The following is a 144,179-nucleotide window of genomic DNA, read 5'->3' on the forward strand; positions in this document are numbered from 1 at the left end:
CAAAGCCAAAGGAGAAGGGGGGGGTGGGTACAGTCTCTTCTAGGGAATTTAAACAAATGGTTAGACAAAGGATTGGACAGATACCTTTCTCAGATGGGTTGAGAAGAGCGAGAAAAAGATGCTTTTTTAACGTTCTAGTAAGTGCTTTTTTAAAGTTCTAGTAAGCTCTGTATTTTCATTTTTTGGAAATTTCCATCATAACACTTTCAGAAAACTATGACTAGGAAGGCAGAAGGATAATAATAAAATTCAGATCCTACGTGTGATTATCTATTTATCTGTACTTGATGAAATAAAACTCTTCCAGATTGTTGTAGCTTGGACAAAGTGGTGGGAATGCCTGAATATTAATTTGGTTTCCTGGGTGAATATGAAAATATTTCTAAGGAGTCAGGGCTTGGTTGTTAAGAAAGGGGTGCCACAGGAATGCATTCTAATAGTGAAATTGGTATATATAGAATCGAGAAGTGTAGCCAGTATATTGAACGAATGGGATCTGCTCATATATACACACAAACACCATAGTTCTTTACCTCCTTTTTTTTTTTTTTGGCGTGGCATGCTAGGTCTTAGTCCCCTGACCAGGGATTGAACCCGTGCCCCCTGCAGTGGAAACGTGGAGTCCTAACCACTGGACCACCAGGGAAGTCCCTTCCCTGTCCCTTCTGATGTCACCTCATCAGAGAAGGTTCCTCTGACCCTCCACCCTACTTAAAATACCCCCAATCCTTCTACTCTCTGTCCTGTCATGCTGCTTCATTTTTCTTCACTGAACTCCCCAACATCTGATATTTTGTTTCCCCATTTTGAATGTAAACTCTATGAGAACAGGAGCTTTGTTCTGTCCTCAGCTATGTCCCCAGCACTTAGAACAGCACCAGGGCACCTACCAGGACTCAAGAAATATTTGTCAAATACTGTGTCAATAAAGTTATTTTTTTTCTTTTTTGTCAAAACAGTATTGGGTGGCTTGATTGCCTACTTTCTTGAGTACATTTGGCCCAGAATAACTTTTGTTGTTTCCAAATATCAAACCTGTTGTTAAAGGCAAAGACTCGATATTAAAATATACCCTAAACAACATGCCACCTGTGTTAAGTGTAATTGTGGGAAGTTAAATTTATTATAATTATGCCCTGGAAGCAGAGGAACAATGCATGAATGCAAATGAGTTACAACTTAAAAAATGTTCCTTTGAAGTTTTAAGTATAAAATTAACGACTGAATCTTAGAAATTTGACAGGACATTGCATGTGTAATTTAGAGGAGGATTCTTTCCTTTCTGATTAAATACCTCTTTCTATAAAATATAATTATCTCTTTTCATCATCCCTCAAATAAATGCTATCTAATAAAGCCAGGAAGGTGGTGGTCAGGGAAGCCACACCGGAGACCGCGATCCTCACTGTCAACTTCTAGTCAAAGTACTGGTCAAAGGAGGGCCTCATGTAAGAATCTTCTCCATTTGTCCTTACCTGTTCCTCCTACCTTTGCTTTCTTTAACTAGATTCACAGGAGTCTCTCCACCCCCACTCAACATGGCTCATCCTGTGTCCCTCTATCCTCACCCCCAAGCCTCCTCCTGTGTCCCCCATCCCTACCCACCATAACTCATCCTGTGTCCCTTTATCCTCACCCCCAAGGCTCATCCTGTGTCCTCCATCCTTACCCAACATGGCTCATCCTGTGTCCTGTTGTGAACAAAAATAAACCCAAATAAGGAGTCATTTATGCTTTTAGTCCTCAATATCTAGCACTGTTTACACACCTCTGCTTCTCAAATCAGCTAGAAGAATAGAGTTGTGTACATCGAGGCTTTGCATTGTCATCCTCTATATCAGATTTGGGATCCTGTCAAATTGTTGGACAGCTTAAGCAAAATGGTAATATCATAAAGAGGAAAACTTATTTTGATGAGTTCACAGGGAACAAGAGAATGTGACGATTGTAAATATATAATGCACCCAATATCAGAGTGCCTAAATATATTAAGCAAATGCTAATAGAACTGAAGAGAGTAATAGACAACAATATAATAACAACATAAAAAGATCATTTGCATTTCTATACACTAACAAGGAACTATATAAAAAATTTTAAAAATCCTACTTACAATAACATCAATGACAATAAATTACTTAGGAATAATTTTAACAAAGGAAGTGAAAGATTTATATCCTGAAAATGATATCACATTGATGAAATTAAAGAAGACAAATAAATGGAAAGCTAGCCAATGTTCATGGATTGGAATAAGTTAATATTGTTATAATGGCATATTATTCAAAGCCATCTATAGCTTCAATGCAATCCCTATAAAAGTTCCAATGACATTTTTTTTCACAGGAATAGAAAAACAATTTTAAATTCATTTGGAACCACAAAAGACCTCAAATAGCCAAGTAATCTTGAGAAAGAACAAATCTGGATGAATCACACTTCTCGCTTTTAAACTATATTATAAAACTACAGTAATCAAAACAGTATGGCACTGACCTAAACCAGTGGAACAGAATCAAGAGCCCAGAAATAAACCCTCACATACATGGTCACTTATTTTGACAAGGGAGCAAAGAATACTCCAAAGGAAAAAAAATTGTCTCTTCAATAAATGGAGCTGGGAAAATTGGATATTCACATGTAAAAGAAGGTGAAATTTGACCCCTATCTTACACCACTCACAAAATTAATTTGAAGTAGGTTAAGGACTTAACCATAAGACCTGATAAGGAAAAATCTCCTTGACATGGGTCTTGGCAATGAGTTTTTGGGTATGACACCAAAAGCACCAGAGGCAAAAGCAGAAACTAACAAATGGGACTACATCAAAAGTAGAAATTAACAAATGGGGCTGCATCAAACTAAAAAGCTTCTGCACAGCAAATGAAACCATCAACAAAATGAAAAAGCATCCTACCAAATGGGAGAAAATATTTGCAAATCATGTATCTGATAAAGGGTTAATATCCAAAATATATAAGGAACACATACAATTCAATAACAAAACAACAAATCTGATTAATAATGGGAAAATGACCTGAGCAGACATTTTTCCAAAGAAGACATACAAATGGCCAACAGGTACATGAAAAGGTTCTCCACATCACATATCATCAGGGAAATGCAAATCAAAACTACAATGAGTTGTCATGTCACACCTGAGTGACTATTATTAAAAAGACCAGAAATAACAAATGTTGACAAGGATGTGGGGAAAAGAGAACGCTTGTGCACTGTTGATGGGAATGTAAATTGGTGCAGCCACTATGGAAAACAGTATGGAAGTTCCTCAAAAAATTAAAAATAGAATTACAATGGGATTAAGAGGTAAAAATTTCCAGCAATAAAATAAACAAGTCACAGGGATGTAATGTACAGCATAGGGAATATAGTCAATAATATTGTAATAACTTTTTATGGTGACGGATAGTTACTCGACTCAGTGGTAATCATTTAGTAACATATAAAAATATAGAATCACTAAGTTGTATACCTGAAACTGATATAATATTATATGTTAATTATAGTTCAATAAAAAATAGAACTACCATATGATCTAGAAATCCCACTTCAGATTACATACCCACTTCTGATTTCAAAGGAATATGAAATCAGTATCTCAGATAGATATCTGTACTCCCACATTCATTACAGCATTATTCACAACAGCCAAGATATGGAAACAACAACCTAAGTGCCCATTAATGGTTGAATGGAAAAAGAAGATGTGGTACACATATGCAGTGGAATATTATTCAGCCATAAAAAAGAAGAGAACATGCCATTTGTGACAACACAGACCTTGAGGGCATTTTGCTAAGTAAAAGAAGTCAGACAAAGAGAGGCAAATACTATGTGGTCTCACTGATATGTAGTATCTAAAAACATCACACGGATAGAAACAGAGTAGATTGATGGTTACCAGGGCCTGGGGCTGGGGAAAATGGGGAGATATCCATCAAAGGGTACAAACTTTTAGTTATAAGATGAATAAATTCTGGAGATCTAATGTGCAGCATGGTGACTATAGTTAACAATATTGTATTTTATACTTGAAAGTTACTATGAGCGTAGATCTTAAATGTTCTCACTTTAACAATAACGACAATAAAATGGTAATTATGTGAGGTGAAGGATGTGTTAAGTAAGCTTATTTTGGTAAACATTTCACAATATATATGTGTATCAAATCATCACATTGTATACCTTAAACTTACACAATGGGATATGTTAATTATATCTTAATAAAGTTGGAAAAAAGAAAGTGAAAAACCCATAAATAGGAGAAAACATATGCAAATCATATATCTGATAAGGGTCTTATATCTAGAAATATAAAGAACCCCTGCAACTCAATAATAGACAAAATAACCTTTTAAAAATTAGGCCAATGATCTGAAAAGACATTTCTCCAAAGATACACAAATGGCCAATAAGCACATGAAAATATTCTTGATGTCAATAATCATCAGGGAAATGCAAATCCAAACTTCTATGAGACACTATTTCACATTCAGTGGAAGAGTTAGAATCAAAAAGTCAGACAATAACAGGTTTTGATGAAGATGTGGAGAAGTCAGATTCTCTTACATTGCTGATGGGAATATAAAATGGTGAAACTGCTTTGGAAAAGAATCTGGCAATTCCTCAAACAAATAATAACATTGAGTTGCCATATGGCCCAGCAATTTCACTCCTGGGTATGTACCCAAGAGATATAAAAACATATGTCTGCACAAAAACTTTTACATAAATGTTTATAGCAACATTGTCCATAATAGCCAAAAGGTGGCAACAACCCAATTGTCTGTCAGTGGATCAATAGGTAAAAGAAATGTGGTGTAGCCAAACAATGGAATACTATTCAGCCATAAAAAGGGATAAAGTACTAATACACATTATAGCTTAAATGAACCTCGAAAACATGCTAAGTGAAAGAAGCCAGACAAAAGTCCATATATTATATGATTCTATTCATGTGACAGTCCAGAGTAGGGAAATCCACGTAGATAGAATGTAAATTAGTCTTTTCTTAGGTCAGGTCTGGAGGGAGGTGGAATAGAGGATGATAGATAAAGGGTTTTGCTTTGTTTTTTTTTTTATACGATAAAAAATTTCTGAACAAGTAGTAGAGACACATTCTTCCATGGATTACTACTGATAATTTATGTTGGATTAAATTGTTAAATGGAGTCACTTTAAGTAAGATTTTGTTTGCTTTATACATTATTTTCCCTGTGTGATTTAAAGATGAATCAGAAGCCTCAGGCTTCCTATGTTTTTAAAGACAATTTCCTCTTGCCAGTAACCTTCCTAACATCATGATTTCAGCTTATTGTCTTTTTGTCTCTGGTAATTTGAGATAGAAAAGCCTTCTTTGGAAACCTTAGTAAGATTTATCATCCAAGTTATCCATTTAAATGTTGCTAAATGATCAAGTATTTTCCTGATAAAGCTTATCAATGAAAAAAACAATCATTAGGCTACAGAGAGAGGGACCTGACATCATTCCAAGGTTTGTGTATTCTAAAGAAATTTCTACTGAAGCATGAATTCCCACTAGGAATGAAACTACCTGTGCTAGGTCCTTTTGACAGTAGCAAGCAATATCTCCCAATATTGTGACAATTTTAACATTTAAAGTGTGACTTTTGTGTCATAGCACTATGATCAGTAGTACAATACATGAATATGAAATTAATGTAAGTTTTTATAGTTGGAGTGAGAACAAATGGTGTGAACAAATGGTGAGAACAAATGGTGTGAACAAATGGTGTGAACAAATGGTGAGAACAAATGGAGTGAGAACCATTAGTGACAATAGCAATAATAGAAACATATCTACATAACAGAAATTAATAGTGTGCAAAAGTATAAATGCAGATGGATTTAGGGGATCCATATTTTAGAATAAAGAATAAGTAGAGATGATGTGAGGGGAGGTCTCTTGGAGGTCAGATTGAGGCAGAGTATTGAAAGAAAAAGAGAATAATGCCATTTATCAATCAGGGATTCTTATTTATCTATGTTTAACTAATTAGTTTCCATTAATGCTGCACTTCAAGTGCCTAGAAAGCTACTCAAGAGGTGTACACATTTCTCTCTCTCTCTCTTTTTTTTTTTTTTTGCGATACACGGGCCTCTCACTGTTGTGGCCTCTCCCGTTGCGGAGCACAGGCTCCGGACGCGCAGGCTCAGCGGCCATGGCTCACGGGCCCAGCCGCTCCGCGGCATGTGGGATCTTCCCGGACCGGGGCACGAACCCGTGTCCCCTGCATCGGCACTCTCAACCACTGCGCCGCCAGGGAAACCCCACATTTCTCTTTTTGACAGACTGGTTACTTCATTTCCTAATTGACTTAAAAAGCAGAACCCAGACATAGGTACATGTATGGGTAAAGATGGACAGGTGACTATTTCCTGCAGCAGGAGTGAAAAGCAAGCAAACTGATTAATTAGGACTTCAATTGCATTTATTTGTCAAAGTAAATTATTTATTCTATCCAAGCTGTTTTCTTCAATGAAGGGCAATAGTGTCCATGTGTAATCAATTGTATTTCTTATAAATTTATTGTAGTTTTCTTCTTATATTTCATAGTTGGGATGTAGAGAGAGCCCACTGTTGTATATTGCTATTGCAATCAAGAAATACAATCTTGGACTTCCCTGGTGGTGCAGTGGTTAAGAATCCACCTGCCAATGCAGGGGACATGGGTTCAATCCCTGTTCCAAGAAGATCCCACATGCCACGGAGCAACTAAGCCCGTGCACCACAAGTACTGAGCCTGTGCTCTGGAGCCCACAAGCCACAACTACTAAGCCCGTGTGCCACAACTACTGAGCCAGTGTGCCACACTACTGAAGTCTGCACGCCTAGAGCCCGTGCTCTGCAACAAGAGAAGCCACTGCAATGAGAAGCCCATGCACTGCAACGAAGAGTAGCCCTCGCTCGCTGCAACTAGAGAAAGCCTGCACACAGCAACAAAGACCCAATGCAGCCAAAAATAAATAAATAATAAATAAATAAATTTATGTAAAAAAAAAGAAATTCAATCTTACTTCAACTATGATGCTTTTTCACCATGGAAGCAGGTTATATTTATAAATTTGCTAACTATTGTTTTTTCCTTTCCTTATGACCCAGGCTTGAACTTTATCAGTTTATCTAGAAATCCAGAGCAAATAATTTAAAATGCAATTTGCTGTGCACAAGTAATGTGCTTTTTCTTTAATGATTAGCAGACAGACTTTAAGAGATTTTTCTCTCACAGTTTAAGGAAAATCTTATTAAATTGATCTCAATCCTATTTCAGTATTTTTGCTGAACTGTAAAAGCTGGAGGTTGGCTTTGAACTGTGATTGACATTGTTAAGGAAGGTGGAAGATTTTTTGTTTTTTAAAAAATATTTATTTAATTAATTAATTTTATTTTGGTTGTGCTGGGTCTTAGCTGCAGCAGGTAGGCTCCTTAGTTGCATCATATGTTCTCCTTAGTTGCAGCCAGTGGGATCCTTAGTTGCGGGATGTGTGCTTCTTAGTTGCGGCTGATGGGCTCCTTAGTTGTGGCTCACCGCCTCTTTAGTTGTAGCATGCAAACTCTTAGTTTTGGCATGCATGTGGGATCTAGTTCCCTGACCAGGGATCGAACCTGGGCCCACTGCATTGGGAGAATGGAGACTTAACAACTGTGCCACCAGGGAAGTCCCAGGAAGGTGGAAGTTTTATACTGTAGGTGTTCCTTAGACTCTTACAAGGTGATCTGTTTCATGTAAGCAAGGTTACAGATTTTATAACCTTCTATGCAGAATGCCTTTGGTTCAAATTTAGGGAGATAAGATTGTGTTGTTGGAATACTTATGTAGCTCATGGTAGTGATTGTATTTTATAAATTTGGTGGTAACACTCTCCAAATCTATATTGATCATACTAATTTTAGCATCACATCTTTAATCATTGGGTCTTTGTAGAAATAATTCTACATGGATATATTCTAGATGTTGACATAGTAAAAAAAACTGTCCTTTTCCAGATTCTAATGTGTATTCTACTTACAGTATTATCATGCATGCATATGATAGTACGAAACAGAACGCATAGAATTGTGGTGCAAAAAAAGCACGGTATTTGGCATCTGAGGTTGTTTATTCATAACCTTGTCATTTATATGTAAGTTATTAGAATTTTCTGAATCTCTCTAAAATGAAGATATCTAAACCAAGCTCATGTGAGGGTTAAATAAAATTATGTATGTTAAAATACCAGTATAATGCCTAGAAAATAATAGATGCTCATCACAGGATGGTTTTATATGTTAAAGTTTCAGTGAGCTATCTTACTGTTTTCTGGGACCTGTGAGTTCCTGATAAAAATTTTTAAATTTATTGTTTTTACTTAAAAGAAAATATAGAGGAATTAAAAAGGCATAATCTAGATAACCTAGGATCACGATGCAGTTTTAGTGCCCACATTAGCATTTGTGTTTACAATTATAGTAGTGCTAAAGGAAGGTCAAATTATGTCATAGTACAGTATAAAAGCGAGGGATTTATGGTAATTTGAATATTCTGTACAGAAGATGGAGTGGCAGCAATTATAAGAAAACAATTTATACTCAAAGAATGAAAAATTGGTATTTCCTGATTTTAAAAAACAGTCTGATGGCAAAACGAGGAATATTTTCAGCAACACTTGCAAGAATTGAAAAGTAACGTCAGCTATGATTTTCCCATTCTCAAACTCCATTAATAATTAGATAACCACTTAACAAGTTTTGATAAAATAAAATGACAACTTTATTCTCATGTAAGACATATTTATAATGTTATCAAATGATACTTCATTAAAAATGTATTTGTACTATTCTGTACAATCTACATACATGACTGTTTTGAAAATTATTAAGATAGATTTGCCTTTTGGAAAACTTCCTTCTGCCTAGGCATAGATTAAAATGTGTTATGGAAGGATTGCAAAGGAAAAGAATTAGGGAATAATTAATTGCTACTCTTAAAGAAAATATGATTTTGCATCAGAATGGTAGCTTTGCAGGCAATGATATTACCTGACAAAAAGGGCATCTGAACTTCTCTAACTCCTCTTATAACTGCTGCCGGTGAAACCATAACTTTTTTTTTAATAGATATTCATTGGAGTATAATTGCTTCACAATACAGTGTTAGTTTCTGTTGTACACCAAAGTGAATTAGCCATATGCATACATATGTCCCCATATCCCCTCCCTCTTACGTCTCCCTTCCATCCTCCCTATCCCACCCCTCTAGGTCAACCATAATGTTTTATAAAAGGGTGTTCCCAGGAAAAGGAAGAGACAGGAAAATATACCTTTTCTGAAGGAGAAAGTTCTGGGTAGAAAAACAAGAGGGACAGACATGCATTCTGATTTCTAGAGTCTGATAGGGGAATTTTTTGAGTAATGAGGTCAGCTTGGGGGATGTTTTTGCCTCCACTTTCCCCTTGGGGGTGTGAGAGGAAGGTGTCTTGATTGGCACTTCATCACGGGAACGGTAGGATCAAAATAGACTTGCTGGCAGAATCTGGTCAGGAAGGGGTCACATGGGGCCACTGTCTTTCCCACCCCACTATTGAATTCTATGAGTGGCATGGACCCGTGTTTCTGGATGGGGAGCTTGACAGGGGCATTGGGGCCATTTGGGGTGAGGTTATAATGTAGGCTGCTGTAACAGTGGCCCAAGATGATAGATGTCTACTTTCACTCATGCACTCACTTGGTGCCAGACGGGGGTGAATTTGTGTGAACTCTGACCCTCATAGTCAGTTGGGGTCCCAGGCTCTTTCTATCTGTGGCTTCAGACAGGACAGTCTTCCTTAGGCACAAGGTCTCCCAGATGCTGTCTGGGTGCCTACTTTTAACCAGATGGATCCCCATCCTCATCCAGAACCCCAATAGTACCTTCCAGCGGTCCAAACACATGGTGCTGGACATTGTAATCTGAACCTCAGGCCAGGCCCCCTGCATGGAACAACCCCACAGGTTATTAGTTCCTCTTTCCTGATTCTCCACTTACCTGCTGGACCTGAACATCTGACCTTCCCAAGATCCTGTGGATGCTCTGTTAAATGGTCTGATTATTGTCATATCCTTTGAGAGAAAAGTCCCTTATCCTGCTAGAGGGCTGGCAAGGATGCTTCTTCTCTTCCATTGAATCCACAGGGGATTATTATTATCAATTAATAGTTATCAATAACTTTAAGTCTTATACTTTTCAGTATTTTACAGATTATTTAATCAAAATATACTAAAATATCAGTTTCACTCAAAATGATGTTATAATTGGTGTTTTAAAACCTTGTGATTTAAAATGTCCTACTACATATTGCTTCAAACTGGAAAGATTAAAAAAATAATATATAATTTGTATTATTTCTATTTAGAGGGCTGCAAATCTACCAGATGCTCACTAGATAGATACACACATACCTTCCTTAGAGACCAGGCCACTTTTAACTAAATTATTATTATTTTTTTTACTATCACTTTTTAGTCTCTTAATTTGAAGTTAAACAGTGTTACCAAACTCAGGTCAGGCTGCTTGCCAGCTGAAAGTCAGTTCTCAAGAGGCAAGTGCTGGTAGAAACAGAAAGTTTGCTTTAATCGGAAAGCAGGCAATCTGGGGAGAAGGTGGACTCATGTCCCAAAACCACCTCTGAAGAGTCTGCTCAGCCATGAAAGTTTTTTTTTTTTTTTTTTTTTTTGCTGTATGTGGGCCTCTCACTGTTGTGGCCTCTCCCGTTGCGGAGCACAGGCTCCGGACGCGCAGGCTCAGCAGCCATGGCCCACGGGCCCAGCCGCTCCGCTGCATGTGGGATCTTCCTGGACCGGGGCACGAACCTGCGTCCCCTGCATTGGCAGGCGGACTCTCAACCACTGCGCCACCAGGGAAGCCTGCCATGAAAGTTTTAAAGGAAAAAAGGGGAAGTAATCTCAGTGAATCACTGAGGCGAGGGTTCAGAGTTGTCGCTGTCCCCCACTGTGTGCAGGCCTGTCGAATCCTTGTGATCTTTCTTTAGATACTGTCTCATTCACAGCTTGTTCACAAGATAACTGAAGGGGAATCTGGGGAAAAGATCTAGTCATCTGTTAATTACTTATTCTTTGTTTCTACTTCTTTGATCTGTGGAAGGAATCAACAGGTTAGGTAAGGTATTATGTGATCAAAAGATCTGAAAGATGTGCTTGAGCTGGAGGTGAGTTGAAATATAGCCTTGCTAAAGTGACAAGACAAAAGCGGTGTCCTACAGAGAGATCTTTCCTGAAAAAAGCTGCCTACAAGTCCACTGTCAGACATCATCCCATCTCTATGGGATTGGGGCAAAGGTCCCTCTTCCGTAACTACTTTATGCTGACGTAGGGCACCGTATTCTCAGAGTGGACTATGTTGACATGGGTCTGTAGCTCCTCTTTGCTGACAGTTTTAGTTGTCCGCTTACATATACGGGCAGAGCAAACTACAATTATTTTGATGCCCACAAAGATACAGATTATTATGAGCAATAGTGTTAATCCCATTCTCTTGAGGCCAGTTCTTGGAGTTGTGCTGGCCATAGATTCAGTACTGCTCAAGTTGGAGAAGCTTATGTCGTGGCTACAGTCTGGTTATCGTGCAGTAAGCTTTTTCCTCTGGTGTTAGTTATAGTGTCTGTAAAACAACTCAGGAATGTTCATCAGATACTGAGTCTGTGACTCTATTGTCCTAATTATTAACTGCTTGAACCTGTTCTTTTGTGACTCAGGGAGGCCTGGGAGACTTCAGCTTTTCTACAAAAAAGAGGCAGAGGACACTGAGGGACCTTGTATCACTCTGATAATCAATTGACATAGAAATTATACTGTAACTGATATGATGTCATTTATCTTTTTGCTTAAACATAGTTGTCTCTGTTTCGAGCAATTTTTAGTCAGGTTGTCTAAACATGGTTATTGGTCTAAAGGGACTTATACTGAATTCAGTTTACCAGTATTAAAAGAGTGCTCTCAGGCTTCCCTGGTGGCGCAGTGGTTGAAAGTCCGCCTGCCGATGCAGGGGACACTGGTTTGTGACCCGGTCCGGGAAGATCCCACATGCCGCGGAGCGATTGGGCCCGTGAGCCATGGCCGCTAAGCCTGCGTGTCCGCAATGGGAGAGGCCACAACAGTGAGAGACCCGCGTACCAAAAAAAAAAAAAAAAAAAAAGAGTGCTCTCCCTTCAGGTACAGTTAATTGGGCTCTAGATTATTGCCAACCTCATAGTATTCTATTTGGGTTGCTATTCTTAAATGCGTAGATCAGCAATTTTGCTGTTTTGTTCTATCCAAGAGAGTGTCTTTGTTTCCTTGTTAACCTCTGGCTTTTCGGTGCAAATTTTAGCTCAGATTGACATCCCTTAGTGTGACAAAAGGAAAGCAAGGATTGCTCTGACACGTGCTTCCTACTAAACAAGGCATGTCTGGACATTTGGAAGGAAATTGCAAGATGCACCCATACTCTGAAGCATGAAAGTGATCTGTGAATGGTGGCTACTTCATCATTTAAGTTAAGTGGTGGAGGTGAACTCTTCTGACTTTCACTTTCTATTGATCCTTTCTCTACTGGGAAGAGCTGTGTTGATTCTTAGTGGTTGTTATTCTTGGGGTGAGGAGCCCATGGAGGGAAGAAGAGGGTGGTTACACATGAAGCCATAAGGACTGGATCATGAAGTACCTCGTATGAGGGGTTGACAAGCTGCAGGATATGCAAATCTTTGTTCTGGGCCATAGTGCTTCATTTATGATGGCGATAACAATGAGAACAAAATGAAGTCGTCTAAAGGAAGAGAATGTCTTCAGGAGTCTTTACAGTGGTTTGGCCACAAGTTAATAATGTGGCCAGCCCTGCACAGTGAAATGCAGGATGGCATTGTCTTTTAACAGATGCCACTCATGTGTAATCCAAACAGGTCAATTACTAGCAAGTCTCTGGTGGTCTCAGTGCAGCAAAGAAGAGCCAAGGAAAATGCCCAGATGTGCAGACACATAAGAACTGAAATTGGGTACAAACCAATTTGCAGAAGTGAAACTTAACCCTTAGAGGAATGAAAACAGCCTACTACATATTCATTTCTATCTTATTAATTATTTATGCAGGATATGAGCTTGCCACTTCAAGCAAAATTTTACAAACCAATAAATGCAGATATTTAAAACTTCCCATTTCTGCAGGAAATGTCTTAAGAAAGAGTGAGGGCAAAAGTGGTAAATATTAAAGAAAGTTTCCTTTTTTCTTTATATTCATTGTTATTGGCAAATCTGGTTAATCATAACACTACAGATTTGTGGACAAGCCAAACAATCCTGTAGTAAACACAATGAGTCTATTCATCTCTCATAAGTGTGTATGTCTAACTCTCATTAATATTAATGCAGTTTCATACAAGCATTGAGGCGATACTAGACCCCCATTAAAATCCATTTGTATTCATGAGTTTTTAAAAAAGTTACTCTTCAATCATTTCTTCTAAAAATGTGAGTCAGTGATCTTCTTCACTTCAAAGATATTTCAAATATAGCTGACTAAATACAATATGAATCAAATTAAAGTTTATTTGCAACAAATTTTCATGGAAAACTTAACAGTATATTTACCCTTTTTTCCCCCTAAAATCACCTTCATTTGCTCTTTTAATTTGTATACAGTACATTAACCAGAAAGCATAAGATGATTCCTGTTTTCTGCTTCTGTTGGTCTTTGTAATCTGAACTTGATAGATTGAGAGCTGACAGTCTGCACATAACTAAGTCCATAAAACAAGCTTCTCACACTGGGAAAGACATCCCAAGACAGATACTCAACCTCGTCACTGTAGAATGCATCTCAGTATTCTTAACATCATACTGGATCTGTATAATATTGAAGGCTAGGAACCTTTGATAAATCTCATGTTTAGAAAATAAACGTTCTATTTGTTAAAGAATTTCTCTTTGCACCACTCACTACCAATTCCAAGGAAACACTAGCAATGAAAGACAGGGTCATGGGAAGGGAGAATCAGTGGAGCAGACAGTTCATATTTTCATGCTACCAATGTGCTTAAAAGAAGGAGCAAGGCAATGGGATGGAGAAGGGGGAGGGATGATGGCCAAGCTCACTTTTATAGCCACAGTGATAAATCTCTTCTGGATTTTCTTATGAAAGTAATACTTTATGCTTTTAGAGAAAAACCTACCATACTTTCAGAACCAAAATTAAAAGGCAATGCAACCATTCGTGAAAGCAAAACACATTAAATAAAAGAGGCAGCCCAGGGGGACCTTCAAGATGGCAGAGGACTAAGAGGTGGAGATCACCTTCCTCCCCACAAATACATCAAATGTGTATCTACAGGTGGAACAACTCCTATAGAGCACCTACTGAATGCTGGCAGAAGATCTCAGGCTTCCCAAAAGGCAAGAAAATCCCCACGTACCTGGGTAGAGCAAAAGAAAAAACAGAGACAAAGAAAGAAAAGGATGGGACCTGCACCTCTGGGAGGAAGCTGTGAAGGAGGAAAAGTTCCACACACTATGAAGCCCCTTCACTGGCAGAGACAGGGGGTGGGCAAGAGGGAAGCTTCGGAGCCATGGAGGAGAGTGCAACAACAGGGGTGCAGAGGGCAAAGCAGAGAGATACCCACACAGAGGATCAGTGCTGACCAGCACTCACCAGCCTGAGAGCCTTGTCTGCTTACCCGCTGGGGTGGGTAGGGACTGGGAGCTGAGACTTGGGCTTCAGAGGTCAGATCCCAGAGAGAGGACTGGGATTGGCTGCGTGAACACAGCCTGAAGGGGGCTAGTGTGCCACAGCTAACTGGGAGGGAATCCGAGAAAAAGTCTGCACCTGCCTAAAAGGCAAGAGACCATTATTTTGGGGTGTGCGAGGAAAGGGGATTCAGAGCAACACCTAAAGGAGCTCCAGAGACGGGCGCGAGCCACGGCTGTCACCTCAGACACCAGAGACGGGCATGAGACGCTGAGGCCACTGCTGCTGCCACCAAGAAGCCTGTGTGCAAGCACAGGTCATTATCCACACCCTCCCAGGAGCCTGTGCAGCCCACCACTGCCAGGGTCCGTGATCCAGGGACAACTTCCCCAGGAGAACACATGACATGCCTCAGGCTGCTGCAACATAACGCTTGCCTCTGCCACTGCAGGCTCGCCCTGCATTCCAGTTATAACTATGGTACCCCTCCCTCCCCCTGGCATGAGTGAACCAGGCCCCCTACTCAACTGCTCCTTTAACCCCCTCCTGTCTGGGCAAAGAACAGATGCCAGAGGGCAACCTACATCCAGAGGCAGGGCCAAATCCAAAGCTGAACCCTAGGCGCTGTGTGAAAAAAGAAGAGAAAGGGAAATTTCTCCATGCAGCCTCAGGAGCAGCGGATTAAATCCCCACAATCAACTTGATGTACCCTGCATCTGTGGAATACCTGAAGAGACAACAAATCAACCCAAAAATTGAGGAGGTGGACCTTGGGAGCAACTGTAGACTTGGGGTTTGCTCTCTGCAACTGACTTGTTTCGGATTTTTATGTTTATTTTAGTATAGTTTTTAGCACTTTTTATCACTGATGGATTTGTTCATGGGTTTGGATGCTCTCTGATTTTTTAAAATTATTATTACTTTAAAATTTTTTTTTATTTTAATAATTTTATTTTACTTTTTAATTTATTATTAGTTTTTCTTTCTTTTTTCTCCTTTTTCTTCTGAACCGTGTGGCTGACAGGATCTTGGGGTTCTGGCCTGGTGTCAGACCTGAGTCTCTGAGGTGGGAGAGCCAAGTTCAGGACATTGGACCACCAGAGACTTCCCTGCCCCAGGTAATATCAGTTGGAGAGAGCTCTCCTAGAGATCTCCATCTCAATGTTAAGACCCAGCTCCACCCAACAGCCAGCAAGCTCCAATGCTGGATGCCCCATGCCAAACAACTAGCAAGACAGGAACACAACAACACTCATTAGCACAGAGGCTGCCTAAAATCATAATAAGTTCACAGACACCCCAAAACACACCACCAGACATGGTCCTGCCCACCAGAAAGAAAAGATCCAGCCTCAACAACCAGAACACAGGCACCAGACCCCTCCACCAGGAAGCCTACACAAGCCAATGAATCAACCTTACCCACTAGTGGCAGACACCAAAAAAAGAAACAGGAGCTATGAACCTGCAGCCAGTGAAAAGGAGACCACAAACACGGTAAGTTAAGCAAAATGAGAAGACAGAGAAATATTCAGCACATGAAGGAGCAAGGTAAAAAGCCACCAGACCAAACAAATGAAGAGGAAATAGGCAGTCTACCTGAAAAAGAATTCAGAGTTATGATAGCAAAGATGATCTAAAATCTTGGAAGTAGAATGGAGAAAATACAAGAAACGTTTAACAAGGACCTAGAAGAACGAAAGAGCAAACAAACAATGATAAACAACACAATAAATGAAAGTTTAAAATCTCTAGAAGGAACAAATAGCAGAATAACTGAGGCAGAAGAATGGATAAGTGACCTGGAAGATAAAATAGTGGAAATAACTACCACTGAGCAGAATAAAGAAGAAAAAATGAAAAGAATTGAGGACAGTCTCAGAGACCTCTGGGACAACATTAAATGCACCAACATTGAAATTATAGGGATCCCAGAGAAAGAAGAGAAAAAGAAAGGGACTGAGAAAATATTTGAAGAGATTATAGTTGAAAACTTCACTAACATGGGAAAGGAAATAGTCAATCAAGTCCAGGAAGAGCAGACAGTCCCATACAGGATAAATCCAAAGAGAAACACTACAAGACACATATTAATCAAACTATCAAAAATTGAATACAAAGAAAAAGTATTAAAAGCAGAAAGGGAAAAGCAACAAATAATATACAAGGGAATCTCCATAAGGTTAACAGCTGATCTTTCAGCAGAAACTCTGCAAGCCAGAAGGGAGTGGCAGGACATATTGAAACGGATGAAAGGGAAAAGTCTACAACCAAGATTACTCTACCCAGCAAGGATCTCATTCAGATTTGATGGAGAAATTAAAACCTTTAGAGACAAGCAAAAGATAAGAGAATTCAGCACCACCAAACAAGCTTTACAACAAATGCTAAAGGAACTTCTCTAGGCAGGAAACACAAGAGAAGGAAAAGACCTACAAAAACAAACCCAGAACAATTAAGAAAATGGTAATAGGAAAATTCATATTGATAATTACCTTAAATGTAAATGCATTAAATGCTCCAACCAAGAGACACAGACTGGCTGAATGGATACAGAAACAAGATCCACATATATGCTGTCCACAAGAGACCCACTTCAGAACTAGGGACACATATAGACTGAAAGTGAGGGGATGAAAAAAGATATTCCATGCAAATAGAAATCAAAAGAAAGCAGGGATAGCAATTCCCCTATCAGACAAAATAACCATTAAAATAAAGACTATTACAAGAGACAGGGAAAGACATTACATAATGATCAAGGGATCAATCCAAGAAGAAGATATAACAATTGTAAACATATATGCACCCAACATAGGAGCACCTCAATACATAAGGCAAATGCTAACAGCCATAAAAGGGGAAATGGACAGTAACACAGTAATAGTAGGGGACTTTAACACCCCACTTTCACCAATGGACAGATCATCCAAAAAGAAAATAAGGAAACACAAGCTTTAAATGACACATTAAGCAAGATGGACTTAATTGATATTTATAGGACTTCCATCCGAAAACAACAGAATACACTGTCTTCTCAAGTGCTCATGGAACATTCTCCAGGGTAGATAATATCTTGGGTCACAAATCAAGCCTTGGTAAATTTAAGGAAATTGAAATCATATCAAGTATCTTTTCAACCACAATGCTATGAGACTAGATATCAATTAGAGGAAAACAACTGTAAAAAATACAAACACAAGGAGGCTAAACAATACACTACTAAATAGTGTATTTTATTATATAGATATCACTGAAGAAATCAAAGAGGAAATCAAAAAATACCTAGAAACAAATGACACTGAAAATATAATGACCCAAAACCTATGGGATGAAGCAAAAGCAGTTCTAAAAGGGAAGTTTGTAGCAATACAATCCTACCTCAAGAAACAAATCAAATAAACAACCTAACCTTGCACCTAAAGCAATTAGAGAAAGAAGAACCAAAAAACCCAAAGTTGGCAGAAGGAAAGAAATCATAAAGATCAGGTCAGAAATAAGTGAAAAAGAAATGAAGGAAACAATGGCAAAGATCAATAAAACCAAAAGCTGGTTCTTTGAGAAGATAAAAAAAAAAATTGTTAAACCTTAGCCAGACTCATCAAGAAAAAAAGGGAGAAGACTCAAATCAACAGAATTAGAAATGAAAAAGGAGAAGTAACAACTGAACCTGCAGAAATACAAAGGATAATGAGAGATAACTACAAGCAACTATATGCCAAGAAAATGGACAGCCTGGAAGAAATAGACAATTTCTTAGCAAAGCACAACCTCCCAAGACTGAACCAGGAAGAAATAGAAAATATAAACAGACCAATCACAAGCACTGAAATTGAAACTATGATTAAAAGTCATCCAACAAACAAAAGCCCACACCGATGGCTTCACAGGCGGATTCTATCAAACATTTAGAGAAGAGCTAACAATTATCCTTCTCAAACTCTTACAAAATATAACAGAGAGAGGAACACTCCCAAACTCATTCTACGAGGCTGCTATCATCCTGATAGCAAAACTGGACAAAGATATGACAAAAAAAGAAAACTACACACCAATATCACTGATGAACATAGATGCAAAAATCCTCAATAAAATACTAGCGAACAGAATCCAACAACACATTAAAAGGATCATACACCATGATCAAGTGGGGTTTATCTCAGGAATGCAAGGATCCCTCAATATACACAAATCAATCAATGTGATACACCATATTAACAAATTGAAAGATAAAAACCATATGATAATCTCAATAGATGCAGAAAAAGTTTTTGACAAAATTCAACACCCTTTTATGATAAAAACCCTCCAGAAAGTAGGCGTAGAGGGAACTTACCTCAACATAATAAAGGCCATATATGACAAACCCACAGCCAACATCACTCTTAAGGGTGAAAAATGGAAAACATTTTCTCTAAAATCAGGAACAAAACAGGATGCCCACTCTCACGTCTATTATTCAACATAGTTTTGAAGTTTTAGCCACAGCAATTAGAGAAGAAAAAGAAATAAAAGGAATCCAAATTGGAAAAGAAGAAGTAAAGCTGTCACTGTTTGTGGATGACATGATACTATACATAGAGAATCCTAAAGAATCTACCAGAAAACTACTAGAGCTAATCAATGAATTTGGTAAAGTAGCAGGATACAAAATTAATGCACAGAAATCTCTTGCATTCCTATACACTAATGATGAAAAATCTGAAAAAGAAATTAAGGAAACATTCCCATTTACTATTGCAACAAAAAGAATAAAATACCTAGGAATAAACCTAACTAAGGAGACAAAAGACCTGTATGCAGAAAACTATAAGACACTGATGGAAGAAATTAAAGATGATACAAACAGATGGAGAGATATACCACGTTCTTGGACTGGAATAACAAAGATTGTGAAAATGACTATACTCACCAAAGCAATCTACAGATTCAATGCAATCCCTATCAAACTACCAATGGCATTTTTCACAGAACTTGAACAAAAAATTTCACAATTTGTATGGAAACACAAAAGACCTCGAATAGCCAAAGGAATCTTGAGAACGAAAAACGGAGCTGGAGGAATCAGGCTCCCTGACTTCAGGCTATACTACAAAGCTACAGTAATCGAGACAGTATGGTACTGGCATAAAAACAGAAATATAGATCAATGGAACAGGATAGAAAGCCCAGAGACAAACCCACACACATATGGTCACCTTATCTTTGATAAAGGAGATAAAAACAGAAATATAGATCAATGGAACAGGATAGAAAGCCCAGAGACAAACCCACACACATATGGTCACCTTATCTTTGATAAAGGAGGCAAGAGTATACAATGGAGGAAAGACAGCCTCTTCAATCAGTGGTGCTGTGAAAACTGGACAGCTACATGTAAAAGAATGAAATTAGAACACTCCTTAGCACTGTACTCAAAAATTAACTCAAAATGGATTAAAGACCTAAATCTTAGACCAGACACTATAAAACTCTTAGAGGAAAACATAGGCAGAACACTCTTTGACATATATCACAGCAAGATCCTTTTTGACCCACTTCCAAGAGAAATGGAAATTAAAACAAAAATAAACAAATGGGACCTAATGAAACTTACAGTCTTTTGCACAACAAAGGAAACCATAAACAAGACAAAAAGATGACCTTCATAATGGGAGAAAATTCTTGCAAATGAAGCAACTGACAAAGGATTAATCTCTAAAATATAGAAGCAGCTCATGCAGCTCAATGTCAAAAAAACAAATGACCCAATCCAAAAATGGGCAGAAGATCTAAATAGACATTTCTCCAAAGAAGGTATACAGATTGTCAACAAACACATGAAAGGATTCTCAACATCACTAATCATTAGAGAAATGCAAATCAAAAGTACAATGAGGTATCACCTCACACCTGTCAGAATGGCCATCATCAAAATATTTACAGACAATAAATGCTGGAGAGGGTGTGGAGAAAAGGGAACCCTCTTGCACTGTTGGTGGGAATGTAAATTGATACAGCCACTATGGAGAACAGTATGGGGGTTCCTTAAAAAACTAAAAAGAGAAATACCATATGACCCAGCAGTCCCACTACTGGGCACATAGCCTGAGAAAACCATAATTCAAAAAGAGTCATGTACCACAATGTTTATTGCAGCACTATTTACAATAGCCAGGACATGGAAGCAACATAAGTGTCCATCAAGAGATGAATGGATAAAGAAGATGTGGCACATGTATACAATGGAATATTACTCAGCCATAAAAAGAACTGAAATTGAGTTATTTGTTGTGAGGTGCATGGACCTAGAGTCTGTCATTCAGAGTGAAGTAAGTCAGAAAGAGAAAAATAAATACTGTATGCTAATACATATATATGGAATCTAAAAAAAAAAAAGTTATGATGAACCTAGGGGCAGGACAGGAATAAAGACACAGACTTAGAGAGTGGACTTGAGGACACAGGGAGGGGGAAGTGTAACCTGGACAAAGTGAGAGACTAGCCTTGACATATATACACTACTAAATGTAAAATAGATAGCTAGTGGGAAGCAGCTGCATCACTCCGGGAGATTAGCTTGGTGCTTTGTGACCAACTAGAGGTGTGGGATAGGGAGGGTGGGAGGGAACCGCAAGACAGAGGGGATATGGTGATATATGTATACATATAGCTGATCTACTTTGTTATACAGCAGAAACTAACACAACATTGTAAAGCAATTATACTCCAATAAAGGTGTTAAAAAAAAAAGAAACTAGGCGGCCCATTTTTCGGTAATTCTTCCTCACCCAAAGGACTAAGCTGAAGCAGTCAACTCAGTAAAACATTAATGTGTGTTTCCCTTGGGCTGAGTCCTCAGAGATTTTTAATCTACATAAACCGTAGTCACAGGGAACACACCCAAACTGCATCCAGACTGTAAGGTATGTTCCCTGGAACTACGGTTTATAGCTTAAGGAAGCTAAACCCCTTTGGAGTAATAGCACAGTAGAAATAAATATATATCATACATGAAAGATCTACCCTCACTTCTGGAGAAGTGAGGAAGGATTTAGTGAACACAGTTCTAGGAAATAAATACGTGTTGCATAATAATTACCTATTATAGTTATATTATCAGACTATATACAGTGACAAATATTTTTGGATCAGTTTGCATTAAACAAACACACTCTATATATGTTGATCATTGCATTCAGTGTTAAATATTTAAATACATATACGAAAATTCATTGCAATACACAGAATACTTAGTGATGCTAAATTGAGTATCAGTAATATTAGAGGCTGAATGTATTATAGTAAATGGAACAAATGTGAAGAAGCAAAGTCTTGAATGTAGTCTTTTCTAAAATTTAAAATTTTTAAGTTTCTTAATTGAAAAATATTTGATTTACAATGTTGTGTTAGTTTCAGGTGTACAGCAAAGTGATTCAGTTATACATATATATATATATATATATATTCTTTTTCAGATTCTTTTCTGTTATAGGTTATTATAAGATATTGAGTAAAGTTCCCAGTGCTATACTGTAGGTCCTTGTTGGTTATCTATTTTATATATAGTAGTATGTATATGTTAATATCAAACTCCTAATTTATCCCTCTCTCATCCCCTGTCCCCTTTGGGAGCCATAAGTTTTATTTCTATGTCTGTGAGTCTATTTCTGTTTTGTAAATAAGTTCATTGGTATCATTTTTTTTAGATTCCACATGTAAGTGATATCATATAATATTTGTCTTTCACTGTCTGACTTACTTCACTTAGTATGATAATCTCTAGGTCCATCCATGTTGCTGCAAATGTCATTATTTCATTCTTTTTTATGGCTGAGTACTAGTCCATTGTATGTATGTGTGTATATATATATTTTATATATATATAATATATATAATATATATATATAATATATATATAATATATATAATATATATATTATATATATTATATATATTATATATATATACATATATATATATATACCTCATCTTCTTTATCCATTCATCTGTTGATGGACACTTAGGTAGTTTCCATGGCTTGGCTATTGTAAATAGTGCTGCTATGAACATTGGGGTGCATGTATCTTTTTGAACTAGAGTTTTCTCCAATATATGCCCAGGAGTGGGATTGCAAGATCATATGGCAACTCTATTTTCAGTTTTTTAAGGAGCCTTCATACTGTCCTCCATGTTGGTTGCACCAATTTACATTCCCACCAACAGTGTAGGAGGGTTACCTTTTCTTCACACCCCCTCCAGCATTTATTATTCACAGTTTTTTACGATGGCCATTCTGACCAGAGTAGTTTTGATTTGCATTTCTCTAATAATTAGCAATGCTGAACATCTTTTTTATGTGCCTGTTGGCCGTCTGTATGTCTTCTTTGGAGAAATGTTTATTTAGATCTTGTGCCTATTTTTTGATTGGGTTGTTTGCTTTTTTGTTATTGAGTTTTGTGATGTGTTTGTACATTTTGGAAATTAATCCCTTTTTGTCGCATCATTTGCAAATATCTTCTCCCATTCCGTAGTTTGTCTTTTCATTTTGTTTATGGTTGTCATTTTCTTTTTTAAGCCTCTGGTTGCTTGAAATTCACTAGTTACTGTTCTAGGTAGTAGAAACTTAATAAGGTGTTATTTCTATCCCTAATATTCCTTTTCTTCTTTAAAAAGTTACCATCCAAAAGACGAATTCAATTTCCTAATATAAATAGCTCAAATTAAGAAGAAGCCTCAAGTCCAAGTTTTCAAACTATTACATAATTCTTTATCAACTGGTTTATTTCTCAAAATAACTGCATTAGTAAGTATTATCACTATTAACCCACTTTATAGATGAGAACATTAAGGAATAAAGAGTTCAAACAATTTGGCCAAAGACACAGAGCTTATTGGTGGTGCCAGAATTCAAACTCTAGCCATATGGTTCAAGAGTACATACTCTTTACCTAATTACTGCAGTCTACCATTTTATTTATTTTAAAAAACTTATTTATTTATTATTATTTTTATTTTTGGCTGTGTTGGCTCTTCATTGCAGCTTGCGGGCTTCTCTCTAGTTGTGGCACGCAGGTTATCTCTCTCTAGTTGTGGCGTGTAGGCTTAGTTGACCCTTGGCATGTGGGATCTTAGCTCTCCAACCAGGGATCGAACCTGCGTCCCCTGCATTGGAAGGCACATTCTTTACCACTGGACTGCAGGGATGCCCCAGTCTACCATTTTAATAAAGCCAGAGTTAATTCCCCAAACAATGGTTCAGCAACTTTTTGAAATCTTCCTCAAACAGATCTTTACCAAAAACAGATAAAGAATAAAAATTCATGGCTAAACAACAAAATCAATGACAGGAACATGCTGTGCTCCACCTGTCCACATGCTCGTCAGCATTTTAACCAGCAATGGAACCAAAAAGGAACTTCAAAAGGGATAAGAGGAGTGGAGTCAGTTTTGGACAATCATGTGCTAAAATATTGGTAACTGGTAATTTCCTTGTGTTTAAGAGGCTAGTTATGATACTGCTGAAAGGCAAATATAATGAATGTTTCCAAAAAAAAAAAAAAACTAAAATCAATACATTCTTTTTCAATTTCGCTTTTGATTATACAGCTAACTCATTTTTTACATAAAACGGAGTTTGCCTTGATTGTATCACATCATTACTTGAGCTGTGCATCATTTTAAATTATACCAGTCTAAAAATCATACCTTAATGTGCCTCTATTAAGGCAATGTCTTTATTTAAACATTTGAATATAAATCACTGAAAAATCCCCACAGTTTATTATCTATTGAATTTTTCTTTCCTTGTTATGGATGTCAACTGATGTTGTATTTATTTCTAACAAACAATTTTAGGAAAAAATTTACTCCTGGGGGCCAAGAAAAATAGGAAACTATTATGCTCTAATATACAACATGAGTAAAAACTGGGAAACAATTATATTTACATATTTGCTTATTTATGCATATTCATATTGGTTTACCACATTTTCTAACATTACCCACCTTGTGACTTGGAAAATTATTTTTATAAAAAAGCATATAAAGTTTTATTGTTGAGGGAAAGATTTAGACCATCGTAAAAACCTTTCACAAGCGAAATAGTGTCTTAAATAAAACAAAAAAACCGATACAAATTCAAACAGTTTCATGAAATAAGTGTAATTTGTTTGCAAGGTCTGTAGTAAATTATGTTTAGCAGCAATTTTAGTTTGAATATTCAATATATAATAAACACATTCTCCAAAAGATATATATCCATGGTTTTTATTACACTTAACATTTTTTATTCTTTTTGAGAAATATAAGGAAGGGAGTTTTATCATTAATACATAATGTTTTCCTAGTTTCTTATTCATTACCAAATGCAAAAATATATCAAATGAATGTATTTGATGTTGTGTTTTGTAATCTTAAGTAATATTTTATTTTATGTAATATAAAGAGTGTAGTATAGTAAAAAGGAAACTAGACTTTGGGGTCTTGTTTTTCTCTGCCACTAATAAATTTGCTATCCAAGAGTCTATTCATCTTATATGAGCCTTGGTTTTTTAATCTGCAAAATCTAAGGGAATTGGCTAGGATCTTGCTACTCAAAGTATATTCTGTGAACCGGTAGAGTCATCACCACCTGGGAGCTTGTTAGAAATGCAGGTTCTTTTTTTTTCTAATTTTTATTTTATAGTGGAGTAGAGTTGATGAACAATGTTGTGTTAGTTTCCGGCATACAGCCAAGTGATTCAGTTGTACATATATATGTATCTATTCTTTTTTATATTCTTTTCCTATTTAGGTTATTACAGAGCTATAACTTTGAGCATGTTCCTTGACCTCTATGTGCTTCACTTTTCTCCACTGGAAAATGGATACACTATTGGTACCTATGCAATATGGTTGTCGTAAGGATTAAAGATATCAATCCACATGGAGTGGTTAAAACGTTCCCTGGAAAATAGTTACAATTCAATAAATATTAACCACTACAAAAATGCAGTTTCTCTACTCCCATCCTGGATCTATTGAATCAGAATATGCATTTTAACAACCCCCACAAGTATTTCCTGTGCTCGTGATAGTATGAGAGACACTGAAGGAGCTTGACTGTGACCATCGTAGAAACCTTTCACAGGGCTTCCCTGGTGGCACAGTGGTTGAGAGTCCGTCTGCCGATGCAGGGGACACGGGTTCGTGCCCCGGTCCGGGAAGATCCCACATGTCGCGGAGTGGCTGGGCCCGTGAGCCATGGCCGCTGAGCCTGCGTGTCCGGAGCCTGTGGTCCGCAACGGGAGAGGCCACAACAGTGAGAGGCCCGCGTACCGCAAAAAACAAACAAACAAAGAAACAAACAAACAAAAAAACCTTTCACAGGTGAAACAGTGTCTTAAGTTAAAAAAAAAAACTATGCAAATTCAAGCATTTTCATAAAATGAGTGTAATTTGTTTGCAAGCTCTTTAGTAAATTATGTTTAGCAGCAATTTTAGTTTGAATATTCAATACATAATAAACACATTCCTAACCTGTGAAATGGGTCAGCAATGTGACATTTTACATAGAAATATCCACGTATAAAGTGATGGAAAATGTCCTAAAAAGATACAACATGGATTTGGCACTCTACAGATTTAGGTTAATCCCAAGATTACCAGTTACTCCCTGTGTGATCTTGGGTAAGTTATTTAACTTTTGCTTTCTCATGTGAAATGGGGATAGTCATATCTAGCAATATGAATCTCATTGGGATGATGTATCAAATGAAACAAAGATTGTGTAATATAACTGTAGCTCAATAACTGTTAGTTTTTAATTCATTTTTCTTCATGCCACCCGACTCCATATCAAACTTCTGTTAAGCCACAAAGACGTCGAGATGAACAAATTAAACTCTATTGTAAAGTACATCAATAACATGTTCGTATTTCCAACCTCAGCTGAGCTGCCAGTCCCAGCTAATTTCCTACTCTGTTCCTTAAAGTTGCTGTTCCAAACCTCTCTCACTCTCCTCAGATACAGAATATCACCTCTTCCTGGCATAGATCGGGCTTCTGCTTGGCCAAGTCATTGATCTATAGTGGGATGTGGGAGGTGGAGAGATGTCAAGACTGGAAACTATACTTACCTTCGTGGACAGGAAAACTTGAAATATCAGCCCCAAACACATGTCCACCATCCCATCAAGCTCAGGCAAATAACCATGGGATGTCGCAGATTGGAGACAGGGAAAGATTATATCATGGAGCTCAAGATTGGGAATCTCAATCTTACCACAGAGCAGGGACCATGTCTCTTTGTTTCACTGATAAATACCCAACTCCCGGCACAATGTCTGGGACTGAGTATGTGCCCAGGAGATGTTTCTCAACGAGTGAATCAGGAAGAGGCTGGAGACCAGACTAGCTAAGAGCAACAGCTGGAAGTGGGGGAGGTTTGCTTTTGGGTAAGAAGACCAATGGAACATGGAAGAGAGACTGGAGAAAACAAGACAGTGCGTAGAGCTCGTAAGGGTAGAAGATCCCAGGCTGATACCAAAATCCAAAGATGAAGGCAGAAAAGATGGACAGGAGGTCACTGGGCTCAGACTCAAGAGTGATAACAAAGCCCATTACCAAAATCTGGCTTCACGTGAGTACCAGGTCGGTGGCAAGAAGCATCAGGATGCTTCCAAGGGGGGGCCCTGAAGAGAGAGGAAGAACTTCTAGAGTGAAAGGGAATTCTCTCGTGTTTTAGATGGTACTCGGGATTTGTTTTCATTAGGTGTGTTGAGACACGCAGACACAGCAGTTATTATAGTCACAGCTTTCTGGATGTGGGAGGCATGGCCTGCAACACAGGACTTCACGGGGAAATACACAGGGTTGGAGAAGAAAAAGAACTCTGGGTCTCTTCTTGAGCGTGGTCAGTGAGAAGTAGGTAGAGGGGAAGCCCCTCACTGTTGTACACAGGAGGTGCACAGATGTTTGAAATGTACAGTATAAGCAGCATCCCTCACAGAGTGGGGATGCGTGGCTGGGCCCAAAGTGATAAACAAGGGCAGCAGTTGGGGGAGGGCCTATAAAAGGATGAGAAGCATTAAATGCAGAAAATAACATGATGGTTATTACACCTGAGATGGGTCAGGGAGGAGGGTCTCACACGTGTGTGGGTCCAGGTGAGTGGTGTTGGCAGCACCCTGGGAAGGAAGCTGGATATCACAGAATAGTGGTCTGTGTCTGAAGGCATTGACCCTGAAGGGACCTCATGGACCGAGCTAGCGGTTGTCTCCATGGTACCCGCTATGAAAGGATGACACTTTGGCACTAGTGACACTGCAGGATGTTGTCAGAACCCTGGGAAAAATGGGGATAGCCCCAACTATGAGTGAGGTTAAATTTCTCATCAGCCCATTGCGGGTGGAAACTCAGAATCGGAAATTAAGGAAAATTAGAAAATACCCAATGTGGTGGGCTACGATGGTACATGTTATCATGTGACAGTCATTTAAACAGGAGGTGGGATTGGATCCATCTGTGGAAACAGATGTAGAATGGGGACATGTGATTGAATATTAACCACCCAACTTCTATTCAGCAAGTGGTGCAGAGAGCACCTCACACTGAGAAGGAAATCCCTTTTAGAAAGTCATTTGCCTCTAGTTAGACACAGAGACACTTTCCCCAAATTGGCTTCTTATTCCAACAATATTAAATACTTCATCTTTTTCCCTACTTTGAAATGTTGTCGTATATTAAATTTTGATATATTGTTAGGCAAGTAGTTCTCAAGGTTTTTGGCTGTAGACATTTTTGCACTGTTAACATTTTGGAAATTTTTAAAAATTGAAGTATAGTTGATTTACAATGTTGTGTTAATTTCTGCTATACAGCAAAGTGATTCAGTTATACATACACATCCTTTTTTTATATGTTCTTTTTATACTCTTAACACTTTGTTAGGATCTTAAAGAGCTTTGGTTTATATCTATTGCTTTTTATCATATTAGAAATTAAAACTGGGAAGTATTTAAAATATTTATTAATTCATTAAAATAATATGGCTATTGCATGTTAATGTAAATAACATCTATTTATGAGAAAAGCCTCTATTTTCCTATAAAGAAAACAAAACTAGTGAGAACAGTGGCATTGTTTCACTGTTTTTGCAAATGTCTCAATGTCTGGCTTCACAGAAGATAGCTAGATTCTCATATCTGCTTGTTCGGTCAATCTGCTGTGATACCTTGTTTTCCTTGAAGAATATGAAGAAAATCTGGGCTCACATAGATATATAGTTGGGAAAGGGAGGACCTCTCACAGGTCTCAGGAGCCCCCAGGGGTCTTTGGACCACATTTTAAGAACAGCTGCTTTAGTCTAATTACAGAATTTTCTATTCTGTTTATTTATCTACCTCCTGAACTAGTACTTCACTGTTTGAATTTAGTGTATGTTTACAGTGCATTTAACACTCTGTACTATAATGTCCTTATCCTCCCCACCCCCCAAAGTTTTGTAGCTATTTTCACACATTTTTTTTCAGTTAAAATTTAAAATAATTTTTATTATTTTAATGACATGCTGTTAGAATTTTTGGGGAACTGTATTGTTTATAAAGAAATTTGGAGAGAATCATTACAATATCAATTTTTCTCTTCGATATTACCCCGATATCTGAGAAAGTGGGACAAAACTTTTGGCCTCTTGGACTCCTTAATGGAGTAGGGTTAATGAAGTATTGTATGCCTTCAATATAAAGTAGCTGAAGGCCAAATCTCTGCATTAAAACCCTGTGAGGATACTGAGAGTCATTAATCCTAGCAACTGTTTTTAGTGTAACAGTGAATGGTAAAGAGTTTCTTCAGCCTATTGAATTTGGTAATTTGATTGTATCTCTTTCTTTCTTTCTTTCTTATTGGAGTATAGTTGCTTTACAATGTTGTGTTAGTTTCTGCTGTACAATGAAGTGAATCAGCTATATGCATACATATATCCCCCCCCTTGGACTTCCCTCCCACCCCCATCCCCCAACTCACCTATCTAGGTCATCACAGAGCACCGAGCTGAGCTCCCTGTGCTATATAGCAGGCTCCCACTAACTATCAATTTTGATTGTGTCTCTTTCTAAGCTTCTGTAAAGTCTTGTCTTCATTATTCTGGTCAAAGCTGGAGGAGCTTATTTGAATCTTGCAAAAATAGAAAGCATTAAAACCTACAACAGTGAGCTATATAGAAAAGACTCAAGTGGGAAACAGAACACTGAGAGATTTTCACTCTATTATCTTAGTTTTAGCCCTTATTCACTGTGGAATAGAGATTTCCTTTAACTCTGAGATTCAACTTTTTCATCTCTGAAATAGTAATAATGATACCCACACTACTTATTTTAGAGGATTGAGAAGAACATAAACAGTAGTGATATACTTTGTAAAGTGTTTTACAAAATGCTTGATATTATGTAATGTTGGAGTAATGAAGTTGTAGAGCTGGACCAGGACCTCAGAGATTAGCTAGTCTGCTAGTCCTTGGAATTCTATGTATTTCCTATGTGTTTCTTGGAGACAGGGGTAGAACTGGGGTCCCTAGCGGGAGGAGACGTGAAAATGCAACAGGGGACACTGGCCATTCTGCTGTATGCATTAGGTTTACACCTTATGCTTTTTTTTTTTTAAGCTTGAAGAATTTTTTTTTTTAAGCTTGAAGGAGAGATACTGATTTCAAACATTGAAAACCTCTAGTTCTAGTCCAGACCCTCATTTTTTAAAAATAAATTTATTTATTTATTTTTGGTTGAGTTGGGTCTGCGTTGCTGAGCGTGGGCTTTCTCTAGTTGAGGCGAGTGGGGGCTACTCTTCGTTGCGGTGCGCGGGCTTCTCATTGCGGTGGCTTCTCTTGCTGTGGAGCACGGACTCTAGGCGCGCGGGCTTCAGTAATTGCAGCACGCAGGCTCAGTAGTTGTGGAGCACGGGCTTAGTTGCGCCGCAGCATGTGGGATCTTCCTAGACCAGAGATCGAACCCATGTCCCCTGCATTGGCAGGCGGATTCTTAACCGCTGCACCACCAGGGAAGCCCCTAGACCCTCATTTTTATAGCTGAAGAAACTGATGAACAGCTGAGGTTATTTTCCCATGTGCTCAGCTTGATAATAGTGGTGTTAAGCCAGAAGCATTGTCTAATGTTTAATGTGTGATATACATTCAATCTGCTTACCTTTAACTTAAAATCTATACTAGTTTAAAATCTATACAAAATTTAATTATCTTTGGTTTTCAGTCTGGAAAGCTGATTTTCTGTTGTAGCCAGATACAGACATCTCTTTATAAATAAAGCCAAATATAGACACACAATACAAGTAGATACTGCATAGTCTGCCAAAACTATATACCTTCATCTTAGAACTAAAGAATATTTATACATAATAATTCATGAGTGTTAGTGATAAGAAGACCTTAGAAAACTTATTGACTTAGAGGAAATTAAAATATATTGAAATGAGTCATCTCTTATTATGGGGCACAAGGAAAATTCAGTTGAAAGGAGAAAAACTTCTCCAATTCCTGGAGAAGTTTCATTCGGCCTTCTGTGTGTCATGTCTATATGACCTGTGTTCCTAAGTGTCAAATATCCAGTGTTCCTAAGTATCAATACATTTGTACAGAGATAAGAAGTTAGATGAATATTTTTGGTTTCCTTTGACTTTTCTTCAGATAATCTGCTATATGGGTGCAGATACGTGAATTACTATTCTTGGATCAAATTTTGTTGAAATGAAAGAGCTACACAATATGTTCCTTTTCTAACAGGTCTTGATTTTAGTGTGATAAAACCCAAGCCAGAATATTAAATATACTCTGACCTGCAGGAGGACCACGGTGGCCTCTTCTTGGGCACAAAGGCAGCCCACAGCCACCATCTGGTTTGTTCCTTCTGGAGTGTTGTGGAGCACACAAAAGCAACTAGCCAAGCAGCACATATGCCTGTCCTGCAGAAGCAGCTTTCATTATCGAGAACTTTCAGAGACATGGCCAGGTGTATGAGTCTGTCATCACACTGTGGGGAAATGCCCCCTCTCCCTCAGGCTGGACTTTAGATTGTAGGAGAGAAACCCTAACTCTTAGGCTGAGGGTCTTTCCAGTTTCTTTTTCTTTTGAGAAAATACAATTTTTAAAATTAAATTTTTTACTAGTTACACATGGCCTTTATTTTTTTTAATTTATTTTATTGAAGTATAGTTGATTTACAAAGTTGTGTTAATTTTTGTTGTACAGCAAAGTGGTTCAGTTATATATATATCTAACAGGAAATTGAATATAGTTCTCAGTTTCTTGATCATGGAAGAACTGGTCTTTCCTCTGCTATAATCAAGGACGAGGATACCAGAGCATACAAAGGAAATGTTTTTAAGCAGATTATTCAAATAAAATATCAAAGAATTTCTTCAAAACAACAAGGTCCTACTGTATAGCACAGGGAACTATATTCAATACCCTGTGATAAACCATAATGGAAAAGAATATAAAAAAGAATATATATATATATGTATGTATAACTGAATCACTTTGCTGTACAGCAAAAGTTAACACAACATTGTAAATCAAATATACTTTAATAAAATAAAAAAAGAATTTCTTCATATTTTATAAAATAGTAGATAACAATGTTTAAATTTCCTGATAGATGTTTGGCATGGCCTTAAATACACACTCTTGAATTACAGAAGGGTGGAAACATCAAGACCTTATGTAACAATGCTTACACTTCAGGTTTACAAGGTAAACTTTACAGAGAGCATTAAAAGGGTAGGTGAGAAGGCGTTACACATTTATACAGACAACATGCTTCCTTCCTAATGGGTCTTTGTTTTGGAAAGTAATTTGTACTGGATGTTGAGCGATTTTTAAAACAGGAAAAAGTATGTCTCGTTTTACAAAGACTCTGTTTTTAATTATAATTTGACAAAAGAAATAACCACGTTACCTGTTTGATTTGCCAGAACCTTATCTAGCACCACCTGTTGGGCCCACGGCACTCAAATACTGACATATTGCAGAATTATTTAGCTGCCATACTAACTAGCATTGATGCCAACAAAAGCATAATGTAGCCTTTGTACTCAGAATAAAACAAAAATACATTAAGCTACCAACTGTAAAGGTTTAAGGAAGCCACATTTAATTATATACAAACAGATCCTTCTAACAAAGAACTATAATAAAAATGGTCTTGGAGTTAAAAGGCCAAAGTTTGCATGGTCCGCACTGGTAATGATCACAAGCTTAAACCAAACAGAATTTCATTGTACAGTTGATTTCTATTAAGCATGATAAGGGGATGCCGAACTTGTGTTCATGAAATGATGGGTTCAATTCTGTAACATTTGCAGTGTGACGAAATACATAACGCATTGCCATACTGGCAAAACAAAGAGTTATAATTAGTTATTAGCTTGTGAATGTGTAGTTCATTGCAATCAAGTTTATGAAGTGTACATTGCCTTTGAAAGTTCACCTGCCTTTGACTTTATACCACATTGACTTACAGAAAGTTAATGCTGAAATGTGTAGTCAAGACATGAAGGGTCATAGAGGTGCCTCTCCTCTTTTGAGACAAAGGAATGAAGAAAAGCCCACATGAGTAGAAACACAATGTAAAATGTTTGAAAGTATTGATGACCATATCTTTTCATTGCTGAGTCCTTACTTTGCCCTTCATAAATATTACTTCATTATCCTTTTGACGAAACTGAAGAGTAGGTATTTGTACTTTATTTTACAAATGAGGATTTTTGAGGCTTAGAGAAGGTAATTAACTTGCCTAAATTTACTTATAAATTACCTCAGCTCTGTCTGATCCTAGAGCAAGTGTTCTGAATCTCTCTACAGTAGATAACTGTGGAGTTAATCTTTCCCTAAAGATGGTTTGTAAATGTGTGGATTAGCAAGCTCAGGTCAACCAATGGGACTAGAGTATATTTCCATGATTGAGAAGTGACTTAAATATACCAAATGTAACCATCTGATGAAAAGTATTAATAGAAGGGCAACAACATACATAGAGGTTAAAAGGAAAAGGATGGATGTACAGAGAGTAAATATTGTTCAGGTTAGTGCAGGAGAGAAGTCCTTCTACATCCAAAAGGCTAATATTGATTCCTGGGGCAAGAATATCCCCAATCAAATTCACATAGTTCTCCTTCATTGATGACAATTTAACCCCTATATAATGATTCTGGGCTCTTCAAGCAAACTTCTGACCTATAATTTAGTCTCTGAACTGGTCCATCAGGAAGAAACACCCTGAGCTACTGACCAAAGGCTGTGAACTTGGTATTACTTCTGCTCTTGTAAGTTAACAATTGGCACTTTGTTTTATGAAACAGACTCCTGCAATTTTAGTTTGTGTGAATAAATCTCTTTGAGTTTAACTAATCAAAGATACTTTCTAAATCTGAAAAGCTGAGGAACAGGACCTGGAACCTATTACCTCCACCAAGGGAGTACCTGCTTGGGGACACCCTGAGTCCTCTCCTTCTTGGATGTGGTACCTTCGATGGAAACAGAGGCTTTAAGATTTTCAGTTCAATCCTCTGACTTTTATAGATGAAGAAAATCAGGCAGGAAAGTACAACAATTGGTCTAATTAAATAAATAATCTGGAGCTCTATGCTTCTCTGTTTATATCCTTACTAATTTTTAGTTACCATAGTTACCAATATTTGGTACCTATAGTTCAATTGTCTTTCACTCTAATCTAGAGCTACAGTTTTACAGACAAATGCATTTGAGCCTTTCCAAATCCACTACAGATGTCAAAGTGTCATTTCCAATTAGTGGGACCCTAAACTAGAATGTTGGAAATTGTGTTAGGTTGTAGCAATGTGATGATACACCTATTGTGATAGGTGATCTTGAAAAATATGTGCTAGAAACTTTAAAAAACTTTATGTTGTAAACTTTTACAAATTTTATAAATGACAAAATTGATGGTCAAATGGTTTATGTAATTTTTCTCTGTTCTAATGGGCCCAATGCTTGGCTCTGCTCTCAGTGTCTTAAAATTCTTAATAATTTTTGAACAAATTATATATAATTTAAATTTAGTTTATAATTATTGCCACTCAGCTAATAATTGACAAAGCCTCAGTTTGCCTATCTTCAAAGCTCATACTTTCCCTGAAATAGTGCTGCTTTTGAGTAAAAACACAATGTTTGAAAGGACGAGTTTTAAAAGTACTCAATAGGGCTTCCCTGGTGGCGCAGTGGTTGAGAGTCCGCCTGCCGATGCAGGGGACACGGGTTCGTGCTCCTGTCCGGGAAGGTCCCACATGCCGCAGAGCCACTGGGCCCGTGAGCCATGGCCGCTGAGCCTGCGCATACGGAGCCTGTGCTCCGCAATGGGAGAGGCCACAACAGTGACAGGCTCGCGTATCCGCCCCCCCCCCCAAAAAGTACTCAATAGCACTTAAAAACCATGTATAGTCTAGGTCAAATGTCTTCAAAGTAATAACCCCCGTACTAGCATCTTAAAAATATGGAGCTGCCATCAATGCCAATGGGGAAAACTGTAGGTGGAGTAGGTCTGGCAATCCATGAGTTGATGTATTTGTTGAACAGACAAAGAGAGATTTCAGGTGGGCAATTGGGTAACAAATCTGGTGTTTGGGAGAAGGTCAGGGTTGGAGATAGGAGTTTGAGAGTTATTGGCACATAGATATTAGTTAAGATCATGACTGAATGGAATCTCCAAGGGAGTTATTGTAAAGAAGAAAAGACAAATGACATGGTAAGGAAGAGGGGCAGGAAGAACTAGCAAAGGAAACTGAGAAAGAACAGTCTTGAGATGGAAAATGTCCAGGGAACTCTGATGTCCTGGAAACCACATGTAGAAGTGGTGTCAGATGTCACTGCTGAGTCTGTAAATGAGGACAGAGAATGACCACTGGATATAAAATGTTGAGGTGATGGTGACTTTGATAAGAGGGATGGATTGATGGTGACACGATCATTTCAACTGGGCTGAGTGGAGAGAATTTAACAGAGGACAGAGGAGGGAAATTGGAGATAGCATATACAGGCCATTCTTTGGAGGAGTTTTACTGTAAAGAGGAGAAATAAATGTGAGGTGGCAGCTAGTGGGGGACATGGAGGATAGAGGTTTCTTTTCAATGAGACAAATATAAAGATCCTGATGAGAAAGACCCAGTAGAGAGCAAGAGATGATGGCACAGAAGAAGGTGTGGAGAATTGATGCAGGGATGTCCTTGAGTGGGTGGGAGGGATGGGATTTGGGTACTAGTGGAGAGATTGGCTCTAGAGGAACTTTCACATATATTTGACAGGTGAAGAAACAGTCTGGAGTCATTGAACTTTGAGGAAGAAGAGTAGATTGTGTTATTCATTAAATACAATATACCATGATATTTTATATTGGTAAGAGGCTGCTTCTAAATAATATTCTACACATTCATGGTTTTGACTGCTTTGTGCTTGAATGCATCAAACTTCCTCATATTTTATTATGAATAATGCTACAAATGGACAATGAAATATGCAATGCCATATTGGCTAAAGTGATCTAGTTTTGTAAACTCAACCCCATTTTAAATTCTTTCTTCTTTCACTTGAGGATGCTATAGATGAAGTATCCTTTGAGAATATAATAGTATTTCTCTTAAGACTTTGCTTTGGAGAATAATGGAGCTCAATAAAATGTATTTTTACCTCAGTTTGTTACAATGGAAATTTACAAAGTAGTCTGTTTATTCAATAAAAGTTCATTTTTCTTTCACAGCCAGGTATTATTATTTGCTAAATGGCTTGGTGTAGTAGACTAATCCTTAAATTTTCAAAGCATCAGGATCCTTTATTTCAAGGGAAACTCTAATTGGAGCCCCATTGTACAGAATAGATAACAATGCTACTTCTTTTGTATAAATGTCTTTTTAGTAGTTGAAATTGATAACATTTGTTTATAAAATCATTTTTGAGAGTGCACAAATTATATACAGAAGCTGAGGGTGGCCGCTGTACCCTAGCATCAGGGTCACCATTCTATTGATTTCTGTGTTTTGTTTTGGTTAAACTGTATCAAGAAAATCATGAGTCATATAGAGAAGTGGTTGCACAGGATAAAAATATTTAAACAGCTCACTTTAGAACCTCAGCATGGTTAAAAGAATGTGGAACACTTTTAGTATTAATAATTTATCAGCCTAAAATAATCTTGCCCCATCTTGTTGAGCATTCATCCTGAAATTACTTTTAATTTTTACATTTTAAAAAAAATTGTGAAAACTTTCAAACATAAGAAAAGTATTGGACAATAATTTAATAAAACCTGTGTATCCACCATGCAGAATTAGTAGTATCAACATTTTGCTATAGTTGATTTCTTATATGTGATTGGTGGGAGTGCGAATGTATACCCACTTTGGTAAATTGTTTGACAATATATATTAAAGTAGTATTTACTAAATCACATGCATATCCAGAAATCCAGCAATTGCACTCCTAGGTATATGCCTAACAGAAATTCACACTTATGTTCATGAACATACATGAACAGAAATGCTTAGACTTGTACTCATAATAGTGGCAAACTAGAAACCACCCAAATGTTTATCAAAAGAGGAAAGTACAATGAATTGCAATATATTCATGCTAAACAGCAACGATAGTAATGAACTTCTGTTGTAACCACAAAATGAGTGAATTCTTCAGACATAATATAATGTTAAGTAAAAAAAGAGTCAGATAGAAAAGGTATACATCGTGTGAGTTCATTTGTATAAATAACAGGAAAGACTAATAAATTGTGCTAGAAGTTAAAAAATAGTTACTTTTCTATAGTATTGGGGATATTCTATACCTTGATATGGGTGGTGGTTATGTGGGTATATTCACCATATAAAGATATCATTGAAAGACTTCTCTGGTGGTCCAGTCATTAAGAATCCACCTGCCAGTGCAGGGGGCACGGGTTTGATCCCTGGTCCGGGAAGATCCCACATACCGTGGAGGACCAAAGCCCATGTGCCACAACTACTGAAACCCTCACGCTCTAGGGCCCACATGCTGCCACTGAAGCCTGTGTGCCTAGAGCCTGTGCTCCGCAACAAGAAAAGCCACCACAGTGAGAAGCCCCTGCACCTCAACAAAAAGTAGCCCCTGCTCACCACAACTAGAGAAAGCCTGCACGCAGCTATGAAGCTCCAGCAGAGCCAAAAATAAATAAATACATAAATAAATAAGTAAATAAAAGATAACATTGAGATATACACTTAAGATGTGTACACTTTATGTTATATATGTTATGCTTCAATTTAAAAATTCCCCCATAAAAGAAAAGATGAATGACATCTGGCTTCACAGATTACGAAGTGTAAAAGTGTGAATAAGGAGAAATACAAACATAACCACATTATAATGAGATTTTAAAACATTATATTGAGAAACTTCTATTAAGTTCTAAGGAGATAAAGCTGACCATGAACAAAGGAGGATCACATTAATCACAGATCTCTCTCTTTTTTTGGAAGCAAAAAAATAGTAGTATTTTTAAAGTTATAAAGAAAAAAAATCCACATTGTATCTATAATTTTATACCTAGCCAAATTTTCATTTAACTTCAGGTATTATAAAAATATTTTCAGGCATACAAAGACTCAGTTTATTTTGCCTACAAAGACCCACTTTGAAAACACTTTTTTTTTTTTTTTGGTGAGAAGTACTACAAGAAGTAAAGAAATTATTTTAATTATTTTAGGAACTGCAGCAAGAAATAGGAAGTACCTATGCTCAAACAACTTATTTTGTATTAAAAAAATCACTTCCTTTTCAGACTTCTGGGTCAGACAACTTGAGCTACTCTTATTGCAAAGATCAACTGAACAATGTCTTCCTATTCAAGTCTATTGTTTTACATGGATCAAGGGAACCATTATTAAACTGAGAAGAGGAGATGATAGGGGCTAGAGGTCAGTAAATAAGACTGTTTTGTTTTTTTTTTAAGGCTATGTAAGATTTTGGGCTTGCATATGAAACTGATGGATACAAAATAGACTAAAATCCCACTATATTTTTTCAGAAAATTGTATTTTCAAAGGAACCATGAGCCTGGCTAGCAAAAACTATGGTGTTTTCCCCCTGATTCCTAAAGAAGCCCCTAAACTATAGTCCTGCACTAGCAGTAAATGAGCCAAAAAAAAAAAAACTGCACAGCCCCTAAGAAGAGCATACTCTTCAATGTCCACATTAGATGTGGTCATGGAGGATTGGGGAAAAAGGACAACTTCTCAGCAAATACTGGGACCATGATAGACAGTAGACAAGGAGATCCCTTAAGGAGACCAGGACCAAGGAACTTATCACCAGGGAGTTTGGAAATTCCCACCTTTTAGCATTAGAAAATTGCTATAGACCAATGACTGCTCTGATTTTCCTTCCTTCTTTCCCTAAATAAATGTTTTTATTGTGGTTTTCCTGTCTTTCTCCAGCAATATATGTTGGACATATAAGAGAGGAGTGGATAAACTGTGCTTTGGTTTATAGGAACATGCAGCACCATACTTAGACCTGTTGTAAATGACTGTCTTTTACCTGGAAATCTTGAGCTTTGAGCTGAATGTTAAGAGATGAGTTCCTGGGATCATCTTCCCCAAGGAGGGAGTGTATATTTCATGGGGCCAAAGGAATATGCTATAGCAGAAAATGCTAGTGTTTAAGCCAACACCATGTCTTTTTCCCTTTCTCTATTGAAAAAGAAAGTTTAGCTGTGACATTGTTGCTCATTGGAAACTACCTGGGGTGGGGCAGGGAGCAGGGAGAGAGAAACTGTAGGTACTGGTCTCATAGGAGAAGACATGCTCTCTCAGAACCAGCTGAAGCAGAGTTAGAAATTAGAACCCCCAAATAAAACTAAAATCCTCAACCATCTGCACTCTCGAGTAAAGCGGGCTAGAAAAAAAATTTACCACCAGCACAAAAAGACAAGGAAGCTTGTCTCTGCCTGGGTTTTGGGAGACGAGAGGCGGGTGGAGGAATTCTCCTTGGAAATGACCACTTCAACTCCCTTGACCAATGCCACTGTGCACATGATGTGGTTTGAGGATCCAAATTTATACATCTACAAAGGCTTAGAACCCCAAAGTAGAAAAAGTAACTTTCCAGGCTCTGGTGCATTTTATTTTCCTCTATTAATCACTTTTGTAGCATCATCAAAGTTAGTGCCGCCGTCTCAGAATGTAATCTGTAAATGTTTACTCCTCCTTCCAAATACATAAAACAAGCTACATAAAACAGGACTTACCCCCGGCCTTTTGTCATCCCATTAACTATCTTCTCTCAGTTCATGGTGTTGATATTTTTCATTACTTGTTATTTCAGTGTCAGTGATAGGTTGCCTAACCAAAGCATTAAGATGTTAAGAAACATCTTCCTAGAGGAGTAAAGTCCTAAAGTCCTAGAGGACTTTATAATGCAGTGTTTCAAATGTCCTAGTAAAACTCCATACCTTACCTCTATTGAGTTTGTTACTTACCAACATTGCTTTTTCCCAACTTAAAGTCTATGAATGTTTGGTAAGTTTTGTATTTTAAAATTTCACTGCACTTTCTAATTTCTCATCCATCCCCTTTGTTCAAGGTTTTACCATGTTTTTCAATAATGATCTGATTCCTTTTGGAGAACCTAAAAAGTAACAAGGGCAGGCAAATTATATCAATGAAAGCTAGTGAGAGCTCTCCAAAAGCAATATGAAAATATTTAGTGAGGTTTTTTTGGCCAATATAAAAGTAATGTGCATAAATAAATTGCTCCTATACAAATCATCTTTGCCCATCTAGACATGGCACAGGCATATACATCAGGATGAATCAGATATCAAAACACTGCTAAGAATTGTACCTTGTAGTATAAGTCATCTGCCCCTTTCCCACCTCCACTACATTCCAAATCATTTCTAGTGTTGTATTATCTAATACACTTGTGATACACACACCAGAAAGAACTTCTGACTGCTTACCAGGTCCTGTGCAGCAGATTCAAAGATAAATGAGACACCCAAGTTGGCCCAACAATTTAATTCTCAGTCCTCACCTTTCCTGGCTGCTCAGCATCCTGTCACAGTGACCACTCCACTTTCGAGACATGGCTTCTGCACACCACACTTTCTATTTTGTTTTTGTTCTTGTTGTTTTTTAATTGAATTATGGTTGATTTACAATGCTGTCTTATTTTCTGGTGTACATCAAAGATATATATCTGCTTTTTATATTCTTTTCCATTATAGCTTATTATAAGATATTTAATACAGTTCTCTGTACTATACGGTAGGTCCTTGTTGTTTATCATTTTTATATAAAGTACTGTGTATATGTTAATCCCAACCTCCTAATTTATTCCTTCCCCCCACTGTTCCCCTTTGGTAACCGTAAGTTTGTTTCCTATGTCTGTGAGCCTGTGAATTGGAACATGAATTGTGTTTCAATAAATTTTCTTAAATTTACCAAAGTTTGTTTTGTGGCCCAGCATGTGATCTATCTAGGAGAATGTTCCATGTGCACTTGAGAAGAATGTGTATTCTGCTGCTTTTGGATGGAATGTTCTATAAATATCAATTAAGTTAATCTGTTTTAATGTGTCACTTAAGGCCTGTGTTTCTTTATTTTCTGTTTGGACAATCTGTCCACTGATGTAAGTGGGGTGTTAAAGTCCCCTACTATTATTGTGTTACTGTCAGTTTCTCCTTTTATGGCTATTAGCATTTGCCTTACATATTAAGGTGCTCCTATGTTGGGTATGTGTATATTTATGATTGATATATCTTCTTCTTGGATTGATCCCTTGATCATTATGTACTGTCCTTCTTTGTCTCTTGTAACAGTCTGTATTTTAAAGTCTATTTTGTCTGATATGAGTATTGCTACTCCAGCTTTCTTTTGATTTCCATTTGCATGGAATACCTTTTTCCATCCCCTCACTTTCAGTCTGTATGTGTCTCTAGGTCTGAAGTTGGTCTCTTGTAGACAGCATATATATGGGTCTTGTTTACGTAACCATTCAAGCCAGTCTTTGTCGTTTGGTTGGAGCATTTAATCCATTTACACTTAAGGTAATTATCAAAATGTATGTTCTTATTTCCATCTTTTTTTTTTTTTTTTTTTTTTGTCCGTGCTGCACAGTATGCAGGATCTTAGTTGCCTGAACCCATGTCCCCTGCAGTGGAAGCATGGAGTCTTAACCACTGGACCACCGGGGAAGTCCCCTTGTTTCCATCTTGTTAATGTTTTTGTAGATCTTTTTTCTTCCCATCCTCTTTTGTTCTCTTCTCTTGTGATTTAATGACTATCTTTAGTGTTGTGTTTGGATTCATTTTTCTTCTTTGTTGATTGTTTTAAGTTGCTGATCTTTTAATTTCAAATGCATTTCAAATATCCTGCTTTTGTACTCTTTTCCACTCATGGTTACTGGTTTAGATATTTGTTTGCGGATGATTTCCTACCTTTATTGTAATTTGCATTTACTGGTGAGAGTTCCCATTTCTTAATTTTCTTGTTTCTAGTTGTGGCCTTTCCTTTTCTGCCTACAGAATTTCCTTTAGCATTTGCTGTAAACCTGGTTTAGTGGTGCTGAATTCTTTTAGCTTTTACTCTTCTGTAAAGCTTTTGATTTCTCTGTCAAATATAAATGAGAGCCTTGCTGGGTAGAGTATTCTTGGTTGTAGATTTTTCCCTTCTTCACTTTAGATGTATCATATCACTCCCTTCTGGCCTGCAGAGTGTCTGCCGAAAAATCAGCTGATATCCTTATGGGGATTCACTTGAATGTTATTTGTTACTTTCCTCTTGTTACTTTTAATATTTTTACCTTATCTTTAATTTTTGTCAGTTTGATTACTATGTGTCTCAGCATGTTTCTCTTTGGGTTGATCCTGTATGGGACTCTCTGTGCTTCTTGGACTTGGGTGATTGTTTCCTTTCTCATGTCAGGGAAGTTTTCAGCTATTATCTCTTCAAATATCTTCTCAGACCCTTTCTCTCTCCCTTCTCCTTCTAGGACCCCTATAATGCAAATGTTGGTATGTTTGACATTGTTCCAGTGGTCTCAGACTATTTTAATTTCTTTTCATTCTTTTTTCTGTTCTATGGCAGTGATTTCCACCACTCTGTCTTCCAGTTCACTTATCCATTCTTCTGCCTCATTTATTCTGCTATTGATTCCTTCTAGTGTGATTTTCATTTCAGTTATTATATTGTTACTCTCTGTTTGGTTGTTCTTTATATTTTCTAGCTCTTTGTTAAACATTACTTTTATCTTCTTGGTCTGTGTCTCCATTCTTTTTTGAGTTCTTGGATCATCTTTACAATCATTACTCTGAACTCTTTCTTGGGTAGATTGCCTATCCCCATATCACTTAGTTGTTCTTCTGGGGTTTTACCTTGTTCCTTCATCTGGAACATGTTCCTCTACTGTCTCATTTTGTCTAAATTTCTACTTGTACTTTTACAAATGTGGAAGATTAGTTATGTTTCTCAGTTTTGGAGAAGCGGCCCTCTGTAGGGGACATCCTATGTGTCCCAGCAGTACACTCCCCCCTCATCACCCAAGGGCCAGGGACCAGCTGATCCCAGGGTAAGTTCTAATCTGCATTTGCAGTCTCTGTTCTGCAGGCTGCAGGATTGTAGTTCCTCTTGCTTCTGATGTCTACCCTCTGGTGGCTGAGGCTGGTCTAGAGACTTGTGCAGGCTTCCTGGTGGGAGGGTCCAGTGCCTGCCCACTGGTGGGTGGAGCTGGGTCTTGTCCCTCTGGTGGGCAAGACCCTGTCAAGGGGTGTGTTTAGAAGTGACTGTGGGCTCAGGAAGACTTCAAGCTTCCTGTCTGCTGATAGGTGGGGCTATGTTTCTGCCCTGTTGGTTGTTTGGCATGAGGCATCCCAGCACTGGAGCCTACAAGCTGTTGGGTGGGGCCAGGTCTTGGTGCCAAAATGATGGCTTTCAGGAGAGCTCACACTGATGAATATTCCCTGGGACCTCTGCCACCAGTGTCCTTGTCTCCACAGTGAGCCACAGCTGTCCCTGCCTCCCCAGGAAACCCTGCAAGACCCGCAGTTAGGTCTGGCCCAGGCTCCTAGGTAGTCACTGCTTTTCCCCTTGGGTCCTGGTGTGCACAAGACCTTGTGTGCACCCTCCAAGAATGGAGTCTCTGTTTCCCTCAGTTCTGTGGACTTCCTGCAATCAAGCCCCACTGGGGGCTCTGAGGACTCGTCCTCCTGATGCCAAACTCCCAACCTGGGGAAGCCGACATGAGGCTCAGAACTCTCACTCTTGTGGGAAAACTTTTGTGATATAATTGTTCTCCAGTTTGTGGGTCGCCCACCTGGGGGGTATGGGATTTGTCTATATCACAAGTGCACCCCTCCTACCATCTCGTTGGGTTTCTTCTTTATGTCTGTAGATGTAGAATATATTTTCTGGTAGGTTCCAGTCATTCTATTGATGGTTGTTCAGCAGTTAGTTATGATTTTAGTGTGCTTGTAAGAGGAGGTGAGCTTAGGGTCCTTCTATTCCACCATCTTGTCTCCCTTTATTTTTCTTTGTGTATTATTTTTCATATAGTTGTTTATTTTACTTACCAAGTTTGTTCTTTCATTGGCTCTAGTCATAGATGGCTCCAAGTATAGAGAAGTTTCACTATAATGGAAAAATGTGGATTATTACTATGGAAAAGGTTTTATGGGCATAACACTGAGCTAGAATTCAAAGTTTAAGATCACTTTTCTATTCCTCTTTTTTATGCATTTAACAATGTGTTTTAATCTCACTTTTCTATAAATAAAGTGGAAAAAATACTAAGTAACCTGGACACTGAAAAAATAATTTAGAAATGGCTTGAAAATATAGTTTGCTGCATAAAGTTAACATTTAAAACATTTTTAAATAAAAAGCAATGGGCATTTTTGAATAAATCTATTTTTCACTCAGTCTGTCAAAAATGGTCACATGTCATACCCACAAATAACCTTATTTAAAGAATACCCTGGAATTGCTACAAGTTCACTGAGGAGCAGTTGGGTGACAAAATTGAGTGTAAAGTATGAACATGTTTTCAATTTGAAACTGGCCTGGAAAATGACATTAGTGACACTTCCAGTGGCCTGAAATATTTCATCATTGTGAGGTAGAGCTAAATTTTACAAAGTTGTCAGAGTCTGCCAAGAAATACAAGGGAAGAGCAATTAATAGAATTGCAAATCCAAGCAAGGTAATTTGCTAATTTTAGTGTTGAAGTAAATTTCTCAATTTCCTTAATATGAAAAAGTATTTTAAAGAAACTGTAATAAGCTTGCATGAAGATTACAGCATATATGGAAAAGTGGTTTATGGGACAATAATTACCTAATAAGCTGCCTTCTTTAGGGTATTATTGTGGAACTTGGTTAATGAGAAGCCTATGCCATATTAGATATCACAGAGAGGTTGGGTTGTCTTGCCATAGTCCTAATCCAAATCTCAATAAAGGCAGCCATGTTTAACCCTATTGTAAGTGTTTTCTATGTCTTTTATAAATATGTACTTTGGGTTAAAGAGCAGTATGATGTTAGGAAGACTAAATTGATTATTTCATGGTGGATTTCACAGGTCTGTTGTTATATTTTGCAGTGTGTCGGAATGAGTCAGAACTGGGCTCATATGGAGAAGTCTGTTTGTCACCATCCAGGGGAATAAACCACAGAAAATATATTTAAAAAAATTTTTTTATTGAAGTATAGTTGCTTTACAAAGTTGTGCCAATCTCTGCTGTACAGCAAAGTGGCTCAGTTATACACATATAGACATTCTTTAAAAAATATTCTTTTCCATTATAGTTTATCACAGGAAACTGAATATAGTTCCCTGTGCTCTACAGTAACACCTTGTTGTTTATCCATCCTATATATACTGGTTTGCATCTGCTAATCCCAGTCCTTCCAGTTCTTCCCTCCCCCCACACCCTCTCCCTTGGCAACCACAAGTCTGTTCTCTATGTCTGTGAGTCTCTTTCTGTTTTGTAGATAGGTTCATCTGTGCCATATTTTAGATTCCATATATAAATTGTATCATATGGTATTTGTCTTTCTGACTTACTTCACTTAGTATGACTTACTTCACTTAGTATGATAATCTCTAGTTTCATCCATGTTGCTACAAATGGCATTATTCCATTCTATGGCTGAGTAGTATTCCATTGTCTATATGTACCAGATCTTCTTTATCCATTCATCTGTCCATGGGCATTTAGGTTGTTTCCATGTCTTGGCTATTGTGAATAGTGCTGCTATGAACATAGGGGTGCATGTATCTTTTTGGATTATAGTTTTGTCTGGGTACATGCCCAGGAGTGGAATTGCTGTATCATATGGTAATTCTTTTTTTAGTTCAGAAACTGTTTTATTCATTCATCTAGGGAGCACCCGTCTTTGAGGGATTAATTCATTCTTTACCAGTAGATAAAAGATTGCTAGAAAAGCTAATAGACTAATATCTTCTCTGTTTTCCTTACCTGGAATTACATAGTAATTTGGAATCTAAACAGGGAAAACTTCTTTGGCAATGAGGGTTGCTAAATGTTGGAAGGTACAGGCCATCTTGGTGTCCTTCCTGGAGATCTTTTAAACATGGGAGGAAGATGAATTATCTAGGGTGATTATGGACAAACCCATTTCCAACAGGAGGATGAATCATCATGGCCTTTCGTGGGGAATTGCTATGAGGAGATTACTGTGGATGGCATCTATCAATACCTATCACTGCTTTTACTGTCGTTCCTCCAATCATCACTCTATTAGACCTTAATACAGTTTTTTTCCTTGCCTTTTGATAGAATAGGAACTCATTGGAGTGAAGATTTAAAAAGCAAATTTATAATATAAAATCTGACATTTCTATATTCATTTAAAAATAGTTTTTATATAGTTATTTATTTTTATTTATCAAGTTTGTTCTTTCAGTGGCTCAAGCTATGGACATATACTGGGAAAAACCCTTGTAGATTTTCTGAATCAATGAAGGTTTAGTATTCTGTTTTCATGATTATTTAGTACCCCACCACAAATCAGAGCAATGAGTCTCCCACCTTCAATACATCTTGATTAAATTGAAATAAATTAATAATTTGCTCTGTTTAGCATGTCATAGTAAAAAAGAGTTTGTTACCTTTTATAAAAGTTAATCTTTAATAGAAATATGAAATTCACAATCCCCATTAATTGAATTTCAAGAGCCATATGAATATCTTGGCATTTTTTATCATCTGTTTTATGAATCCTCTTTTCTCTATGACTTGATTTATAATGAGATTACAGAATCTCCAGAAACCTTTGTATCTGCTCTTCCAAGACAAGTTAGAGTCATGAATTTAGCTACTAGGAGCTTTATTTTACGTGCATTTCAAAGGCAGCATGAGTGAAATAAGTTTTGTGTGGAATGGTAAATACTATGCTTATTAACAAAGATATCAAAGGGTTTTAACAAATACACATCTAGTTTTTGAATAATTTTAGATCTACAAAAAAGTTTTGGAGAAAGTGCAGAGAGTTCCCATACAACCTTCACCCAGTTTTCCTTGTTAACATCCTGTGATACCCTGGCGTGTTTGGAAAAATTAAGAAACCAACATTCGTACATTCCATTAACTGAATTCCAGACTCTTCAAATTTCTCCAGTTTTTTCACTAATATCCTTTCCCCATGATTTTATCTGTGATACCACATTGCATTTAGACAAAATTTTCATTAAAATAAAATTTTAGAATTAGGAACAAATGTCTGCCTTCCATAAAGAGTGCATTGTGTGTATGTAACCCCAGATCCAAGTCCAAGTGGAGGAAGAATACCTGTTCCTGTGAGAGGTAGCCTTGGAGGAAACGACTTATACTGACTGTGAGATAATTTTAAACCTTTTTCTGGCTTTCCTTATTTCATTCATGTAAGTGAGCAGGAAGAAGAAGCTGCACACACGAGTGACTCTCTGGAGCCCTGAACTCTATCCCTCTTCTCCCATCCCTAATAACCCAGTAAACATTCTAACATTTTAAATTATTTTTCCATCACCTATCCTCTCTAATCTGTAGTTTTCAAGAAGGTTCTTGCTGGAATATTGGTGGACTGCTCTAAAAGGGCATTAAACTGGTCCCCTATTAAACAAAGCTCAAGATATGCATGTTAGCAGTTCTTTTTGTGTCAGAATACTTTTTTTGGGCAGTGGAGTTTGGTAATGGCTTCTGGAAACTTCTGGAAAAAAACCCCATTCTTAAAAATTTCTAAATCATTTTTTCTTTTATTGCTACTACATTATACGCTGAAATAGAGGTTATTTTCTTCTCCCAAAATATTTTCTGGAAAGGATATGACTCTCTGGCATTCTGCAAAAGTGTCAAGGTTGTCTGACAGTTGTGTGAGAAACTTCCTTGTACTGGACTTTGGAGAAAGGACTGATCCACCAGCAAAGTTTTAAACTCAGGTGACAGTAGAAGAAGACAGCATTGCAAAAAGAATTCCTTTGCAGGCTATTAGAGAATATCCTTAGAAGCTGTTTTCTTCACTTCTGAGTTAGATTTTCTGATAAATAAATCTATAGATATAGATCAAAAAATTTAAAGGCACATTTTTAAACACATAAAAATGAAGATAAAATTTAAAAGCTTCAGTTAATATTATTGATTTGAATAAGCAGTTTTATCATATAAGAATTAAAATTATATGTGCTAGAATCATATCAGAAACCTTATAGAATGTATATACTTCTGAATGATTTAACAGCATTCTTTTTCTGTAGGTCTTAAATATAGATATTTTGGAACAATAACATTATTTTAATATATTAGAATATGCAGTGAAATAAAACTGGGAATTTTATAAGGCTATACTCTGCTTATGTTGTATTTCTATAAGAGCTTCAATCTTACACATTTTTGAGAGAGATATTAGGATGTACCCTTGTTTTACTGAATTCATGCTGAGCTACGTGTAAGTTATTTCCAAACCAGTTTGTTCTTGGTCTCTTTGGTGTCTACACTAGCAGTTTATATTGACTTGCTGCCAACGTGGATTTGAGGTTGGCTGGTATTCTGAGACCTGCCCCTGTACTTGGCTTACAGCTTATAGAGAACCCCCAGCTCAGAGTCACTGGTGTTGCCTCCAGCCCTCATTCCTGGTACCCCACCCCTTTACTGCCCAGCATCCTGACATTTTGGTACTGATGCTCATTGCCTGAGTAACTGTTCTTCTTGTTTAAAGTCTACATTCATCAACCATTCCTAGATTCTGACCCGAGAGACCAATAGACCCTTCTTCCCTACATAGAGCTGTACCCTCTGCCTGCCTGAACCTAAGCTACTACTCTGTCCTGTGGACTATAATCTCTTAATTAACATGTCTGAAAAAAACTAACTGGGCCCCTATCTTGCCTCTCTTAGCTCTCTTATATCTATTTTGTTCAATTCTTTTCCTAAGAAAATTTTTTTTAATATTCTCTCTATAGTCCAGACACCTTGCTAATATTGATTACTGAATAACTTTTTTAAAAACAATTTTTTGTTGGAGTACAGTTGATTAACAATGTTGTATTAGTTTCAGGTGTACAGCACAGTGAATCAGTTATACATGTATCCACTCTTTTTTTGGATTCTTTTCCCTTATTGTGTTCAATTCTTGAGCCCCTACTGTGAGTCAGGAATTGGGTAGATATTATTGAGAACAAAGAAAAAGGCTCAGTTCCTGCACTCCTGTAGCTCTACTGGTGGGAATAAAAGACATGTAAATAGATTATTGTTTGGATGTGTCGTGAGGGCTCAGGGAGTTTTCCTGGACTCAACTCAAGTTGAGTCTGGAAGGATGGGATCTTCCTGGCTGCTGGGGGACATGGCAGAGACACACAGGTGTGAACCAATATGGCGTCCATGAGAATGAATAATGTTATTACTAGAGTGTGTTTAAACGCTTTGTTTGCTACCTCCCATTCCATGGTGTGACGTGGCAGAGAAATCAATATGTCAGGGCTCCAGGGAGGTTAATTCAATATTAAATCAAGGGATTTAGCAAATTGAAAGTACTGAACTCTATCTTGAGTTGCGGCTTAATTAGTTTGCTGTGTTCCAGGTGAGAACTGGGGTGAAACAAAAATCATCTTAGAGAGACAGTTTTGTTCCTCATTATGGTAAAAACTCACTGATTTAACTGAGATTCAACTAAAATTCATAAGGGTCTGCTATGGACCCAGATCTCATCATGACCAGTAGAATCCATTTTTGAACAGAAGTAATTGATCCTTACAGTTATTGAACGTATAACCTTGTCAATAGCAGGGTAGGTGGATGAACATTTTGGGATAAATAAATTTCTCTTCAGTGATATACATTTTTCTTGAGTTGGATCCAATGGGGGAGGCAAATAAGACATTGCCACTGCCCTCAAGAAGTTATAGAAGATGGGAATTCCCTGGTGGTGCTGTTGTTAGGAGTCCGCCTGCCAATGCAGGGGACATGGGTTGGAGCCCTGGAGGATCCCACATGCCGTGGAGCAACTAAGCCCGTGTGCCACATCTACTAAGCCTGCACTCTAGAGCCTGTGAGCCACAACTACTGAGCCAGCATGCCACAACTACTGAAACCTGCATGCCTAGAGCCTGTGCTCAGCAACAAGAGAAGCCACCGCAATGAGAGGCCCGCACACTGCAATGAACAGTAGCCCCCACTCGCTGCAACTAGGGAAAGCCCACGTGCAGCAACAAAGACCCAATGCAGCCAAAAATATAAAACAAATAAATAAATAAATTTAAAATTATTATAGAAGTTAAAGTCATTCAGTGCTAAATTGTGTAGTTGAAGGATGTAGTGGTAAATCTCCCAGCTGGAGTTAAGGGACATGCATTCTCTTTCTGGGTCACTTGTCATCTTGAGGGGTTCCTGCCACCTCATCTGTAAAATGTAAAATTTGTGTGATATTTTAAGTTCTTATCCAGCTTTAAAGTGCAGTGATTTTTAGAAAGTCTATGCAAGAATTCTGGGTGTGGGTCTGGATATCCCAGTGTGTGGAGGGAGCCCGGTGGATCTGCAAGGGGGTCCATCTGGTCTAGTACCTCTCCTTTCTGATGTCTGTAATAAGCATATGGTTTTTCTTTTTTAACATCTTTCTTGGAATATAATTGCTTTACAATGGTGTGTTAGTTTCTGCTGTATAACAAAGTGAATCAACTATACATATACATATATCCCCATATCTCCTCCCTCTTGCATCTCCCTCCCACCCTCCCTATCCCACCCCTCTAGGTGGTCACAAAGCACCGAGCTGATCTCCCTGTGCTATGCGGCTGCTTCCCACTAGCTATCTATTTTACACTTGGTAGTGTATATATGTCCATGCCACTCTCTCACTTCGTCCCAGCTTACCCTTCTCATTCCCCGAAGCATATGGTTTTATACCATACAAGACTCTTGATATGGAGGAGGAGATAAGCGAGGAGAAACGCTGTACATGTTAGTCAGACTCTACAGACAGGATTTGTTTGGACTCAGATACAGATGATTGCATTAATCATATTTTCCAGTTATGGAAAATTATCATAATTCTGTATAAGGATCCTCCCTCATTTCCTCCCTTCCTTCTTTTTTATACCCACTTCCTACTTTTATTTTCCTCCCCTTCCCCATAGACAACTTTCTGTAGTGTTTAATGTGGCTCTTTTTGTTTGCCATCGTTGTTCCCAAATGGATACCATGGTTTTGTGAGCCTATATTTTTAACTTATGAAAATGACGTTGCATTATTTATTTCATTCTGATAATTCCCCCCATATGTATGTATAAGATCTATTTACGTTAATATATGTATTTCTAATTTGTCGTTTAAATGAATGTGTGCATCCACTGTATTTTTCCTATTCACTCTCGTATCCCAATAGATACTCAAATTGCCATCAATTTCCTGACTCCCAATTTCCATGGAAATAACTATCCCTGAAAGGACCTATATGGGATATATATGTATTTGTGTGTGTGTGGCATGTTTATATAATTGAAACCGATGGGCTGTGCGGAATGTGTGTAATTTAAGTGCTCCCAGACTGTTCTCTAGAAAAGTTATACCATTCTGCACTCTCCCCATACCTCTGTATCTCTCTTTACTTAGCATTATCAGCTCTCCATTTTTTTTTTAGTCTAATAGGTGTAAGGTGTTTTCTCCTTGTTTTTACCAGCCAGGTCTGCAAGGGCCCTGACAGAAGAGTGACAATAGTTGACCCAGCTGCCTCTCATTCTAATTTCCCTGAGGATGTCTCTCCTCTCATTCTGTGTGGCCATCAGAGAGGGGTGTGGTGTGGGAGGATTCTCTTTCTCTGGGCTCTGTCCCCTCACAAGCTTACTTGGGGGTGATTATGGCTTGCAGAGCATGGCTAGGAATCGCCCAGATGCTCTGGTTGAGTCATCATAGGCTACTCTTTGCCAGGCTGGTGTCACGTGCATAACACCTCCATAAAACCTCAGCGGCTGGTGAACTCTCTTCTGGGGACTTAGGTTAGTAATCAGAGCCAGAAATTCTGAGGAGACCTGGTGCTGAGTTTGGACCTGTCTGCAATAGGCCTCGGTGTTGTATGTTTCTCTAGTCACAGCTTAACTGCTTCTAGCACTACCTCTGCATCTGGGGTATTTGCTGTGCTAAAAGCATCTTCAGGTGGAGAGTGTGTATGGGGATTCACGGGTGGAACATTCTGGTTATTTTCTCTCTAAAATCAGGGCGAACACCTGGTTTCCTTCTACTTGATCATGAAAAAAAATAAAAACAAAGGAGCAAATAGAATGGAGGATGGAGCAGTGGCTTGGGAAATGGAAACTGAACCTGGAATAATAGGATGTGATTCTTGGAACTATGTTGGGCAATCGAGTTTCGTGAGCCCAAGTATGAAGCATCATAAAACTGTGGAAGAAAACTCTAGGAACTAGAATTCGCCTCTTCTTTCTGTTGGATCTCCTTTCTGTTGATTTTGGTTTTGTGAGCCAGAAGTTTCAAAAGACTTTATGGGATCGTTGCAGACAGCGAGAGTGGAGAACTAGTCCTAACGACTGCCGAAGCTGGTCCTGTGATCGACTTTCAGAAGTGGTGATGCCTTGCCATCATTTTCTAACTGTGGCAGATACTGTGACCACAGAAGCAGGATACAGATTCTCCACACGGGAGACTCATAATCAGCCCACAGTTAGTGTCCTTCACATAACACTCAATAAATGGACCCTGAATAAGTTGATTAATTCTTCTGACATTTGGAACTTGCCCTGGATCACATTTTTTCCTCCTGATAGAGAACAGAGTCTCTCTCAGGTGAAACCCTGATGTCTTCTGGACATGCTGGGGGTTAACTGCTCCTGCAACCCCTCTTTTCCTGACCAGAGACCGTCTTGCTCTTTTACTGCCCTGCTATGTGCAGGCAGGGAAAGCTTTTCTCCAAAAGACCTACCTATGTTTCTGTTCTGAACTGAGGGATGGATGTTATGATGAAGAGAGGGAAAAATGCTTTTGGGGCTAAGTTAGCTTATGCTGCCAGATACAATTTTATGTATTTGTATAGCTACTTCCCTTACCCTTTATCCTCTAAAGCCCCTTGCCCTTGCTTTCTCTATCAAATAAAAGCAATCACATCTGGTTCATACTTTAGAGTTAATACAAGTCATTTCATGTGCAATATCTCATTTAATTTCAGCCTTTCTTGACATGTCCATGAACATATGTAAACAATGAAAATGTTTCAAGCATAAAGATGAAGAGTTCAATCACCCCAAGTCTGACTGACTACATGACCAACATCTGGCACTAGGGCTAACCCTTGGAAAAATGATAAAGTGAATCAAGTTTGTCTTCTGCATTCTCCCACCTTGTTCAGCGTTTCTTTTCCTGATGAAGCCAAATCTCCCTGGCCTAACGAAGGGTTTTCACTTGGCCTCTGATCACTGGGGGTCTCTCTGTGGAGGGAGGGCCTCCCCAAGGCAGCCCACTTCTCACTGAGTTTCTTTCTCTCTTACTCATCAGATGTATATGCCTAACATTTTCTCTCCTTAATCTCTTCTTGGCTCGTGGCTTATTGCAGTAAACTCTCTAAGGATATTTGCATCTTGAAGGGGAAATCTCAGAGATAATGTCTTAACATGAAGACATCAACCAGTAATGGTAGAATTGCAGATAGAGTGACAGATATAATTTAGAAACAGAGAGTCCTCAAATGGTGGGCGACTGTCAATGCACCCAATGGGAGGAGTCACTTCATGGAAGGCATGGCATTGAGAAAATACCTGCATCGTCCATCGAATCTTTTACTTTTCACACACAGGTTTCAAAATCCTACAGATGGGTATGATACACCTGTTATTTATCATTTTTACCTGAATAATAAGCTTTCAGGATCAGCTCGCTGCTACTGGCAAAGAAGCGTTTAAAAGATGCTTTGGGAGATGGTCATGATACTTGTTTTGGAATACTAAGTCTTTCCACTGAGGAAAGTTAAGTTGCTGAATTTAGAGATAGAAATGTATTTACCATTGATAATCCCTTCCCAGAATAAAGTAGAAAAAAACGTTTCGCATTTGCCTAAATTAATTGGGGGGGGGAACGCACAGACAACCTGATCCAAATTCTCTCACTTTACAGATGAGGAGACAGAGGAGGAAGCAGCCAAGTCACCTGCGGGTGAGCCCTGGCCCTGGGACCGGAGCCAGGTGTGCTTCCTCCTCGTTCAAAACTCCTGTGCAGTATGGTTTCCTGCCCATTGTCAACCACGACAGTGGTCGGAATGAAGAGTGGACAGTCTCCCGCAGGCCTGCTCACCTACACCCTGGACGGCCCACACCCACTGTAAGCTCAGTGTGTACCACCTCTGCTCTCTCTACTTGAAGCCCTGCAATTCGATTTCCTTCCTTCTGTCCTTAGCTCAAATGATCTGAAGTAGGTGCCCTGTGTACTCCACCTTCTCATTCTAAGGACAAAACAGAGCACTTTGGCACACAGAAGAACATAGTGAACACTTTTTATATAAACGTTTAAATAATAACATTTATGTATCCTTGGGTCAGAGACCATGATTTATCCTATATGCCCACTACTTTATCCTTAGGTGCTAGTGTTTAATAACTATTTGTGGGATGAATGAATAAATAAGTAGATGAAGAAAACAAGGTATGTAAACTATCCCCACATTCCTAATAATTCGGAACCCCTCCGAAGTGACATTTACAAATTATTGTTCATCCTTCATAGAGTGGTGTTTGGTGGTATTTTTTTTTAACATCTTTTTTGGAGTATAATTGCTTTACAATGATGTGTTAGTTTCTGCTGTATAACAAAGTGAATCAGCTATATGTATACGTATATCCCCATATACCCTCCCTCTTGCCTCTCCCTCCCACGCTCCCTATCCCACCCCTCTAGGTGGTCACAAAGCACCAAGCTGATCTCCCTGTGCTATGTAGCTGCTTCCCACTAGCTATTTTACATTTAATAATGTATATATGTCAGTGCCACTCTCTCACTTCGTCTCAGCTTACCCTTCCCCCTCCCTGTGACCTAAAGTCCATTCTCTATGTCTTTATTCCTGTCCTGCCCCAGGTTCATCAGAAGTTTATTTTTTTAGATTCCATATATATGTGTTAGCATGCGGTATTTGTTTTTCTCTTTCTGACTTACTTCACTCTGAATGACAGACTCTAGGTCCATCCACCTCATTACAAATAGCTCAATTTCGTTTCTTTTTATGGCTGAGTAATATTCCATTGTATATATGTGCCACATCTTCTTTATCCATTCATCTGTCAGTGGACACGTAGCTTGCTTCTATGTCCTGGTTATTGTAAATAGTGTGGCAACAAACCCTGTGGTACATGACTCTTTTTGAATTATGGTTTTCTCGGGGTATATGCCCAGTAGTGGGATTGCTGGGTCATGTGGTGGTTCTATGTTAAGTTTTTAAGGAACCTCCATACTGTTCTCCATAGTGGCTGAACCAATTCACATTCCCACCAGCAGTGCAAGAGAGTTCCCTTTTCTCCACACCCTCTCCAGCATTATTGTTTGTAGATTTTTTGATGATGGCCATTCTGACCGGTGTGAGGTAATACCTCACTGTAGTTTTGATTTGCATTTCTCTAATGATTAGTGATGTTGAGAATCTTTTCATGTGTTTGTTGGCAATCTGTATATCTTCTTTGGAGAAATGTCTGTTTAGATGTTCTGCCCATTTTTGGATTGGGTTGTTTGTTTTTTTGATATTCAGCTGCATGAGCTGCTTGTAAATTTTGCAGATTAATCCTTAGTCAGTTGCTTCATTTGCAAATATTTTCTCCCATTTTGAGGTTGTCTTTTCATCTTGTTCATGGTTTCCTTTGTTGTGCAAAAGCTTTTAAGTTTCATTAGGTCCCATTTGTTTTTCTTTCCATTTCTCTAGGAGGTGGGTCAAAAAGGATCTTGATATGATTTATGTTAAAGCGTGTTCTTCCTATGTTTTCCTCTAAGAGTTTTATAGTGTCTGGACTTACATTTAAGTCTTTAATCCATTTTGAGTTTATTTTTGTGTACGGTGTTCGGAAGTGTTCTAATTTCATTCTTTTACATGTAGCTGTCCAGTTTTCACAGCACCATTTTTTGAAGAGGCTGTCTTTTCTCCATTATATACTCTTGCCTCCTTTATCAAAGATAAGGTGACCATATGTGCGTGGGCTTATCTCTGGGCTTTCTATCCTGTTCCATTGATTTATATTTCTGTTTTTGTGCCAGTACCATACTGTCTTGATTACTGTAGCTTTGTAGTATAGTCTGATGTCAGGGAGCCTGATTCCTCCAGCTCCGTTTTCCTTTCTCAAGACTGCTTTGGCTATTCGGAGTCTTTTGTGTTTCCATACAAATTGTGAAATTGTTTGTTCTAGTTCTGTGAAAAATGCCATTGGTGATTTGATAGGGATTGCAATGAATCTGTAGATTGCTTTGGGGAGTATAGTCATTTTCACAATGTTCATTCTGCTAATCCACGAACATGGTATATCTCTCCATCTGTTTATATCAACATTAATTTCTTTCTTCAGTGTCTTATAGTTTTCCACATACAGGTCTTTTGTCTCCGTAGGTAAGTTTATTCCTGGGTATTTTATTCTTTTTGTTGCAATGGTAAATGGGAGTTTTTCCTTAATTTCTCTTTCAGATTTTTCATCATTAGTGTATAGGAATGTAAGAGATTTCTGTGCATTAATTTTGTATCCTGCTACTTTACCAAATTCATTGATTAGCTCTAGTAGTCTTCTGGTAGCATCTTTAGGATTCTCTATGTATAGTATCATGTCACCTGCAAACAGTGTCAGCTTTACTTCTTCTTTTCTGATTTGGATTCCTTTTATTTCTTTTTCTTCTCTGATTGCTGTGGCTTAAGCTTCCAAAACTATGTTGAATAATAGTGGTGAGAGTGGGCATCCTTGCCTTATTCCTGATCTTAGTGGAAATGGTTTCAGTTTTTTACCATGGAGAACGATGTTGGCTGTGGGTTTGTCATATATGGCCTTTATTATGTTGAGGTAAGTACCCTCTATGCCTACTTTCTGGAGAGTTTTTTCATAAACAGGTGTGGAATTTTGTTGAAAGCTTTTTCTGCATCTGTTGAGAGTATCATATGTTTTTTATCCTCAGTATGTTAATATGGTGTATCACATGGATTGATTTGTGTATGTTGAAATATCTTTGCATTCCTGGGATAAACCCCACTTGATCATGGTGTATGATCATTTTAATGTGCTGTTGGATTCTGTTTGCTAGTATTTTGTTGAGGATTTTTGCTTCTATGTTCATCAGTGATATTGGTCTGTAGTTTTCTTTTTTTGTGACATCTTTGTCTTATTTTGGTATCAGGGTGATGCTGGCCTCGTAGAATGAGTTTGGGAGTGTTCCTCCCTTTGCTATATTTTCCAAGAGTTTGAGAAGGATAGGTGCTAGTTCTTTTCTAAATGTTTGATAGAATTCACATGTGAAGCAATCTGGTCCTGGGCTTTTGTATCTTGGAAGATTTTTCATCACAATTTCAATTTCAGTGCTTGTGATTCATCTGTTTATATTTTCTATTTCTTCCTGGGTCAGTCTTGGAAAGTTTTGCTTTTCTAAGAATTTGTCCATTTCTTCCAGGTGGTACATTTTTTTTGCTATATAGTTGCTTGTAGTAATCTCTCATGATCCTTTTTATTTCTGCAGTTCAGTTGTTACTTCTCCTTTTTCATTTCTAATTCTATTGATTTGAGTCTTCTCCCTTTTTTTCTTGATGAGTCTGGCTAATGGTTTATCAATTTTTTTATCTTCTCAAAGAACCAGCTTTTAGTTTTATTGATCTTTGCTATTGTTTCCTTCATTTCTTTTTCATTTACTTCTGATCTGATCTTTATGATTTTATTCCTTCTGCTAACTTTGGGTATTTTTTGTTCTTCTTTCTGTAATTGCTTTTGGTGTAGGTTTGGTTGTTTATTTGATATTTTTCTTGTTTCTTGAGGTCGGAATGTATTGCTATAAACTTCCCTTTTAGAACTGCTTTTGCTTCATCCCATAGGTTTTAGGTCTTCGTGTTTTCATTGTCATTTGTTTCTATGTAGTTTTTTATTTCCTCAGTGATCTCTTGGTTATTTAGTAGCATATTGTTTAGCCTCCATGTGTTTGTATATTTTACAGATTTTTTCATGTAAGTGACATCTAGTGTCATAGCATTGTGTTTGAAAATGATTTCAGTTTTCTTAAATATACCAAGGCTTGTTTTCTGACCCAAGATATGATCTCTCCTGGAGAATGTTCCATGAGCACTAGAGAAGAATGTGTATTCTGTTGTTTTCACATGGAGTATCATATAAATATCAATTAAGTTCATCCTGTTTAATGTGTCATTTAAAGCTTGTGTTTCCTTATTTATTTTCTTTTTGGATGATCTGTCCATCAGTGAAAGTGGGGTGTTAAAGTCCCTTAATAGGAATGTGTTACTGTCGATTTCTCCTTTTATGGCTCTTAGCATTGCCTTATGTATCGAAGTGCTCCTATGTTGGGAGCATAAATATTTACAATTGTTGTATCTTCTTCTTGGATTGATCCCTTGATCATTAGGTAGTGTCCTTCTTTTGCTCTTGTAATACTCTTTATTTTAAGTTTATTTTTTCTGATATGAGAATGGCTACTGCAGCTTTCTTTTGATTTCCATTTGCATGGAATATCTTTTTCCATCCCTTCACTTTCAGTCTGTATGTGCCCCTAGGTCTGAGGTGGGTCTCTTGTGGACAGCATATATATGGGTCTTGTTTTTGTATCCATTCAGCCAGTCTATGTCTTTTGGGTGGAGCATTTAATCCATTTAGATTTAAGGTAATTATTGATATGTATGTTCCTATTACCATTTTGTTAATTGTTTTGGGTTTGTTTTTGTACGTCATTTCATTCTCTTGTGTTTCCTGCTTAGAGAAATGCATTAGCCTCTTATGCCTCTCTCTGGGGTCCAAGCTGATAGCCGCGGCTCACACGTGTCTCTGAAACTCGTTTAGGCTGTGCTCTGAATCCCTTCTCTCCTCACGTGCCCTGAAACAATGGTCTCTTGCCTCTTAGGCAGGTCCAGACTTTTTCCTGTACTCCCTCCTGGCTAGCTGTGGTGCACTAGCCCCCTTCAGGCTGTGTTCACGCAGCCAACCCCAGTCCTTTCCCTGGGATCTGACCTCTGAAGTCCAAGCCTCAGCTCCCAGCCCCGACCCGCCCCTGAGGGTGAACAGACAGGCCTCTCATGCTGGTGAGTGCTGGTCTGATCCTCTGTGTGAGAATTCCTCCGCTTTGCCCTCTGCACCCCTGTTGCTGTTGTCTCCTCCGTGGCTGCAAAGCTTCCCCCCCACCACCCCCTGTCTCCACCAGTGAAGGGGCTTCCTAGTGTGTGGAAACTTTTCCTCCTTCACAGTTCCCTCCCAAAGGTGCAGGTCCCATCCCTATTCTTTTGTCTCTGTTTTTTCTTTTCTCTTTTGCCCTACCCAGGTACGTGGGGAGTTTCTTGCCTTTTGGAAAGTCTGTGGTCTTCTGCCAGTGTTCAGTAGGTGTTCTGTAGGAGTTGTTCCACATGTAGATGTATTTTTGATGTATTTGTAGGGAGGGAGATGACCTCCACGTCTTACTCCTCCACCATCTTGAAGGTCCCCCCTGGTAGTAATTTTCTATTGATTAAAAATACATAATTTTATATTGAAAACAAGTATTTTGTTACACGCACTGAAGGTCATGTCACAGTTTATTTCATTTCAAATTGTCTTTTATACCTTTCTTTCCCTGTTCGTATAATTGGGCATCAGAAGTTATTCACATTCACTAAAGAGATATGCAATTAACTTGGATAGAATTGAATGTTATTTTTCAAAGTAGATTTAAATGTTCTTCTTTGTGGTGTTCACGTCACACATCATTTCACACTTTTCTCTTATTATTTTTTCTCTAGTTTTTGTTCAGACCCAGGCAACTTCTGGGAGGCATGTTAACAGGCTTAAAAGAGAATTGCCAATATAAATCACTCATTCTCTGAGTGAAGCACTATTCTATCATGCATTATTTTTGTTCCGGACTCAGCTGACTGTTGCTGCTGACTCTAGGAGCCTGTCATCTGGCTGACTGCAGGATGAGTTACAATTCTAGCTCTTCTATTTGGGTGCTGGGTAGGGGACATGCCACTTGCCAGGAGGCTTTGGACAAGCATCTTCACCTCTTTGGCCTTTGTTGATTTCACCTGTGAGGTGGGAGAGGTTGGGAGGTTGGGAGAAGGTCAGCAGTACTGATGCACTGCTAAGAGGAAGAGGTTAAGTTCTTAACTCAGTGCTTGATCCCAGGTACTCATTATACAGTCATCCTAATCATCACTGCTCTAGTTAGAGGAAAAAAGCCTCACGATTTGTTTAGTAGTAATTTCTTGAGTCTGATGAAGCGGTTTGTTTTCCTAACTCAGACTGCCACTGTGGCATGTGCTTCCGTGGAGTGGCCTGTCTCGGGGACAATTCCTTGTGGCAGCATTTCATTTCTGCAGTGTTTACAGGAGGGCAGCCAGCCAGAAAGCCAGATCAGGGCAGATTCCAGGCACAGGCAATAAAAGAAACATGCATAAAATTACTACCACAAACTGCCTTCAAAGAATTGTTCTGATTGTCTAAAAATATACAAATAGAATTTACTCTAATGATTTCATTCTTTTGAGGATTTCCTCTCTATTTCTGTCTGTGTTTTTAAAAAAACACCGACAATGAAGTGAAAACTGTTGCCAAAACTCTTTATAATATGTGTATTTAGCTGGTCAAATGTGGTGGAAAATTACATCTAGGATTTTGAGAATCAGCCCATCAATCTTGTGGACAGTGTTAGCATGGCCACAGTTTACATATAACAAAATCCATTGCTTTTTTCTATCTTTGATCAAGATACATAGATTTTAAAATGTAGCAGATTATATAAATATTCTGGAAAACCTTTTTAGGTTTAGGTTCACACAAAAGCTCATTTTCAATCCCAGGCACTAGAAGCTGGTACTCAAGTGATTTCTGTTCTGCTTTTCTTGGATGCTATTACTTGGGAGTTATCTATTACCTTCAAGATCAATTGTTTCTCACATGCTATTGAAATAGATCGTCTCATGATAGAGGCAGAGGTGACACAATGTTCCACTGGAGGTATTTGGTTTGGTGGCACATAGCCTGCGACTTGTCCTCTCAAACGACCAACTTCATTAAATATCTTCGTGGTAGATAATTCAGTGAAAGCAATAAGATATCCAACTGGACTTCTTACTGAGTGGGAGAGATGAATTATGTGCAATGGCCAGTTTTCCCCTCACCTGAAATAGTTTTATCAGAAATTAGATGAAACAAATAGCCTCAAGATCCTTCCTTAAAATTTGTCTCACAGTTTTGAAAAAAATGCTATTAGAGACATTCACAAATAGCTCCTCCATACAACTTCTGCCTTAAAGAAAACAGCTACACACTACTATATATAAAATAAATAAAAAACAAGGACTTACTCTATAGCACAGGAACTCTACTCAATATTTTACAATAACCTATAATAGAAAGGAATCTGAACAAGATTCTTTTATTCCTATCTATCTATCTACCTATCTATTTGAATCACTGTGCTGTATACCTGACACTAACACAATGTTGTAAATCAACTATATGTCAGTAAAAAAAGAAACAACTAATAGACAGAATAGATGGATGAGGGTTTTGAAGCTTCTTTTCATGAATATTGCCTAATGTTAAAAAAAATCAAATGAAGAGGGATGAAACAAATGTAATGTAGGAGCTTGAAAATGAAAATCTAGAGACTAAATTAAGGTTTCCTAGCCCTCATCTAACAACCTAAACAGCAAAGAGCTTTATTATTTTCTTCTAGTCCATTTGCAGAAGTCTACCCATCTTGTGAGGCATGGTGTAAAGAAATAATCTCTTGGAAACAGTAGACTAGGGATATAAACTTAACTGCAAATTTCACATGGTTCAAAAAATACATATTATATATATTCATTCACAACTATCACAACATAGGTGTATAGAAATAACCAACAGATAAAAAGGGGACCATTGAAAGATTTTCTTTCTCAAACATGATCCATCCTTGGGTATAAACAAGAGCTTGAAAAATGACAACTACTTGAATTAATATAAATACAAATGTAGAATATATCTGAAGTGATGAAGACACATTGAATCTACCTAACTTCCTTGATCTTATTTTCTCCAAAAGGTATAATCTTCCTCTCTCCAAAGTTTTTTATTAGAGCAGCTATCAAGTAGCAAAATAGCCTACCTTTCCCCTACTCTTTTTTAGGATAACATTTCCTGACATATCAAAACAACAAGGGAGAGGAAGGGGAAAATGAGGCCAGGAATCCACCACCATATGAAACTTAGCCTGGGAACAATTTAGAATAGACACAGCAGTTTCCCTTCTGAAAGGGAAATATATTCCCATTTATCTTTCCATATGATATATCATAATTACAAAGTACCCCAGGAATAGCTTATGCTTTTCCTTTTCAATGTGAAAAGCAGTGTTGTGTGTATTCTAACTTGTTACTGTCACAAAGGGCTACGTATTTTCCACATACACTGCTAGTTACATAAATCACTTAATTTCCCCTTTATTACATTAATGGCATGTATAATTAATTGTTGAGCTCTTTGGCTATTAACAATATGCTGAATAAAAAAATAATTATTCTTCAAGCAGAAAAGAGAGAGTTTATTTCAAGAGTTCTGAAAGGCTTCTGCTGCTTGGGAATGAAAGCCTCCCTATTGAAATAGCATGTGGATATTGAATGATTTAACACATTTTGATATATGCTTTTCTGATACATGTACAAAATACAAGCTAACTGGAGTGACAGTATAGCATATAGTAAGCAGAAACATTCAGAAAAATTAATGGTGTCGGGAGACCTTTAATTTTCTTTAATTAGGAAAACAGATTTGGAGATCTGACTTCTTGATGGAACTATGCTAATAAGCATAACACTTTCCTGAATTATTCACCGTATAAATTTCTACTCCTCTGTAGAAAAGCCCTCTACATCTCTCCACAGGAGTTGGTCTCACCCTGGAATCAATTCCATCCCACCATCAGGTAATTTGCAGACATGGAAGCCCCTGCAGTGTATTTCTTAAAGTCCAAATTTAAGCAGATTAGAGTATCATCAATGGGTGAGTGTATTCTCTTTGTTCACTGTACCTCCAGCACCTAGAAGGATGCTTGGCACAGGTACTTGCTAAATGAATGGTAATTCATGGATGGGAAGGCATTTCAGCAGAATGGTCCAGGTGGACTTGGGTATTTTTTACGGAGAGTCCATCAAGGTCTTTGCCAGAGTGAAAGAAAGATGTGCTGACTTATGTCTTCAATGATTGTATACACGCACACATACACACACATACCCCAAAGACAAAATACAATCCTCATAGTAAGACAGTATAAATCTAACATCTGAGGGACTTCCCTGGTGTTCCAGGGGGTAAAACTCCATGATCCCAATGCAGGAGGCCCGGATTCGATCCCTGGTCAGGAACTAGATTCCGCATGCATGCGTGCCACCACTAAGAGTTCGCATGCTGCAACTAAGAGTCCGCATGCTGCAACTAAAGATCCCACAGGTCTCAAGAAAGATCCTGCATGCTGCAACTAAGACCCGGGTCAGCCAAAATAAAGAAATTAATTAACAATAAATAAATAACTAAATAGATAAATAAATAAATATTTAAATCTAACATCTGGGACAATGCTGAGATGAACTTCCCAAGGTTTGCAGACCTGGGAAGGGTTCATATCTTTCTTGATTATCTACTTGGAATCACAGCAGTGTTCATTTTATAGAATAATTTTTTTTCTTTCCATTTCAAAGTTTGTAAGTTTCCATATGAGAGGTACCTCAATATTGAATTTATAACAGGAAGGAGGTCCTACCTAGAGCAGATATAGTATGTATCTTCAAGGTTCTGTTTTAATTTATTCTCATTGGATGCATAGGGAAACTTTATTTCCTCGCATCCCCTTAAGTTGGATTTGAACACAGGATGAACTCTGGTCCATGGGCTCAATGCAGCAGCTGTCCGTGTCGCTTTAGGATGAGAGCATGGTGACAGGTGTGCTAGGCTACCCCCAACCCCATGAAGGCTGAGAAGGTCAATGCTGCCACTGGAGCAGCTGCTTCCCTGAGCACACTGGCTCTTACTGGACATGAAGTATGGGCAAAAAGTAAACATTTGTTGTTAAATCAATGAGATCTTAAGGCTGTTTGTTACTTTCGCACAGTCTAACCTCTTCTGACTAATGCATTTTGCAATCTAGAAATATTTTTCCTTAGCTGTTTGACCTAACATTTCTAATCACACTGAGAGAAAAAGAATCATATTATTGATACATCTTTTTATTAACCATGAAGTAATTATTTTTCTCACCTATTTTGTAAAACTGCATTAAGAGATGCCTAGTAAAGGTATATGAAATCTTCATATATCCCCCTTTCTTAATTTTTAGTGACACAGAGTTCAGAGCCCATGAAGGACATTATAAAGACTCTATTTTTTTCTTATCCCACAATTCCTTTCTTAAAGTACTTTTAACTTCTTGAAAAGAAGGCAAACAGAATGCTTTTTTAGAATATTTTTAGACTATTTATTATGGAATTTTCAAACCCACAAAAAATAAATGAATAGTAAAATAAAGCTGTATTTACCTATCATTCAGTTTTCCTAATTACCAACATCTTTCCAATATTGTTTCATTAATCCCTCTCACCCATGTATACTTTTCTTTCTGGATTATATTAAAGCAAGTTCCAGACATCATATTCTTCTCTAACCAATAAGAATAATTCTCTTTACATATATAAGTACTATTTCATTATTTCACTTAACAGAGTTAATGATTTCTTAATTTCACGAAACAGCAAATAGAGCGTTCAAGTTTCTCTGAATATTTGAAAATTTGGCAGACAATTAATATTGTTTGCATCATAATCCCAACAATAACATACTGCATTTGGTTATTTTGTCTCAAAAGTTTCTTATTCTACAACCGTCCCTACTACCGTGCCCTTTTGTTCATGCCCATGATTTTTTGGGAGAAAAATGGGTCTTTCGTTTTTTAGAAAATCCCATGCTCTGCATTATGTTGATTGTTTCCTTGTTATGTCTTTCATCTTGCTCCTCCATTCCTGTATTTTATGTAAACTGGTAGTTAAGTCTATAGACTTGACTAGTTTCATTTCATTTCATTTTACATTATTTCATTTTTCAAAAATGTATCTAATATCTTATGAGGAACACAATACCTGATTGTTCACTTTTAATGACGCTGAGATGAAGCATGTTTTTTAGGTGCGGTCTGCCTGATCCTTCCATTTAAAATTCCTCAATTGTTGCCTCAACCCATTAACTCATCTGGGATTGCAAAATGGTTATTTTCTAATTCTACACACACACACATGTACACACACGCACACACTCCCTCACATACCTTCCTTTTCATAAAAGATAGCTGATTAGCTCTTAAGAAATCCAGCTGCCATGCTATGCACAGCCCTAAGGAAAGAGGTCCTTGTGTCACAGAAGTGATGTCACCAGCCAACAGCTAACAGGGATCAAAGGCCTGTGGACGATGTGAGTGAGCTTGGAAGTGGACCATCCCCAGCCCAGCCTTGAGATGACTGCCCACACCTCGAATGCAGCCTCATGAGGACTGGAAGCCACAGAGAGTCTAGGCTCTGTCCAGAATCCTGACTCGGAGAGAAGCTGTGAAAGATTTGTGGGAAGCCAGCAGATTTGGGGGTAGTATTCCTTGTAGCAATAGATAGCTATAACAGATTTTGCTCCTGGAAATGAGATGCTGTTCTCCACGTTGCTTTTCCACTAGTGATGTAGCCTGGAGATCACTGCATATCACTTATAGAGGGTTTTCCTTCATTTTTTATATTGCATATTATGTCATTGGGTTGAGGTGCCATAGTTTATTCAACTAGTACCTTGCTGATGGACGTTCGGGTTGTTCCTAGCTTTTGCTATAGCTAATAATGCTACAGTGAATAGCCTTGGGTATAGGTCATTTAGTATTTTTGCCAGTGAACTTTTGGGTAGATTACTGAAGGTGAGGAGATCTATCTGTCATCTATCTATCTATCTATCATCTATCTATATGTAATTATGCTAGATATTGCCAAATTCCCCTCCTTAAACTTGTACCATTTTTTTATTCCCACCAATAATGTAAAAGAAGTTTCCACAGTCTCATCGATGGAGTATGATTTCATAGTTCATAGTTTCGTATTTTGTCAGTCTGACAGGGAGAGATGTATCATTGTGTAGTTTTAAATAGTATTTTTCTTGTGAGTGAGATTGAACATCTTTTCACATATTTAATAGACATTTTAATTTATTTTCCAGTGATTTAGCTATACATACCTCCCCCCCATTTAAAAATACTTTATTTTTTTAGAACAGTTTTAGCTTTACAACAAAATTGAGAGGGAGGCACGGGGATTTCCCATACACCCCCTGACCCACACATTCATAGATATGCCCACTATCAACATCACTCATCAGAATGGTACATTTTTTACTAAGAATGAAGCTACATTGACAAATCATAATCACCCAAAGTCCATAATTTACCTTAGGGTTTGCTCTTGGTGTTGTATATTCTGTGGATTTGTACAAATGGATAATGACATAATATCATACAGAGTATGTTCACTGCCCTAAAAATCCTCTGTTCTGCCCATTATCTCTCTCCGCTCCCCCATCCTCAGCAACCCCTGACCTCTCTGCTGTCCCTGTGGTTTTGCATCTTCCAGGAAGTCATATACTTGGAATCATACAGTGTGTAGTCTTTGCAAATTGGCTTCTTTCATTTAGTAGTATGCATTTAAGGTTCCTCCATGTCTGTTCATGACTTGACCTTCATAGGTCCTTTATTTTAGCACTAAATAACATTCAATTGTCTGGATGTATCAGTTTATTTATCCATTCATCTACTGAAGGTCATCTTGGTTGCTCCCAGTTTTGGCAATGATGAATAAAGTTGCTATAAGCACCCAAGAGTAAGTTTTTGTGTGGACATAAGCTTTCTATTCCTTTGGGTAAATACCAAGGAGCATGACTGCTGGGTCAAATGCTAAGAGTGTGTTTAGTCTTGTAAGAAATCACCAAACTGTCTTCCAAAGTGGCTGTAGCATTCTGCATTCTCACTGGCAATGAATGAGAATTTCTATTGCTCCACATTTTTGTCAGCCTCTGGTGTCATCAACGGTCTAGATTTTGGTCATTCTAAGAGGTGTGTAGTGGTATCTCACTGCTGTTTGAAATGACATTTCTCTCAAAATACATATGGTATATTTTTCCATATACTTATTTGCCATCTGTATATCTTCTTTGATTAAGTGTCTGTTAAGGTCTTTGGCCCACTTTTTAATCAGGTTATTTTCTTACTGTTGAGTTTTATGAGCCCTTTGTACATTTTGGATAACAGTCCTTTACCAGATAACAGTCCTTTACCAGAGGAATTTTTTGCAAATATTTTCTCCCAGTCTGTGACTTTTAATTTTCTTGCTATTATCTTACAGAGGAGAAGTTTTTAATTTTAATGAAGTCCAGCTTGTCAGTTATTTTTTTCATGGATCGTGTCTTTGGTATTGTATCTATAAAGACATCATCACCATCTAGGGCCTGGTACTTTCTGTTTTGGATGATTATTAATTATTGATTCCATTTTTAAAATAGATATAGGCCTATTAAGATAGTCTATGTCAGTGTTGATCAGTGTTGGCATGGTATATGTTTATACATCCATTTACCTTTAATCTTTATGTGTCTATATATATAAACTGGGTTTCTTGTAGACAACATATAGTTGGGTCTTCTTTTTCAATCCACTCTGAAAATCTCTGTCTTTTAATAGGTGCATTTAGACCTTTGATGTTCAAAGTGATTTGGTTGGATTAATATTTACCATATTAGTTACTATTTTCTATTTGTTGCTTCTATTCTTTGTTTCAGTTTTGTTTCCCATTCTTTTACTATCATTTATGGTTTTAATTGAGCATTTTATATGATTCCATTTTCTCTCCTTTATTTTTTATACTTTTATTCTTTAATAAAAAATAAAAGTATACTTTTATACTTTGTATGTTTCAATAAAAGTATACTTTTATACTCTTTTTTTCAGTGGTTGCCCTAGTTTTTACAATGTACATTTACAGCTAGTCCAAGTACACTTTCCAATAACACTATGGCACTTCACTGGTACTGTGAGTACCTTCCAATAACAAAATAATCCTAATGTATGTCTTCCTCTCATTCCTCGTGTCATTGAGGTCATTCATTCCACTTACATACAAGTATAGAAAAACATATATATATACACACACATACACATATATAATGCATGCTTATACATAGTATACCTAATATATATATGTATACACATAAGCATATATAATCAGATACATTGTTGCTATTATTATTTTGGACAAACTGTTATTTGTTAGATAAATTAAGAATAAGAAAAATAAGTTTTTATTTTACCTTCACTTCTTCCTTGATGTTCTTCCTTTACTTATGAAGATCCAACTTTCTGATCTATATTATTATTTTCTCTTAAGAATTTTTTTTAACATTTCCTACAAGGCAGTTCTACTTATAATAATTACCCAATTTTTGTCTGAGAAAGTCTATTTCTCCTTCACTTTTGAAGGATAATTTCACAGAGTACAGATTCTAGATTGGTGCTCATTTTCTTTTCTCAACACTTTAAATATTTCACTCTACTTTCTTCTAGCTTGCATGGTTTCTCAGAAATCGGATATAATTCTTATCTTTGCTCCTCTATAGGTAATTTTTTTTCTCTCCTCTTTCTGAATATTTTCTTTATCTTTGGTTTTCTGTAGTTTGAAGATGATATTCTTAGGTGCAGGTTTTTTTGTTTATTTTTGTTTTGTTTTGTTCTACCTAGTTTTTGGTTGGTATTTCCTGAGCACCCTAGATCCACGGTTTGGTTTGGTGTCTGACATTAACTTAAGGAAATTCTTAGTCATTATCGTTTCAAATATTTATTCTCTTCCTTTCACTCTTTCTTATCCTTCTGATATTCCCATTACGTGTACCTTACACCGTTTGTAGTTGTTCTGCAGCCCTTGGATATTCTGGGGTTTTTTTTTTGTCTTTATTTTCTTTGCTTCTCAGTTTTTAAAGATTCTTTTCACATATCCTGTAGCTCAAAGATTCTTTCCTCAGCCATGTCTAGTTTACTTAGGCATTCTTAATTTCTCTTACAGTGTTTTTATGTCCAGCACTTCCTTTTGTTTCTTTCTAGGATTTCTATCTCTCTGCTTACATGGCCCACCTATTCCTGCATGTGGTCTACTTTATTTGTTGGAGTGCTGTGAATATTAATTATAGTTGTTTTAAATTCTTGATCTGATAATTCCAACATTCCTGCCATGTCTGGTTCTGACGCTTGCTCTCTCCCTTCAAATACTGTTATTTGCCTTTGGTATGCCTTGTACTTTTTTCCTGATAGCTGGACACGACATACTGGGTGAAAGTAACTGCTATAAATGCGCCTTAATAAATATTGTGGTGAGGTGTTGGGGGAGGGTAAGCATATAATAGTATTAATATTATGACTAAGTCTAATAGTCCTGTAATTAGGTCTTGGTCTTTTAGTGAGCCTGTGCCCCAGACTGTGCACTTCACAGGTGTTGCTGTTTTTTTTCTCCCCTGTAGATGGGAGAGAAGGGCCAGAGGGGCTAGGGTTGTGTTTTTCCCTCCTCCCATGAGAAGGGTAGAGCTTGTTGGAGCTGGTATTTCCCTTCCCCAGGTGAATTAGATTCTGATTACCCCCAGCAGGTTAGGCTCTGGTTAATTGGTTTCTCCTGAAACCAATTAAGCCTTGTTAGGAAGCGCAGAGCTCTCTGGGAACTTTCAAAACAGCTCCTTCTCTCCGCCCCCAGCCAGAAGCCAGAGGGGCCTTGATACGGACTGCGGCCATCAAGTTGAGTCCTGCAGGTAAATCCCACAGGATTGCAGGGCCCCCACGACTGGGTACCCCTGGAGTTTCCAACTCTCCGACGACGTGTCCTCCTGAGCCTCCAGCATCTCCTCAGTCGCACGTCAGCTGTCCCTGCCGCGGCCAGGGCCCCACAGTGATTTCCACTCCTGAGTCTCTGCTTAGGTGAGCTGTTACTCTTGTTTTTGCCTTTCTACCTTCAACCGGAGATGCAGTGGTTTTTCCTGTTTTTTCTTGTGAGCTGTTACTCCTGTTTTTGCCTTTTTACCTTCAACCGGGGATGCAGTGGTTTTTCCTGTGTTTTCACGTCACCTATAGATCCAAGAAGCGTTGTTGATTTTCAGTCTGTTTAGCTTTTTGTTGTTGTTAGGATGGAACGGCGTCTTCCAAGCTCCTTACGTGTAGAACCAGAAAACTGGCGTTCCCTACATTTTTGTTTTCCTTAGTTTTATGGGTTTACGGTATTATCTGTTTCACATGTGCGATATTGTTTTGACTTCTGTATACACTACCGTGCGCCCACCACCAAAAGGTTAGTTTCCATCCGTCCATACTGTTAAGCACCTTTACCCCCCTCCCATTTTTTGACAAGCTGTTTTCTCAGATTTTAGGAGTCCTTTATGCATGGAGGATATAATCCCTTTGTGATAAAATTACAATTTCTGCTCCAGTTTGTCACTGATAATTTAACTTTGGCCTTTATTCAATGGTATTTGTTTTATATGGTCAGAGTGACTATTTTCCGTGTCTTTTGGATTTCACAGCATGGTTAGAAATGTTTTTCCAATCAATTTTAAGGGGATATGTTCGTGTTTTTTTCTAGAACTTGTTTAGTTGTAATTATTTTACATTCACACCTGTGTTCCAGTTGGAGTTTATTCTGTTGTAGTGTGTGATCAGATCCAATTTTAGGTTGGTTGGTTTATGACTTCTGTTCCTCTTATGGTTTCTGTTTTATTAATCTCTCATTTTGAAAATTTGTTCCTTTTGACCTTTATGGTTTATTTTGTTGGTTTTTTGGTCTTTTACTATTGTTTGAGGTGCTTTTTGTTAATGAATAATTATGAAAAATATAAGTATTTCATTCTTTACTCTGAGCGCTGCTTTAGCAATGTCACACTAGATCCCAAAAGCTGTTTCACTGTCATTGTTTTTGAGAAATTCTGTAATTTCATTTTGTGTTTTTCCCTTTGATCCAAGAGTTCTTTAATATCATTTTAAAAAATTGCAAGTAGACGAGACTTAAAAATTTTTGTTATTAGTTCGTGGTTTATTGTATATCGTCAAACTATACTGTTTGTACTATTTATTTTGATATTTTACTCCTAGCTCTATTTTTGAATTTATTAATTTTTGTGTGTGGAATTATATGTAGTCCATTTTTATGAATGTTCTATGTTCATATGAAAGAACATATATTCTCTACTGTCAAAGTATCAGGTTACAGTATTTACATATAATATACGTATAATATACACCTTATTACGTATAATATACACCTTATTGATTTTGATTTTTAGGTCTTCTCTATCTTTACTGATGTTCCCCTAAATCTGTCTTGGACTGAGAGAGGTACTTAAAATCCCTTATAATTAGCATTTCACTCCATTTTTTCCGTCTTCTGCAGTTGCTTCTGTATGTAAGTTGCTGTTGTGTTTGGGGTGTATACATGTTGACTCATTTATCCTTCATTGTGAGTTGTAGTCTTCAACGTTATAATGTGTTTCATCGTCATTTAATACCTTCGTCTGTACTCTTTCTGTCTAATATTAGTATAACAATCCCTGCTTCTTAAAAACTGCATTTGCCTGTTACATCTTTGCCCTACCGAGATGGCAGATTCATTAGATGGAAGAGGAACTCAGGCTGCCTTGAGTTCCTCTTGAAACAAGAGGAAGTCTGGCTCAAGAGCAGACTGCGAGAAGTGATGGGGTAAATACATGTCTCGTTCACATTTGGGATGTACATATCGAAGGCCTCCCCTGAGGTGACATTTTTTCCAGTTCAGCCGGAGTACTCACAGGTTGCATTAGTTTCACCTCTAAAGATAATCTGTTTGGTTTCATGTTCTAACAAGACTACACAACTTCAGGACAGAAAGTCTTGTTTTCTCTCAGAAGAGCAAAACATTGGAAAGGCGAAGAGGAGAGAAAAATAATGAATTTTAAAAATTTAACATGTACAGTCTTTGGAGGATTCTAATTGATTATTTTCTTTGGATTCGGAAGGGAGATATAAATGGACTTTTGCAAATAATAGTGAGGTAATTTGCCCACCGGCCAGCAAGAGAGTCTGTTTTTGTTTCTGGAGTTTGACTTTACAATGATGAATCTAGTGTTCCTTTTCATTAAAAATATTTTTATCCAGCAATTTTATATATTTGTTTACAGCTAGGTAGAGCAAGAACAAATAGAGTATTGTGGTGGTTGACATACTAATATTCAAAAATACTTTTTTTCTTTTTTAAGTAGAAGTGAAATATAATGACATAAAATCATAAATTTGGCAGTATTGATGACGCACATAAAAGGACTTTTCTCTTTTTCACTATAAGGTATTTTGGGAACTGGATTGGGTCAAAAGAGCAGAGGGAATATCCTTTGTTGACTTGCTTATTTTTATTTTATTATTTTTTTTGGTGATATAATCAAATAGCATTCTTATTAGTTTGCTAGGGTTGCCATAACAATATCACAGATGGTGTCACTTAAACAACAGCTACTTTCTCAAAGTTCTGGAAGCTGGAAGTCCAAGGTCAAGGTGTCGGCAGGTTTGGTATCTCTTGAGCCTCTGTCATTGGCTTGCAGATGGCCACTGGCTTGCTGTGTCCTCAAATGGCAATTTCTTTGTGTGCAATCATCCTGGTATCTCTCCCTCTCTTCTTTTTTTTTTTTTTTTTCTCCCTCTCTTCTTAAAAGGACAGAAGTAATACTGGATTTTGACTTGCTTATCTTCAGAAGGTATGTTTATTTTCTCATTTCTGTAGAAAATCCAGTGCAGTAAGAAACTCCAAGCTCCCTGTTAATGCAAAGCTTAAGTACTCCCAAGAGCAACACATTCATTTATTGGAGAAGAGGAAAGTTATTAAAAACCTCTAAGGCTCCGTGAATAGCTCATTTACCTACTTTGCTTAAATGCTAGTCTAGAATTAGTTCTTGACTAGAGAGCTGCTTATTTTGCAATTAGCAAAGAAGTGAGAATTTTCTGATAATTTTGCTAATATAGTCATACATTAGTTCAATGTCAGTAGTCTGCTTAAATGTGGTGCAATGTTTAGTGCTCACAATAACTATTTTTTCCCTGTGACACAATTGACAAGGTGTTGAATGCACCAGAAGCTTTATGGAAACGAGTGTGTATCCTCTTGAGAAAACCCTGAATGCACTACAATATACACATGATTTCATAATAATTAGGTTCAAGAGACAACTCTCTAGGGGATGAAGCACATACAGGTCATAATAGCTCCCATTTATTGAGTGATTTCTGTATTTGGTGTTATGCTAAGTGCTTCACATATGTTAACAATAGTGCATTAATCCTCACCATAGCTCCATAAGTCAGGTATTGGTGTAACTGTATTGATGTCAGATCGTGAGGCTCCAACAAGTTGATTAACTGGTTCAAAGTAACATGGTCATGATGGAGCTGGGATTCACACATTGATTCTAGATTATATGTTCTTTTTTATTGAAATATAGTTGATTTACAATGTTGTGTTAGTTTCAGGTATACAGGAAAGTGATTCAGTTATACATATACATACATATATATATATACTCTTTATTTTTTTAATGAAAAAATTTAGATATAAAAAGGTGACAAAACTAATACTCATATAATCACAAAGTAGCTTAAGAGATAATTGAAACCCTCTTTGCTCTTGCTTCACTGCTAATCACATTGTTCCTTTTTATCCACTAGAAGTAGCCACTGTCTGAATTTTGTATCTTTCCCATATATTTATTTTCTTAAATGCATACCAATTTATTCCTAAACAATATATCCTATTGCTTTAAATTAAATATCTAAAAACATTATTTAAATTAGAATTTTGTATAAATACTGTATGTATCTGTCTGGAATTTGCTCCATTATTTTTGTGAGATTTATCCATGTTGATACAAGAGTTGCTTTTCATCACTTTTAAATTATATATAATAGTGTGCTACAAGAATATGGTGTAAACTAGTTATCCATCCTCTATTTGGTAGGTATTCTTACTGACTCCATTTATTGGATATTATTGGGAACGTTTATGTGCTGGTTTTCTTCATGCATATCTTAAAGTTTCCTAGGGGTCGAATGACAAGTGGTAAAGTGTGCATCTTCAAATTTAAGAGACAGTCATCCCTCAGTATTGAAGACGGTTGGTTTCAGGACCCCCTGTGGATATCAAACTCCATGGATGCTCAGGTCCATTATAGAAAATGGTGCAGTATAGTCCGCCCTCTGTATCCGTGGTTTCCCCGTCCGTTGATAGGAAGGGCAGCTATAGGTCTAAATGAATTTCCAAAGCACTTGTATTGATGTATATTCACACTAGTATTCCTGTTGTTCTATAACGTACCTTTGTATTGTCAAACTTCTTTTTACATTTATTTTTGTAAATCTGACTGTGTGAAGTGATTCCTCAGTGTAATTTTTATTCACATTTTTCCTTGTCACTGGTTGAGCGTCCTTTCGAAGGTATGTGCCATTTGTTTTCTTCCTCTGTGAATTGCCTAGTCATATATTTTGTTCATTTTCTGAATGAGAGCTCATTTTACATTATTTGTTCTTTTATTATTGATTTGTAGAAGTTCTTTACTTCTCCTGACTATTAATTATATATATCCAAACTGTGTTTTTCAAGACTGGGGCTTATTTCTTCAATTTGAGTTTGATGTCTTTTGATGAACAGATATTTTAAAATATGAATACAGTCAAATCAGTCTCTTTATAAATTTTTGTTTTTAAAAAAATTTTTCCTCTTTTACTTTAGAATCGAAAATAAATTTTCTTACATTACTTCTTTTTTTTGAATTTTATTTTATTTATTTTTTTATACAGCAGGTTCTTATTAGTTATGCACTTTATACACATCAGTGTATACTTGTCAATCCCAATCTCCCAATTCATCCCACCACCACCCCCCCTGCCACTTTCCCCCCTTGGTGTCCATACGTTTGTTCTCTACATCTGTGTCTCTATTTCTGCCCTGCAAACAGGTTCATCTGTACCATCTTTCTAGGTTCCACATATATGCATTAATATACGATATTTGTTTTTCTCTTTCAGACTTACTACACTCTGTATGACAGTCTCTAGATCCATCTACGTCTCAACAAATGACCCAATTTCGTTCCTTTTTATGGCTGAGTAATATTCCATTGTATATATGTACAACATCTTCTTTATCCATTTGTCTGTCGATGGACACTTAGGTTGCTTCCATGACCTGGCTATTGTAAATAGTGCTGCAATGAAGATTGGAGTGCATTGTGTCTTTTTGATTTATGGTTTTCTCTGGGTATATGCCCAGTAGTGGGATTGCTGGGTCATATGGTAATTCTATTTTTAGTTTTTTAAGGAACCTCCATACTGTTCTCCATAGTGGCTGTGTCAGTTTACATTCCCACCAACTGTGCAAGAGGGTTCCCTTCTCTCCACACCCTCTCCAGCATTTGTTGTCTGTAGATTTTCTGATGATACCCATTCTAACTAGTGTGAGGTGAAACCTCATGGTAGTTTTGATTTGAATTTCTCTAATAATTAGTGATGTTGAGCAACCTTTCATGTGTTTTTTGGCCATCTGTATATCTTCTTTGGAGAAATGTCTATTTAGGTCTTCTGCCCATTTTTGGATTGGGTTGTTTGTTTTTTTAATACTGAGCTGCATAAGCTGTTTACATATTTTGGAGATTAATCCTTTGTTGATTCGTTTGCAAATATTTTCTCCCATTCTGAGGGTTGTCTTTTCATCTTGTTTATGGTTTCCTTTGCTGTGCAAAAGCTTTGAGGTTTCATTAGGTCCCATTTGTTTATTTTTGTTTTTATTTCTATTACTCTAAGAGGTGGTTTAAAAAAGATCTTGCTGTGATTTATGTCAAAGAGTGTTCTTCCGAAGTTTTCCTCTAAGAGTTTTTTAGTGTCCGGTCTTACATTTAGGTCTCTAATCCATTTCAAGTTTATTTTTGTGTGTAGTGTTAGGGAGTGTTCTAATTTCATTCTTTTACAAGTAGCTGTCCAGTTTTCTCAGAACCACTTATTGAAGAGACTGTCTTTTCTCCATTGTATATCCTTGCCTCCTCTGTCATAGATTAGTTGACCATAGGTGCGTGGGTTTATCTCTGGGCTTTCTATCCTGTTCCATTGATCTATGTTTCTGTTTTTGTGCCAGTACCATATTGTCTTGATTACTGTAGCTTTGTGGTAGAGTCTGAAGTCAGGGAGTCTGATTGCTCCAGCTCCGTTTTTCTCCCTCAAAACTGCTTTGGCTATTCGGGGTCTTTTCTGTCTCCATACAGATTTTAAGATTTTTTTGTTCTAGTTCCATAAAAAATGCCATTGGTAATTTGATAGGGATTGCATTGAATCTGTAGCTTTCTTTGGGTAGTATAGTCATTTTCACAATATTGATTCTTCCAATCCAAGAACATGTTATATCTCTCCTCTTACATTACTTCTTAAAAATTAACTTTGCTTTTCACATCTAGTTCTTTAATATTTTTGGAATTTATCTTTGCATAAGATAAGACCCTGAGGCCTAATATTTTATGCAGAAACAATTGTCCTGGCACTACTTACTGATTATTTCATCCTTTTCTACACTGATTTGCAGTACCAGAGCTATTGTGTGTCAAATATACATATATACATGAATATATTTCTGAACTTTTTCTTCCGTTTATTTCATCATTCATATGCCATTACCACTATATCTTAATTGTTTTAGTTTTATAATGAAATGTGATATCTGCAAAGGCTAAACCCCTAACATTTTCTTCTTCAGGAATACCTTGACTGTTGACTCTCATTCTTACATGTATATTTTATTTTATTTTTTAAGATTTTATTGGAGTATAGTTGATTTACAATGTTGTGTTAGTTTCAAGTGTACAGCAAAGTGATTCAGTTATACATATACATATATTCATTCTTTTTCAGATTCTTTTCCAGTATAGTTTATTACAGAATACTCAGTAGAGTTCCCTGTGCGATACAATAGGTCCTTGTTGGTTATCTATTTTATATATAATAGTGTGTGTATGTTAATCTCAAGCTCCTAATTTATCCCTCCCCTGCACCCTTCCCCCTGATAACCATAAGTTTGTTTTCAAGGTCTGTAAGTCTATTTCTGTTTTGTAAATAAGTTCATTTATATCATTAAAAAAATTAGATTCCACATATGAGTGATATCATATGATATTTGTCTTTCTCTGTCTGACTACTTCACTTGGTATGATAATATCTAGGTCCAGCCATGTTGCTGCAAATGGCATTATTTCATTCTTTTTTATGGCTGAGTATTATTCCATTGTATATATGTACCACATCTTATTTATCCATCCCTCTGTTGATGGACATTTAGGTTGCTTCCATGTCTTGGCTTTTTTAAATAGTGCTGCAATGAACATTGGGGTTCGTGTATCTTTTTGAAGTATGGTTTTATCTGGATATACACCCAGGAGTGGGATTGCAGGATCATATGGTAACTCTACTTTTAGTTTTTTGAGGACTCTCCATACTGTTCTCCATAGTGATTGTACCAATTTACATTCCCACCAAGAGTATAGGAAGGTTCTCTTTTCTCCACACCCTCTGCAGCATTTACTGTTTGTAGACTTTTTGATGATGGCCATTCTGACTTCTGTGAGGTGATACCTCATTGTAGTTTTTATTTGCATTTCTCTGATAGTTAGTGGCGTTGAGCGGCTTTTCATGTGCTTTTTGTACATCTGTATGTCTTCTTTGGAGAAATGTCTGTTTAGATCTTCTGCCCATCTTTTGATTGGGTTGTTTGTTTTTTGAAATAGAGCCACATGAGCTGTTTGTATATTTTGGAGATTAATTCCTTGTCAATCGCTTCATTTGCAAATTACATGTATATTTTAAAGTCAACTTGCAGAATTTCACAAAACCTTTATTGAGATTCTGTATTATAACTATAGACTAATTTTGAGGGAAATGATATATTATATATTACTCTCTATGAATATAATATATCACTCATAATATATCACTCATTTTATTTGTGTTCTTTAACAAAGTATTTAAATAAAGGTTTATATTTATTCCTTAAGATATAGCATATCTTTTATTAGATTTTTCATACATTCTGTATGGTTTTATACTGTATTAATATTGCATTTATTTTATAGATATCTTGTGAACAATTCAACAATATTGTATATTCCAGTCCATGAACATGGTATATCTTGCCACTTATTTAGGGTCTATTAAAAAGAGAATTTTATTGTATAGGAATGCAATTTATTTTTATATACTTGTTTTTAAAATCAAATTTATTGTATACTTTACATATGAATAAAACTTCTATAAATATTTGCATGAAGATTACTGTGTGAACCTAAGATTTCATATCAGTTGGGTAAATATTTTGGAATGTGATAGCTGAATTGTATGATAAGACCATGATTAGCTGTATTTGATAGTGCAGATTTCCCTCTAAACACTGATTTCACTGCATTCAATACAAATTTAATTTAGTTTGTATTTTCTTTTAGTTTAAAATGTTTTTAATTACTTTTGAGATATTTGTTCAGTGACCCCTGTGTTATTTAAAAGTGTTTTGTAAAACCTGTAAATATTTGGGAATTTTACATTATCTTTCTGTTATTGATTCTTAGTTTAATTTTATTGTGGTCTGAGAACATATATTGTTTGAGTTTTATCTTTTACATCTGTTATTCTTTGTTGACAAAGATTATGGTTTATCATGGAATGTTCTATGTGAACTTGAAAAGAATGTGCATTTAGCTGTTCTTGGACTGAGTATTCCATAAAGGGCAATTAGATCAAATTGATTAGTAGTGTTCAGGTTTTCTATATACTTACTGATTTTCTCACTGCTTGAGCTGTCAGTACTGATAGGGGTTGAAGTTTCCAACTACGTTAGTAGATTTGTTTATTTCTTCTTTCAGGTTTTTTCTAATATTTTTTGACACTGTGTTGTTAGGTACTACATACATATTTAGCATTCTTGTGATTTTTGGAGAATTATCTCCTTTATCATGATGTAGTGACACTTTTTATTCATGCTAATGTTCCCTGTTCCAAAGTTTGCCTTAAATTAGTATAGTGCTTTCTTTGATTACTATTAGCATAGTATATCTTTCTTCATCCCTTTATTTTAACTTGCTTGAGTTATATTTAAAGTGGGTTTCTTGTAGACAAAATATAGTTGTCCTTCTTATCCACTCTGAAAATCTATGTCTTTTATTTTTTATTTATTTTTACATCTTTATTGGAGTATAATTGCTTTACAGTGGTGTGTTAGTTTCTGCTTTATAACAAAGTGAATCAGTTATACATATACATATGTTCCCATATCTCTTCCCTCTTGCGTCTCCCTCCCTCCCACCCTCCCTATCCCACCCCTCCAGGTGGTCACAAAGCACCGAGCTGATCTTCCTGTGCTATGCGGCTGCTTCCCACTAGCTATCTACCTTACGTTTGGTAGTGTATATATGTCCATGACTCTCTCTCGCTTTGTCACAGCTTACCCTTCCCCCTCCTCATATCCTCAAGTCCATTCTCTAGTAGGTCTGTGTCTTTATTCCTGTCTTACCCCTAGGTTCTTCATGACATTTTTTTTCTTAAATTCCATATATATATGTGTTAGCGTATGGTATTTGTCTTTCTCTTTCTGACTTACTTCACTCTGTATGAAAGACTCTAGGTCTGTCCACCTCATTACAAATAGCTCAATTTCGTTTCTTTTTATGGCTGAATAATATTCCATTGTATATAGGTGTCACATCGTCTTTATCCATTTATCCAATGATGGACACTTAGGGTGTTTCCATCTCTGGGTTATTGTGAATAGAGCTGCAATGAACATTTTGGTACATGACTCTTTTTGAATTATGGTTTTCTCAGGGTATATGCCCAGTAGTGGGATTGCTGGGTCATATGGTAGTTCTATTTGTAGTTTTTTAAGGAACCTCCATACTGTTCTCCATAGTGACTGTACCAATTCACATTCCCACCAGCAGTGCAAGAGTGTTCCCTTTTCTCCACACCCTCTCCAGCATTTATTATTTCTAGATTTTTTGATGATGGCCATTCTGACTGGTGTGAGATGATATCTCATTGTAGTTTTGATTTGAATTTCTCTAATGATTAATGATGTTGAGCATTCTTTCATGTGTTTGTTGGCACTCTGTATATCTTCTTTGGAGAAATGTCTATTTAGGTCTTCTGCCCATTTTTGGATTGGGTTGTTTGTTTTTTTGTTATTGAGCTGCATTAGCTGCTTATAAATTTTGGAGATTAATCCTTTGTCGGTTGCTTCATTTGCAAATATTTTCTCCCATTCTGAGGGTTGTCTTTTGGTCTTGTTTATGGTTTCCTTTGCTGTGCAAAAGCTTTGAAGTTTCATTAGGTCCCATTTGTTTATTTTTGTTTTTATTTCCATTTCTCTAGGAGGTGGGTCAAAAAGGATCTTGCTGTGATTTATGTCATAGATTGTCGTGCCTATGTTTTCCTCTAAGAGTTTGATAGTTTCTGGCCTTACATTTAGATCTTTAATCCATTTTGAACTTATTTTTGTGTATGGTGTTAGGGAATGATCTAATCTCATACTTTTACATGTAGCTGTCCAGTTTTCCAGCACCACTTACTGAAGAGGCTTTCCTTTCTCCACTGTACATTCCTGCCTCCTTTATCAAAGATAAGGTGACCATATGTGTGTAGGTTTATCTCTGGGCTTTGTATCCTGTTCCATTGATCTATCTTTCTGTTTTTGTGCCAGTACCATACGGTCTTGATTACTGTAGCTTTGTAGTATAGTCTGAAGTCAGGGAGCCTGATTCCTCCAGCTCCCTTTCTCTTTCTCAAGATTGCTTTGGCTATTTGGGGTCTTTTGTGTTTCCATACAAATTGTGAAATTTTTTGTTCTGGTTCTGTGAAAAATGCCAGTGGTAGTTTGATAGGGATTGCATTGAATTTGAAAAATCTATGTCTTTTAGATTATTCACATTTAAAGTGATTATTGACATAGTTGGATTAATATCTACCATGTTTGTAACTTTTCTATTCATTGTCCTTATTCTTTGGTTCTTTTAAAAAGTCTTTTTTCTGACTTCTCTTGTTTTTACTGAGTATTTTATATAATTCATTTTATCCCCTTATACAATATCAGTTATATGTACTTTAAAATTATGTAGTGATTGTCTTAAAGTTTACAATATACATTTTTGACTATTCTAAGCCCATCTTCAAATAACACTATACCACGTCAAGTATAGTGCAGCTAACTTATAATCAAATATTCCCAATTTCTCCTTTTATTTCTTGTGCTATTGCTCTTTTATTTCATTACCCATATACTATAATGACCCAGTTATATTATCACTATTACTTTAAACAAATATTTATCTTTTAGGTCAATTTAGAATAGAAGATTAATACAATCAATTTTACCTTTATTTATTCCTCCTCTGAAGCTGTTCCTTTCTTTATGTAGATTAAAGTTTCTAACCTATATTATTCTTTGACCTAATGAACTTCTTTTAATATTTCTTGAAGGGAAGATCTGATGGTGATGAATTCCCTCAGTTTTTGTTTGAGAAAGTCTCTAATTTTCCTTTACATTTAAAGATCATTTATAGATTGAGGGAATCTAGAAGTAATTTCTAGATATAGAACTCTAGACATGTTTATTCTCTTTCAACCTTTTAAAAATTTACTTTGCTTTCTTCTTGCTTTCATGGTTCTGACAAGAAGTTTGCTGTAATTCTTATCCATGTTCTTCTATAGATTAAATGTCTTTTTCCTCTCCTCTGTTTTCTTTAGAATATTCTGTTTTTCTTTGACTTTCTGAACACTTAATATGATATGTCTAAGTGTGATGTTTTTGGTATTTATCCTGCTCAGTGTTCTCTGGGCTTCTTGGATCTGTGGCTTTTGTATCTGTTATTAGTTTTGGAAAGTTCTTGGTCTCTATTATGTCAAGTATTTCTTCTACCCTTTTCTCTTTTCCATTTCATTTCTTTATTTCCAATTACATGCACCTTATAACTTTTGATAATCTCACATTAATATATTTTAAAAATCCCTTCTTCTCTCTATTAGTTTGGAATTTTCTCTCTCTCTCTCTCTTTTCTGTTCTGGTTGCATCAGTTGGCTTTACTGCACAACAAACTACCCCTCGTCTTAGTAAATTAAAGCAACACAAATTTATTATTTTTCATGATTCTATAAGTCAACTGAGTAGTTTGCTAATTTGACCTGGTCTCAACTTAGCCAGCCTGGCTCACACTTCTAAAGTAAGTTGGTAGGTTGCTTGAGTGAGGGAGGAGAAAGCCTGGTTGGTCTGGTATAATTTTATTGGGGATGAATTGGTTTTTCTCCTTGAAGTTCTTACTTCTCTCCAACAGGCTAGTCTGAGCATATTTTCATGTTAGCTCGTGCATGTACTTATGGCAACTACAGAGAAGTCAGAGAGAGAGAGAGAAAGAGACATAGAGATAAAGGTGGTGGAGGCAAGGAAAAGAGGAGGAGGAGGAGGAGGAAAATAAGAATAAGAATAATAAGAAACACTTGAGCCCATTTAAAGGCTCTGCTTTCATCAAATTTGTTATTGTCTCATTGGCCAAAGAAAGTTACATGGAAAATCCAAAATAAGTATGGGAGGTACTACCAAAGTTATGGATTTAGAGAGGTCTAAAAAATTAGAGGCCGTCAGTCAATCTACCAAAGTGCTTATCCTTAAATTTTATTACTTGTGACATACGTATGTATATGTTGACAATGTCTGAAATTAGTAATTTTCCTCACTCTCCTCATGAACAATGTAAGATTTTAAACTCTTAAATGAACCCCCATTTCTTGCATATATTTTTGTTTCAAGTTTTAATATCATCTTCATTTAGATCCCATGTTAATTGTTATTATTGTCTTAGGTAGTCAACATTTTCTCCATCTTATCTACTTTTGTTTCTTTGTTCCATTCCTTCTTGTTTCTTATTCATTCTCTCTTGAATAATTTTCAATTTCCTGAAGTACTTCTTTAAAACTTATTTTAGGGGAGATCTGTTACAGGTAAATCTTCAGAGATGTTAACTGAATAAAAAGTATTTATTTTGTCCTTGTTCTTAAAGATGTTTCTATGGTCCTCTGGCTTGTATTTTTGCTGTTAAAAATTATGCTGTTGATTTAATTATCATACCTTTTTAGTAATATGTCTTCTCCCTCTGACTGCTTTAAAAATCTGTCTTTTTTGTTTTGGAGTCCTGCTGTATCACTCTAATTTGTCTAGGTGTGGACTTTTTATTTTTCCTGCTTGTGTTTTACAGTGGTTCTTGAATCTGAATTCTCAGATATATGCTTTTTTTTTTTTTTGGCAGTATGCAGGCCTCTCACTGTTGTGGCCTCTCCCGTTGTGGAGCACAGGCTCCGGACGCACAGGCTCAGCGGCCATGGCTCACGGGCCATGCCACTCCGCGGCATGTGGGATCTTTCCGGACCGGGGCACAAACCCGTGTCCCCTGCATAGGCAGGCAGACTCTCAACCACTGTGCCACCAGGGAAGCCCTATGCTTTTTGAATATAGCCTGTCCCCCAGTTTATTCTATTCTATACTTCTGTTACTGCAGTTAGACATAATGTCCCTTTCTCCATAACTATTAACTTCTTATTCATAATTTAAATCTTTTTGTCTCTGCGGTTCTCTGGGTTAGTATTTAGATTGATTGTAATTCATTACTTCTCAGCTAATGCAGTCTGCTGTATAATCTTCCACTAAGTTTTAATTTCAGTGATTGTATTTTTTCCTTTCTTTAGGGTTTTTCCCCCCTTAATGTAAATGGCATTCTAAGGAGTAGCTTAAGGCTTTTGTGTTTGTAAATAATCTCTGCTTTTAAAAAATATTTTAAGCATCTCTATTTTATGTTTTGCAACTGATTATCCATCATCTAAAATCTTTGGGAGTCAAAACCTGTTGTTTGCTTCTTGTGTTGATTTAAAGTTTTATTTGTTTTTCATAGGTCTTAGATTTATTGCTTTTGCAAATTTATAAACACTAAATATAAAATTATACAATACCTTAAGTTATTTTCACAGTATTTTTCCTAAGTATACATTTTTGTTTTGTTAATGGATAATTTTATCAACCTCATTTTGCAAATATTTGAACCAGATGTGTGAACTTTTGCTTTTTCTAGTTAGGAGAATTTCTCTTTCAAATATGGTTGAGTATTTTCTGACCTTCTCACCATTTTGTGGCAAACAACATTGAAAGATAAAGAATCCTTTGGGCCAAACGTTGTATGGTTGAAAATATTTTTCCGGTGTAGGTATGATTCAAATTGCACCCTGCTGATCAGTGTGAAGATACTGATTGTATTTTGAGTTTTAATTATTGGAGGAAGGAAAACAGCAACAAAGCACCAAGCTGAATTAATTGTAACTCAAATGTATCTATTTGTGGAGCACACACACTTAAGCACAAGTAAAAACATTCATAACCTGATACATACACATCACATGTGTGTATACATATATACATAGACATAGTTTACATATATACATATATGTATACATATATGTATATACATATATATACATATATATACATATATATGTGTATACGTATATACATAGACAATATAGTTTAATAAAGTACAGGAAAATCATGTAATTTTAATTTTTAAAAATTATAGCTTAAAATTCCAGGAAGTAATCTTACACTTCCACTCTGTACACCAAACCCACTTCTTCCTCATATTTCTAAAACAAAATATATTACCTTTGGGCTTTTCATTCAGTTACAGTTGCTATACAATATGCAAGATTTCATAATACTTCCTTAATGATAAACTCTATGAGTGTGAAGTATTTCATACACTGAATTGCTGACAGGGTGTAGAATAAACTCTGTTGGGTGGTTTGAACTAGGGAAAACATGGATTAAATTTCGAGGTAAGTATAATGAGAGGCTCTGGTGTTGAGGAATGAGATGTACTAAAAAAATCACTCTAAGGAAATGATAGGAGGGAAGATGCAGGAGGAATGTAACAAATTCTTATTCATGGGGACCCATATTTTCAGTATGTGGTAAACATTCTTCATAGTTTTCTCTGGGCTATTGCTCAGGCTATATTATATTTAGATCATTTGTCTAGAGTAGGTTTTCAGGAAATTTGATGTTGATTACTGGTTTTCTTTTTCTTTGCTGCACAAACAATAATAAATCAGAAATAATGGAAATCTAAAAATAAAAAGGTAAACACGATTTTTCTCCTCTTGTTCATATGCATGCACAATTTTGCATAATTATAATTATAGTGCTTTCTGTATTTTTCTCTCTGCATTTCTCTTATTGTTCAATGTTGTCCTCATTTTTAGTGGCTTCATCATATTTTACCGTTGTGATGTAGAATCATTTACTTAACTCTCTGTTAGTGACGAACATTTATATTTTTAGGAAGTCTTCATTTTGCATGAAGCACTACTGTTTGTTCATACAGCATCCATTTAGTTCTTTTTCCTTTCTAACAGAACCCCAATTTTGTACAAATATCCACACATCTCTTGTGTGACTCAGGGGAAAATGTGTCCATCCCTAACCTCAGGGTGGAGATGGGTTTGACAAAGCTAATTGGCACCTGGCATTCCTTGGGTGAATATCACTGGTCTGGGGTGGCTTAGGGTGGTGTAGTCAGACAGAAGGGGCTTGCATCCCCCTGTGTCATTTGCTAATTATACGACTCTACGAATATTTTATCACTCTGTGTCTCATTTCCCTCTCTGTAAATTAATTATAATAGCACCAAAACAATGGTTATTTGAAATATAAATAAATGAATATATCTTCAGTTCTAAATTTATTTGTAAATGTATAGCACTGGCATATAGCAAGTATTCAATGTCACTTATATTCTTCAGAGTTCTATCACTTGTATAGTGTAATGTCATCAGAAAATAGCTCAAGATAGGATTTCTTCTATACTAAGCACACATTGTGTGTGTGTGTGTGTTTAGGTGCAAAAGCTGGAGACCTTGAACCATTAAAATTTTACAACTAGGGCCATTATTCATCCATATGACAAATAAGATCCAAAGGTAAAGAAAATTTACTCAAGCCTAACTCTTAGTGACCAGTTTTCACCTATTCTCCAAATTGAATGCTCTTTCTTTTAATATTTTGTACAGATAATACCTTAGTATATTCTTGTTCATCTATCCATCTATTCATTAAAAACTCATTTTTAAAGCACCTACTATGGGCCAGGCATAATTCTAGCTTCTGGGGAATCAGGGAACAAAACAGACTGAAATTTATTCTAAATATGACGAGAAGCCATTGACTGGCTTTGTTGGGGGAAAGGCATGACGTTAGTCATATGTAAGAAGAATCACTGCCTGCTCTCTGAGACTGGACTCAAGGAAGATGATGAAGGACCCAGGGAGAACAGTTAAGAGACCTGATGAGGGGTGACTGTAGCCTGGAAGAGAATGGTAGCTGGAGAGAAGGTGAGAAGTGCAGGGCTTCAGGATACAGCTTCTTTGTTAAAATTTTAAACTATGTCTATGCTAAGTAAGGAGTGAAAATATGGCTTCTATAACTTTGTCTCCAATGCCAATCTTCTTTTCAGAGGTAACCATTGTTAACAGTTTAGTGTGTATGTATCATCAAACCGTTTCCTATGTCATTTATAAATAACTTATAAATAATAATTTTAAAAATATATATATATTTTTGCAATTTATTTTCAGTTTTACCCCCTTATTTTATGTTGCTAACTTCTTTCCTGGAACTGAATTAAGAATTAATAATGATTTGGAACTCCTCAGAAACAACCCACCTCACAACCAATCTTTTGTATAATAGTTTATTAAGACAACAAGCAAGTAAACAAATAACATTAGCATAGGTAAGTCTCCCCGTTTTTTCCCCCCATTTCATTAGGATAGTGCAGTTTCCCAGGATTTGAATGACTGTTTCATCCCTTTTCTTCTTTTTCTCCATTTTAAACTTCAGGCTTAAACTTCAGGCTGCAAACCAGTAGAGGGCACTGATAACCCTGTAGATGCAAGAAGTCTCATGTAAAGATACAAACAAACAAAAAGTGGAATAGGGTTTTAAGACAGAGATCATAGTACAGTGCAACTTCAGAAATGCAGTTTGGGGTTTTCTTTTTGAAAGTCAAAACTATTTATACTTCTAATGGGTAGGACCTCCCCATCCTGACTTCAGCACATATGAATGTGGGCTTCTGAAAAATATTTTAATATACACAATAAATGATCTTGGTAGAGGTGAAAAATAGTAATTTAATAATATTTTCTCAACTAATTATAAACTATTTTATTTGATTCAAAATGTTCCCAGACTGAAATCTTTTGAGCTGTGTAAGTTGGTTAGAAAATTGAAGTAGGCTTGGTGAAGAGACGTATTTTTACTCGGTTTATTTTTTCAGATTGTGTGTGTGTGTATGTGTATTCAATGTTTTAAAACATATTCAAAAGGTTATATCTATACCTGTCATGGGTGTGTAAAGTATCTGTGAATAGAAAATGTAATTTGGAGTCATTATTTGTTCCTGTTGTTAAAAACCCAGACTGATGCATGTTTTGAATTTGGGTTTCTAACAAAACGTAAACAAGCAGAAATACTCTCGAGTTAGTGCATTTGTTTATTCATTTATTGACAGAGAGAACTCAGCCTATGGAATGGCTACAGAAACTTAAGTAGTCAAATAGTAATGTCAAATGATCAAGTCCTAGAAGAATAACATATTTTCTCTAAATCAGAGCCTGTATAGTAAGGAACTCTCTTGGTGTAATCCCAACACTTTTCAACTATGCAAAGTCTTTCAGGATTCTACTTACTACTTCTACTAAAATTATTTACTGTATACACTGCAAATATTTTCTGGAGGCTCATATTCAAAGGCTGAGCACCACTTTCTGTGATAGGTATCCTAGTGTCCTGATAGACTTTTCATCGCCAGGAAGCCCTATATTTTACCTCTGCTGAGTGTGATGGGCAGCCTTCATCAGACACTAGGAGCATCCATTTCAGTGTCTCCACGGAAGTATCGTATGGCTTCAAAACAAGAAAAATATAGATGTTCTAAGAAATGTACAAGAGTTCATTTTCAAGATATTTTATGCTTTGCACGTTGAGGAGTCTGTGGAAATGGTTGGCCTTATGTCACAGAAAGCTGTGTCCTCTTTCACTGTGACTCGCTTTGAAGAATCCAAAGTATGTTCCCCCATGCATGAGGGCAGTGGGATTGCAGGCCCCGTGACACCTGATTCTGGGTCTTAATTTCCCATTCTTTGATGATTGAATGAGCCAAACTGCAACAATGTGCACGTTTTTTCTTGGCTTACTTCCTTTATAGTAAAACTGTAACAGGGTATGGCAGCTCATGGCTTTCTGCCTCTGGATGGCAGTAACTCCTGCTTAAATGTTCACAACCCTTAATTTCAATATCCTGAAGGAAGGAGTTCCCGTCCTTTGTCAGTTTTCTATCCAAATAAAACACTAATTTAGTCTGAAAAAAAAGTGTGTATATATATATATATATGCATGCATACATATATATCTTAAATTTATATATGTATAAGTTGAAAACTAAGAATAAGCTAAGAATCTGTTTAGTGTTAATAGTTGATAGCATAAATCCCAGGTTAGAAGGAAAATGAGGACGCAAAGAGCTAACCTAAAAAAAAAAATTGGCATTTGGATATTTCCATATGTTTATATGTGATTCATTTTCCTTCTTACATAAATTAACAAATGCTGCTGAGCCAACCATATTTCTTACCTCGAGACAACGGGGCACTGCAAAGGCTCTAGGAATATATCCAGGATTTGGGAGTAAGCATGTCTACCACTAAAATTATGTGCTCTGATTAATATAGTCCATCTGGACTTTCTGACTGTGACTGTTCATAGACACAAAGAATTAAAGAGCTTAAACATTAAATAAAGTGAAATGCGCACATGTTAAATGTAGTTCACTAAACTCTCCATGCAGCGGCTACTGCAAGGCTGTAAACTGACATCTGGGTTGGGCCGTGGGCTGTAATTTATTGTCTGTATTATTTTTCTGGTCCTCCTCTTACTTGTTCTTTTAAACCCCCTATTCCTTTTCTGAGTCCCTGGTTTTCCTCCTCAGCCCCAGACACCCTTGCACTGCTTGCCCCCTAAGATCTCTGTGCTTGAAAGCCTGCTTAGACACTTTTCTAGATCTTGCCCTCTGTGTTGAGGTAGCTTAAGAGCTTCTGCTCCATGTTCAGCTCTATCAGTTGTGTGGCCTCCTGGTACCTACACAGCTTCCTTGCTGCGGAAGGAGGATAGATTGGCAAGTAAGAAAGGTTGCTGTTAGAAAATCTTCTACACCAGGCACCCCTTCTCTTTTTAACAAACATTCCTCTGAGAATTTAAGGTGTTTTGAAAGTGATACATTAAGACCAAAATTTACAGCATAAATTACATTCTTGGGTATGATGTCTTGGGACATCAACTTTTGATGTCTAATTGAAGTGACCTCAGCTTCTGAGGATTTCATGTAACTACCTTCAAACCACTGTTGATTTAGTAGACTTTCCTATGTACTCATGCATGTAATTTTTTTAACTGAGAAAAATGAATGTAATTTTTATGGCTTCTAGATGATAAAATTTTAAAGTAAATATTATTACAATGATAATTTTCTTTGCCTCAGATGATATAGTTTATTTATGAGGACAAGGGCCAGGTTTCCTTTGGGAAAGAATGGAGGATCTTCTCAAAGTAACAATGGACACAGAAATAGCTAGAACAGAAAAAGCCCCAAACCATAGGAGAATACAAACCTTGGTAGAAAAGGCAAGGAAGGAATTCAGAGTCACTAAATCCAGTAGTGTTAGAAGCAGGTATGGAATCTGGGATCAAGTTGATGGGAATAAGGACAAGAGTCCAGCAAATAGGAAGATGAAATGAGAGAAGGTCCCAAGGCTCAGCTTCCTGGGGAGCTTCCTTGTATCCTTTTCTAAGTTGCGTATGTAAATCCGTGCGTTCGACTTGGTGCCATAACCTGCTTATACACAGGGTGACTCTTATCACTGGCTAAAACAGAGGAGTGACCCTCGGCAGTTCCTGTACGTGGCATCATCTGGCTGGGGGTGATTTCCGGAACACAGAGATAGCATCAATCTCCAGCTCAGTAAGAACTGATCATGTTACCAATGAAAGGAATGTCATGGTTGGAATCCAATGTTGTGAAGATTTGTGTTGAGCTGAGTCAGTGCCCTTAATATTTTCCACTCTGCCCACTTCTGAAATTTCAGGATACATTTTTTACTTGTCCAGTTTTATTGTGACATATTTGCTGTACAGCACTTTAAAAGGTGTATAGCATAATGACTTATGTACATCGTGAAATGATGACCACAGTAACTTTAGTGAATATTCATCTTCTCATATAGATACAAAATGAAAACAAAAGAAACAATTTCTTATGATGAAAACTCTTAGGGTTACTCCCTTAATGTTCGTCTATAACATACAGCCGTGTTAACTATATTTATCATATTGTACATGACATCCCTAGTTCTTGTTTGTCTTATAACTGGAATTCTGTACCTTTTGGCTACCTTCATCCAACTCCTCCTTCCCCCACACCCCAATTATGATCTCTTTTTCTATGAGTGAGTTTGTTTGTTTTTGAAGTATAATTGACCCACAGCACTATGTTAGTTCCTGGTACATGGCATAGTGATTCGATATTTCTGTACATTTCAAAATGATCACCACAATAAGTCTAGTTACCATACGTCACCATACAAAGATATACATTGTTATTGGCTATATTCTCCACACTCTACATTTCATCCCTGTGACTCTTTTATTTTGTAACTGGGAGTTTGTAACTCTTCATCTCCCTCACCTATTTCTTTCCTCCCTACCCCTGACAACCACCTGTTTGTTTTCTGTATCTGTGAGTCTGTCTCTCTTTTGTTCATTCACTTGTTTTGTTTTTTAGATTCCACATAAGTGAAATTATGTAGTATTTGTCTTTTTCTGTCTGACTTATTTCACTTAGGGTAATACTCTGTAGGTCCATCCATGTTGTCACATTTGGCAAGATTTTGTTCTTTTTTATGGCCGAGTAATATTCCATTGTGTGTGTGTGTGTGTGTGTGTGTATCACATTTTCTTTATCCATTCATCTACTGATGGACACTTATGTTGCTTCCATATCTTGGCTATTGTAAATAATGCTGCAGTGAACATAGGGGTGCATATATCTTTTTGAATTAGGGTTTTGGTTTTCTTCATACATATACCCAGCAGTGGAACTGTTGGATTGTATGGTAATTCTATTTTTAGTTCTTTGAGGAATTTCCACTGTTTTCCACAGTGGATGCACCAGTTACATTCCCACCAGCAGTGTACTTTTAGTCTGTGTGTGTCTTTAGCTCTGAAGTAAGTCTTTGTAGGCAGCATATATACTGGTCTTGTTTTTGTATCCATTCAGCCACTCTGTGTCTTTTGATTGGAGCATTTAGTCCATTTACATTTAATTATTGATAGGTATGTATTTATTGCCATTTTGCAAATTGTTTTCATTTTGTTTTTGTAGTTCTTTTTTGTTCCTTCTTTTTTTCTCTTCCCTTGTGATTTGATGACTATCTTTAGTGTTATGTTTGGATTTCCTTCTCTTTTGTGTGTGTACATCTGTTATAGATTTTTGGCCTGTGATTACCATTAGGTTTATACATAGCTCTCTCTCCCCCCCATATATATATATATATATATATATATATATATATATATTGATCATATATATATATATGATTTTTATACATTGATAATCTCTTAAGTTCAAATGCATTTTAAAAACCCTGAATATTTTACTCCCCCCCACATGTAATGTTTTTGCCATCATATTTTACATATTTTTCTGTTTTGTGTATCCCTTAACTGCTTATTGTGGATATAGATGATTTTACTACTTTTGTTATTTAACCTTTCTATTAGCTTTGTAGGTGGTTGATCTACTACCTTTATTGCCTTTACCAATGAGATTTTTTCTTTTGTAATTTTTATATTTCAAGTTGTGGTTTTTTCTCTTCCACTTAAAGAAGTCCCTTTAACATTTCTTGTAGAGCCAGTTTAGTGGTGATAAACTCTTCTATCTTTTGCTTGTCTGTAAAACTCTTTATCTCTCCATCACATCTAAATGATAGCTTTACTGGGTAGAATATTCTTGATTATATGTTTTTTTTCTTTCATCACTTTAAATATATCATGTCACTCCCTTCTGCCCTTCAGAGTTTCCATTCAGCTGACAGTCTTATGGGAGTTCCTTTGTACATAACTGGTAGTTTTTCCCTTGCTGCTTTTAATATTCTCTCTTTATCTTTAATTTTTGCCATTTTAATAACAATGTGTCTTGGTGTAGACCTCTTTGGGTTGATCTTACCTGGGATTTTCTGTGCTTCTTGGACCTGGATGTGTTTCCTTTCCCAGGTTAGGGAAGTTTTCAGCTATTATGTCTTCAAATATGTTCTCTGCCCCTTTCTCTCTCTCTTCTCCTTCTGGGACCCCTATAATGTGAATGTTTGTATGCTCAATGTTGTCCCAGAGGTCTCTTAAATTGACCTAATTTTTTATAACTCTTTTTTTCTTTTTTCTGTTCATCTTGAGTGATTTTCATTACTCTGTCTTCCAGTTTGCTGATCTGTTCCTCTGTATCATCTAATCTACTGTTGATTCCTTCTAGTGTATTTTTTATTTCAGTTACTGTACTCATCAGTTCTGTTTGATTTGTCTTTATATTTTCTAACTCTTTGTTAAACTTCTTACTCTGTTATTCTATTCCTCTCCCAAGTTTGTTTAGCATCTTTTTGATCATTACCTTGAACTCTTTATCAGGTAAATTACTTATCTCTACTTCACTTAGATCTTCTGGGGTTTTATCTTGTTCCTTCATTTCAAAAATACTACTCTGTTGCCTCATTTTGACTGTTTTCTCTGGTTTTATTTCTATGTATTAGGTTAATTGCATTTCTTGATCTTGGAGGAGTAGCCTTATGTAGAAGATGTCCTATGGGGCCCAGCAGCACACTCCCCTCTGGTGACCAGAGCTAAATTCTCTAGGGGTGCCCCCTATGTGGGCTGCATGGGCCCTTCTATTGTGGTGGGCTGACTACCGTGGGCACACTGGTAGGCATGAGTGGCCCCTGGCCTGGTTGGTTGCCAGGCCCCACCTAGTGCAGAGGCTGTCAGCCATTGGTGAGCAAAGCTGGGTCCTGGGGTGGCTGGCTGTGGTCCAGAGGTCCCAGAGCTGGTGTCAGCCTGCTGGTGGGTGGGACCAGGTCATGGGGTGACTGGATTTGGGGGTCTGGGGGTCCTGAAACTGGTGCTGACCTGCTGGTAGGTATAGCTGGGTCCCAGAGTGGCTGCCTGAGGGCACAGGGTCCTGTAGCTGGTGCTGGCCTGCTGGTGGGTGCATCTGGGTCCTAGGTCTGCTGGCTGAGGGGCCCAAGGTATCTTAGAGCTGATGTCCCCTCTCTGGTGGGCATGGCCAGGACCCAGGGGGATAGTGCCTGCCCACTGGTGGGTGAAGCCAGACCTGGAGCTAGTGCTGGTCCATTGGTGGGCAAGACTGGGTCCGGATACTCCGATGGGTGGGGCTGGGTCCTGGGGTGCCTGGGGTGCTCATGGGGGCCTATGGGTGCCGCAGCCTACTGGCGAATGGAGCTGTGCCCCATGAAGCTAACTGCTTGGCCCGGGGGGAGCACCAGGACTGGTGCTGACTGGCTGGTGAGTGGGGTTAGGTCCTGGTGCTAATAAGCTAGAAGGAAGATTCCAAAATGTCACTTGCCAGCCGTAGTGTTCTCGTGGTAGAACAAGCTCCCCAAAATAGCTGTGCCAGCATCTGTGTCCCCCAGGGTAAGTCTCAGTTGTCTTCTACCTCTCTGGGAGACTCTCCAAGATCAGCAAGTGGGTCTGACCCAAGCTCCTTTCACATTACTCTTTCTGTCCCAAGTCTCAGAGTGTATGAGGTTTTGTTTGCACCCTTTATGAGTGATGTCTCTATTTCTCACGGGCTCTGGGACTCCTGAAAGCAAGCCTTGCTGGCCTTCAAAGCCAGAGGTTCTGGGGGCTCATCTTCCTGGCGCCAGACCTCTGGTCTGGGGAGTCTGATGTGGGCTTGGGCCCCTTGCTCCCTGGGGAGATTGTGATTATCCTCTCCTTTGTGGGTCACCCACTCAGGGGTGTGGGTCTTGACTGTACTGCATCTCTGTCTCTCTTACCTGTCTCATTGTGGTTTCTTCTTTATATCTTTAGCTGTAGATGATCTTTTCTGCTAGTCTTCATGTCATTCTCATCAATAGTTGCTCTGTAAATAGTTGTTATTTTGGTGTGCCCATGGGAGGAGGTGAGCTCAGGTCTTCTTACTCTGCCATCTTCTATGTGATACCTTTTAAAAATGTCTGAAGAGTGTTTTTAATTCAGTGGAATTCTTCTAAGTTCTATCTGGGCCCTTCCTCCCAGGGGGCTCCCTTGATTGGTTTCCGTGGTTTTCTTTCTCTTGCTTTGTGTCTAGATATCCATTCAATAGATATTTATTGAGTCCCTAAAAAATGCTAAGCATTGTGATAGATGATAGGCATACAACGGTGAAGAAATAGATACAGACCCTTTCATCATGACATTTATAGTTTGCGGAGGGATGCAGACACACACACAAAAAGAAATTTCAAATCAGAGGGATGAGGGCTGTATGGGAGTGTACATGGTGCTATGGAACCCCTAGCAGTATCATCCAACATAGATTTTGGTGGTGGTGCAGAGGTCAGGGAAGGTTTATTGAAGGAAGTGATGCCTACACTGATATCTGTTGTCTGTAGTCAAAGTGGTCAAAGCCAGCCAGAAAAAATACAAAATAAAAGTCAAATCCAGCTAGGTCAGGGAGGATAGCTATTTGGGCAGGCAAATCAACACATTGAAAGGCCCAGAAATGAAAAATAGATAAAATGGATTATGCTTGCTGAGTCCTCCAGAATGCGGATGCCAAGATAGGAGTAGATATGAAACGGATTTATTGAGGGAAATTCTTGTGTAGGATAGAGAGGAGAGGAAGCAGGAGTCATGGGGAAGAGTCTCAGAGCTTGATGCAAACCTAACGCTTGTGAGAGTAAAGAGGAAGAAGGACAGAGCTGGAGAAGCTCCAACTGCATTGCAGCTCTGGGACCATCTTGACCAGGTCTGTGGGGGCTCCAGAGCACAGATACTTGTTGGAAGAGGCCCAGAGTCCCAATAGGGGGCAGAAATGGTCAGGATCCAGCACTCCCCGCCCAGCCACCTGCTGTGCTCAGTCGTTGGATGGAAGCAGCCCTGGGAGAGTGGGGCTTTAGTGAATGCTGTGGTGGACCCCTCAGGTGTAGCACTGGAGGCTGTGAACCAACTAGAAACTCTCCTTGCAGCAAATTCCATCTTGAAGGTAGAGCTGAGTGGCTACCCCATAGCTGCCTCAATACACCCTTCCCACAGCAACATGTCCAAGGCCCTGTTCAGCCATGGAGGAGTACCTCTTCTCCCGAGGGGGGAGACAGAGAGAGGGAGGTTACTGTGGAGAAAAGCAGCCTCCACCACTGTAGTTGGTCTCAGGGCTGTGCTGGGTTTTCATCATCTCCCTTGGCTGTTAGCCATTCCAAATTCTCCCTGACTCAGCCATCACCTCTGCAGGTCTTGGTGCTTTGCTTTATCGTGTAATCCTCACTATCATTCCTGAGGGGCTGAACCCCTGGTATTCATAACCTTCTTAGGTCAGGGCTGTTGCACATTCACAGTTCGAACTGGGCAAAGTGTGGCTCATCCTAAGTGAACCAAGTGGGTCACTTGGATTCCACCTGTGTTCTTCAGTTCACCAACTGTGTGAAAAAAGCCCTGTGTTCTGATGGTGATCAAAATTGAATATCTCTGCCGCAATGATGACTCCTCCTCTTGCCCACTGGTCTTTGCGTGCAGCAAGCCCAGAGTGCACAGGGGCAACCATGATTTGTTGTTCAGTGGGACTCATGGTGTGTCCCTTGGCAAGAGCGTGTTCCTTTGGGAACCAGGACTTCTAGCCCGGAGTTGCCGTTGTGAGAATCATAAAGTCTCTCAGTGGGTCATTAGGAGGGAGGATAATTAAGGCTGCTCCTGCTTCTACTCCTTGGTTCCCTGACTCATGTATCCTTCCTATTAGAAGTAGCACCGTATTGAGGTTCTGTAATGAAGTGTGTATTCCTACAGAGTATTGCTTCTAAGGTGGCACTTCAGTCCCATTTTCAAGACAGTTCCAGTACTATATGAGGGTGGCTGCTTTTGGATGGTGCAGTAAATGATTTGACAAGATAACCTCATGGTCTTGAGTCTACTCTTCTTCACTGTTCAGTGAATCCCCTGCTAGATGCTGTGTTGCATGGGATCCCATAGCTGGGGATCAGGGACTCTGTAAGCATTCAAATTGTGGTGCTGGCTGAGGTTCTCTGGGCAGAAAAGGCAAAAACATACCCAGGAGAGGTATCTGTCCCCCTGAATACTGACCACTAGCCCTTTCAGGATGGAAGGGACCCAATGTAGTCAACTGGCCACCAATAGACCAGCTGATCTTCTTAGGCAAGAGTGTCATATTGGGGGTGGACTGTTGGTCTATATGGTTAGCAGGTTGGGCATTCAGAGATCAGTTGATCAGCAGCTAGATCAATCTTAGGAGGTGTAGGTCCATGCTGTTGGACCCATGCATAGCCTCCACCTCTCCTAACATGGCTGTTCCTGTCATTTGCCCTTGTTAGTTTTGGGGTTGCCAGTTATGATGACTAGATAGTATCAATGGGGTGAGTTGTTTTCTTAGTTCTTTACTGCCTCTCCCCTGGTGTATGATTTCTGGTGGACATTAAGTTTTGATACAAAAATCTTCACACTTTGATTGCATTTCCATGTGCCACACCCACATCTTCCATTTCTTCTTTCTACATCCTTGACCAGATAATCAGACTATTGGCTACTGCCCAGAAGCTGCATATATACTAACCTGACCCACTTTTGCTTCCACACAGCATGGATGACCAGATATACCACTTTCTATTCCACCCACTAAGAAGAATCCCCCTCTTTACTCTTCTTCAAGGCCACCCATGAGTATGGCTAGAATGAAGTCATTATCTGTTTTTGGCTTCTACTCACATACTTGGCCAATCACCGTGTGAACAAAAGTTGTTTCCCCCCTCCCCACATTCCTCCATTGGCTTGGCTTATGGGATGCCCATACAGTTTTTGGTGTGAGCTGAGGGAAGAGCACTGGTGCAACTTCGGGATGTGACTTGGGCGATTGGACTAACTGCTTGTGCTCTCTGACCCTACTTGGGCTTGATTTCAGATGCAACATTTCTATCCTACAATGTACTGATTCTGGTTCCAGCCATTTCCATGACTGTTTGTGCCTGACAGAATTTGGGCCAAAATGGCTGGGCTTTTAATACTTCCACTTAGCCTAGGCACAAGCTGTAGGTTGCTTAAGGAAAGTTGTAACCTCAGGTGAGGTGGCTCTCTGCTGACTGCTCTCCCAAGAAGAAAGGACGTTCCAAGCTAAGCTATTAGAATAGGTAAAGCTGTGGTGGTGTGGGAAAGCATGGCATTTTCCGGTGACTACAGATGTTTATATGTTACTAGAGCACAGAGTACAAGGCAGAGAGATGCTGGAGGACTTGTGCATGCAAAGCTAGAGAGCTTGAAATAATGATTTTGATTGAGTTTTTTATCGAGTTTTTAAATTGATTGCTATATGCCTTGTGTTTTATTTATAATATTCTCGTTTATCCCAGAAGGTGCCAAGGTATTATTATTGACAGTTTACAGTTCAGGAACAAGGCTCAAAGAGAACAACTAATGCCCAAGATCACGCATTTAATACATGGAAAATCCAGGATTTGAACTTCTTTTTGCGGCTAAATCCCATTTGTATCACAAAGACATTCATTAACTACTGAAAACATGAGATTACATGGTCAGATATTCAACTTAGATGAATCTATGGAGAAAAATACGGGAATGGATCATATATTAGAGATAGGAAGACGGGACAAGAGGCCAATGAAAGTCTAGGTGAGAGATGACACAGGTCTGGCCAAAGGTGGTGAGAGTGCAGGTGCAAAAGAGGAGGTAGAGTTGAAAACATTTATGAAGTAAAATTATCAAGACATTGAGAATGACTGAAAGCAGAGGTTTCAGAGGGTAGGGAATCATTACCTCCAGATTTCTGCTTTAGGGGCATTATGGATGGAGGTGCTGTCAACAGACACTATACTTTTGCATATAATCATCTTTCTGTAGGTGTGTCTCCTCCACTAGAATGTGGTCAGAGACTGTTAATAATTTCTGTCTTCCAGCACTTAGCATAGCACCTGACTCAATCCACACGTGTGGATAGGCATGGCATTTACTGATAATAGTTTAATCACCACTATCATGGTGTGAAATTTTTAATTGAGTCAGTATTATTCAAGGATAATGAGCTGATTGAGGAATATAAAAAACATTGATGTCTTTATCATAATTTTAATTTTGCAGAAGTATAATTTCTCTTTAGTGAGGATTCCTATATTTAACTTTTTTCTGGCATATCTACTTTTAAAATCATTTTAAAAGAAAAGCTCATTTCTGGAAAATAATTTTTACAAAGTTAGAAGACATGAATTAAACTTGATGAATATTTTTAATTTAGAACTCAACCAGGCAGTGGATAAAGTTAATGGGGCAAGGTTATGACACTTTGGTACACCAGGGTCTTGGTTTAACAGGCCTGTCCCTGTCTGTTCACCGATATAAAGGGCCTTTCACTGCTCTTTTACCATCAGTTGCATTCTAAATAAAAAAAACTTTAGGTTCTCTTAAAATTTCAGTAATTGAACCCTTAAGTTCCATTTGTCATACAATAAATTCTGCTCTTTAGAGAGATATTAGTATATTTTTATCACTCAAAGGTCTAGGTTTGTAAAGCCATTTAACTAGCACAGGCACCTGTAATTGTAACAGGAGAATTTTAAACTGATCAGTAAACATTGTCCACTTGTGTTATCCAGACAGCCTCTTGGGAGAGGTGTGGTGTGTGGAGTAAGATCCAGTTTGAACCTACCTTGGTTAGTTACTGTTCAGGTAGCAAAGTCCGTCACATAGCTTCTCCAGGACTCAGTTTCTTGTTTCTAAAATGAAGATAATAACACCTTGCAGGACTGTTACCACGATTATAGCTAATGAAGATAACATACCTGGCATGCAACAGGTACTCAATAACAGGAATTTTTGTTGTTGTTATTACTTACTAGTGGTCCAAGTGCAGGTTACAAGTTCTATGTGTCAGGAGCTCTCTGAATTCCTCCCATTCATTCTTCAGCCCTGCTAAAGGGTGTAAATTACATTTTAATTCTAGTATAAGTGCAACTGTGATGGTAAGTACAGTGGGTCCTAGAAACATGTCCATGTTACCTTCAGACAATCTAAAAGTCAACCCCTGATTTGATCGGGAGTTTTCTCGAAGAACTGTGAGAAAAACCTTGAAGTGCAATGTCTGTTGTGTTTTTATTTGCTGAGACCTAATGGAAGACTTGCCATTTGGGGATTGCCTGCATCAGTGCTTCCTTCCATTAGCAAGGAGAGGTGAAAGTTGACTGTAATTAGCTGTAATTAGACTGTAATTAGCTACTGATCTTTTTGGACAACCAGAAAATCTGGTTTTTCCTCCAGACATGACAAGGGCACTCAGAAAGGATAGAACTTCTGTAGTGGTTAATCTTGAAGCAGAGGATAGTGACTCTTTCAAAAGCAGTGCTTTTTACCGTTGTTGGTTCTGTATCTGTTTTTAGCATATTTATTAAGATGTATCATAGTCTAGTGTGAAAAAAAGAACAAAACACTAAGGAATTTTCCAAGTGGATGTATAGCGCCACATGTAAAACACTGAGGCTAATTGAATTGAATGGCTTTGAGCCCCTGGAAGTCACAAAGTGACAAGGTTGCTTGACAGCTAGTGAGCGATTATTTCCCATCCCACTGATTAATTTGGTCAATTAGTGGCAAATAGGAATGTCACAAGTGGAAAGGGTAATGAGAGTCATTATAAATGTAGAAGTAAAATCGAGGGCAACCTTGTCACAAAAGGGATCTGCTTTGGCTAGCTTAGGTGCTGATGGGACCAATGGTTTATTCCTGTTTCTGTTCCTCCATGGAGACTGAATCTTACTTCAACTAGAACTTCTAGAAATCAAAGTGGACCCACAGCAGCATTTTCTTCTAATGTACACGGAGAAAACTGTTTTCAGAGTGGCATTTAAAAACTTCATCTGATATTTTTAAAAATTATTGTCCTCAAATTAAAACCTGCAGTTACATTTTAGGACAAGTCAGGCAGATTCAAGTCTGAACACCTCAAATGCCGAGCATAACTATGACTTCTCAATTGGGGAATGCTAACGGATGGCTTAGAACTGCGCACTGTATTTGTTTTTTGTGGCTGCTGTGAAAAATTGCTGTAAAGTAGGTGACTTAACACGACAGAAATGTATTCCTTCTCAGTTCTGGAGGCCAGGAGTCCAAAATCAAGGTGTCTGCAGGGGTGGTTCCTTGCAGAGGCTCTGAGGGAGAGTCTGCTCCCTGCCTCTCTCTCAGCTCCCAGTGGCTGTGGCAATGCTCGCATTCCTGGGCACAGATGCATCCCTCCAACCTCTGCTCCGTCTTCGCAGGTTCTCTCTGTGTGTCTCCTTTCCTTCTCTTCCAAGGTCAGTTGTCATTGGATTTAGTGCTTACCTTAATCCAGGATAAGATTATCTTGAGGTCCTTAATTACATCTGCAAAGACTTTTTTTTTCCCCAAATAAGGTCCACATTTAAAGGGTTCAGGTAGACATATCTTTGGGGGAACCACCATTCAACCCACTACACGCATCTTTACAGTGAACAACTTCCAGTCTGGTCACGCCCAAGAGTGAAACTGAAAGGTTCTGGGAAGTAGGGAGGATGCTGTGTCTGTAAAGGCAAGAATTTAGGGTCTTTGTACAGTAAGTCCCCTACATATGAACGAGTTCCATTCCGAGAGTGCGTTTGGAAGTCCAGTTTGTTCCTAAGTTCAACAAAGTTAGCCTGGATACCCAACTAACACGATTGGCTATAAAGTACTGTACTGTAATAGCTTTATAATACTTTTCACAAAACTAATACATAAAAAACAAACACAAAAATAAAGAAAACACTTTTAATCTCACAGTACAGTCCCTTGAAAAGTACAGTCGTCCAGGACAACAGCTGGCAACCAGGGGCTGGCATCGAGTGAACAGGCAAGAAGAGTTGCTGACTGGAGGAGGGAGAGGAGGTGGGAGATGGTAGCGCTGAAGGATCCTCAGCAATAGGAGATGGAGGGCAAGCTGCGATTTCACTCATGCCTGACGTTGGTGGCACAGGTTCTGGTTCCTTGCTGGATTCAGTTCTATCCACCCTCTTTAAAAAACGATCCAGGGATGTCTGGGTAGTAGCACGTCCACATCTTTGAAAGTTCGCATCTTGAAGGTTCGTATGTAAGGTACTTACTGTACTATGACTTCAGCTCATTATGGCTGTGGGCCACCTGTGCCTACCAGACCCAGGATGATCAGCCTACAGACCATCAGCTCTGCATCCGACGGCTGCTCCCTCAACCCCTGTTTTCCTGTTCTTTTCTGCTCTGACCCCCTGGCCTAATCGTCATTAACAGCTTCTGGTCATAAGGTGTACGCTTCTGATGTTTCTCCTCCTCCTTGTCTGTGGTTTGAATCTGAGATTTGCTCTAATCTTGCCATGACCCCAGGAGACAACATCCAGCCTAGCATCAGGCAGACCTCAGCCCTCAGAGTGTTGCTACACCTCCCTGTCGTCCAAATTCATCACTAAGCATTTTGGAAATGGGTGAGCATTATTGAGAGTATCTTCCCTCGTTTTACACATTGATGTGAGGTGTCTAATTTGCATAACCCATCCCATCACTGCATCAGATGCTATAGCTTCCTGCCTCCCAGCATGATACTCTTACCTAAAACCTCCTCACATTCTGTTTTTCTAATGTTTTTATAATATCTTTTCTCCAAACAGTCTGCTCACACCAGGTGGTACACTGTCATGGAGATGTCTTTATTTGGAAGAATGAAATCACATTCTTGGGAAAGGAGATTATTTTTTCTCTGAGTTCAGCTCTTACGTTCCTGTGCCTACTCTGAGCATGTCTGGTTGGGGCATCTCTTGCACTTATCTTGTACGTGGCTTCCTGATGTTGCTGTATCTCATTGGACTGTCTATTGCTGCCAACTACCTTTCCCCCACATGACAAAGCCCACTTTTGCTTAAACTCTTTGGTGGTCCTGTGATGACCATAAGATAAAATTAAAAAGTTTTTCATGTAGAATAAGGTCCGACTCTAGCCTGCCTCTTTGGCTCTGTTTTCTGCATGATGTGAGCAGAGGCACAACGAACGAGCTCCTCCCCAGGCCACAAGCACGTTACTCCCTCGGGTTTTTGCTCAAACTGGTCCCTATGTGTGACATGTGCTGCCTCCGTCTTCTCCTTGAAGGACCTTATTAGTCCTTCAAGACCCATTGCATAGGTCACCCTTTCTCTGACCCCTTCTCTCACTCCTTGGGGCAGTAGTCTCTCCTCCCTCAGCACCGTATTTGTGCCTATATTATATCAAGTATGAAGTCGTATTAATAAATTATGGGTGGTTGTCCATTCAAAGACATGCTTGAGTACACTCGCTACATCAGGAATGGTGCACTGAAGTTACCTGAACATTCTAACGTCTTTCAGTAGTCAATGAGCCCCGTGGAGAAAATGATGGAGTCTGACTCTGGGGCCTCACACAGTGACTACAAATTCTAAATAAGTACTTGGTGAATAGGTGAGTGAATAAATATGCAAATGAAGAGAGAGAGTGAATGTCACTGAAGGTTACTTTGGTCAATTCAGATACATTCTTAGGCTGTAGATGTCCAGGTCAACTTTCTTATGATTCTTTACACTCAAACATATCATTTGCTTAATATTATAAAATAAAACTAAGCCGGTATTCTAAGAGAAGCTACCTATTTGAAGCTACCTAACTACTTGAGAATGAAGGGAAGAGTATTAGCTTTTTGTCAGAAGTGATATCAATTCCTTTACCTTCAGCCCGTCTTGAGATCAATCTCTGTCTGCACATAAATTCCCTCTAAAAAGCAAAACCAGTGTCGTCTGGGCTCTTCAGTATTTCCCGGGGTGACTTGTCAACGTGACACATTATATACATTACGTCAGTGTGCCTTATTGTCAACCTCGGATTTATCTGCTCTGTCCTCATGCATCATCCCTGGCAGAAAGGCAGCACAGCCTGCAAGTGTGTACTGGGGTGTTCTGTGACAAATGCAAGGGCATTGAAGACACATACCTTAGGTTGACACGGAATACCTGATTCAGAGTTTCATTATCACTAAAATAAAAGGGAAGAGGAGGTGAGCAGGAAGGGGAACAGTAATTCACAGCCTGGATGGCGTATTGGGCTTTCATGTTCTGCTTTACGGCAAGGCCAGCCTTTGAAGGCAACATTCTTCACTGTAACGCACTTGATTTTGACACCGCCCCTTGATGGATGCACGGCGAGAGCCATGAGTGCCCTGTTTCTCTGCCATCTATGTGGCTAGAATGAAGAGTAAGTTGTCCGTTTTTATGTCTCACACTTTATTAAGTGTGCCTCTGCGGATGTCCATCTGCAGAGCAAATTAACTGAAACGAATAAGAAAGGAATAGGTCTTGACTCATGCAATCAATGAAATCAGAATCCCAGAAACACCAGACACCTGTCCCTCACTGACCTCATCGAGATAGTTAACAGGGTTTTAAAATATGACTGGGCTGGTGCACCATTCTCAGAGTCCTTCAGTTACATATCTGGAAACATTTACTACCTAGAGTGTGGTATATACTCAGGTGGACGAAGTTGGTTCTCATGTAGTGTACAGTTTTGGTTTCTTTTTTTTTAAAATTTGCTTTAATGAATGGAAAATATTTGATGTGTTAAAAGATAGGATATAAAAGGAAAGAAGATCCATGTTAAAAACAACTGGATTAAGAGTTGGCAGATGTTTATACACTAGATTTATGATGTTGGGCAAGTTACTTTGCCTCTTTTTGTCGAGTTTCCTCATCTGTAAAATGACAGGGTTGGATGCAGTCATAATAGCCCACCTGTATATAGCGTTTATTCTTTTCCTGGCACTGTTCTAAGTGCTTTTCATATAATTTGTTGAATGCTCAGAGCATTCCTATGGAGTGGGATCTATTATCAATTCTCTTTTTTATAGCTGGAGAGAGAGAGAGGAAGGGGAAGAGAAGTAGCTTGTTCAAAGTCACACAGCTAGTAAGGGACAGAACTGAAATTTGCACTGGGGGATTCTGGCCTTAGGACCTATGTTCTTAATCCCTAGCCTCTACTCCTTTGAGCACTTCAGTGACTGTATTTTCACTGTTGTGTAGGAAGGGAAAATGTTATCTAAAAACTAGTACTTAATTTTGTATAAAATTCATTTTCTGGCCCAGAATTAGTAGGAAGTATACATTCATACACCAAGCCAGTATGAATCTGTGTCTAAAGTCTTTCATGAAACACTTTCTTGAAACTATGATGCATCATTGCAACAGAGAGGACAAAAATAGGACAGTGTGGCTAAACAGTCTCATCTCTAGTTAATCTTACAAAGAATTTCATTTCTTAATGATTTTGGACTGATTCAGTCACAGTAGAAAAAATATTTTCTAGAGGTACTGATCACGAAGATTGAATGGAAAGCATAGAATGCCCACATATCTCTTGCATGTCAGTGTCTCTTGTATGGATTCTGTGGAAAAAATAAAAGCATATGTTTGGCTATGTTACCAAGAGCTGCACTTGGTCTGGCGTGGAGAGGATTCTAGAGTTATCTACTCATGATGATAATTGGGTGCTAAGAATGTGGCCACTGTGAAAACTTTAAAAGTGATAGAAAAAAATGTTACTCGCTAGTAGAATTTTTCTGAGCAAGCAGTGCTGTCTAGTAAGAAGTTTGTAACATAAGGACTCAAAAAAGCCAGATCTTCAATCCAGGATCCACCAGTTCATTGCTTCATGATCCTGGAAAAAGAAACATTTTATCCCTCAGGTTAGTCATCCATAAAAATGTGGTTAATAATAACTTATCTTAAACATCTTTATAATTAGTATGTGAGCATATTTTGTACACTGTGATTGCTGTGATTGTCATCACGTGTTCATCAGGCACCACCCGTGAAAGTGTGACACCCCCTTTTCCAGTGTTGAGCTTCACACTCTTTTTTTCTGTATCTTAAGGCTCGTGTGATAGTTTCCAGGTTTTTAATATTCTGATTAGAGACATGGTTTTAACAAACAACATATGCCCTAATAGAAGAGGGAACAAAATGAAATTAGGAAAAGGCTAATAGAAAAAAAATCAGAGGAATGAGAGAGTGGAGCGATCATCTTTTGATATTTCTAGCCCGTTCGATTCTATGATATTTTGGTGATACCACTTGGCCTGCATGTGGTTCCAATGAGGCTGTCAATCACAGGTTCTACCCCCCAGGAGGGTGGCCTTGTGACCCAGACACAGCCAATTGTTTTGTCCATTGACCAAATGAATCAGAGTCCTTCCCTGGAATTCTATTGACCCCTAAAGAGAAAAGCTGTCTCTTCACTTTTGGATCAATAGATGGGACAAGATAAACATGGGACTCTCTGTGGCTGTGTCCACACCACACCCCCCCACCACACTACAAAAGAAATTTATCCGTGGTAGGAAGGAATGAGGCAGACACACAGCAGAGACAGGGGATGCAGAAAGCCTTCACAGACAACAAGGTTCTGATGTGGGACCAGTTGTCCCTGCAGCCCAGCCTACCTCTAATCTCCCCCCTCATCCATAGACACTTATCGAGTGCCTACTAGATCAAGGGCCAAACACTACTTAGGTTTTTGGGATTCAAAAGAGTTAAAAGCACTTACCTCATGGGGTTTACAATCTAGCAGGGAGAGGCAGACCATAAACATGATAATTAAGTAAATTACATCATGTGTTAGCTGGTGATAATCCTTTGGGGTGGGGGGAATAGAGGAAGGTAAAGAAATTAGCAAGGCTGGGGGAAGCTTTCAATTTAAATAAGAGTCAAGGTAGGTGTTTCAGCAAATACTGGAAACACTTGAAAGGGGATGGAGGCAGGCATCTGGGGGAAGAGTGGTCCGGGGAGATGAAACAGCAAGTGCTGCAACCAGCGGTGAGAGCGTGCCCGGTGTGGCCCAGTGACAAGGTACCCGGTGTGGCCCAGTGACAAGGTACCCGGTGTGGCTGGAATTGATTGAGGGGAGAATTGAAAGAGAGAAGGTCAGAGAGGCAAAAGGGGGATAGATCCAGATGATGTGGGGCCATGCAGCCCTTGGGAGAGTTTTGTTTTTATCTTTGTGAAATGTGAAACCATTGCGAGGTTTTGAGTGGCAGAGTGAAATGATCCGGCTTATACATTTAAAGGATTTCTCGAGAAGGACTATGAAGGTGAACAACAGTGGAAGTAAAAAACTAATAAGGAAGTTATTACAGTAATTCAGGGAAGGCATAATTACTGGTGACTCGGACACGGTTGTGAGAAGTGGTTGGATGACGGATCTGAATGCAGGGCCAGCAGCATTTCCCCAGGGATTGGATGGAAAAGGAAGGAAGGAAAGGGAAGGATCAATGATGATATCATGTTTTTCCCCTGAGCAACTAGCAAGTGGTACTGCTATCAGCTGAGGTGAGGAAGGCTGTGGCTGGAACAGGAGTTTGGTTTTGGACATGCTAAGAGTAAGGCATCTGTTAGATACGTGAGTGGCTATGATGGTAAGGAATTGGATATCTGAGTCTGGAGTTAGGAGAATGAGTCTCTGAGAGGAATGAATTTAGCATTTGATGACATGAAAATGGATGAGCTTGCCAAAGCAATACATGTAGGGAGAGAGGACAGGAGAACAGAGTCCTGGGGTCGTCCAAATTAAGAGGTCATGGAGCTGCAGGTTTCCTCTGAGAAGGAGTGAGCTGTGAAGTAGGAGGCAAGTGACCACAGTGGCTCAGAGAGGATGGAATAATCAGCTGTCACGTGGGGCAGTGTGGAAGCCACTGTTGACATTGACCTGAGACGTTTCCTGGAAGTGGTTTCAGTGAAGTAGCCAGAGCAAAAGGTTGACTAAAGTGTACCTAAGAGATCATGGGAGGAGAGGGAGGCAGAGAGTGAGGATGGACCACCTTGTAGATTTTTGCTGCAAAGGGAAACAAATAAGTCATCATTTGGCTGGTGACAAGGATTCAATATGAAAAAATTTCTTTTGTTTACTTTTTAAGACAAAAGAAATCATAGAATATTTTTAGGTCCATGGGGATGATCTAGAAGAAAGAAAAATTGGTGATACATGAGTGAGAAGGAAGAATTGCTGGATCTAGTTCCTTAAGCAGGAGAGAGAAGGATGGAATTGAGGGCATAAGCACAGAATGGTCTTATAAGGAAATACATAGTTCATCTCTAGTTTTATAAGAAAATAGGTAGTAACAGGAAGGAGGGCAGAGTCTAGGGCAACAGATGCTGTTATGGTTTAGATATAGGAGTTTGCACTGTAGGGAAATTCTCTTCACTATTACTTGAGCCAACAAATTTGACTTATGCCAGTTCTACTAGTTCCAGATATAACCAAGAGTCTCTTAAGAGAACAAGCAAGGGAAGTTAAATAATTTCCCCAAGGTCATAGAGTTCATGGTACAGCACAGTGTTAATGGAGCAGCAGTGGATTTAGCTGGATCTTGGAGCTTACTTTGGACCCCAAGTCTAACCTTACTCGAGCCTGTAAAGAGCTTCTTATTCATCATTCTTACAGTTGTTTGATGAGTGACTAACAGGCATTGCGTGGTAAAAAGGAAACATGTGACAACATCAGTGAAGGAGAGCTACTTGGTGCATTGCTACGTTATAGTAGGATTCCCTTAGGTCAGAAATATCTAGGGAGACTTCTTTAAAGAGTGACACCTAAGCCATACACAAAAATAAACTCAAAATGGATTAGACACCTAAATGTAAGACCGGACACTATAAATCTCTTAGAGGAAAACATAGGAAGAACATTTTTTGACATAAATCATAGTAAGATCTTTTTTGATCCACCTCCTAGAGTAATGGAAATAAAAACAAAAATAAACAAATGGGACCTAATGAAACTTCAAAGCTTTTGCACAGTAAAGGAAACTACAAACAAGATGAAAAGACAACCCTCAGAATGGGAGAAAATATTTGCAAACGAATCAATGGACAAAGGATTAATCTCCAAAATATTTAAACATGCAGCTCAGTATTAAAAAAACAAACAACCCAATCCAAAAATGGGCAGAAGACCTAAATAGACATTTCTCCAAAGACTATATACAGATGGCCAACAGACACATGAAAGGATGCTCAACATCACTATTTATTAGAGAAATGCAAATCAAAACTACCATGAGGTATCACCTCACACCAGTTAGAATGGGCGTCATCAGAAAATCTACAAAAAACAAATGCTGGAGAGGGTGTGGAGAAAAGGGAACCCTCTTGCACTGTTGGTGGGAATGTAAATGGATACAGCCACTATGGAGAACAGTATGGAGGTTCCTTAAAGAACTAAAAATAGAATTATCATATGATCCAGCAATCCCACTACTGGGCATATACCCAGAGAAAACCATAATTCAAAAAGACACATGCACCCCAGTGTTCATTGCAGCACTATTTACAATAGCCAGGTCATGGAAGCAACCTAAATGCCCATCAACAGACGAATGGATAAAGAAGTTGTGGTACATATATACGATGGAATATTACTCAGCCATAAAAAGGAACGAAATTGGGTCATTTGTAGAGACGTGGATGGATCTAGAGACTGTCATACAGAGAGAAGTAAGTCAGAAGGAGAAAAACAAATATTGGATATTAATGCATATATATGGAACCTAGAAAAATGGTACAGATGAACCAGTTTGCAGGGCAGAAATAGAGACACAGATGTAGAGAACAAACGTATGGACACCAAGGGGGGAAAGTGGTGGGGGAGGTGGTGGTGGTAGGATGAATTTGGAGACTGGGATTGACATGTATACACTAATCTGTCTAAAATAACTAATAAGAACCTGCTGTATAAAAAAATAAAAATAGATTTCAAAAAAAGAAAAAAATAGATTTGAAGAAAAATTGATTATAAACAATAGTAATACATGCAACAAAAACTGTGACTATTGTAGGCAAATATCAGAAGTTTGCTGAGTACTGCCTTATCGCCTAACTAGTTTGGGACATTAGCCAAGTTAAAATCAACAAGTGCTATAAACCACTTTATGTTGTTCTTGTCAGATTTCACCACCACGGCGATAGATGGTCTGTGTTTGGAATGTATACACAGCTTGTGTAGAAAGGTTTGAATCAGCTTACAGCTTAAACCAACCCAAACAAGCCAAGTGGAGACTGAGTCCAGGTATGAACTCAGGAAGAGTGGACACCATCATGCTTCGAGAGTTACAGATCACTATCTACAACTTGGTCCTGAACTCGTGGCAAACATTCCTGGCGGCAAATGCTAAAACAATAAATGTTGTGTTCAACCATTAAAAAAAAAGACATCTAAGCTGAGACTGAAAGGACGGGGAGGGATTCAGAAGGAAAAGGAGGGGCAGGGAAGCATCTGAGGCATTAAAAACAATATTGGCCATCGTGTGAGGGTGTAGTGAAGACCAGAGGACTGGGAAGAGACTCCAGGGGAACTTGACATGTGATGATCATTGAACACAGATGAAGCCAGATCACGGGGCGTCTAACTGGTATTTAAATACAAGTAGTTAATATATAAAATAGATAACCAACAAGGACCTACTGTATAGCACAGGGAATTATACTTAATATTTTGTAATATCCTATAAGGGAAAAGTATCTGAAAAAATATATATGTATAACTAAATCAATTTTCTGTACATTTGAAACTAACACGACATTGTAAATCAACTATACTTCAATCAATCAATACAAGTAGTGTCATGAGCACAAATACTGGGTGGGATGAGTGCATATTAATTTTGATTTTTTTATTTAAAATTTTTTAAAAATTAATTTTTTTATACAGCAGCTTCTTATTAGTCATCAGTTTTATACACATCAGTGTATACATGTCAATCCCAATCACCCAATTCATCACACGACCACCCCCACCCCACCCGTGGATTTCCCCGCTTGATGTCCATAAGTTTGTTCTCTACATCTATGTCTCAATTTCTTCCCTGCAAACCAGTTCATCTGTACCATTTTTCTAGGTTCCATATATATGCGTTAATATACAATATTTGTTTTTCTGACTTACTTCTCTCTGTACGACAGTCTCTAGATCCATCCATGTCTCAACAAATGACCCAGTTTCATTTCTTTTTATGGCTGAGTAATATTCCATTGTATATATGTACAACATCTTCTTTATCCATTTGTCTGTTGATGGGCATTTAGGTTGCTTCCATGACCTGGCTATTGTAAACAGTGCTGCAATGAACATTGGGGTGCATGTGTCTTTTTGAATTATGGTTTTCTCTGGGTATATGCCCAGTAGTGGGATTGCTGGATCATATGGTAATTCTATTTTTAGTTTTTTAAGGAACCTCTAAACTGTTCTCCATAGTAGCTGTATCCATTTACATTCCCACCAACAGTGCAAGAGGGTTCCCTGTTCTCCACACCCACTGCAGCATTTGTTGTTTGTAGATTTTCTGATGATGCCCATTCTAACTGATGTGAGGTGATACCTCATTGTAGTTTTGATTTGCTTTTCTCTAATAATTAGTGATGTTGAGCAGCATTTCATGTGCTTCTTGACCATCTGTATGTCTTCTTTGGAGAAATGTCTATTTAGGTCTTCTGCCCATTTTTGGATTGGGTTGTTTGTTTTTTTAATATTGAGCTGTATGTGTTGTTTATATATTTTGGAGATTAATCCTTTGTCCGTTGATTCGTTTGCAAATATTTTCTCCCATTCTGAGGGTTGTCTTTTCGTCTTGTTTATGGTTTCCTTTGCTGTGCAAAAGCTTTGAAGTTTCATTAGGTCCCAATTGTTTATTTTTGTTTTTATTTCCATTACTCTAGGAGGTCTTGCTGTGATTTATGTCAAAGAGTGTTCTTCTGAAGTTTTCCTCTAAGAGTTTTATAGTGTCCAGTCTTACATTTAGGTCTCTAATCCATTTCAAGTTTATTTTTGTGTATGGTGTTAGGGAGTGTTCTAATTTCATTCTTTTACATGTAGCTGTCCAGTTTTCCCAGAATCACTTATTGAAGAGACTGTCTTTTCTCCCTTGTATATCCTTACCTTCTCTGTCATAGATTAGTTGACCATAGGTGTGTGGGTTTATCTCTGGGCTTTCTATCCTGTTCCATTGATGTATGTTTCTGTTTTTGTGCCAGTACCATATTGTCTTGATTACTGTAGCTTTGTGGTAGAGTCTGAAGTCAGGGAGTCTGATTGCTCCAGCTCCGTTTTTTTCCCTCAAGACTGCTTTGGCTATTTGGGGTCTTTTCTGTCTCCATACAAATTTTAAGATTTTTTTGTTCTAGTTCCATAAAAAATGCCATTGGTAATTTGATAGGGATTGCATTGAATCTGTAGAATGCTTTCAGAAGTATAGTCATTTTCACAATATTGCTTCTTCTAATCCAGGAACATGGTATATCTCTCGATCTGTTGTTATCATCTTTAATTTCTTTCATGAGTGTCTTACAGTTTTCTGCATACAGGTCTTTTGTCTCCCTAGGTAGGTTTATTCCTAGGTATTTTATTGTTTTTGTTGCAGTGGTAAATGGGAGTGTTTCCTTAATTTCTCTTTCAGATTTTTCATCATCAGTGTATAGGAATGCAAGAGATTTCTGTGCACTTATTTTGTATCCTGAAACTTTACCAAATTCATTGATTAGCTCTAGTAGTTTTCTGGTGGCACCTTTGGGATTCTCTATGTATAATATCATGTCATCTGAAAACAGTGACAGTTTTACTTCTTCTTTTCCAATTTGTATTCGTTACATTTTCTTCTCTGATTACCGTGGCTAGGACTTCCAAAACTATGTTGAATTATAATGGTGAGTGTGGACATCCTTGTCTTGTTCCTGGTCTTAGACGAAATGATTTCAGTTTTTCACCATTGAGAATGATGTTTGCTGTGGGTTTGTCGTATATGGCCTTTATTATGTTGAGGTAGGTTCCCTCTATGCCCACTTTCTGGAGAATTTTTATCATAAATGGGTGTTGAATTTTGTCAGTAGCTTTTTCTGCATCTATTGAGATGATCATATGGTTTTTATTCTTCAGTTTGTTAATATGGTGTATCACATTGATTAATTTGCATATATTGAAGAATTCTTGCATCCCTGAGATAAATCCCACTTGATCATGGTGTATGATCCTTTTAATGTGTTGTTGGATTCTGTTTGCTAGTATTTTGTGGAGGATTTTTGCATCTATATTCATCAGTGATATTGGACTGTAATTTTCTTTTTTTGTAGTATCTTTGTCTGGTTTTGGTATCAGGGTGATGGTGGCCACATAGAATGAGTTTGGGAGTGTTTCTTCTTCCACAATTTTCTGGAAGAGTTTGAGGAGGATGGGTGCTATCTCTTCTCTAAATGTTTGGTAGAATTCACCTGTGAAGCCGTCTGGTCCTGGACTTTGGTTTATCGGAATATCTTTTCACAATTTCAATTTCATTACTTGTGATTGGTCTGTTCATATTTTCTACTTCTTCCTGGTTCAGTCTTGGAAGGTTATACCTTTCTAAGAATTTGTCCATTTCTTCCAGGTTGTCCATTTTATTGCCATAGAGTTGCTTGTACTAGTCTCTTAGGATGCTTTGTATTTCTGCATTGTCTGTTGTAACTTCTCCCTTTTCATTTCAATTTTATTGATTTGAGTCTTCTCCCTCTTTTTCTGATGAGTCTGGCTAATGGTTTATCAGTTTTGTTTATCTTCTCAAAGAACCAGCTTTTAGTTTTATTGATCTTTGCTATTGTTTTCTTTGTTTTTATTTCATTTATTTCTGCTCTGATCTTTTTGATTTCTTTCCTTCTGCTAACTTTGGGTTTTGTTTGTTCTTCTTTCTCTAATTCCTTTCAGTGTAAGGTTAGATTGTTTATTTGAGATTTTTCTTGCTTCTTGAGTTAGGTTTGTATAGCTATAAACTTTCCTCTTCGACCTGCTTTTGCTGCATCCCATAGGTTTTGGATCATCGTGTTTTCATTATCATTTTTCTCTAGGTATTTTTTCATTTCCACTTTGATTTCTTCAGTGATCTCTTGGTTATTTAGTAACGTATTGTTTAGCCTCCATATGTTTTTGCTTTTTACCTTTTTTCTCCTGTAATTCATTTCTAATCTCATAGCGTTCTGGTCAGAAAAGATGCTTGATATGATTTCAATTTTCTTAAATTTACTGAGGCTTGTTTTGTGACCCAAGATGTGATCTATCCTGGAGAATGTTCTGTGCGCACTTGAGAAGAAAGTGTAATCTGCTGTTTTTGGATGGAATGTCCTATAAATATCAGTTAAATCTATCTGGCCTATTGTGTCATTTAAAGCTTCTGTTTCCTTATTATTTTCATTTTGGATAATCTGTCCACTGGTGTAAGTGAGGTGTTAAAAGTCCCCCACTATTATTGCATTACTGTCAATTTCCTCTTTTACAGCTGTTAGCAGTTGCCTTATGTATTGAGGTGCTCCTATGTTGGGTGCATATATATTTATAATTGTTATATCTTCTTCTTGGATTGATCCCTTGATCATTATGTAGTGTCCTTCCTTGTCTCTTGTAACATTCTTTATTTTAAAGTCTATTTTATCTGATATGAGTATTGCTACTCCAGCTTTCTTTTGATTACCATTTGCATGGAATATCTTTTTCCATCCCCTCACTTTCATTCTGTATGTGTCCCTAGGTCTGATGTGGGTCTCCTGTAGATAGCATATAGATAGGTCTTGTTTTTGTATCCATTCAGCAAGTCTGCATCTTGGTTGCAGCATTTATTCCATTCACGTTTAAGGTAATTATCGATATGTATGTTCTTATGACCATTTTCTTAATTGTTTTGTTTTTGTTTCTGTAGGTCCTTTTCTTCTCTATGTTTCCCACTTAGAGAAGTTCCTTTAGCATTTGTTGTAGAGCTGGTTTGGTGGTGCTGAATTCTCTTAGCTTTTACTTGTCTGTAAAGCTTTTGATTTCTCCATCGAATCTGAATGAGATCCTTGCGGGGTAGAGTAATCTTGGTTGTAGTTTCTTCCCTTTCCTCACTTTAAGTATATCATGCCACACCCTTCTGGCTTGTAGAGTTTCTGCTGAGAAATCAGCTGTTAATCTTATGGGAGTTCCCTTTTATGTTATTTGTCATTTTTCCCATGCTGCTTTCAGTAATTTTTGTTTGTCTTTAATTTTTGCCAATTTGATTACTATGTGTCTCGGTGTGTTTCTCCTTGGATTTATCCTGTATGGGATTCTCTGTGCTTCCTGGACTTGTGTGGCTATTTCCTTTCCCATGTTATGGAAGTTTTCAACTATAATCTCTCCAAATATTTTCTCTGGCCCTTTCTCTCTCTCTCCTCCTTCTGTGACCCCTATAATGCGAATTTTGTTGCATTTAATGTTATCCCAGAGGACTCTTAGGCTATCTTCAATTCCACAGTTCTGTCTTCCAGGTCACTTATCCATTCTTCTGCCTCAGTTATTCTGCTATTGATTCCTTCTAGTGTAGTTTTCATTTCAGTTATTGTATTGTTCATCTCTGTTTGTTTGTTCTTTAATTCTTCTAGGTCTTTGTTAAACATTTCTTGCATCTTCTCGATCTTTGCCTCCATTCTTTTTCCGAGGTCATGGATCATCTTCACTATCATTATTCTGAATTCTTTTCCTGGAAGGTTGCCTAGCTCCACTTCATTTAGTTGTTTTTCTGGGGTTTTATCTTGTTCCTTCATCTGGTACATAGCCCTCTGCCTTTTCATCTTGTCTGTCTTTCTGTGAATGTGGTTTTTGTTCCACAGGCTGCAGGATTTTAGTTCTTCTTGCTTCTGCTGTCTGCCCTCTGGTGGATGAGGCTATCTATGAGGCTTGTGCAAGTTTCCTAATGGGAGGGACTGGTGATGAGTGCATATTTAAAACATTGATGATAATAAAAATATTTATGTGAGTTAAAATGCTTCCACATACACAATCTCATTTAGTTCTCACAGACTAAATGATTTTTAATGCTTAAAATGTGCCATTTAAATTTATATGTTACAGTTAAGGAAACAACTCAAAGGGATTTGCTTGCCAAGATAGTACACCCAGTAAGTGGAGAGCAGCAGTCTAAATCCCAGCCTGTTTCCAAAACCCCTGTTCTTGCCACTAAACCAGGTTGTAGTACACATCTAAACTGTGCAAAAATGACAGATGATTTGTGAATATAAGCTTTATAACACAACATAGAAATGTGTGAAATAATCTGAAAATCAATGATAAATGGAAAAAGAAAATACAATCATGTGTTAAAATATTAGATATATATTTTGGTGGTAAATTTTTATTACAAGTATAATGCTTTCTGTTTCCAAGATTTCTTCAACATATAAGAGCTTGAAGGTAATCATAGTTTGAAATATATATATATGTACTTTTGAAAACCAGTAGAAAGACCTACGGTTTAGGAGAGGAAGCTGAAAGATAATTTGTATTAGTAAATGCCTTACCCGAAAATAAAACATTCTCTGTCCTCAATTATATATATTTTGAAAGATGGAACTGGCTTGCTTTCTACTGTACTCTCTACTTATTCCAGTTTCTTTCAGAGAAAGAATTCTGAGTTCAGCCTTATCATATTCTGAGTTACTGGGAGAGGAGAGAATACTGTGAGTCACTGTACTTGTATCCCTGTGTGTGAGATCCTCTCTATGTTATATGTGGCTGTAGATATGACAAATTTAAACTGGGAGTATTTTTCAAGTATTCCTTAATTGCCTATTCTTTATTTTGTGGATTCATTTGAAGACTTGCTCTTAACAAAACTATATGCGTGGTGCTGTGGGGAATCAGATAATCCCTGTCCTCACTGGGATTATAACTAATTAATATAGACATAAAAATCAAACTACAATAATGTAAGACAATGTAATGATAATGAGTAGAACTTCTATTCATTGAGCAACCATACTAGACTATTTCCATATTTCTGTGTACTATCTCTAATCCTGTCAACAACACTGAATAGTAGAAATTCTTCTCAAAAATGAAGAAATAAAAGCCTTAGGCCATTAGACAACTAGGCTATAGTTATGTGGTGAAAATGGCAAAGCTAGCACTAAACTGTCATTCTATGAAGTAGAGACTTATAGATATATGCATACATATGTAAAGTGTATGTGTGTGTGTGCATATATATACACACAAAGTAGTTCTTCATGAAATAACCTTGGATGCTATTTCTGTCTATCTATGTATCTATCTCCCTGCTTGGCAATAGAGACACAGACAAGTTCACAGCATAAATTATTTTTTTATTTTCTAGCTCTTCAATGTAGTTTCTGATTTTGAATGTTTTCTTTTTATTTATAAAACTGTAGAAAATTAGAAATACATAAAAATGAAAGAGAAGAAAATACAAATTACCTGAGAGCTTGTCAGATACAGTCACCATTCATATTTTAGAATAATGTATTTGTCTTTATATGCTTGTGTCCATATAATTATGTTTTATATGCATATATTTTGTGGTTTAAAATCTTGGTCATGTTTATCTATAGAACCAGCATTTTATATATTGAAGTTCTTTTTCACTTAATGGTTTTTCATAAATTTTTTCAGTTATGAAATAAATTTTGAAGGCATCATTATAAAATTTTTATAATATCACATGTTAAGGTGTTCCCACAATTTATGTACTCTTTTACTTTTGCTGGGCTTTATTTTTTTTAATTTTATATTGGAGTATAGTTGATTAACAATGTCGTGTTAGTTTCAAGTGTACAGAAAATTGACTTAGTTATACATATATATTTTTTCAGATTCTTTTCCCTTATGGGTTATTACAAAATATTGAGTATAATTCCCTGTGCTATACAGTAGGTATATGTTGTGTTAGTTTCAGGTGTACAGGAAAGTGATTCAGTTATACATATACATGTATCTATTCTTTTTCAAATTCTTTTCCCATTTAGGTTATTACAGAATATTGAGCATCATTCCCTGTGCTATGTAGCAGTGTGTACATGTCAATCCCAAACTCCATCTATCCTTCTACCCACCCTTCCTCCCTGGCGACCATAAGTTTCTTTTCTACATCTGTGACTCTATTTCTGTTTTCTAAATAAGTTCATTTGTATCACTTTTTAGATTCCACATATAAGTGATATCATATGATATTTGTCTCTGTCTGACTTACTTCACTTAGTAGGATAATCTCTAGGTCCATCCATGTTGCTGCAAATGTCATTATTTCATTCATTTTTATGGCTGAGTAATATTCCATTATATATATGTACCACATCTTCTTTATCCATTCATCTGTCGATGGACATTTAGGTTGCTTCCATGTCTTGGCTATTGTAAATAGTGCTGCAATGAACATTGGGATTCATGTATCTTTTTAAAGTATAGTTTTCTCTGGTTATATGCCCAGGACTGGGATTGCTGGATGATATGGTAGTTCTATTTTTAGTTTCTTAAGGAACTTCCATACTGTTCTCCATAACGGTTGTACCAATTTACATTACCACCAACAGTGTAGGAGGGTTCCCTTTTCTCCACACCCTCTCCAGATTTTTTGATTATGGCCATTCTTACTGGTGTGAGGTAATATCTCATTGTAGTTTTGATTTGCATTTTTCTAATAATTAGCAATGTTGAGCATCTTTTCATGTGCTCTTTGGCCATCTGTATGTCTTCTTTGGAGAAATGTCTTTATAGGTCTTCTGCCCATTTTTGGATTGGGTTGTTTTTTTGATATTGAGCCACATGAGCTGTTTGTATATTTTAGAAATTAATCCCTTGTTGGTCACATCATTTGCAAATATTTTATCCCATTCTGTAGGTTGTCTTTTCATTTTGAGTTTAATTAGGTCCCACTTGTTTGTTTTTGTTTTATTTCCATTACTGTAGGAGACGGATCCAAAAATGTATTGCTGCAATTTATGTCAAATTGTGTTCTTCCAGTGTTTTCCTCTAAGAGTTGTATAGTATCAGGTCTTAGATTTCAGTCTTTAATACTTTTGAGTTCATTTTTTTGTATGGTGTTAAAGAATGTTCTAATTTCATTCTTTTACGTGTAGCTTGTCCAGTTTTCCCAGCACCATTTATTGAAGAGACTGTCTTTTCTCCATTGTATGATCTTGCCTTCTTTGTCATAGGTTAATTGACCACATGTTCATAGGTTTATTTCTGGGCTTCCTATCCTATTCCATTAATCATATGTCTGTTTTTGTGCCAGTAGTGTACTGTTTGATTACTGTAGCCTTGTAGTATACTCTGAAATCAGGGAACATGATTCCTCCAGCTCCGTTCTTCTTTCTCAAGATTATTTTGGCTATTCAGGGTCTTTTGTGTTGCCATACAAATTAAACAATTTTTTATTCTAGTTCTGTGAAAAATGCCATTGGTAATTTGATAGGGATTGCACTGAATCTGTAGATTGCCTTGGGTAGTATAGTAATTTTGACAATATTGATTCTTCCAATCTAAGAATATGGTATATCTTTCCATGTGTTTGTGTCATTTTTGATTTCTTTCATCAGCATCTTATAGTTTTTGAAGTAAAGGTCTTTAGCCTCCTTAGGTAGGTTTATTCCTAGGTATTTTATTCTTTTTGATGAGATAGTAAATGGGTTGTTTCTTTAATTTCTCTTTCTGATTTTTTGTTGTTAGTGAATAGGAATGCAATAGATTTCTGTGTATAATTTTGTGTCATGCAACTTTACCAAATACACTGATGAGCCCTAGTGGTTTTCTGGTAGCATCTTTAGGATTTTCTGTGTATAGTATCATGTCATCTGCAGTGACAGTTTTATTTCTTCTTTTCCAATTTTCATTCATTTCTTTTTCTTCTCTGAGTGCCATGGCTAGGAGTTCCAAACCTATGTTGAATAAAAGCCATGAGAGTGGACATCCTTGTCTTTTTCCTGATCTTAGAGGAAATGCTTTCATCTTTTCACAGTTGAATATGATGTTTGCTCTAGGTTTGTTATATATGGCCTTTATTATGTTGAAGTAGGGTCCCTCTGTGCCCACTTTCTGGAGAGTTTTTTATCACAAACGGGTGTTGAATTTTGTCAAAAGCTTTTTCTGCATCTATGGAGATGATTATGTTTTTTATTCTTCAATTTATTGATGTGGTGTATCACACTGATCGATTTGTGGATATTGAAAAATCCTTGTACCCCTTGGATAAATCCAAGTTGACCATGGTGTATGATCCTTTTAATGTACTGTGTAATTTGGTTTGCTAGTATTTTGTTGAGGATTTTTGTGTGTATGTTCATCAGTGTTATTTGCCTGTAATTGTCTTTTTTTGTGGTAGCTTTGTCTGGTTTTGGTATCAGTGTAATGGTGGCCTCATAGAATGAGTTGGGAGTGTTCCTTCCTCTGCTTTTTTTTTTTTTTTTTTTTTTTTGCGGTACACGGGCCTCTCACTGTTGTGGTCTCTCCTGTTGCGGAGCACAGGCTCCGGACGCGCAGGCTCAGCGGCCATGGCTCACGGGCCTGGCCGCTCCATGGCATGTGGGATCTTCCCGGACCGGGGCACGAACCCACGTCCCCTGCATTAGCAGGCAGACTCTCAACCACTGCACCACCAGGGAAGCCCCCTCTGCAATTTTTTGGAACAATTTCAGAAGCATAGGTGTTAACTCTTCTCTAAATGTTTGATAGAATTCACCTGTGAAGCCATCTGGTCCTGGACTTTGGTTTGTTGAAAGTTTTTAAATCACAGTTTCAATGTCAGCACTTGTGATTGGCCTGTTTATATTTTCTATTTCTTCCTGATTCAGTCTTGGGAGATTGTACCTATCTAAGAGTTTATCCATTTCTTCTAGGTTGTCCATTTTATTGGCATATAGTTTCTTCTGAACCTTTGTATTTCTATGGTATCTGCTGTAACTTCTCCTTTTTCATTTCTAATTTTATTGATTTGAGCCCTATCCCTTTTTTTCTTGATGAGTCAGGCTAATGGTTTATCAATTTTGTTTATCTCTTCAAAGAACCAGCTTTTAGTTTCATTGATCTTTCCTATTGTTTTCTTCATCTCTATTTCATTTATCCCTGCTCTGATTTTTTGATTTCTTTCCTTCTACTAACTTTGGGTTTTGTTTGTTCTTCATTCTCTAGTTGCTTTAGGTGTAAGGTTAGGTTGTTTATTTGAGATTTTTCTTGTTTCCTGAGGTAAGATTTTATTGCTATAAACTTCCCTCTTAGAACTGCTTTTGTTGCATTCCACAGGTTTTGGGTCATCGTGTTTTCATGTCATTTGTTTCTAGGTAGTTTTTGATTTCCTCTTTGATTTCTTCAGTGATTCATTCGTTGTTTAGTAGCATATTGTTTAGCCTCCACGTGTTTGTGCTTTTTATGTTTTTTATTTTTTCCCTTGTAGTTGATTTCTAATCTCATAGTGTTGTGGTTGGAAAAGATGCTTGGTATGATTTCAATTTTCTTAAATTTACCAAGGCTCACTTTGTGGCCCAGCATGTGATCTATCCTGGAGAATGTTCTATGTGCACTTGAGAAGAATGCATATTCTGCTGGTTTTGGATAAAATGCTCCATAAATATCAATTAAGTCCTGGTCTACTGTGTTATTTAAGTCCTATGTTTCCTTACTGTATTGATTTTCTGTCTGGATGATCTGTACATTGATAAAGTTAGGTGTTTAAGTCCCCCACTATTATTGTGTTACTGCTGATTTCTCCTTCTATGGCTGTCAATGTTTGCCTTATATATTGAGGTGCTCCTATGTGGGGTACATATATATTTACAATTGTTATGTCTTCTTTTTGGATTGATCCCTTGATCATTACATAATGTCCTTCTTTGTCTCTTGTAACAGGCTTTATTTTAAAGTCTATTTTGTCTTATATGAGTATTCCTACTCCAGCTTTCTTTTGATTTCCACTTGACTGGAATACCTTTTCCATCCGCCCACTTTCAGTCCATACCTGTCTCTAGATGGAAAGTGGGTCTCTTGTAGACAGCATATATACGGGTTTTGTTTTTTTATCCATTCAGCCAATTTATGTCTTTTGATTGGAGCTTTTAATCCATTTATATTTAAGGTAATTGTTGATATGTATGTTTTTACTGCCATTTTGTTCATTGTTTTGGATTTGTTTTTGTAGGTCTTTTTTCCCCTTTCCTTTTCTGTTCTGTTGTGATTTGACAACTAACTTTAGTGTTGTGTTTGCATTCCTTTTTCCTTTTTGTGTGTGTATCTATTGTAGATTTTAGGTGTGCAGTTACCATGAGGTTTTCATATAGCAGTTTATATGTAAAGAAGATTGTTTAAATTGCTGGTCTTTTAATTTCAAATGCATTTCCAATATCCTGCATTTGTACTCTCCTCTTTTCATGATTGCTGGTTTTGATATCATATTTGTTTGTGGATGATTTCCTACCTTTACTGTATCTTTGCCTTTTCTGGTAAGCATTTCCATTAGTAGTTTTCTTATTTTTAGTTGTAGCCTTTTCTTTCCACCTAGAGAAGTTCCTTTAGCATATGTTGCAAAGCTAGTCTGGTGGTGCTTTTGCTTGTCTGCAAAGCTTTTAATTTCTCTGTTGGGTCTCTTAGCTTTTGCTTGTCTGTAAAGCTTTTGATTTCTCTATCAGGTCTGAGTGAGAGCCTTGCTGAGTAGGGTATTCTTTGTTGTAGAGCCTTCCTTTCATCACTTTAAATACATCATTCCACTCCCTTCTGGCCTGCAGAGTTTCTGCTGAGAAATCAGCTTATATACTTATAGTAATTCCTTTGTATGTTATTTGTTGCTTTTCTCTTGTTGCTTTTAATATTTTTTCTTTGACTTTAAATTTTTGTTAATTTTTTTTTTTCCTGGTACACGGGCCTCTCACTGTTGTGGCCTCTCCGGTTGTGGAGCACAGGCTCCAGACGTGCAGGCTCAGCGGCCATGCCTCATGGGCCCAGCTGCTCTGCGGCATGTGGGATCTTCCTGGACTGGGGCACGCACCCATGTCCCCTGCATCGGCAGGCAGACTCTCAACCACTGTGCCACCAGGGAAGCCCAAATTTTTGTTAATTTGATTACTATGTTTCTCAACGTGTTCTTCCTTGGGTTTATCCTGCCTGGGACTCTCTGTGATTCCTGGACTTGAGTGACTGTTTTCTTTCCCATGTTAGTGAAGTTTTTAGCTATGATCTCTTCAAACATTTTCTCAGGCACTTTATCTCTCTCTTCTCCTTCTGAGACACCTGTAATGTGAATGTTTGTGCATTTAATCTTGTCCCAGAGGTCTCTTAGACTGTTCTCATTTCTTTTCCTTCTTTATTTTGTTCCATGGCAGTGATTCCACCATTCTGTCTTCCAGCTCACTTACCTATTCTTCTGGCTCACTTATTCTGCTATTGATTCGTTCTAGTGTATTTTAAATTTTAGTTATTTTATTGTTCATCTCTGTGTGTTCTTTAGTTCTTCTAGGTCTTTGTTAAACATTTCTTGTATCTTCTCAATCTGTGTCTCCATTCTTTTTCTGAGATCTTGGATCATCTTTACTATAATTACTCTGAATTCCTTTTTGGGTAGATTGCCTATCTCCACTTCAATTAGTCGTTGTTCTGGTTTATCTCGTTCCTTCATCTGGAATATTTTCCTCTGCGATGTCATTTTGTCTAAATATCTGTGATTGTGGTTTCTGTTCTGCAGGCTGCAGGGTTGTAGTTCTTCTTGCGTCTGCTGTCTGCCCCGAGTGGATGAGGCTGATCTAAGAGGCTTGTGCAGGCTGCCTGGTGGGAGGGACTGGTTCCTGCCCACTGGTGGGTGGAGCTGAGTCTTTTCCCTCTGGTGGCAGGACCATGTCAAGGGGTGTGTTTAGTGGGCAGCTGTGTGCTCAGGAAGATTTTGAGCATCCCTTCTGCTGATGTGTGGGGTTTTGTTCCTGCCCTGTGGTTGTTTGGCCTGAGGCATCCCAGCACTGGAGCCTACAGGCTGTTGGGCGGGGCCAGGTCTTGGTGAGAAAATGGCAGCCTCCAAGAGGGCTCACCCCAATGAGTACTCCCCAGAACTACTGCTGCCAGTGCTTTTGTCCCCACTCTGAGCCATAGCCACTCCCCACCTCTGCAGGAGACCCTCCAATACTAACAGGTAGGTTTGGCCCTGGCTCTTATGAAGTCACTGCTTTTTCCTTGGGTCCTGGTGCACACCAGACCTTGTGTACACCCTTCTAGAGTGGAGTTTCTGTTTCCCCCAGTCCTGTGGACTTTCTGTGATCAAACCCCGCTGGCCTTCAAAGCCAGATTCTCTGGGGGATCCTCCTCCCATTGCCAGATCTCCAGGCTGGGGAGCCTGATGTGGGGCTCAGAACTTTCACTCCTGTGGGAGAACTTCTGTGGTATAATTATTTTCCAGCTTGTGGGTCACCCACCTAGCAGGTATGGGATTTGATTTTATTGTGACTGTGTCCCTCCTAACATCTCACTGTGGCTTCTTCTTTGTCTTTGGCTGTAGGGGATCTTTTTTGGTAGGTTCCAGCATTTCTTTTGTCAGTGGTTGTTCAGTTGTGATTTTGTGTTTTCATAAGAAGCGGTGAGCTCACGTCCTTCTATTGCATCTTGTCTCAACTGTGTGCAGACCACTTTAAAACACTGCTTTACTGTGGGCTGTGAGAAGATGTCCGGTTCTCAGTAGGGGAAATACCCCCTATCAAAGCCATTCCTTTGTGCCCTGGATCTTTCTTGTCCTAATCATTGAAGTCCTTCTTCTCCAAACCCATCCAAAAATTCAGCTCAACCTTCCAGTCCTGTAGAGGAAATGCCTTTCTAATCAGCTCACCTCCAGGATCCAGGTCACAAAGATGATTTTAACATTTTTCACCTGGGAATGCCCTTAAATACTCAGTGTGTTCCAGAGATCAGTAGCGTCAATATCCTGTGTTTTAGATTTTATTCTCTTTTAAGTAATTCTGCATGAAATACCCTTTTACAACAAATTTGGTTCACAACTGATTGTCTCTTTAAGAGTGTGTTTTGAGAAGAGACATGATTCTCTTAAAGTGTATGAATGCCTTTAAAAGTCTTAATGCAGATCACTAAATTGTACTGTGTCTAGGTGTATTTAATCCTATCAGGGTGATTCAGGGAAGCTCTCCTTAGGTCAGGGAATTTTGAACAGGATACTAAGCTTAGTACCCATCATCATAACTCCTAGTAGGTACCAGGGGCTCCGTTGGGCTTTGGCGATCATCAGAGATGGAAAGGCAGTTTTTCTCCCAGTCAGATGTGCTCAGGAGAGGTGCTGTGATTCTCCTCTCCTCCACTCATGCTCAGGGTCTGCCCTGATCCCCCATCCCAACTCCCAGTTAAAGCACCTCTTTCCTGATGAGGACTTGCTACATTTTGGTTATACATTCTGCTTCTTGGGTTATCAGACGTGGGTTGGAGCTTAATTCTTTGCTGCCTATTCATGGATAGGCTAACATTGAAAGCTTCTGCCTTTGTAAAGTGAGGATAATAATATCACTGACATCACATGAGTTTTGTTAGGATTAAATGACATAATGCATGTAAAGCAGTATTGTGTCTTACGCATAACAGACTTGTAATAAGTGTCAACTGTTATTACCCTGTTTTTGTGTGATAAGGACTGAAGTGTTAGTCTAATACTTATTCAGACCTGGAGCAGTTCTGGACCTTAATTCTCAATTATGGCTGAAGAGCCAAAGCAATCGTGGTGAGGAAATTAACATTAGTCTGTTCATGTCACAACAGATGGGAGGGATGGAGAGAAACTGTGCTAATATTAAGTGCCTTTTATTTATTTGTTTTGGGGGTCAGCCGTTGTTTCAACTGCTTTACATATATCAATTTTACCCTACAAGTCAGGTACTGATATTATTCCTATTTTGCAGATGAGAAAATGGGGCAAAGAGAAATGAAATCATTTGCTTAAAAATTTGCCAAGAGGAGTTAAATGTGACATTTCTCTGCTTGACATTTATAAACAGGTTCTTCATCAGTTCTTTCAGTAACTCTTCAAAGTAGTTATTGAAGTACATATTATCATCCTCACTTTACAAATGAGAAAACTAGGACTCAAATAGTATCAGAAAAGTGTCCCTGGTTCCATGGCTAGAAAGATAGCTACCACCAAACTTGTGTGGTTTCTTCCATTCCACACTGCCTCTTACTTTCAGGAGTAAAGAGTGAATTGTCTTAAGATTTGTATAACTAACGTAATTAATAACATAATTATTATTAGTGTGTGTGTGTGTGTGTATATATATATATATATAGTTTGTTTTCTACCACTCACCCAGTAGATTACAATCTAAACGAGGACAAGGATATTATAAAGTAAACAAGGAGATTTTTCTCAATGAACTTTAAGGAACACATCACACAATTTGAAGACTTAAGATCATTACAAGTTTGAATTTTCTTTAGCATAGAAACATGCAGAGATACAAACATTTAGACTTTTGACAGTTGTATAAGAGATGCTCTTAGCTTTCCACCCTCTTCAAAGCCACATTTAAATGAAGACAGCAATATCTGGTTTGAAAGTCTTCATTAGGACATTCCCCAAAGAATCTTAATTGCAGCAACTGCTCTACCTGCCAGCTGGAAGAGTTTTCCCATTGGAGTCGTGTGTTTATTCTACAATATGGAACATAATCCAGAAAGGAAGTTTAAGGCCTAGCATCGCTGTATGACTGGGCATGTAGAAGGCTGATAGGACTACAGGAGAAGTGAACAGCAGGTGCCCCATCTGTGGACCCCTCCGTAATGAGTGTGAACAAGTGAAGTGTCATTGCTCAGTTTCACTCTCCCCATCAGTAGGAAAGCTAACAAGCTATGATTTGGAGTGCAGGAGATGTGGTAGCGAGAAAAGGCTCTGGGCCTTTTCTTGAAGATGTAAATATTCAATATGAGGTTTATTAGACTCAGGTGTACTTTAAATGCTAAAGCACATTTTCTGTCTTTGAAGTACACCCAGTTTACCAAACCCAACTATGTATGGTTTGTCTGTGAAAAGTCAAACAGTCACTACGTATAGAAACACCAGGCCAGCAGTTCCTAGAAACAGAATTCCTCTGCGCTGCAGAACGTTTTGAACTTCTTCCATCAAAGGCAAGATTTGTCAGGAAATAAGCATTTAATACAGACCCATAGTCCTTTACCTGCAATTCCAAACTCAAAACAACTCTGAAAGCAGAGTTTAAAAAACTGATACGAAAAATAACTCAATTTTGTTCCTTTTTATTGCCAAGTAATATTCCATTGCATATAGTGCCACATCTCCTTTATCCATTCATCTCTCAATGGACATTTAGGTTGCTTCCATGTCCTGGCTATTGTAAATAGTGCTGCAGTGAACATTGTGGTACATGACTCTTTTTGAATTATGGTTTTCTCAGAGTATATGCACAGTAGTGAGATTGCTGGGTCATATGGTAGTTCTATTTTTAGTTTTTTAAGGAACCTCCATACTGTTCTCCATAGTGGCTGTATCAATTTACATTCCCACCAACAGTGCAAGAGGGTTCCCTTTTCTCCACACCCTCTCCAGCATTTATTGTTTCTAGATTTTTTGATGATGGCCATTTTGAATGAGGTGGATGGATCTAGAGTCTGTCATACAGAGTGAAGTAAGTCAGAAAGAGAAAAACAAACACCATATGCTAACACGTACATATGGAATCTAAAAAAACGGTACTGATGAACCTTAGTGGCAGGGCAGGAATGAAGACACAAATGTAGAGAACTTTCTTGAGGGCATGGGGGGGGGAAGGGGAAGCTGAGATGAAATGAGAGAGTAGCATTGACATATATACACTACCAAATGTAAAATTGATGGCTAGTGGGAAGCTGCTGCATAGCACAGGGAGATCAGCTCGGTGCTTTGTGACCACCTAGAGGGGTGAGATAGGGAGGGTGGGAGGAAGCCTCAAGAGGGAGGAGATAAGGGGATATATGTATACATATAGTTGATTCACTTTGTTGTACGGCAGAAACTAACACACCATTGTAAAGCAATTACACTCCAATAAAGATACTTTTTAAAAAATGATGGAATTTACATAAAATAACAGATCCTAAGTGTTCAGTTAGGATACACATGTGTAACTTCCCACACTTCCAAAACATGATATAAACCATCACCCTATAAAGTTTCCTTATCCTGTGAGCTGTTCCCTTTCCCCTACAATCCTCCCAGCAACCATATCCTGATTTCTATCACCACAGGTTGGTTTTGCCTGTTCTTGGACTTAACATAAATAGTCATAGAGCATGTTCTCTTTTGTGTCCAAATGCTTTCACTTGAGAAAAGTTTTGAGGTTCGACCTTATTGTACCAGAAATATGTTCCTTTTCTCCTGAGTTGCATTCCATCATATAAATACAGGAGACTTTGTATATCCTTGTTGGTGAACATTTGAGTTTTTTCTAATTATTGGCTATTATGCATAATGCTGATATGACCATCCTTGTACAAGTCTTTTTTTATAAAACTTTTATATATTTTATAAAAAATATAAATATTATTTTTTCTGGGATCAATGAGTAGGAATGGAATTGCTGGGTCATAAGGTAGTTTTTTAACAGTAAGAAAGTGCAGAACTGTTCTCTACAGTATAATAGTTTACCCATTTCTTCCTCTCACCAGCAAAATGGGAGAATACTGGTTCACTCCTTATCTCCAAACCTTGGCATGCTTGGTCTTGATCTTTTGGACTTCGGGGATTCTGGTGGATATGAAATGGTATCACATTGCTATTTCCAAGATTTTGGATCATCTTTACTATCATTAGTCTGAATTCTTTTTCAGGTAGACTGCCTTTTTCCTCTTCATTTGTTTAGTCTGGTGTTCCTGACTTCTTAATGAGACAAGCAGTTAGGATACGGGATCGGGAAAAGTTGAGAACCACCGACTCCATTATGTTGACATAGGCAAATGATGTTGGTTAAGTTGATTACCAAAAATTGTTTCAGCAGAGAAGTTATAAAAATAATTTAGATTTTTTTCTTTTTCAGTTTTAACTTAAATTATTTTCTCAGTCAAAAAGACCTCTATTTTGTTTGCATGTCTCTTTGTTGTCTGGAAAACAGTATGTATTCAACATATATTGTTGAGTTTTGACCATTTCTTTGGGCTGCTTTTTTTTTCTTTTTCTTTTTTTGTGGTACGTGGGCCTCTCACTGCCGTGGCCTCTCCCATTGCAGAGCACAGGCTCCGGACGTGCAGGCTCGGTGGCCATGGCTCACGGGCCCAGCCGCTACGCGGCATGTGGGATCCTCCCGGACCGGGGCACGAACCCACGTCCCCTGCATCAGCAGGTGGACTCCCAACCACTGCGCCACCAGGGAAGCCTGCTTTTGAAAACTTTAATTAAGTATATCAGTTCTACACCATGAATCATTTCATAAATTGCAAAATAGTACCACTGTGATTATTAGAAAATGTTTTACTCTTTTTTGTATTTCACAACCATTATTTATTAATGTCAGAGAATCTCTGAAAAATTTGTAGGAAGAATTGAATAAGTGGTTGAAAAATATTATATTGATAGTGTAAATCCTTAAAGATACTCACACCTAATAAACCTACACTATTGGAATATCAGATGTTTACAGAAAATTTTGTTTCTTCCCTTAAGAAAATTTAACTTAAAATTATACAAGCTAGGCATATATATATTTTTAATTGTAGTTGATTTAAAATGTGTTAGTGTCATGTCTACAGCAAAGTGATTCAGATATATCTATGTCTATTTATTTCTATCTATATCTATTCTTTTCAGATTCTTTTCCATGGTACGTTATTACAAGAGACTGAGTATAGTCCCCTGTGCTATACAGTAGGTCCTTGCTGTTTATCTATTTTATATATAGTACTGTGTATCTGTTAATCCCAAACTCCTAATTTATCTCCCCCCTCGCCCTCGCTTTCCCCTTTGGTAATCATAAGTTTGTTTTCTATGTCTGTGTGTCTACTTCTGGTTTGTAAGTAGTTAGTTCATTTGTATCACTTTTTAAGATCCCACACATAAGTGATGTCATATGATGTTTGTCTTTCTCTGAGTTACTTTACTTGTCATGATAATCTCTAGGTCCATCCATGTTGCCTCAAATGGCATTATTTCATTATTTTTATGGCTGAGTAATATTCCATTGTATATTTGTACCACATCTTCTTTATCCATTCACCTGTTCATAGACATTTAGGTTGCTTCCATGTCTTGGCTATTGTAAATAGCATTGCTATGAACACTGGGTTGCATGTATCTCTTTCAGTTAGAGCTTTCATCTTTTCTGGATATATGCCCAGGAATGGGATGGCAGGATCATATGGTAACTATTTCTGGTTTTATAAGGAAACTCCATACAGTTCTCCATAGTGGCTGTACTAATATACATTCCCACCAACAGTGTAGGAGGGTTCCCTTTCCTCCACACCCTCTCCAGCATTTCTTATTTGTAGACGTTTTGAAGATGGCCATTCTGACAGGTATGAGGTGATACTTCATTGTAGTTTTGTTTGCATTTCTCTAATATTAGTGATGTTGAGCATCTTTTCATGTGTTTGTTGGCCATCTGTATGTCTTCTTTGGAGAAATGTCTGTTTAGGGCTTCTGCCCAGTTTTGGATTGGGTTGTTTGTTTTTTTGATATTGAGCTGCATGAGCTGTTTTGTACATTTTGGAAATTAATCCCTTGTCAGTAGCACCATTTGCAAATATTTTCTCTCATCCCATAGGCTGTCTTTTCATTTTGTTCATGGATTCCTTTGTTGTGCAAGGAGTTTTAAATTTATTTAGGTCCAATTTAGTTTTTTTGTTTTGTTTTTATTTCCATTACTCTAGGCGATTGATCCAAAAAGATATTGCTGTGATTTATGTCCAAGAGTATTCTGCCTATGTTTTCCTCTAGGAGTTTTATAATGTCAGGTCTTTCATTTAGGTCTTTAATCCACTTTGAGTTTATTTTTGTACATGGTGTTAGAGAATGTTCTACTTCCATTCTTTTACATGTAACCATCCTGTTCTCACAGCACCACTTATTGAAGAGATGGTCTTTTCTCCATTGTATAGTCTTGCTTCCTTTGTCATAGATTAATAGACCATAGGTGTGTGGGTTTATTTCTGGGCTTTCTTTTCTGTTCCCTTGATCTCCGTGTCTGTTTTTCTGCCAGTGCCCTACTGTTTTGATTACTGTAGGTTTGTAGTATACTCTGAAGTCAGGGAGTGTGATTCCTCCAACTCTGTTCTTCTTTCTCTAGTTCGTTTTGGCTATTCGGGGTCTTTTGTGTTTCCATACAAATTTTAAAATTATTTGTTGTAATTCTGTGAAACATGCCACTGGCAATTTGATAGGGATTGCATTGAATATGTAGATTACCTTGGGTAGTATGGTAATTTAAACAATATTGATTCTTCCAATCCAATCCAATATATTTTCCCATCTGTGTCATCTTCAGTTTCTTTCATCAGCGTCTTATAGTTTTGGGAGTAATGGTCTTTTGCCTTCTTACATAGCTTTATTCCTAGGTAGTTTATTCTTTTTGATGCCATGGTAAATGAAATTGTTTCCTTAATTTCTCTTTCTGATCTTTTGTAGTTAGTGTATAGGAATGCGAGAGATTCCTGTGTATTAACTTTGTATACTGCAACTTTACCAAGTTGATTGATGAGCTTTAGTAGTTTTCTGGTAGCATCTTTAGGATTTTCTATGCATAGTATCATGTCAACAGCAAACAGTGACAGTTTTTCTTTTCCAATTTGGATCCCTTTTATTTCTTCCTCTTTCCCTACAATTACACTGCTAATAAGTGGCAGTGCTTGGATATGAATAAACTCTGTTTAAACTCTAAATTCTATCATCTTTCCACTGTACCAAGAACTCCTTTGCTCTCTGATGGGTTTGCAATATTGAGGGCAATACACAGTGCACCACCAATGCAATAAAGGTTGGGTCCACAAAATGGACTGTAGTACTGCCAGGCTTTTTGTAACAGGGTTTCCAGTTTTAAAGTCTGTGAATCTCCCAGTTTTAGGCTGTCTGCCTGGATTATCTCCATTGTCTCACTGGGAAGGGGATGATGTCCATGCAGATTTTTCTCTTGTGCCTACATGACCTCATCTTAGGCAGAGATCTCCCAACAATCTCACGTGAATCAAGTCTGGAAAGCATAGAATTATGTAAAGCCTTCTTTCCTGAAATATACTTCTTTGACAGGGTTAAAATCAAAATCGGAAGTACCTGCATTTATCTGAAGTAGTTAGAATTGCCTTCAAGAAATGAGATGGGACCATTGCAATCTTTACTTTGTGCTATTTGAAAATTCCCCCCCACAATCCTATGTTCTATCATACAACACAGTATATTCAAAATAGTGTGGGAGAACAGCTGTACTGATCAGACACAGATTCTAAAAGTGGATAAAATAGCAGTATTGTGTCATCAAATCTTCCAGCCCCAGGAGCAAGTGACAAGCCGTGCTTTTTTTTTCATTTGCAGGTGCAATCATTTACAACTAAATGGCAGGAATGTCTCTCACACAAGCAGTTAATACGGACTAGAATTTTCCCAGTAACCAGATGGCATGCATTTCATACCAAGCTTGTTGAAATAAGAACTAAAATCATCTGCCAATAAGTTGCATGGAAGTTTTCCACAGTCTCCTTAGGTGACCTCATTTAAGATTTTGAATTTTTTGAGGTCAGAAAGCTTATAAATATTCAGTCCTTGGTGACAATTTCAGGGCCATGGTGGAGTAATTATAGAATCATTCTAGTTAGCCATCTTTGAAAATATTCTGACTTTAACTTATGTTGGGTTATACTTTTTTTTTCTAATTACCTTCTGCTTGTCTATTGACTACTTCAATACAGTCCTTATTTAAAGAGCCACCTTTAGAAAAGTAGGTGAGTCTAAAAAACCATGGATGTTATTCTCTTTGACTAGAGACATCATTACCATGAGTTCAAAATTTTGCAGAACAGATGAAAGTATTGAAATTATACTTAATTTTTTTTCAGTGTAGTAGACATTGTTTTGACTTAAACAGCATCTGTTACTCCATCATCTACTATTGACACTGATTTTCCTTAGGATGATATCCCTGCCCTCTCCCCACCCCTGGTTGGAGGGGGAGCATGTGATCTGGGTCTGCCTAATGAGGATGAATCACAGGATGTATCCAGGACAGTCATGTGTGTCCCAAGCCAGCCAATCAGAGCCAGTGAAACACAACTGTGGATTTTTTGTTGACTTTATTAGGAAGAAATGTCTTTTTCTTTAAAGTTTATGGAATGTAAACATGAGATGCTGGTGAACATCTTGGCACCATGTAAGGGAGCTTGTTTGAGAATAAAGCCAAAAGAGTAGAAAGAAGGTTTCAGAGATGAAGTGAGAGAGAGGGAGATGGAGAGAAGAAAAAGGACCCCTAGATGCTGTGGGAGCCTCATTCTACCCCCAAGATTTTTTAGTTGTAAGACACAAAACATTCTGTTTGCTTAAGTCAGTATAAACTGGGTTTTCTGCTACTTGGAACTAAGTCTTGAGTAATTATATATATATATATATATTATATATATAGCAAATCACATTTGTATTCTGACTCTGGAAAAAGAATATGTTCCCAGGCATTGATTAAACTATTTTATGGAATTTTCTGCTCACATTTAAAATAGAATTATTTTCCTTAGAAGTATGAGTCAAATTCTCATGCTATCTAAGAAAACCAACAGTCTCACCTTAAGATATGGCCCAATGAAGATGGGTGGGACCACGGAGGAAAATTCTCGTACCCATGAAATGGTCTCCTTTTGAACATTTATGCACATGGATAGAATATCGTAAGATGCAGGGTTCTGGCTGTGGTTGTCGTCTCCAAACATGAAGGAAACCATGTAACTTTAAAATGCCTTTCTTTTTTCCTAAGCAAAAAATGCAAGTAAGACACTATTTCAGGTGCCAGCTAGGCTTACAGTTTCTTCTGTCCTTTGGGGCTTGGCTTTCAGCTGCGTGTGCTCAGTGTGGCCCTGGCTGGGCTGACAAGGCATCACCAGGCTCTCCAGTCCATTTCTCATAGTAACTGTTTCAGGTGTCTCTTCTCTCCTCACGCCAACGTTTCTCTTTATATACATCTCACTCTCACGGTCTCCAGGGTCTCAGAGGCTTGTCCATTCTCAGGCTGATCCTTTTCCTGTGTTCCTTTCCAGCTTTAAGGACTTTGCTCCATCACGGACACGTGCTTTTTTATATTTACAGTCTTTCCTATTTCAATCAACTGGCTCTTGTCCTTTTCCCTTCAAGTATCCAAAGCAAAAAGATAATAAAACTTGCCTTTGGAAAAGAAAATCTTGGGTACTATCATCCCTTTTAGGTCCCATGTTATAAAGAGTTGCTAGGACCGTCTGCCTATGTCTGGCTTGTGACCCCGGCTGAAAGTCTTATGATTAGGTGGGGCCGTGTGATGACAGTCACGTGGATCAGGAGTTGTGAGTGGAAGGGACATATGTCACTTCTGAGGCAGAATACACAGTTGTCCAAGCAAGACTGCCCAGAACCCACTTTCCATCTGCTGATACCTATCAATACTTGAGACAGTGGATGTCCCATCAACTTGGGACCCAAAGTGAGGAGCTGTGGAGCAGGATGCCAGCCAAAGGACAGGTGGTGGGTGAAAACTTTGGTTAATCCATTAAGGTTCTTTTTAATATTTATTTTTGTTTTTGGCTGCGTTGGGTCTTCGTTGCGGCACGTGGGATCTTTCGTTGTGGTGTGCAGGCTTCTTTCTAGTTGTGGCTCGCGGGCTTCAGTAGTTGTGGCACGTGGGCTTAGTTGCCCCGCCGCATGTGGGATCTTTAGTTCCCTGACCAGGGATAGAACCTGCGTCCCCTGCATTGGAAGGCAGATTTTTAACCACTGGACCACCAGGGAAGTCCCTAATCCATTGAGGTTTGAAGGCTATTTGTTACAGTGGCTTATTCTGATGGCTACACTTACTGTTCTGTGTTTTATTGTTTTGTTTTTAGTTTATTTAATTCCTAATCTCTTAAATGGAAGGTTTTTTAGATGTTACCACTATTTTCTGACTACCCTGCCACTTCTAAGGGTTAATATGGTTTTATTCACGTTGAAAATTGGAAAATTGCAATCATGGTCTGTTGTTCCTGCCTTTATTTGATGCTGTTTCACCTGCCATTGCTTCTCTCACCACTGATCATGGCTTCCATCCTGAAGTCCCCACAGCTTCCATTGCTCCCAACTTCTCTGCCTCTCCTACTTCCTCTAAGACTCTCCCCTGTTTTGCTTCTGCTGCTGCTGCCCAAGGCTCAGTCCTAAAGAGAGTATGATGAAAAAAGGCCAGATCATAGAATGAGATGACCTAGGTTTAAATTCCAGCTTGAACACTTATTTGCCATGTGACCTTGAGAAAGTCACTTAACCCCTTGAAGTCTCAATTTCTATTTCAGCATTTCAGAGATAATACAGAGGCACTGTCATAAGGATTAGCACTATAATGAATGTACAAGGCCTAGCTCATAGTTAGAACTAAATAATGATGATTTTTATGCAATTCAAATGTCCCTCATCCCTCCAATTTTCAGAGTGTAATGTTTTTCTTTACACGGGGGAGGGGACTGCATTATACAATTTTGGAGAGCAGCCCTCACACTGCATTCTAAATATTGGCTCTTTCTGAAGCACAAGGCCTATGTGAAGGCTGCCTTTAGAGCTGTGCTACGGTAGCACACCATTTTCAAAGTCTAAAACGGCAGGAAATCCGATCCTCTTGCTTTCCCCTTCTCATATAATTTCTGGGAATTCTCGCTACATCAGTGTTTACAATGTTACTCAAATTCATGATAGCTGTAGCTCTTATAGCCTAAACAATTACAGCCATAGGGTCCTGCAGACCCTTCAGCACCATCTGATAACTGGTTACTCCAGGCTGATGTTGCCTGGTGTACACCTGTGTTATCCCACCCAAGGAAAGCCAAGACACACTGGGAGGTTTAACCTATTCCTCCAGAAGGCTTGGGGATGACTGAAGTACACATAGAGTAGCAATGGAAGTGGCTCTAAGAGAAGGCTCGTCCTAGGGCCCACTGTTCCAAGCCTAGCATTCGGGACTTTCACGTAGCTCAGCACCTACAATGGGAAAGAACCGAACTTCTTGGGACCCAGAGAAAAAAGTAAGTCCCTGCCTACTCCATGTCAAGGCCTCTTTCCTGCAGAAGAATGGTTAACAGACAATGATGAACATGGATTGAGCTCAGATGAGTCTGAATCCCAGGCCTTCTGCTTATAACTGTGTGACGGTGAGGAAGTCATGGCAACTCCCTGGACCTCAGTGTCTCCACGACTAAAATGAGGAAATGATGTCATCCACATCATGGGGCTGATACGGAGGGTGAATGAGATAATGCACTTCAAGTACCTGGTATCGTGCCTGCTTGTTATAAGCCCTCTCTACATATGAGGTATGACTAACAACCATAAGCGAGCGTTTGTGGAGTGCTCGTGCTGTACCAGGCACAGTGTTAGAACTTCACACATGTTTGACCCTGTGAGGTAAATACCATTATTGATAGTACTGCAGGTACAGAGAAGAAGTTAAGCGGCTTTTGCAGGATTAGAGTTGAGATTAGAAAACAAAGCTCCCTGTTTAGATTTCCACCCTCTTCCTGAGAATGCAATCACAAAACCCACGAATCCATCCCAAAGTTTAATATAGTTATTCAAAATCACAGTGTATTTGGGGCACAAGCAAATCACCCAGGTGAAGAGTCCAGGGCTGCTTGTCCAGCCTCTTGCTACCAGAATAAGTAGAAGATACATCTTCCACTTTTCTATCCTTTCCTATTGGTCTATAAGCCCAATTTCCTGGGGTCTGCTGCTCAGAACACACACGCACACCTCTCCCCAAACTGTAATTTCCAGAGACACAGAAATATAAGCTCATATTTAAGAAAAGTATTTCTGCTAAGCAACCCAATATATATTACTAAGCAGAGGACTTGAGTTACTAATTCTGAAGGAAGCTTTCCAAACCACTATGTACTTAACTTACAGCTGTCTGAAACCACATTCCGAAGGGACGTCTCCCAGAAAGGAAAAAAAATCAACTTGTACCCTAAAATGTAGAAACCTCCTGCAACCCGTAAAAAGGCAATGTTGTAAATATTTTCAGATCTAGTTTCCACTGACCTGTTTCTCCCACTTGCTTGAAAATACAATCCACACTTTCAACATCAAGTATCATCACCATATTGCTGACAACTAAAGGGAAAAGGCTTGTCTGAGCCCTTCAACCAGATATTCTGCTTCTCCCAGAATATCTCCATTCGGATGCCTAGCTACCACCTAAGAACCACGGGTGTAGGGGAGAACAGTGTCACACACTGGCTCAAAGTGTGGCTCTAGAATCATCTAGCTTGTTTGAATCCTAGTCCTACCATAGCTCTGTCACCTTGGGCAATTTAGATAACCTCCAAGACTGAGTTTCCTCAAGGGCAAAATAGGACCAGTAAGAGAACCCATATCACCGAGCCATGGGAAGGAAATAATGTACGTAAGGCACAGCAGAGTGAGGGGAATATTGCACATGTCTGATAAAGGTTTTTCTAATTTTTTACCTTATTATTATGCACAAATTAAATTTCTCTCTCCTCATTATTCACATGTAAATTTCTGTTCAGCACAGTGGCACTTTTCTCCCCAGGATCAAAACCCTGAAGCTTTCTTTTTTCTTTATGTCATCTATTTTATATATAGTAGTGTATATGTCAATCCCGGTCTCCCAATTCATCCCACCACCCCACTCCTTGGTATCCATACATTTGTTCTCTACATCTGTGTCTCTGTTTCTGCTTTGCAAATAAGATTATCTGTGCCATTTTTCTAGATTCCACATATATGTGTTAATATACAATATTTGATTTTCTCTTTCTGACTTACTTCACTCTGTATGACAGTCTCTAGATCCATCCATGTCTCTGCAAATGACACAATTTCATTCCTTTTTATGGCTGAGTAATATTCCATTGTACATATGTACCACATCTTCTTTATTCATTCTTCTCTTGATGGACATTTAGGTTGCTTCCATGTCCTGGCTATTGTAAATAGTGCTGCAGTGAACACTGGGGTACATGTGTCTTTTTGAATTATGGTTTTCTCTGGGAAAACCTTAAAGCTTTCTTTAACTTATTTTCTGTTGTTCATATGTCACTTAAATTCTTTATTGAATGATATGGCATATTAATGAATAAATTGAAGAATTATGAGGAAATGAATGTAATCACCAAGTGCTATTTCTATAAAAATTTCTCTCACTCTTTATTCCTGCTCGAGACCCCAGCTTGAACTTCTACTGTCTAGTGCATAATCACCCCTGTGAAGCCCCCAAACTGAACACTCAACCTCTAGGCTCCTACCCCTACAATTCATTGTCTAATCAAGTTTTCTAAGACACATTTTCAATCTATCACCCTACAATGGCTTTCGATTTCCTTATGTCAGTTTAGTTCAAACTGCTCATTTTGGCATTGAAAGATCACCACCAGCAGCCCCCCACCAAATGATCTCTCACTGCTACCAGCCCTGACCCCTCTGTTCCCGAACCTGGGGTCCTCACCCTACCACATCCCAAGGGCACTGGACGAAACCCTCAAACTTTGTGAAATAGAAATCTATTATAATTATGTGGCTCCCTGCACGTCATCCTACAATAGCCCCTTTGCCTTTAGAATAAGACAGTCTCTTCATCGGTATGATTATAGAGTCAACCATGTTTCAAGTGCTGGGCTGGGCAAAGACGAACAAGATATGGTCCTGGCTCCTCAGGGGTTCATAGTCTTAAACAAATGTCCTGTGAACTTGGCCCCTGCCTACCTCTGGCTCATTTGCCACTCTGCCTGAATCCTGTTCTCAGCCTTATTTAATTAATGACCACAGTTCTCTAAATGTGCCCTACTCTCTCACCTTCATGGGGAGACTGCCTGATACCTCCATCCTTGTCTGGCTCGGGGGCTCCCATTCTGTCTTTCCTTGGCACCCCATAATGGCTTCTTTCACAGCATTACCAGGCTGTGTGGGAGGTCTCCCCATCCACATGGTCAACAGGAACTGGGCTAGTTAATGCTTGCGGTAGCCAGTTATGTACCATATAACAATGGTGTGTTACTCTATCCTGATTATTGACATTTAAGCAATGATGGTTTGATTCTCTACTTAAGAAAAAGGTCCACGTGTTTGAAAATTGTTATGAGCCATCCCTTTGTTGGGGGAATTCATCTTCCCTTGTGGACCTCACTTTGTCCTCACTTTGCCTTTTCCCACAGAGCTTGTGTCCCTACCCCATAGTAGTCTTAATTGTTCTCCTCTGGTCTCCTTCTTCCTAATCGTTTATGTTTCTCTCCTATTTAGGATTTTCCACCCTGGATCAAGTTTTCTGGGCATATAATTAGTTGACAATTAAACTGGCTCAGGGGTCAAACAAATGTGGTTTCAAATTCTAACTCTGCTGTGGTGAAGTGTGGAAAGTTACCAACCCTTCTCAACCTCAGAGTTTTCATATATAAACTGGGATAGTAAAAGGCTATCTTACAGAATTTTTGTGATATTAAAAATATACTCCATGGAAAACACCACAGTAGCCAGGACTTGTGAGGAAATCCAAGTCTGCGTACCCATCCATCCAATAATGCTTTTTTACTCAGCTCCTAGTGTTTAACCACAGTCACCATTATAAAGATCATAGAGCTTTTTTTTTTTTTTAATGCCTTACGCTTGGAGACAGATGGCACCAACAGAACTGGCCATCACAAAGACTCATATCAGAGACTTTTCAATCACTGAGCACATGAATAAATTATCAGCACATTCAGCGTCCTCCTGCACTCTCAGCAGAGACCTCGTCTCCTGCTTCCCAGAGAAAATAATGCCATCAGACAGGCACTTGCTCAGCCTCACTCCCCAAACCCCAAGACTGTGCTGAGAGATGGTGCCTCCAATCTCCCTTTGGCCTCCTCAGAAACGTCTGCATCTGTTAACCTGCAAGCTTTCTCTGCTGACTTTAACCACTCGCCCTGCTAAATTCTCCCATCAGTAGGAACTGTCACTTGGCTCTGCAGTATGAGTCCTCATCCTGTGCAGACCAATGGAGCTTGGTATATGGTATGAAGAAATAAATCAGAATCCCCGTTCACTGGGGATTGATCTCCTCCACAAAGATGGCCCAACTACTGCTGATTTTCCGTGTCTGTGAGGCTCTACTACATTTGTGTGACCACATCAACCTAAATTAAACCCTCCCAAAGCTCCCTGTTTCATTCAGAGTAAACACAAACACCCTTACGGTGGCCTAGGAACCCATCCAAAGATGCGCCCGCCCTCAGAGCACCTGTGCTCGCTCTTTCTTCTACCTGGAATGATCTTCCCCCAAATACCTGCTCAGCTACCTCCTCACCTCCTCTTCATTCTTGCTTCACTGTAATGTCATCATCTCAGAAAGGTCCACCACCACCATCATCACTCTCCCTATCCCTCTTTACCTCCTCATCATTCTTGCTTCACTGTAATGTCATCATCTCAGAAAGGTCCACCACCACCACCATCAGCACTCTCCCTATCCCTCTTTCCTGCTTTTTTTCCATCATACTGTTTATTGACCACTATCTTACCTCTCTCTTTTGATTTATTTTATTGTCTGGCACACAAATGTACAAACATAAGCTTTATAGGCAGTTATTTTTGCCCACTTTATTCCTTGCTTTATCTCCAGCATTTAGAATACCTGACACAGAGTTGGTGCTCAGTATACATTTGTTGAAGGAAGGAATAACCCTGCAATTGTCTGTGTATTACCTTAGTGACGCATTTTACAAATATTTATTGAGAACTTTCTGTGTGCAAAGCACAGTTCTAGGAGCTGAGAAAGTAAGGAACACAAAGGGCAAAGTCTCTGACTTTATGAAAATCTACATTATTTTTGGTTATTATACATTATTTTTTCTCTCTGTACAAATAGTAAGATTTCTGAAAGAAAGAAACCATGACTTTTGTACAGCCACAAAGCACCTTGATGAGAATAAGACATTCAGAATTGTTGCACTAACTGATCGATTTATACGTCTGGAAGAAAATCATAAACTTCATGACTATATAAGATCTTTTGGTTCTAAAATCCTTGACTGTAGAAATGTGAAAATATCAGTGAATAGATTTTGGGGGCTGGAGGAGAACATGGAGATTAGTTAGGAGGCTACTGCAGTTGCCCAGGTTGGGAAGACAATTGTTTGAACTAAGAAGAGACCGTTGAGAGCAGATCCCATGACAAGATTAAACATGCAAGTATTTTATGAGGAAAATGCTGTGTAAGAGAAAATAGGGAGGGAGTCTGTCCAAGCACAATGCAAATCTGACCCCAGTTAAAGGAGAGAGGGAAGGGTAGTTGGTGAAATTGCCCTAAATAGCCATACAGTTTAATAAAAGTTCAGCAAGGCTGTCAAGAAGATCTCAAGCTAAAGCCAGCTCTCAGAGTTTTATTCTCAGGAATGGGCCCGACCGTGTACATGCAGCACTTAACGTTTGCTGGGAGCAGCGTGTGGAAAGCATGGATGCAGAATAAACCTGTATAGACATCTAAGATTTGGGAGCAAAGTTATGCCTTTCTTTGGAGATAATTATTCTACTTTTTAAAGATACAGTTTCTGACTTGCTACTGGATCCTACTGAAGACTGAACCCTTGATCACAGGTCAACGAGCTACCCTGCAATATGAGCTGCCCATCACCAAAGCCATAAAGTTGGGTGTGCATCACTGAACTTCTTCAAGAAGTGGTTCATATGAAATCATGTATGAGAAGATACTGAAAGCACAAGCAAGTTACTGAGAAAGTAGCCCAGATTTTCTTCTCTTTTTCAGCCTACACCTATGACCTCCAGGGGAATTTGCTAAACCAGTTGACTGAGAATAAAAAAGTCAGATTTAGTTTATAGATAGCTCTGCATGATATGTTGGCACTACCCAAACTGAACAGCTGGAGCACTACAGCTCCAACCAGGAGTAACTCTTAAGGACACTGTGAAGAGAAATCCTTCCAGTGGGCAGAATTTCAAGCAATACAGATATTTGTTCATTTTCCTGTAGGAAAAGGTGGCCAGAGGTACAGATCTATGCTGATTTATGTCCAGTGGCTAAAAGTTTGGCTGGATGGTCAAGAATCTGGAAAGAGCATAATTTGAAAATAGGTGGCAGTGGTGTCTGGCATATCCTTACAATTGAGTACTTCCCAGAAATACGAAAAGAACTACTGACCCATGCAACATCATGGATGAATCCCAGAATCATTATGCTAAGGAAATCATGTGGAATCAAGAAGAAACATACTATGTGATTCCAGTTGTGGGACATTATGGAAAAGGCAAATTCTATGACAGAAAACTGGTCAGTTGTCACCAGATGCTGGTGGAAGGAAGAGGTGACTACAAAAAACACATGGAGAAATTTTGGGAGGAACTATTATAGGTCTTGATTATGGTGGAAATTACACAATTATATGTGCTTGTCAAAATTATGGAGCTGTACAACAAAATGTGTGAATTTTACTGTGGAATGAATTTTAGTGAATGGAAGAAAAGACAAGTGGATGACAAGGTCTATTTTACAAAGATTATTATAAAAGGGGATATTCTGTAAGAGAAGTATCAATTCATCAAGAAGATATAGCAATCTTTATGTATACAAGGCTAATAACAGAGCTTCAACACACATGAAACAAAAACTAAAGAAATTTTTAAAATACACAATTATTGTAGAAAATTTCAGTATTCCTCTGTCAGTAATAGTTATGAGAAGTTGACAAAAAAATCTGTTAAGTGTATACAGGAGAATTGACCAACCACTATCAACCAAACTTATCTAATTGAGATTTACACAATTCTACCTCCAAAATAACAGGATGTATATTCTTTTCAAGTACACCTGGAATAGCCACAAAATAGACCAAATTCTGGACCATCAAAGGTTTTAAAATAAGTTAAAAAATTGAAATCATTCAGAGTTTATCCTAAGACCACAATGGAAATAAACTAGAAATTAGTGATAGAATGTTACAGGGAAAATCACTAAATAATTGAAAATTAAGCAACACACATCTAAATAAGCCATAAATCAAAATATTTAGAAATCACAATGAAAATTAGAAAATATTTTGGACTGAGTGAAATAAAGAAACTACACATAAAAATTTGTGAAATGCAGCCAATGCAGTTCTTAGGGGAAAATCTATAAGCTTGAATGCTTAAAATCAATGATATAAGTTTCTATCTTGAGAAACTAGAAAAGTAGGATCAAATAAACTTAACATAAGAATATGGAAAGAAAAAATTAAAAAAATAGGAAACAGAAAAAATAACTGAAAAAAATCAATGAAAACAAAAACTAGTTCTTTAATGAGATCAATAATGTTAATAAACCTCTAGTCAGACTGGTCATAAAAAAAGAGAAGACACAATGAACCAATATCAGTAATGAAAACGGGATATTACCACAGATCCTCCAAACTGTAAGAAGAACTAAATAATTTTATACCAATAAATTTGACAACTCAAATAATTGATGCATTTCTATAACAAAACACAAACTACCAAAGCTCAGTCAAGAAGGAATAGATCATCTGAATAGCTACATATCTAATAAGGAAATTGAATTCATAGTTAAAAGTCTTCCAAAAAAGGAAATTTTAGGCTTTATTGGTGAATTTACCATGTTTTTATTTATTTTTTAAAATTTATTTATTTTTAAAATTTATTTTACTTATTTATCTTTCGGCTGTGCCACATGGCATGTAGGATCCTAGTTCCCTAACCAGGGATTGAACCTGTGCCCCCTGCATTGGAAGGGTGGAGTCTTAACCACTGGACCTCCAGGGAAGTCCTGAATTTACTGTTTTTAAAGATGAAATGATGCCATTTTTACAGAAATGCTTCCAGAAAATCAAAGAAGGCTAGTATTACCCTAATACAAAAACTAGATAGACATCACAAGAAAGGAAATTACAAATATTTCTCATGAATACAAATGCAAATATCTTTAACAAAATTTTAACAGTCACATCCAACAATATCTAAAATACCTAAATTATAATATTTAAAGACTGTGATGATTACTGTGATGCATCAACTTGACTGGGCCAGAGTATGCTCATATATCTGGTAAAATGTCATTTCTGGGTGTATTTATAAGAGTGTTTCCAGAAGAAATTAGCATTTGAACTGAGTAAAACTATCGCCCTTCCCAGTATGTGGGAGCATCATCCATGCACTGAGGGCACAAACAGAACAAAGAATGTGGAGGAATCCGCACTCTGATTCTCAGAATTACTACCATCAACTTTC

The sequence above is a fragment of the Lagenorhynchus albirostris genome, chromosome 2, assembly GCF_949774975.1.
Source record: "Lagenorhynchus albirostris chromosome 2, mLagAlb1.1, whole genome shotgun sequence".
Classification (NCBI taxonomy): Eukaryota; Metazoa; Chordata; class Mammalia; order Artiodactyla; family Delphinidae; genus Lagenorhynchus; species Lagenorhynchus albirostris.